The sequence below is a fragment of the Eurosta solidaginis genome, chromosome 1, assembly GCF_040869045.1.
Source record: "Eurosta solidaginis isolate ZX-2024a chromosome 1, ASM4086904v1, whole genome shotgun sequence".
In the NCBI taxonomy this organism is placed as follows: Eukaryota; Metazoa; Arthropoda; class Insecta; order Diptera; family Tephritidae; genus Eurosta; species Eurosta solidaginis.
Window position 1 is genome coordinate 370594793 of NC_090319.1, and position 144179 is coordinate 370738971.

The 144179-nt window shown below is 36.6% G+C and overlaps 5 protein-coding genes across 9 annotated transcripts; 2 read left to right on the forward strand and 3 right to left on the reverse strand.

Moving 5' to 3' along the window:
• Nucleotides 1–643: 643 nt before the first annotated feature.
• On the reverse strand, nucleotides 644–45689 carry LOC137238228 (uncharacterized). Its single transcript, XM_067762992.1, has 6 exons — nucleotides 44457–45689; nucleotides 23087–24299; nucleotides 15201–19154; nucleotides 7764–7927; nucleotides 6343–7679; nucleotides 644–6221 (listed from the first exon to the last, which is right to left on the reverse strand). Exons 2-6 carry the CDS (start codon nucleotides 24140–24142, stop codon nucleotides 5443–5445), a joined length of 7290 nt encoding a protein of 2429 aa, XP_067619093.1. The 5' UTR covers nucleotides 24143–24299; nucleotides 44457–45689; the 3' UTR covers nucleotides 644–5442.
• Nucleotides 45690–49014: 3325 nt separating this feature from the next.
• Cpsf73 (cleavage and polyadenylation specificity factor 73) lies at nucleotides 49015–51736 on the forward strand. Its single transcript, XM_067762993.1, has 7 exons — nucleotides 49015–49185; nucleotides 49239–49302; nucleotides 49372–49469; nucleotides 49552–50581; nucleotides 50648–50909; nucleotides 51017–51462; nucleotides 51534–51736. The coding sequence occupies exons 1-7, from the start codon at nucleotides 49091–49093 to the stop codon at nucleotides 51621–51623; spliced, it is 2085 nt and encodes a 694-aa protein (XP_067619094.1). The 5' UTR covers nucleotides 49015–49090; the 3' UTR covers nucleotides 51624–51736.
• A 555-nt stretch (nucleotides 51737–52291) lies between these two features.
• On the reverse strand, nucleotides 52292–55044 carry CstF64 (cleavage stimulation factor subunit 2 CstF64). The gene is made up of 4 exons (XM_067762994.1): nucleotides 54894–55044; nucleotides 54754–54832; nucleotides 54270–54693; nucleotides 52292–53193 (listed from the first exon to the last, which is right to left on the reverse strand). Exons 1-4 carry the CDS (start codon nucleotides 54949–54951, stop codon nucleotides 52510–52512), a joined length of 1245 nt encoding a protein of 414 aa, XP_067619095.1. The 5' UTR covers nucleotides 54952–55044; the 3' UTR covers nucleotides 52292–52509.
• A 3241-nt stretch (nucleotides 55045–58285) lies between these two features.
• LOC137238231 (uncharacterized) lies at nucleotides 58286–108507 on the forward strand. Of its 5 annotated transcripts, XM_067762997.1 has the most exons (13): nucleotides 58286–58771; nucleotides 58900–59107; nucleotides 88017–88106; nucleotides 96032–96170; nucleotides 96625–96721; nucleotides 96770–97732; nucleotides 97788–98012; nucleotides 102254–102322; nucleotides 102673–103267; nucleotides 104739–104870; nucleotides 104927–105742; nucleotides 106163–106294; nucleotides 108271–108507. In XM_067762997.1, exons 1-13 carry the CDS (start codon nucleotides 58686–58688, stop codon nucleotides 108424–108426), a joined length of 3708 nt encoding a protein of 1235 aa, XP_067619098.1. In that variant the 5' UTR covers nucleotides 58286–58685; the 3' UTR covers nucleotides 108427–108507. The 5 variants fall into 5 exon arrangements, with proteins under 5 accessions (XP_067619098.1, XP_067619096.1, XP_067619097.1 ...); XM_067762995.1 differs by having other exon boundaries at nucleotides 58287–58771; nucleotides 96625–97732; XM_067762996.1 differs by having other exon boundaries at nucleotides 58287–58771; nucleotides 96625–97732; nucleotides 97812–98012.
• LOC137252167 (uncharacterized) lies at nucleotides 71284–78374 on the reverse strand. The gene is made up of 6 exons (XM_067787546.1): nucleotides 77706–78374; nucleotides 72939–73056; nucleotides 72533–72822; nucleotides 72092–72391; nucleotides 71881–72011; nucleotides 71284–71818 (listed from the first exon to the last, which is right to left on the reverse strand). The coding sequence occupies exons 1-5, from the start codon at nucleotides 78372–78374 to the stop codon at nucleotides 71883–71885; spliced, it is 1506 nt and encodes a 501-aa protein (XP_067643647.1). The 3' UTR covers nucleotides 71284–71818; nucleotides 71881–71882.
• Nucleotides 108508–144179: the final 35672 nt, after the last annotated feature.

Below are 144179 nucleotides of genomic sequence, written 5' to 3' on the forward strand. Positions count from 1 at the left end.
CACATATGAATATTTTGGCAAATATTAAAACAATGATTGGTCCGGAAGTACTCAATTGTGACACTGTTCTTCTTTACTTCTGTGGAAAAAAAATATTAAAAATTCTTTGTTGTTAATTTTTCTAAACACTGACGATGGTATTACGCCGAAGTCGGTTTGGCTCCAATCCAAGGTTGACAAGGGATGATGGAAAATCCTTCCAAAATAATTATGGTACAATTGTTATTTCTATTATATGAATGTTTAAAATAATTTAAAACGTGTTCCGGACGAATGGTATAGTCCCTATGAAAACCACAAATAATCGGTGTAATGGTATCTAAGTATGCATCACAGACATCAAGACAGTTCAGCGAATGAAAAACGAGCGGATAAGGTGATTGGGCAATGATACGGGAGTAAATGAAGCTGCTGCGCCCTACAAGGTTCGGTTTGGTTGAACTGACCGGTCCTCACATAGACTGAATGAGTCCATAGTGTTACCAGAAGTTTGCTAATCGACAAAACTGAAAAAGACATAGAAGGACGTAGAAGGACGTAGGACCACGCTCTAATTATTATAATTTAGCTATTAAACTTCTAAAATTTGTTTTCAAATTCTACTAAATAAAATTGCCAACTATTAAAGAAAAATGCGCAAAAATAATTGTAATATTTTTTTTCTCATCATATTTTGTTAGTACATAATTAATTAATTTGAAATCCAATATAAAGAAAATAATCACAAATGCTGTTATAATTATGTATATAATATACCTAATATGTGTTGGCCATATTTCTGATTTAATTATTCAATATGGCTATTAACTTTTTATGTTTTTGTGGTTTTTCTTAATAAAAATGCATAAAAATAAATTTCATACGAAAGAAAATATTTAAAATTTTCATAAACATGCAATTAACATGTTATATACATGTATATATGTATATAGCCTTAATATGTATGTATGCAAATGTATACCCTAGGCATGTTTGCATGGAATATGAAATCCAATGCAACTGACAATTGATGGCATGAATGGATAAAAGGATAAAAAGGAGAGATAGCGCAAAAAACCCCAAAATTACGACTGATAAAAGACGAATACATTTGTATATGCATACAAAATATTTATCCATGCCTAAGTCATTGAATATTTAAGGATGCGGATATCGGCTTCATCCATTCATATCATCATTTTTACAATTTTTTTTTTTAAATCTAGTTTTTATGAATACCCTCTTAAGTTATGCGCTACAAACCATTTTCAGATGATTTCCTTTTGGTTGTAGGTATTTTTTAATGGGCGAAAAGAATTAAATTAAATTAAATTAAATTAAACTATCTTATTAAAGGCGAAAAAGCTATTATATACCAAAGCTCTAATTTTACTTCACAAAATAGTGTTGAAAAATTAAGCAAATAAATGATAATGTTCGGCGTTCTTGTTCTGTGAAACGATGAAGTGAAAAGAAATTTCAATACATTTGTTTGCATTTTTTTTTTCATTTCACAGAACGAGGAATCACCGCCCCCCCCCCCCCCCTCTTGCACGCAAAAATGGTTTGCAATCGGTTTCAGTAATTTGCTTCCTTTTTTATATTCGTTACATTAAAAAAACATATATTAGCAATCGTGTAGCGAAAACTATGTATGTCAATTTCAAAAATATTTTCGAAAAATGTCGAAGAGTCGAAAAGTTGTATCTTTATAAAAAAAAAAATTCCAAACTTTTGAGGTCCAAAAATTTAAGTCTAACGAAACTATGTAAACCAATTTCAAAAACGTTTTCAAAACAATTCGAAAAGTCGCGAAAATTTTTAAAATCTTTATAAAAATTTCGAGATTAACTGTTGACTAAAATGAGTCAGTCTACAAATCTGTATAAACAAAAAGTTTACTGAAATTCTAAATACAAAATTTCGAAATTTTTATGAAGTTTTTTCAGCACTTTTCGAATTTTCGCACTTTTTCGAAAATTTTTTGCAAATTTGGCCTGCATAGTTTTTGCCATAAAACACATTCGAGTTTTCTCCTAGGTTTATGAAAATAAGTAAAAGAAGAAATTAGCCGCTAATATTTGTAAATCACTTTTTATGCTGTTTTTTACTCGCTGGAGTAAATAATTCAATGTTTAATCTTGCAGGTTGTTTTTTCCTTAAATACACTATTTCAATTATTATTTTTGCCAATTTCCAAGCGATAGGTATAACAACTTAAAACGTAGTTTTATATTTTTTGTTAAACATATAACTTTAATTGCCCTTTGCCTTATCTATAAAAAATATGATTCGAAATAAGATTAATTTTCTTCTAACACTTTTCTTTATTTCTTTTTATACGTACATATATACATAAACGAAATTTACTAAAGAGAAAATATACTAATGATGTAAAACCGAACATTTATTAAATTTCTGGAAAAAACCCAAAACTGTCTAAAAGATGTGTAACAAATATGAAATTGATAAAAAAAATTCCACAGAAATATGTGAAAGTCGCTAAATAGTGCTTTTTAATATATTAGGGCGGTGAACTGCATCCGGATTTTTCAACTTATAGCTAAGCAAAAAATCCGGCTATCCGCATATCATAAATATTCATAAATGGGAAATTCGGATATCCGCTGGTCGGCTATCGGGATATGCGCATGTCCGCATACTGGAATATATAAGTTGAATATCTGCATATCAAAATTGAACGAAGCAAAAATCGAAAAATTATTCACAAAATATGTTTGTAAATTATTAAATTAACGTCAAAAATTAAAAGGCTACAATTTTACAAACAAGTGAAAATAAGAACAGTGCCATTTGTTTGTATTGTGAAAAAACGTTGTTAATTGATTTAAATGCCCCACGAATTTATTGTTATTAATGTTAGATAAACATATATCGTACATCAATTTGTTGCTTCACTGGATATCAAAAAATACGGTTATTAACCGGATCTTCATAAATCCGGATATCCGGATAGCTTCACAAACGAATATTAACCGGATATCCATGCCGCCCGGATTTTATCCGTGTCAACGGATATCTGTATGGATATCCGGATATTCGAATATGCGGATAGTCCCAGCCCTAATATGTATATGTATGATATACAATTGAAAATCAAATAAAATATCCCCTATAGACTCCTGGTGCTCTGTAAAACAATTAGTTCTTCTGAGCTAAACAACTCCCAAAAATTCAATCTGATTATAGTTGATCTACTTTCCTGAAAAGATAAGGCTCTCGGCACAGCCGAAGCAAGACCCGTCCTCATATAAGAGAAAATTTTAGTACTAAATAGAATTAACTAAATATGTTTTTTCGAAATATCCATAAAAATTTAAAACCACTGCTCCAATTTTCGACCTTTTCAAAGCTTATAAAAAGACAGCGTTTCAAGGTTTACAAGCTATTTTGATTTGAAAATTTATTTCAAAACCAAAATGTAACTAATCTTAAACATAGACGAAACCGAAACCGAGAAGTTATTTAAACTTTTCTTTTGTAAAACCTTTTAGTAATGAAATTAAAGTTCCATTTCTTTAATCCTATAAACAAAATTCTCTAAAATAGAAAGTTTCTTCTTATATCTTTAAAAAAAATTAATAAAACTATTTATTTAAAGCAAGCTTCATCTGAAAATGGTATATGTACACACACTCATAAAATTTATATGTATGTAATTACACTGGATCACAAATTCCAACTTTTTTTCTGCACCAGAGACGCCATTATGAAATTCCTATGTAAAATCACCCCCTGAATCCGAAAATCAAGGTTATTTTTAACTCTATGGTGACGTTTTTGAGATATTTACGAATAACCGTTTTTCAAAAAAAAAAATAAAAATTAATTAATCATATATATCTCAAGAACGAATTAAGCAATTCCAAAACAGTTTGAAGCTTTTAAAAGGTAATAAAATTTGCTATCAACTGTGCATACAACACTTTTTGCTCGACCCTGCAGATTCAAAGATAACGAACAATCATTACGGATTTTCTCAATTTATTTTATAAAAATATAAAAAAATTTGTACTTTGCGAGGAAGGATTTCGAAAACTTTTTATTATTTTGCTGCATTCATGCTGATTCGTTCTTGGGATATATATATTTTTTTTTTTTTTTTTAATTTGGTTTAATGGAGGGGACTATATTAAAAGTCCCATATTCCAGGTTATTATCAATATTATATGTTGTTTAATTAATGGATTAAATTTCCAATGTTGTATAGAAGCACGTTGAGCTCCACCAGTACACAATGGTAATACCAATTCGGCCAGAACCATGTGTAGCAGCTTGCTATTAGTATTTGACTCTCCGTGATTTGTAAAATGGTATTTAAATGGCACCACGCCAGGTTATATTCAATTTATCAATTAATTAATTAATGTTCACAGAAAGTGATTTCAAATTTTTGCAATCAAAATTACAATTTAATGTTCATAGATATGCACAGTATTGCATAGCTTTTAAAGCGAGCTGCTTATTCAGCAAAAAATTATAATCCGTAATTTGTTCCGTTATAATTCCGACAATTTCCTTAATTTCAAGTATATGGCCTGTTGTCATGTGCTAAACATTTTCCCGTTACGACAGTTATACGTAAATCGAGTTGGTATTATGTGGCCCACGCCAGGTTATCAATTCCAATTTTTCGATATGCTTTCACTTATACTTTCACTGATTCCTGTTGGGAGTGCACAACCACTATCTGACACCAGATCAGTGAAGCACTGCATCTCCCAACTCCGCCGAAAAGCCAGAAGGAAGCATAAAGCCAACCTTGAGGCCTATTAAAATTTTCGGCTCAACTAAAAAAGCCCGACAAATTACAGTTGAGCCGAGGATGACCCGCACGACCACTCTGACTGAACGACTAGAACGGAATGTGGGATATATATGATTAAGTGGAATTAATTTTTTTTTTTAATTTTGTTTTTTTTTTTTTTTTTTTGAAAAACGATTATTCATAAATATCTCAAAAACGTTACCATAGAATTAAAAATAACCTTGATTTTCGGAATCAGGTGGTGATTTTACATAGGAATTTCATAACGGCGTCTCTGGTGCATTTTGGCTGTAAACCAGTGTCATTTATGCATTGCTTCAAAAACTCTGCTTAACTCTCAATTTTAACACATCAATTTTAGCCTAAACAACGACTTACCGCATTTAATTCGTCATTATTCAATAATTCATTAATGTTTACATAATACTTATTTAAATTACATACATTCACATACACGTAGAGGTTTAAGAGAAAAAACTTTTGCTTAAAACCATGATAAGTCAATCACTTTATATCTATTAAACACTAACGTGACATACATTAATATGTATTTAGTTATTAAATGTCATTCATTGACAGTTACTACTAGGTGCAAATGCACATATTTTGTTATATATGTTCGATACCTTAATTTTATTTGTATATGTTGTTTTTTTTTTCAATAATCCTCCTTTTTACGCCTCTACGGTGAAGGGATCACGAGAATGATGTATTTTCAAATGCTTATTATGATTTGTTTTCGTTGTGGAACTTTTGCCGCATATCGTACATTGAAATGGTCTTTCGCCAGTATGTATACGTCGATGTTCGATGAGATAATAATGTCGATGGAAGGACTTTTTACACAGGTCACAGGTAAATTTCTTATTACCATGATGTTCACGTCGATGTCGCATATAATTGTATTTTCTAATAAATTTACAACCACAATATTCGCATGTATATGGTTTGATTTGTTTATGTGCATTCATATGATTCTTAAAATCAACTTCACGTACAAACGCCTTTGGGCAGTGTTCACATTTGAATGGTTTAGCGGTACGATTAGCATGTACCCAAGAATGTATTTTCAAATTCCATTTGGTTGAGAATGATTTATTGCATATAGCACAATCATGTTGTGTTTCCATTGAATGTGTGGCCATGTGCGCTTTCATGGAGGATTTAGCAAAGGTTTGCTTACATAAAGGACACTCCATCGGTTCGGTATAATCGAATTTATCGGAATGCGCTAAACGTATGTGACGACGCAATGAATTTGCATGTACAAAACGATCACAACAGTAGGGGCAACATTTCGGTTTAGCATCGTGTGTTTCCTTGTGCCAAAGAAAACGTGCTTTCGATGGCAAAACTTCTCCACAATGACAAACATATTCTTTCTTTCTTATGACCTGTTTACCATGACGCTTACGATGTTGCGTTAAGTTCGAATAGCGTTTGAAGTACTTACCTATAAAAAAAAAGAAAATTCAATTAAAAATAGTCAAAGTAAACAAAATTTTCAACAATAACTTGCACAACAATCTTTTTAGTTTTTAGCTTTATATGCATAAACTAATAAGGCCACTTACCGCATACTTTACACTTGAGTGGCGTAAGTCCAGTATGCATGCGCATATGTTCCACCAATGCGCTACGCACCACAAACTTTTTGTCGCATACATTACAACCAAACTCTTTCCAACCCAAATGTCGTTTCAAATGCAATGAAAAATTCTTCCAACGCTGAAACGTTTTGCCACACGTAAAGCATTCGGCGGGATGTTCAGTCAAATGTGCATCATATAATTTAACCGAGGTAAAACTACGTCGACAAACATAACAGAAAAATATCGATTGTTCAATGACTTTCTGCTCGATTTCACTTAAATTATGACTATCTTTAAGTGTTGAAATATTGTATGCTACCAACATGCGATAGAGTGCGGCTAATTTAGTTGCTGGTGTTATCATTGCTAGTGGCTGAAGGTGAGTTGGTGGTTTTGTATCCACTACATCAGTTACAGCAATATCACGATTTTCATCATTTGCATTTGAAACGCCTGTTGGGACTAATGCCATTACTTGCTTGTCATCCGTAAATTCTGGCTTAGCATGTGTATCACCAGCTTTGCCTGGCTCAAGCGTAGAACCAGCTGTCGGCTGATATACATTTTCCACTTCAATTTTAATAATATCATGCTTTGAATCCTCCAATAATTCCATATTATCTGCATGTGCGAGTGATTGGTTATAACCATCAGTCATGCCTAAAGTCAAGGCATTATTCGCACCGCCGCCAGCGGCAGTTATGTTAGATGTTGATGATGAAGGAGCAGCCGTAGCTGAGCCTACACTCGGACGCTGCACACATATCAAACGTCGGTTTTGGCGTACATAATTATGTTGCTTTACCATATGTGAATTACGATCTTTAAGTTTTGGAAATTCGTCTGTGCAATGTGTACATTGATACACTTTCTTGCGTTGTCGCCTTTGATCTACAATTAGCAAAGAATTTGCATTGTCGCCATCAGTAGCGCCTACTGCAGTCGTAGTACCACTTGTTGTGGTGAATACTGCTGCTGTAGAAGTAGTTGCATTAATGCTGCTCTGTGATGGCGTTAATTGTTCATGTGCTTGCAATTGCTGCTGATGTTGCAGTTGATATTGATGTGGGTTTTGCTGTTGTTGATGTAGCAGCATTTGTTGTGACGTTATCGTTGCCGTTGGTTGCATGCGTGACAATGTCGTCTTTTCGATTCTTCCTGCAACGGAGGCATCCTTGCCACTGTCTCGTTTACGTTTCTTTTTATTCGAAGTCGATGGAGATGGCAATGCGTCGGCATGACGCGAAAAAAGTTGGAAATTGCCATTGCCATTTGCTGCAGACGAGGCTGTTGCTTCCAAAGGCAAGCGAAAATCGAAGCTATTTAATTTAATTAAAAAAAACGAGAATAGATAAGTTATAATAAAACATATGTTTAATGAATATGAACAATAAAAGAACAACCTCTTGACGTTGTTACGGTTTGAGGCGGCTGCATTGCCTGCTCCAGCAGCTGATGCACTCAAATCCTGTACGGTGAAATACTCATCATGATTCCAACCATTTTCTTGCTGAAATATGCCGGGAAAAGTTGTTTTGAAAAATCGTGCAGAAATTTCACCATACGTCTAAAAAAAAAAGGGGGGAATATATCTTATTAATATTTGCAATGTAAAAGTTTGAATGTGGGACGTCTGTGGCTCAATCATGCCAGATCAGCTGTATGGAGTTACATAAAATTTGGCACACAGATAGCCAATGACCTTATCAGGCGGATCAATGAAAAATGTTTGGGAGGCTTTTACAAAAAATTGAATTGCTCAACGTATCTTTAGTAATGCAGTTACTACGCGAAAATTAAGTTATTGTAGTTTTCTTTTTAGTATGGCCAAGGCTATGTAGAGCGCCAACAAAGAGTGGTGAATTTCATGGAGCCAAGCATTTGTATAATTCTGTTTTCAATTAGCGATATATGTATATTGCATACTTTTATCTGGCAATCAGCTCAGCCTACCAAGTTGTTGGAATCAGAATTGCACTACGATTAATTGGATCATTAGAGAACTTTTTCGTTGGCCTCAACGATTGAATGTGTTGAATAATGAATTTGAACACTCTTAAAATGAAATTCCAGTGCTACTACGGCTAGGGAATCTAACATCTACTCTGATAGCCAAGCGGCTATCAAGGCATTGACCTCAACTACAGTGCGATCGAGGATGGTTTGGGGTGCCTGACCTCGCTTGCGATTGCATCGAATTATTTTACAATTAAGATTATCTGGGTTGTTGTTGTAGCGATTAGGTTACTCCCCGAAGGCTTTGGGGAGTGTTATCGATTTGATGGTCCTTTGTCGGATACAGATCCGATACGCTCCGGTAACACAGCACCATTAAGGTGCTGGCCCGACCATCTCGGGAACGATTTATATGGCCACATTAAACCTTCAGGCCATACCTCCCTCCCCACCCCCAAGTTCCATGGGTCTCGGGCCATAGTGATATCCCGGGTAACTGTCAAGCGGATCTCTTAGGCCGCATCGGTACAACTGAACCGGATGAAGATGGCTGTAGCGATTTCGAGATTCCGCTGGCCACCTGTGGATTGCTCCTCCATAGCTGGACCTCGAGTCAGCTCAGCAAACGTTGGGCTGACACCACGTCTTGCAGGGTAGCAAGATCTTTCTGGCCGAAAGTGGATGGCAGGAGGTCTGCTGAAATAACTGGGTTCACTAAGGCTCACCTATCAATGGTCATTGGGGTTTTGACAGGGCACTGTCCCATGGGTATCCATGCGGTTCGTCTCAATATACTGGAAACTCCATCCTGCTGCAGCTGTATGGAGGATGATGAGGTGTAATCACCAAATCACTTTAGCTTGATTGCCCAGCTTTTGCCAGAACTAGGCGAAAGTACTTCGGTCGCGACTCACTTGGATCTCCCGATGATTTATCCAAAGTTGAGATCGGTATCATTTGGAGCTTTATCGTTGCTACCCAACGATTCTCTAAGTAGCTAGATCTAAGTCACCGTTATATTTGGTGTATGTGGTATCACAACGGACCTTTGTCTTGTCCAAGTGAGCTTTCCTTATCAGGGCAGCTACCACCTAAACTAACCTAACCTAAAATGAAATTCGGAAACAAAAACTCAAATATGTATGCCCTTATCGACATCGAATTGCATCCATTCGTGATTAATGCCTCAATAACGGTTTACAACTCAACTCTCTTTCATTTGAAATTTTGCAATTTCATATTACAGGTTACAACTTAACCTGTCAAAAACAATGCCGGTTGAAGTTGCCTAGTCTAACAACTTTTTGTGGCATTACCGTTTACAGCCTTGTGTTGGTGTAGTTGTCAAAGACATCAAAATCACCACCTAATCTTTATCAAAAATTATCAAAGGTGGTATCGAAAGACGCGTTTTAACCTCCGTTTTTAGATTCCGAAAGCCAAAACCAAAAATTGCATTTCAGTCAAAAGATATAAGCAAAAAATCGGTTCAAATTTTCATGTGGTTGTTGTATTTTGCCAGATTTGTTGTACACACTCACACACTAATGCAGAAAGGTCTTGTATCCACCTAGGCGGCCGAAGGTCGCCAACGCAAAAAGTGTTCTGTGCAAAAAAGGTTTGAATCGGGCCACATATTTCGGACCCTCTCGGGCCATTTTATGGGTTTTTGTATATGTGACCCGGTCTATGAAAAGGTGGCTTATGACTCAAAAAAGTTTCCACTTTTTTTCTGGTTCCGATAGTTTTTGAGACGCTCTTTCACGTGGTGAAAACTAGAAAGTCCTAACTTGCTTAGAAGTTTACTAAAAATGTAGAGAAAGAAGAGCACAAATGAAAAACGATGAAGCCTTTGGTTCCTTCGATGGCTGGTGAAGCATCCTCAGATTTTTTTGATAGCATTTTTTTCGATGGCAATGGAGCCAAAATATCGGTCAGAAACTGGTTTGCGCTTTGCCTTTTTGGCATGACTGTTCATAATGCAAAAGAAAAACTACTAAGAAATGCATTGTTTATCTTTAACAGCTGTTTCTCGCAATTTCTTTTTTGAGTCATAAGTCACCTTTTCATAGGCCGAATCACATATATCTTTCGACAGAAATAAACTTTTTAATTTCCGTTTCCGGATTCTAAAAACGGAGGACGTAACGCGTGTTTTGATACCATCTTTGATATTTAATGGTGCACCGTCTTGTAAAACCTTAACGGACAACAATTTTAAAGAAGGCGGATAATTAAATTAATTTAAACAAACTTTATAATCTGTAGTTATTGGGTTTTAATCCACTTCACACAAATATGATCCTCAATAATATCTAAAAACATTTTAATAATTGTAGGTGTTGTCCAGTCCAACACTAAAATCGTTTCCGTCAGCAAAGAAGGACCAAAATGCTTCCTTTCTTAGAAGCTCATAATTTGTCACTTAAATGTTTTCTTACTTAGTTCTTGGTATTTCCAAGTGATCACGCGTATTTTTTCCGTATTCGCGACATGTCAAGTTTGTCATCAACTTTTTCGTCGTAATAAAACCAATCTAAGCTAATATCCATTTTGCTATTAATAAAAAAAAAATTACTTTTTCAAATGCATAAATTTCCGCCACAAATTGATTAGCTGTTCATTTATCTGTCAAATCATCACTTTTTAACACACTTATATTAGCTTCACTTGTATTTTGTAACTCTCTAGGCTAGGCGTTCAAAGATACCCATCTAGCGGTAATTATTAAAGAATGCTGTGCTACAGCGTGCTTTGCACACAGAATATATTAACTTTGATATAATAACGGTTGGTTGTACAGGTATAAAGGAATTGAGATAGATATAGACTTCCATATATCTGTCCGTTAACACGATACCTTGAGTAAATATTGAGATATCTTCACCAAATTTGGTACACGAGCTTATCTGGACCCAGAATAGATTGGTATTGAAAATGAGCGAAATCGGATGATAACCACGCCCAGTTTTTATATGTATGTATAACATTTTGGAAAACAAAAAAAACCTGATTATTTAGTAAATAATACACCTAGAATGATGAAATTTGACGAGTGGACTGATATTGAGACTCCTGATAAAAATTTGAAAAAAATTTTAAAATGGGCGACACCGCCCACTTGTGATAAAATCAATTTTACAAATATTATTAATCATAAATCAAAATCGTTACACCTTTACTATAAGGAATGCTTTGAAGAAAAATTAACGAAATCGGTTAAGGGCCACGCCCACTTTTATATAAAAGATTTTTAAAAGGGTCGTGGACGAACCAAATAAACTATATCTTTGCAAAAAAGAGCTTTATATCAATGGCATTTCATTTCCCAAGTGGATTTATAACAATAAACAGGAAAAACTTCAAATTTAAAAAAATGGGCGTGGCACCGCCCTTTTATGACTAAGCAATTTTCTATGTTTCGAGAGCCATAACTCGAAGAAAAATCAACGGATCGTAATAAAATTGTGTACACAAATTTTCCTTATAACAGGAAATATTTCTAGAAAAAATGGACGAGATCGGTTAACGACCACGCCCACTTGTATATAAAAGATTTTTTAAAAGGGTCGTAGACGAAAATAATAAGCTATATCTTACCGAAAAAGAGCTTTGTATCAATAGAATTTTACTTTCTAAATTCTTTAAATTGGAAAACACTAAAATTTTTGTGTGGCACCGCCCCTTTTACGGCTAAGTAACTTTCTATGTTTACATATCATAATGAAGTTGTGTGCACATATTTTCCTTATAGCGGAAAATATTTCTAGTAAAAATGGACGGGATCGGTTAAAGACCACGGCAAGTTAGATATAAAACAAGTTTAAAAGGGTCGTAGGCAAGAATAATAAGCTATAACTTAGCAAAAAATAGTTTTGAATCAATGATATTTCACTTATCCAGTTTTATTGTAAGAGGAAATGGGGAGACATTTTTTGAAATGGGCGGTTCCACGTGTAATTTATCTGAAATGAAATGTACAATTGAAGCTCACGCTGAGTATATAATGTGAAGCGAATGCTATGAATCACACGAAGCTGAAGCGAATGCTATATATGTACGTATGCGTCGTATCATGCCTCGCTCAAAAGCAATTTGCGATCACAGTTGACAGCGAAAAACCACACGAACTGAATTTTTTTGTAAAAATGGTTATAATTTTTGTTCTTTTCAAGTCATGCAGGGTGGCACTGAACATTTTAAGTGGCTACAATTTCACAGGGCGAAGTGAGAATCTTAAAAATGTTTGCACATGAAAGTGGCGACAGTTTCGTGTAGAAAAGAAATCACCATTAGACATCTTTACTTGTTTTAAACTATATTTATGTTATTTAGGTGTCAACATCCATTTAACTTCAACTGAAATAAGTTGTAATTCGTAGTACCAAACAGGAGTTGAGTTGTTTTAATTACAATCCAACTAAGTTGAGTTGTAAACCGTAATAGGGGCATAAAGCATTGGATGCAAGGGTGCGGAATACGGTGAAAATATGGAAACAGCGAACTTAAGGACAAATTTTTCGAAACTCTATCGAAGCATTAGAAGTAGTAAACAAAACGTATTTTGTGAATGTTACCAAGGGTTTACGCAAATTGGCGTTTGGCGTTTCAATCGCAACACCCGAAAGGAGTTTCTCATGTTCAAAGGCAATTAAAACCTACTTACGAAGTACAACAGGTCAAGAAAGGCTCTAATGTCTAGCATCCATGACTATTCACAGGGACATTAACCTGTCAGTTGATGAAATATTGGAAGAATTTTTAAAAATCAAGGAAAATCCATGGTTTCGTCCGATTTTTTTTTTTTTTTGGATACTGCTTGTATGAATAATATTGTAACCTACGTTTCCCGTTGTTTGTTGCAGCGATAAGGACACTCCCTGAAGGCCTTGGCGAGTGTTATCGATGTTAATGGCCCTTTGAGAGAGTAGTGCTGATTCAATGAACTCCGTGTTGGAAAAGCACACAAACGAAAACGGAGTAGAAGAGTGGAGAAGGGTATGGAGCAGAGGAAGTAAAAGAGCTCTCTCGCAGTACCGTGCAGCACTAAGAATTGTCCAACGCCTGGGAGCAGTGGTCGACCCAACAGAAGTGGAGATCGAGCGCTTGGAATGGGCCCATGCGGCGTTAGAAGTAGGTCGAAGGCAGTTCAAAAGGCTTGCTCCGAGAAACCCTCGGTTCTGCAACCGGTACGAGGAGAAAGACGCGTCGAATGGCAGAATGAAGAGGCAACGTTCGGCGGAAGGCGGGAGAAGCATACATCTATATTGGGCCCCAGGGCATATGGGTATAGATGGGAATGAAAAAGCGGATGAACTAGCTAAAAAGGGCGCATCCCTTGAAGCTTGCTCCATAGACGTCCCAATTAGACTGGGCGAAATTAAGTGAATGCGAGAGGTGCACATGATCGATCAAGCAGGAAAAGCGTGGGTTCAAGCGCGGGGCTGTAAAGTGTCGAGGATTATGTGTAGGTCTTAAAACCTTAGACTAACAAAGTTGCTTCTATCATTAAAAAGAGAGAACTGCAGACTCATGACGGGTATTCTGACTGGACACAGCCTTCTGGCGTTACATGCCTTTAAATTAGGCTTCGTCAGTGATAGCAGATGTAGGAAGTGCGGGCTGGAGAATGAAACACACATCAGAATTCGTTTTAGAGGTATGGTTCCTTCGGCAAAGTTTCTTATTTTGATCCCTAGAATACGATTATCATAGCGCAATGAGCGATTTTTAAATCGAACCGACCTATTAATGGTGCTGTGTTACCGGAGCGTACCGGATCTGTACCCGGCAAAGAACCATCACATCGATAAGACTCCCCAAAGCCTTCGGGGAGCAACCTTATCGCTACAACAACAACAGGCATACCTACCGCGCTTATATTTTAAGCCCCCTAACCCGCTGGGGGACCTACATTTACTCGAAATCTGTTATGATTTTTTCATTAACATCCTTTGTCGGAATATATTGTTCCACGTTTTTGGGGCGTGTTTTAACACCAAAAACCCCTCCCGGAGTTAAAAATACTGTTGTGTTAACAGTGTATCACCCCATTCAATGGCCTGACCTGGAAGTATCTATCTACTGCCTATATCTATCGAAATGTATCCAGTATTTACGAGACTCAGTTTAACCTATTTTATACTTATGTAATACGTCATATATATTTGCAATTTATGGTAACATTATTACTAAATAAATATACCAATAAAATCCTTCAATCTTGATGTATATTGGAACGATTTTCCGTCATCCGTTGTCAAATTTGGTTTTGAGACAAACCGGTTTCGGCGTTGTGCCATCATCAATCTTCTTAAAAGAGGCGCCGGGTCATTTGGGGATAATTTCGGGATTGCTTTGGGGATCACTGAATAGGGCCAGCCAGCTTCCTCCGGGAAAGAGCGAATGAAACAATTTCGGGACCTTGTAGGAATGATTTAATCTGTTTCCGGATCATATCAGCATTGTTTTCGGTACCATTTTCTGAATTTCAGGATAGTTTCAGAACACTGCGTGTCAGATCGAGACCCCAAACGTGTTAGAAAAGTGGGTACTGTACAACATATAAATGAAATTTCTATCTCCATCTTAAGAAAGGCGTGTCAATGTAATAAAAGTGAAAGTTTGTATATGGTGATGTCCAGACGTATATCATTCTAACGTAAATCATCACGCCAGAACAGCTGGAAGAAGGCATTTTTCTAAAAGGAACATTTCCACGTTTCCTTTTTTTTAATCGTTTTCGCGCTAAGATTTTGATTATAAAGGGTCATGGGGTCGGGGTATACGCAATATAATTTGGCATTTAGGTCATATAGAATGAGTTCTTCTCATGTGAAAAAGTGAGATTTACATCTACATTTTACATTTTCTCAAATACTCACCGGCTGACTCCATGAATTTTCAATATCGCAATTGCTCTCCTGTCCGGATATTTCACCTTTAGCTGGCATTTTCTCATCTGTACGTATGTTTAAAGCATCAGCTGTACTACCACCAGCCAAGCTGCTATCTGTGGCGACGGCAAATGACGATGAAGTCGATGAGTGCGTAGCTGGCATACCGCCTACAATCTCACGCTTGCAAGTATCCAAATCCAAATATTTACTAACTTCACCACTATCTATGGCTGCACTGCAGTCCACCGCCAAAGCTGTTTCAAAATCAGAATTGGCTGTTGCCATTGCATGATGATACCAATGCGATGCATTGCTACCTAATTCGCCATTAGTGCCGTGTACACCAACAAAGTGATTAGGTGCATGAGATTGCCGCTGCTGATTGGAACTTGTGGACTCATCAGTATGCACTGTATTACTACCAGATGCAAGCGTAGCTGCTGTAGTAGCATCCTGTGCTGCCTGCTGATATATGGCAGAGAAATTGCCAGTTTTGGAATCTATTTGCTGAGTGCTACCACCAACTGCAGCACCACCATTTCCATATAGAAAACTAAATGGATAATCTGTGAAACTATGATTGAGATGTTGTTGCTGCTGTTGTTGTTGCTGATAGTCTTGATTACGTTGTTGTTGATTAACAAAACTTAAATCTTTAACTTGAGACGTTGATGTGCTATTGTTTGAAGTGCTGATAAGTATATCTGAAGCTGATTGCGATTGTGAATACGATGACGATATAACAATCTCTTGCACTTCATCATGTATAAATTCGTCTTCACAACGTAAATCTGTTTCTGAATCACTGCTATTTGTATTTATGTTACCGAGTGGCACTGTTGTTAAGGTAGGTTTTCCCGTTGACTTTGGTTCATTGAATGTTTTTGATGAGTTAGAGAAAATTGAATTGGCAGACAGGAAATTTGAAAGATTCGTACGTTTCTTTGAATTGGCAAAATCTAGTAGAACACGCGCATCGTCAGTTACTGCTGCATCATGATTGGAATTACTACTCGCCTCCTTTAGTTCCTCCTTTAAATAGTTCGTTGGTGGGTCAGATGATTGTTCAGTTTTACATTGAAGGATTGGTATTTTACTGTCTGCATTGGAATTTAGTTGATTTCCAAGTATGCTAAGACAATTGGTATTGCCTGCACGGTTGGTATTACTATCGCAAGTTGGTTCAATTTTTATTAAATCATGTGCTACCATTGTTTGTTTCACTTGCTCTTGTTTTTGCTTCTCCTGCTGTTGTATTTTCTCTTGCAATTCCATTTGTGCTTTGGTTGATGTTGTAGGCTGTTCATCTAGTGCTTCTACATCTTGTTCTTTGCTAGTTATTTGTGGATCTCTATTCTTATTACAGTTATAGTTGTTTTGGTTGTGGTATTTGTTGCTGTTCTGGTTGAGGTTATCATTTGCATCAGTCTTTGATAATTTTGGCTTGATAATCAGCTTCTTTGGACCCCTTTTTGGCATTGGTAGTGTAACCATGGGAGGTGTTTGCTTTTGCTGCTGCGCTGCTATCTTTGACTCTGATTCTTCTTGCATTTGTTGAAAGCCATTTACATCTGACGCATCTGGTAGCTGCTGTGGCTGCTTAACATTTTCCGTTTGTTCTTCCTGTTCTTGTAGTTGTATAATGTGTTGCCGTGATAAATCTTGTATAATTATTGATGTTATCTTCGGTTGAGTTGCAGTTGCAGTCACATCGCGATTCGTATTTCTTGATTGTGTTTCATTTGCTTTCGAAGCATTTGTTTGTTGATGTCCTAGTTCCTTTTGGAACTGTTGTTGCTGTTGTTGCTGACTAGTCGTCGCCATGCGTATAACACTGGTTACGTGACTCGAGCATGTTGATGTTGATGTTATTGTGGTTGATGGTGGTACGTTGGTTGTTGATGCAGTCATTGACACTAACTTATTGGCATTTTGTAAATGCGACAGAACATCGCTTAAAGCATTTTTATCTTTTGTTCCATTATCATTTAATCTAACCTTATTGCTGCTACAATTATTTTCAACTAATTTTTCAGTCTCATTTGTGTTGGCGTTTGTAGGTGGTTCGATTACAGTTGGTGCATGAAAATCTTTAAGCTCATTTTGTTGTTCGAAATACTGCTCATTTTGTTGTTCATTGTCGTTTTGTTCGTCTTGTTGCTGGTTTTGCATTTCATAGTCATCGTCAGGTGGTTCTACCTTTTCAACTTTCAATAAAGGTAAGGGCATAGACCCAGATAGCATACTACTTTTTGATGATATTTTACTAGATGCTATAATATTTCCGACTAAATCAAGATATTCATCCAAATTTAATTGTACATCACTTAACACTGTTATTGTATTCTTAGAGCTACGTTTTCTTGATGTAGCTGCTGCTGTTGAATGGGAATTGTGACTATGGCTGGAAATTGATGATGACGGGCTGGACATTATATTGGATTCGTTTGTGGTATTTGAGCTTGAATTAGAAGTTGAACTTGTTGTTGAACTAGAATCACAATTTATATCTGCGTTAACAGCACTTGAGGATGTACCAGCTGATGAAATATTTCTATCGCTTTTTGTTTTATTACTATCACTACCATACATTTTTGCTTGTAGCTTTTCACTGTCGATAGTAGCGCTCTTCTCATTAACTTCGGCATTTTTCAATGAAGATCTACGAGAAATGCTTTCACTTTTCGAACTTTCAGCACATTCTTCAAGATCCATTGGCTCTTCACCACCTTTATTTTTTTGTTCTTCATCAATTGTATCGGTATTCTTTTTATCGTTGTTCTTCATATCACTGTCATTTCCATCTTCGGCATCATCATCAACATTTTCATCGTCTTCATCATCTTCATGTATATGTAAAACGCTTAATGGCGACTGATAAATACGTTCAATAACCGAAAACTCGCCATTCTCCTTTTCAACGCATTCGACAATATGTTTCGGCGTTTCTTGTACAATAAAATCGCCATTGTCGCGTTCCAAATAATGTGCCACCGGAGATTCAGCATAGCGCAACACAGAAGATGACGAGGGTGTTTGTGACGCTGACAATAGCAATGAATTGTATGGTGAAGTTACTTGTCGTATGCCACCAGCGGATGCTATTGAAATTATGGCTGGTGTACTAACAGACACAGAACCACTCACAGTTGTAGCGGGCGTGGGTATTGCTGATATATGCTGATTTGGTATTGTGGCACTGGTTATAGCACTAGTGTCAATAGCAGCACGTTGTTGTGGAGCAGTTAAAGATTTAATTGGTATACCAAAATGTGTCAACGAATGTGGCAACTGATGTAAATTATTTAGCGCACGTGTTGGTGGAGGAGGCGGCGGTGGAAGCAGCAATTCAGTCGACTTAGCTTCAACTAATGGTTTAACGTTTATTGTTGGTAAATTTTCAAGTGACTGCTGGTGATGGTGATTTGTTTGCAGTGATGTAGCGACATTTGCAGTTGTTTCTTGTTGCGGTGTTGGATGCATTGTGGAACGCTGCTGACTGTGAAGTGGCAGCGGCTGCTCTTGATGCTGATGTTGTTGTTGATCTTTTTGCTGCTGTTGCTGTTGTTGAAGTTGGTGCAGTTGTTGCCGTTGATGTTGTTGCGGTTGTTGTTCCGGTTGTTGTTGTCGTTGTGGTCCTTGTCGCTGTTGTTGATGTTGTTGTTGCTGTTGTTGTAGTTGTTGTAATTGTTGTAATTGTTGTAATTGTTGTTGTTGTTGTTGTTGGTGGTGTTGCTGCTGTTGTTGCTGTCGCTGATGACTATGTCGTTGCACCTGATTATGCAACTGATGTTGATGTGTTGGTATATGGCTTTTGTCTATAGTGGCATGGTTGTTTTTGTTTTGGTTATGCTGAGATCGAATTTGACTTATCGCTGTACCATAAGCCGGCGGTGGTTTTTGATGTTGCATTTGTGCTGATGAGTGAAAAGGGAATAGCTGAAAGCACATAAGAATGGATGAAATTTATTGTTATCATGCTTTTGGATAGGCTTAAAGAAAAACAAAGAAAACGCGAACTTTTTCATGATAAACATTGTTTTACTCTCCTGAAAAATTACGATTGTGTCGCTTAAAACGTTATTTGTGATTGTAAAATTTTAAGAGGTTATATATATGATGAATTTCATATCAAATCCAATATGCGTTGAACCCGACCCCCTCAGAATTTGATGAAATTTTGCATGGGGCTACATCTTACCCACCCAAACACAACCTCATTTTTAGAAATTGCATTTTCGAAAAATTGTGGGCGTGGCAAGGTATCGAAATATCCGAAAATATTAGAAAAATTACGTTAATAGGTACTTTTAAAGTGTGATTACTACGGAATGGCTTTACCGATTTCAAAGATCTTCATACCATTAGAAAGGTACACTGAAAAAAAAAATTATTTTAACAAAATTTAAAACTGAAAAAACACTTCAAAGATCAAGCGATTTTGAAAAATAAAATTTTATTTTAGAAAGGTCTATTTAATATATATAACATATCTGAAAACTAAAATGGGGTTTTTTTTTTTATTTATTCAGGTAAATGCATCTCTTGGTTACATTCTGATATTTTGATATCACGCGTAAACTAATCAACCGATTTCAAAATTTTTTATACCGTTAGAAAGGTATTAAAATCACCTTTTGAAAAAATACACTGTAAAAAATTTTTATTCCAGTGGGGTGCACCCCAGCTAACATCAAAACAACGGCTCGAATACTTCACGTACAAGGAAAAGGTCGGCGGCTCAATGTACTTGAGAACATGGAGATATACAAGTTAAAAACATTTGATGGCAATCAACTAATAAATACAGATGTGTGCAGCTATCAAGAAAATGTTCCTCTCAACTTCGAAACATTAGCTTAAACGAAGCAGCGCTAATATCTGAGCATTTTCCAGCAGTCTCCGACATTCATCGTTGCCGTATTTGCGAAAGTTGTCGCTTTAAACTTAAGGATGCTATCAAGATTGCTGATAATCAGCGTTCTACTGAAACGGAAAGTGAAGAGGCGCAAGAAATCTTGACTAGCGGTGAATTGTATCAAGAATATAAGGAAGTTCCAACATGCAGCAGCTATACTAAATCACTCGAACGCAACGAACTCGTCGACAATATAAATAAGCATGTTATTCCTCATCTTGGAAGCCATCCATCGCCAATGAAGCGAAAATATTTAGAAAGGGATTCATACTGCAAAAAAAAAACACAGCAAATTGCGCAAAGTATTTCGGATTCACTTGGAGGCGGTTCACTGTCAACTTTATCAGAAGACCTAAAGAAGATCAAAGCTTACTACGAACAAAATTTGAAGAACATGAAATATCAAATCGAAAACTGCTCAAATAATTTGGATAAGCAAAAAATATTATCTCTATTACCAAACACCATGACATCTAAGGAAATTAAAGACATTTTTGGGCATGATTTATCTTACGAATTGATAAAAATTAGCAAAGATATACAAAAAAATAAAACAAAGTTTTCGGACGTCAAACGCTCTAGCATGGACAGGCGTATTTTACCTGAACAAACTTTAAACACAGTAAAACTGTTTTATGAAGATGATGAAATCAGCCGAATCATGCCTGGGTCACAGGACTCAATTGTAGTAAGACAAGGAAACATACGCGAGAAAGTTCAAAAAAGACTAATGCTGTCATCGCTTCGTGAAACTTACTATGAATTTAGAAAAATACATCCTTCACTTCAATTAGGATTTACAAAATTTACCATGTTGCGACCAGAGAATTGTATCAAACTTGTGGTTGGAAACCAGCAAAATGTTTGTGTGTGCACATTGTATCAGAATGTAAAACTGATGTTCGAAAAATCCGGTGTGAAATCGATGGAAGGTCAACATAATTTCAGAAGCTATAAAGATGTTATTAAATTCGTTGTCTGTAATGGTAATATAGAAAACAGCGAGTGTTGCGTATCAATGTGTGGTCGGTGCTACGATAATTTAACGAACCTTAGAACGATGATGTTGGAATATTACGAAAAAAATTCGATTCAAGAAGTCATTTACAAAAACACTCAGATGTAATCACGAAACCATTTCCTCTACTACAAACACATTTGTTGACGATTTTGTACAACACATCAATAAGGTGGTGTCACATCATTTCACAGCTAAGCGCCAGTCCCGCTTCGTAAGTGAACGAAAAATGACACTGCTGCCAGGAGAACTGCTAATTCAAATGGATTTCGCTGAAAACTATGCGTTTGTTATACAAGATGCCATTCAAGGATATCATTGGAATAATAATCAAGCCACCATACATCCGTTCGTTATTTATTACAAAGATAACGATAATTTAATTCATAGAACCTTTGACATAATATCCGATTGTAATATACATGATAACATAGCAGTTCATCTATATATTTCAAAAATTTTTAATTTTGTTAAGACTAATATAAGCAATTCAATTACGAAAATTATCTACGTGTCAGATGGTGCAGGAGCACAGTACAAAAACAAATACAACTTAATTAATTTATGTCATCATAAAATTGATTTCGATATTCGCTGAGTGGCACTTTTACGCAACTAGCCATGGAAAATCTGCATGTGATGGTATAGGTGGGACATTAAAAAGAGGCGCTCGGAATTATAGCAAACGTATAACACCTCCATAGAAGTTGCTTACGCAGACGATGATGAATACAACAAAACAAAAGAAGAGCTACTTTCAAGATACAAAAATGCCAAAACTATTACGGGAACTCAAAGCTTCCATTCTTTTGTACCTTTAGATGAAACATCACTAAAAGTAAGCAAATATTCCGAAAGTCAGCAGTATGAGCTGCGCAAAGTTGTATATTAAATCTAAATAAATAAAAATAAAAAATTAACTTTATTAAGTGTATGTCTATTTATTGTGCGTGTCTGAAAAATTTGATAATACGATTCTTGTTCGAATCTATTAGAATACTTACTCATAGTATCTGTATCTGTATAACTTCCAAAGTATAGATAGGTACCTTTTTCGTCACACAATAATAGCAAAATAAAAAAAAGTTAACAAGAGATGGTTTTACTTATACATTTTTTTAAAAGAAAAAAAAACACCATTCTAGCTTTTATATTACATCGACCTTTCTCAAAAAAATTTTTTTTAAATCGCTTGGTCTTTGAAGTGTTTTCCCAGTTTGAAAAAAAATGTAGAAAAAAATTAAAAAATTTTTTTTCTTTCAGTGTAATATAGAATCTTTACAGTATATGTTTTCAAAGGTGATTTTAATACCTTTCTAACGGTATAAAAGTTTTTGAAATCGGTTGATTAGTTTACGCGTGATATCAAAATATCAGAAAGTAACCAAGAGATGCATTTACTTAAATAAATTTAAAAAAAAAAACCCCATTTTAGTTTTCAGATATGTTATATATATTAAATAGACCTTTCTAAAATAAAATTTTATTTTTCAAAATCGCTTGATCTTTGAAGTGTTTTTTCAGTTTTAAATTTTATTTAAAAAAAAAATTTTTTTTCAGTGTACTAAAAAATTTTTACAGTGTATTTTTTTTGAAAGCTTATTTCAATACGTTTCTAATGGTATGAAGATCTTTGAAATCGGTGAAGCCATTCCGTAGTAATCACACTTTAAAAGTACCTATTATCGTCATTTTTCTAATATTTTCGGATATTTCGATACCTTGCCACGCCCACAATTTTTCGAAAATGCACACAATTTCTAAAAATGAGGTTGTGTTTGGGTGGGTAAGATGTAACCCCATGCAAAATTTCATCAAATTCTGAGGGTGTCTGGTTCAAAATGTACGTTTTTTTCAGCCTTTGATATGAAATTCATCATATGTGACATGTACGGTATATACAATATTAACATAAATATAGCCGATCGGTCTTACCTGCAGTCCAGGTGGTGGTGGTGGCAAAGCTGTAGAATAATATATTTTGAGGTTTTGCTGCTGCTGCTGCTGCTGTTGTTGGTGTTGTTGCTGATTGTGATTTTGCTGAGTTTGTTGTTGTTGTTGCTGCTGATATAGATGTTGGAGCTGTTGATTTGGCTGCTGAACCGGATGCATTGGAACGTGGCGATGTGTTGACAAATTGGCTGGAAATAGATTTGTTGCATGTGATTGATGTAAAATTTTATTCGGCATTTGACCAATCACAATAGGCATTGTAGTAACCATTGCTGGAGGAGGTGGGGGTAATGTAATGCGCTGCGATACCAGACCAGCATTATTGCTATTTGCATGTTCAACATGTTGCTGTTTTTGTTTTTGCTGCTGCTGCACACTTGTTGCTGGTGGTTGTTGTTGTTGGTGTTGTGGTAGTTGCGGCTGCTGCAGTTGTTGCTGGTGTGGATCTAATTGACTTATAGATAATTGCTTTTGTTGTGTTGGATGATATCCACTCGCGGTATAACCTTCAAACCCAGCACGACCTGCCACTTCTCCAAGGCCACTGGGTGGCGCTAATGCCTGAGCAGCAGTTTCAAGTGGGACCCTAACCTTATTTTCAATTCCGTTACTTTCATCAAGCTTTTGCTCTACATTGTTCTTTAGACGTATTTCGTTCGATGTCCTGGCAGCTGAAGGCGATGTTGATGCTGCAGCTGTGTTTGTTGCCAATGATTTGGTTATTGCTGGTATTGCGGTAAAAGCGAGTGCAAAGTTTAGACCACTGTTGCTGGGTGCTTCAGTTCCATCAGCGGTGATTGGTGCCGAAATTGGTTTTATTTCATCTGGTTCTTTTTTAGGCTCGCTTCCACCACCCTTAGCACCACTTAGGGATACCGCGAGTGCAGTACTTGCAGCTGTGCCAACACCACCGGAAATCGTCATTTGAACAAGTGCTTTGATCACTTGTTCCTTAGGATGAGTCTCTAAATGGTCTGACAGGTTCATGCCAGCATGCAGAAATAGTGTGCATACTGGACACTGTACGTTCTCCCCCATTTTGTATATAACTTTTTTTTTTTCAACCTTCTCGATCTAGTTATGTGTTAGATTAAGTCTGACAATGTTGATGTTTCAAGTCTAGGAAAGGCTTGAAATCATAAAATCGGTGCACTTCTGTATATATCCATCTTCGGTAGAACATTTGTAAATTAATCTATAGAAAGAAAACAAGATGCAATTAACTATTAAGTTATGATGATATTATACGTAATAAGGCTTAATATTAATATACACATAGGTACTAGCATTCCCGGCATGTACTCATTTGAAAAATGGTCCAAAATACCGTACTTATTACTCTCTACCCCTTAATCTCAAGCTGCCACTAGAACTTCTACATCCCACACTCCCCTCACTATCACTCCCACTCCTTATCTGTCAAGATTTGCTGAATCTGTACATGAAAATAAAATAAAAGCAGGCTGTCCGTTTCCAAACAATTGCCGATTTTTATGATGAAAACTGATATTGATTTTTGGCGGTGTCAAATCCTTGCCACAGCAACATCAAGGGAGGAGCATAAAAAGAAGGCTGCGCGAAAGTACAAATCCGTTGGAGTTACCTTCTTCTATTCAGGAAAGCATTTTTCTGGCTACCGTGCCGACTATAGCGGAATCAGTCTTCTTAATATCGCATATAAGGTCACGTCAAGTGCATTCTGCGAAAGTTTGAAGCCCACCGTGAATCGGCTGATTGGACCCTATCAGTGCGGCTTCAGACCTGGTAAATCTACCATCGACCAGATTTTCACAATGCACCAAATCTTGAAAAAAACCCGCGAAAAAAGAATTGACACTCATCACCTCTTCGTCGATTTTAAAGACACCTTCCACAACACAAAAGTAAAGCTCTCTCCCGACAAACGAAAATCATACTTTACAAGTCACTTATCGTACCCGTCCTGCTATATGGTTCAGAAGCATGGACCACAACAAGATGAGATGAAGCCGCTCTGGTAGTGTTCGAGAGAATAGTTGCGACGGCGAATACCAAAAAAGTTTTAATGATGAGCTGTACGATCTTTACGCAAACATCAACATAGTCCAGCGAATTTAAACGCAGTCGCTAGGCTGACTAGGCCATGTTATGCAGAGAAAGAAGGCGGCCACCACCCCGCTGGAAAGACCAGGTGGAAAACGATTTATATTCCCTTGTGTCCAATTGGAGCCAGTTAGCAGAGCCAAGAAGCGACTGACGCGCCTTGTTGAGCGGCCAAACCGTTTAAACGGTTAAGCGCCAAGAGCCGAGTGCAACTCTTCTTTCGTCATACGCCAAAATCTATTTAAGCCTTGTTGTTGTTGTTGTTGTAGCGATAAGGTTGCTCCCCGAAGGCTTTGGGGAGTGTTATCGCTGTGATGGTCCTTTGCCGGATACAGATCCGGTACGCTCCGGTAACACAGCACTATTAAGGGGCTAGCCCGACCATTTCGGGAACGATTTATATGGCGACATTAAACCTTCAGGCCATCCCTCCCTCCCCACCCTCAAATACCATGAGGTGCTTGGGATCGCCAGAGCCTCGTCTGTTAGTAAACAGGATTCGCCGCGGATAGGTGAGGTTGACAATTGTGTTTGGAGAAGCTGCATATTGCGCTGGCAACCTGAAGGGTTGCGCTACACATCTGGTATTTTAGTCGCCTTCTTGATGATGTTGTTTTGCCCGGGGCGTGAGCCCAGCATCTTCGGTGTGGTAGGCCGAGCATGCTACCATCAAACCACGGCGGCCGCCTGGCTGATTATAAATTTGCTTCATAGTCTTCTTGCATTGAAATTGTGCAAAGATTTTTTAAGAAGGCTTAAATAGATTTTGGCATATGACGAAAGACGAATTCAACTCGACTTGTCCGCCAGAAAATTGCTTTGCTGAATGGAAGAAGACAACTCCAACGGATTTGTGTTATCCCGCCGTCTGCTTCTTCTTATGTTCCTTTGTCGATGTTGCTGTGGCACCAATTCATTACTAATTTTAGTCAATTCCATATGAAATGCAATATTGTGTATTGTTCATATTTTATTTCTAAATTTTAAACAAACTCGCAGCAATAATTAAACTTTTCAATTTCTTAAACAAAAATAGAAATGCGCAACAAAATTTCAATTGGCAAAACAGCTGACTTCGAAAATTCGAAATTCCTATTCCCCAATTATTCTCCTCCCTAGGAGAACAGAATTGGAGGAATTTTTCCGCGGGAATAAAAAAATCCGTGAGAACAAAATTTCGCGAGAATATGTAGAACTGGTCTGATAATAAAATTTTTAATTTTGTGTATTTAAAAAATAAAAAAGGGAAAATGTAGCTGTATTCTCCCTTCTTCCTATACTTCCTCTCTTAGCGATGATACTCCCAATGGTCCTTTTGCCATATATTGATTCGATACATCCCGCAAACTAGCGCCAGGAGGTTACTAGACCGAACAACGCGGGAACGATATGATTTGATCATTATAATTTTGAATATAATTGTATTGTATTTTCTTTTCGAGCTTTTATAACAAGTATTAAAAGCGATCAGTATGTATGTATATTACACTGCCACACAAAGTAAGGGGTCAATTTCGAACTTCAAACGTGAATACCTTTGTTTGGAGGCTAACTTCGAAAAATGAAAATTGATTTTGAAGTAGAGTGTAATTGATTTAAAACTAAGTGTGAATATGTTCTGATAACCCAAAATGTAGGGTTGATTTTCCACCATTTCAAACACTTTTTAATCTAAATAAAAAGGTATATTTAACTGAAAAACGTTGTGTATAATTTAGAATAAGTTACCATGGAACTACCCACTGTACACTTATTAACATCAATATGTATTCATTTTCAGGTATACAGATAGTCCCTAGCATGTCGATGACTTAATGATATATGAATTAATACAAATAAACATCGATAGGGGTCGTTATTCGTGCATGACCTTCAATTCGAATATTTAATCGAAAATATTTAAATTGCTGTTTGCTCATTATCAAACAAGTAGGAACTTTAACATTTATGTACACAGATAAACAACAATTGTGAATAAACACAAACGTACATAGGAAAACAAAACGATAACTTAATGAGACGCTAATTTTGACAAATATTTAAATTTTGCCGTACCTACATACATTCTGATCGAGTAACAAGTGGTTCAATGGCGATCAATAATACAGCTATGAAAACAACAACAAATGACATATGTATTTTCTCATGAGGTTCTGACAAAAGGCAAATGATAATGCAGAAAAGCCGAAGTTAGTTGTCACATTGACTATAACGCAGAAATCAATTGAGAAAGCGAAAGATAACAAGTAAGGACGGGACTGTCTTCGGCTGTGCCGAAGACTTCATACCTTTCATGAAAGGGGCTCAACAATAATCTTCTCCCATTCGTAATCTCCAAATAATCGGTTGTATAAGATAAGAAATATACAGTGAACAGATGTACATACCTAAATGATTTTTAAGATAAATACAAAATAAACAAGTAAAGGTGCCTAAGTGCGGGTGTAACCGAACATAATATACTCAGCGTGAACTTTCAATCGTACTTTTCATTTCAGATAAATTACTTTTCTACATAACACGTGGCACCGCCCGTTTAAAAAAAATTTCTCCCCATTTCCTCTTACAATAGAAATTGATAAGTGAAATATCATTGATTCAAAACTATTTTTTGCTAAGTTATTATTATTCTAGTCCAGCGATGGGTAAAACGGCTCGTATGAGCCTTTTGCTCATACGGGCACGCTTTGCACATTTAAGTGCTAGGTGAGGGACGATCAAGTGCAGGTATGTGGGGCGAAGAACACAGGAAGAGAATAATATACAAACACACATAAGATTGATAAAGAGAGAAAATAGAGCTGCCACCGCTCTTATTATGTTCAAATTATTAAGCGTTTTAGGATAAACTAGCCTTTACCGGCGGCTTCGCTTGCACTAAAGGCCACAAATATGTAATGTCGCTTTTGTGATTCACAACTCGAACTGAATTTTCAGTTGTAATTTTAAAAGTTCCTTTATGATTCAAATCATAAACAATGCAAGTTTTAAAATTAGAAAAATGGTTGCCGTAAATTAAACACACATGCTCCAACAATTTTTGCAGTGTGGATTTAACGATATATGTATGTGAGCTGAAGAAATTTGAAAATTCATCCATAATTTGAAATTTATAAGTGAAAGCAAAATGTATCTGTTAGTTAATGTTATGTGTATATATGTTTATATGTGCTCAACAACTAGACGAATTTAATGTTGTCAATAATATAAGTTTAGTGAAATGTAAAATCAGTTTTATATGTAACATATTAATTTGCCTGTATTTAATAACTTTGTTTTTCGTATTTTCTAAAAAATAAATTAGAATCCTGATGAAGATGCGAATATGCGTCGAAACGCGTTGATTGAAATAAAAAAGTAGATTTTAGTGAGATAAACCGGCCGAAAAGCTCCAAATAAAACAACAGAAAGCAGTTATGTTTATAATAAAACTGGTAAAATTAGTCGTTGTTTATGCGATTGGTACCTTTTTTTTATTTGTAAATTGATACATTTCTTTCTAGGCTCACGGCAACACTACCAACAAGTCTGAAAAGGGTTTCGTATTCCCACGATTGTATACGAAACGTGCATTAGTGCGTTTTTCTACTACTACTTCCTCTAATGCTACTATTTTAAAAATACTTTTTTAAATACTTGTATTTATTATTATGTAATTAAATGTATGTGAAGGCGAAATGAATGTCAATAATGCGCTGCCTAACATAAAGTCGACTTCAGTCTATGGTTATTCCGTTTTTCGTATTTCTTGCCAAAAAATGTATGTTTTTGTTTTCGTACTATTGCAACACAGTTTGGGAATTGTTTTTCGAGGTTGAGAGAGAATATTTTCATTTCAGTTTTTTAGTGTTTCCGCAACCTTCTTGCGATGAATATCGTTTGAGACGAAGCCTACGATATTTCCAATATATTCCTTTACTCCCCTAACACCCCAAAACACACAAACGTCTCACCTAGCTCTCGCTGGCACTGAAACTGATTTAGGAGCCGAAAACAGGCCCATCCCTGTTCTAGTCTAAGACCCTTTCAAAGTTGTTTTATATCTAAGTTGCCGTGGTCTTTAACCGATCTCGTCCATTTTTTTCTTACAAATATTTCCTGCTGTAGGGAAAATTTGTGTACCCAATTTTATTACGATCCGTTAATTTTTCTTCGAGTTATGACTCCCGAAACATAGAAAATTGCTTAGTCATAAAAGGGGCGGTGCCACGCCCATTTTTTTAAATTTGAAGTTTTTCTTATTTATTGTTATAAATCCACTTGGGAAATGAAATACGATTGATATAAAGCTCTTTTTTACAAAGATATAGCATATAGTAAAGGCAACCTCTCTGGCGAATTTTGTTACGATAGGTTTAACGATTTTTGATTTATGATTAATAATATTTGTAAAATTGATTTTATCACAAGTGGGCGGTGCCACGCACATTTTAAAACATTTGTATCAAAAGTCTCAATATCAGACCACACGTCAATTTTCAACATTCTAGGTGTATTATTTACTAAATAATCAGGTTTTTTGTGTTTTCCAAAATGTTACAGCTGGGTATAAAAATGATACTGGAGTAAAAATTGCTTTTGTGTGCATTTGTAGCGCAGGAAAGAAATCGAACGTGAAAGTGTTAAGTATATCTGCTGCATTATCTACTATATATGTGTATGTATGTATATATCTACTAAATATTTACATATATCTTTGATATGTGCTATGTATATACATATATAGTATAGAAGAGAATAGCAAGATAATGATGTGTTCTGTACAGTAAATATAAATTAATACACATTTTATGTATATATACATACATATTTATCAGATGTTCAAAACAGTTAAAATTGCATGTATGTTTAAGCGCACAGGTTATACTCGTATCTCCACATGATACATACATACATATAGCATGTTTGCATATTTGTGAGTAATTCCATATCAAGTGCCATTGACTTTTGATGATTTTGAATTACAAATCCCATCGTAAGTAGATGCGATCCGTTTGCTCTGCCTGAAGAAGTTTATCATCCTGCTCTTTTGTTTTTGGAGTTTCCGGATCTTCCTGAGTATAGGTTTAAGGTCGCGGTTGAGACTTCTCGCCGGTTTCTGCTCAGGAAAAACAATTGCTCCGAGCAATCGAAATTCCAAGAAATACCTCTTCTCAGAACAATGTGCTTCACGATGTTTTTCATAAATACATACCTTTAATTGATACCTCGACAGCTACTCCATCAATTCCTTGGTGCATTAAAGAACTCAAGCGATCGAAGCGATACAAACTATCTGCCACATGAACTGACCATCTACTCCATTTTACGTCACAATTATAACACCTTAAACAGCCATTGCTATAAAGAGTATATTAATAGGTTAGGTAAGTCTGAACTGGCCGGTTCATGAGGACCTCACATAGAGTGAATGAGTACATAGTGTTACCAGAAGTTTTTTTAACGACCAAACTGAAAAACCCTTTGAAATCCAGGACCTATGTTATAAAATAACTCTGCCTTCTTGACAAATACTAGAACCTTTCTAGGACCTATGCCACTTGATGCTTCATGATCTGACAGGTGTATCACTTTTTAGACGTGCTCGATTATTTCTTCCTCCAACCCGCACTACCTGCATATGCTATCACTGACCAAGCCTAATTTAACAGAAGAAGGCAGTGTTCAGTCAGAATACCCATCATGAGTCTACAGTTCTCTCTATTTAATGATAGAAGTAACTTTGTTAGTCCAAGGTTGTAAGACCTGATCTTCGACACTTTGCAGCCCCGCGCTTGGTTCCACGTCGCTTGAGCGATCATGTGCACCTCTCGTCTTCTCTTAACTAAATGGGACGTCTACGGAGCATGCTTCGAGGGATCCGCCTTTTTAGCTAGTTCATCCGCTTTTTCATTTCCATCTATTCCCTTATGCCCTGAGACCGCCAATATATGTAGATGTATGCTTATCCCTGTCCCGATTGCTTACACTCTAACAGACTTTTAGATGCTGTGCTGTGCGAGATTATTGCCTTTATTGTTTAAGCTATTTTCTTCCTGTGTTCCTACTGCTTTGGTTTCGGCTGCTACTTTCGCTTGAAAAACACTAGAGTGATATGGCAACTTGTAGGATATATTTATTTCCGGTTCAGCGCAGTGTCCGGCAGTCTCTACTCCTTCCGCTACTTTGGAGCCAACGGTGCACACGGATCAGGTAGTCTGTTTCTGTAACTAATGACGCTATATTACTACGGTCTGTGCTCAAGTTCCCCAAGGCAATGAGCCCCGTTTCAGTTGTTAACGCTTTGTTCTTTGCCACCAGTTCTGCAGGTGGAATATGAAGAATAGCATACCGTGCAACCGTCGGGGTTGTTTTCAGAACGCCCGTAATGCTAATCATTGATAGCCTGTATATCCCCTCAAATTTTTTGAGGTAGGTTCCTTTTTGTTTGGCTGTCCACCAACCAAGGATTCCATAGTAAAGGATAGGCTTTACAATAGCCGTAAATACCCAATGAAAGAGAAAAGGCGATAAACCCCACGTACACCTCAGCATTACTTTACATGCATAAAGGTCCGTCGAGGCCTCCTTCACTCTCTCCTACAAGTTGATCCTCCATAAGTTACTGTCTAGAACGATTTCTAGACCTTTTTTTCTCATGCAGGGTCACTCCTCCTAGCTTAGGCCTGGCCCATTTAGGGACCTTGCACATCTTAGTACAAAAGACCATATGGTATACTAATAGGATTAGGAGTAAAATTTTGTGTAACCCAAAGGCGTTCTACTAAAGACTAAAGGGTTTCCTTGAAGTTAATGAAGTTAACAGTTACACGCACTTAAAAGGTTTATATCTGCCTTCAAATTAGTTGGCCACGTTAAAAACCTATTTTATCTTTAACCGTGAATTCTAAATGAGTGTTGTTTCGTAAGTGGGGAAACTTGTGGGCATAAAAATTACAAAAGAGTAGCAAGTGAACTTTACTACCTTTTTCTATGTACGGCAGAGTAGGTTAAACCAAGTTTTATGACATCGAAACGGCTACTTGAGCGACCTGGGTCGCCATTATGCCTATCTACCTACTACCAAGCTAGACATCGGTTAAAATTGTATTTTACTCTTTACAGTAGTTTTAGTGTGATGCAAACATACAAAAAGAACAAGAAGGGACGGGACTGTCTCGAACGCGCCGAAAACCTCATACATTTCATGTATAGAGCTGCCTGATCATTCCAGATTACTTATTGGTGGGCGTTTTTTTTTTTTTTGTTAAGGACTTTCAATTTTGAAATTTGGACAAAACTTTGTAAAAGGGGTATTATCTCTGTCTAGAATCCAAAGACAACGTAAACAGTTTTCCATTTTACTGTAAAAAGTTTTCTACATGCAACAATAAAATACATTTGCGAAAAATTGTCTACGGTTTCCACCGAGCCAATGTATATTTGAATAGAAAATTTAGAAATGTGACAAGAATGTTGACATTGAAATATTAATTTCAATAAAAAGATGATAAAAAAATTTTAAGGAATACCTTTATATAAATGGACCAAAAAATAGAAGGCAATTCTTCCTTTAATACAGACATAGTCTTGTTGAATTTTGACTAAAAAACTTTAACAATAGCTCTTGTAAAAGAATTTTGGGATTTAAAAATATAAAGGTGGAGCGCAATCTTTCAATTTAAGGCAAACCATGTACTTGGGATTAACTAATTGAATAATAATAAACTAATTTTTTTTCTTTTGATTTAAAATTTAAAAATGCGCTCTACTTTTATAATTTTAAATCCCAAAATTCTTTTACAAGAGCTATTGTTAAAGTTTTTTAGTCAAAATTCAACAAAACTATGTCTGTATTAAAAGAAGAATTGCCTTCTATTTTTTGGTCCATTTATATAAAGGTAGTCCTTAAAATTTTTTTATCATCTTTTTATTTTAAATTTTTTAGTACTGCCCACAAAAAGGCAATTGCAACTTTGCTTAGTAATTTAAGTAAATTCTTATCTTTATTTATTTGTTCAAAGTAGCAAGATTTCAGAGAATTACTGGAATTGACAACACTGGCGAAAACAACAGAATTCCACCTCGCATCATAACAAGAGAATTCCACCTCGTTTGTCAGATACTTAATTTGCACAGCTGAAAATCGTGGTAAAATTCGCATACGCCTGAAAGTCTAAAAGAATCGTGGTGAAAGTCGCGTACGCCTAAAAGTATGCAGGGACGTGCATTGAGTTGGGCCTTCAACGAGGTGGAATTCTACAACGCCTGCGACAGTCAGGTGGCTAGCCATGAAGGTATCGCCTAATCTTCTAAATAGTTCGACTTGTGCGTTACGTAGCTCAAATTTTTTGATCAAACATTGTACTGTCACCGAGTTTTAAACTATATCAGGTTTCAAGTCTCTAGATATCCAGGAAGTTAGTTAAAAACCGATTGCAAGATTCCCAATTTAAAACTAGTTTTCTCAATATCTCTATCCATGCGCCACCTAGCGGAATTTTTTTGATAAAATATTGCGTTGTCACCGGGTTCTTACTTACGGCCCAAGTTTCATGTCTCTAGCTCATCAGGAAGTTACTCGAAAATCGATCGCAAGATTCCCCCGTTTTTAAAGGATTTGCAGTTATCTTGACTAACGCGAAACCTAGCGGAACTTTTTTTTCTATAAGTTGTATTGTTACCAGGCATCTAACTAAGTACCAAGTCTCTAGGTAACCGGGAAGTTAGTTAAAAATGTACTGAAAGATTCCCAAATTAAAATTTGTTTTCTTCCTATCTCGATCCGCGTGCCACCTAGCGAATTTTTTTATCAAATGTTGCATTGTCACCGGGTTCTGACCACGGCCAAAGTTTCAAGTCTCTAGCTCACCGGCAAGTTACTCAAAAATCGATCGCAGGGTTCCCCTCGTTTTCAGGTATTTTCGTTTATCTCGATACGCCTGCCACCTGGCGACATTTTGTTTTCCACGAATTGTAGTGCTATCGACTCGCAAACTATGTGTTAAGTTTCAAAGCTCTGGATCACCGAAAAGTTAATTAAAAGACGATCGCAAAATTTCCATTTTAAAATTAATTGTCTGTATATCTCGATCCGTGCGCCACCTAGCGGATTTTTTTCACTTGCATTGTAATGTCGCCCAGATCTGACCTATGTTCTAAGTATCAAGTGTCTAGCTCAACGGGAAGTTACCGAAAAAGACTTTTCCGTGGGTCAAAAATTCGTATGGAAATGAGGGGACAAACATGAAAGGGACTTTATATATAGGTAAAAAGAAAAAACGTTCTTAAATCGAAAAGATATTTCTTCTATAAGCGGTGCGTTCTCTGAGTGTTGTATATTTGGTGTAGAAACAGTGGAATAAAATCTACGTTTACTACGTTTCCTAGACAGAGAGAATTGTCTTAAAGCATTCCATTTTCATGAAAGGTATAAAAATCACAAAAAGATAGGGAATTCAATTTTTAAAAGGATAACAGTGGGATATTAGAACAGATATTTAGGCACCTTCACCAAAGACTGGTTCCCGAGATTGTCGAGCTAGTATCTAAAACTACTGGGGTGTCTTTATCCCTAAAATAAGAAGAATATCTAATAAATTCCGACTTTAATCAATAATTCTTCGAGTTATTCCTAGAATGAAACTTTAAGAGGTAAAGTTATTGGTTAAGTTTTTTAAGGTTGTTTTAAAAATATGTAGACTAATAAATAAATAACAGCTGAATACCCAGAAACCTGGGCATGCCAAGAGCCATCTGATTGATGAGCCAACACCGCCCAGGGGCTTCAGGAGTCATCTTCGTAAGCATTATGAGGAAATACGGAATATATATTAGTTATTTTTACGAACATAAAATTCTGACCAATAAGAAAAAATTCCGAAATAACTATGCACAACTTTGCGAGCGACAACAAAAACTCCAAAAATAACTACGATTATTAGAGTAAATAAAGTATTGGGCCCGTTCGTGTGTTACGATCCTTGATCGAAAACTATAATAGTAGTAGTGGAGTAATAACATATGTGAGATGGGGACAATTCGTTCTCATATATCCACAGTTGATTGCCATTTTCAACAAAAAGGTTGACCGATTTATATCTATCGTTTGAGTCAAAAATTAGTCTACAAAGGTTTGTCTTTTGGTGGCGGTTATTAAATTGAAATGCCATGAATTGCCCATTTGTGTTTCAAACCAACTCTTCTTTTAAATGTGCTTATACATATATTCGTATATAACATCTACAAAAAATGTTTGGAAACAATATTGAGCAAATGATTTAATGAAACGAACAGCGACTTAAATGGGCTAAAATTATTTTCAAATTGACTACATAATAGGGCTCCTAAAGAGAAAACAACACTGCTACAACAACAACAACAACAGAAAACGGTCAATACCCCAGCGGGTTAGTGGGCTTAGAATATACCCGCGGCAGGTATGCCCGAGAGTCGACTAAAATCCTCCAACCCAATTGTCAACCCCACCTACCCGTGGCGAATCCTGTTTCTTTGACAGCCGAGGGTCTGGCGACCCCATGTTACTTATGGATCTAGGAGGTGGAAGGCGGGATGGCCTAGAAGGTTTCATGTGGTCATACCAAATCGTCCCCGAGATGGTCGAGATGGGCTAGTAACTGAATGGTGTTTTTTACCGAAACGTACCGGATCTGCATCCTGCAAAGGACCAACCTCGATAACATTCCCCAAGGCCTTCGGGGGTGTCGTTATCGCTACAACAACAACAACAACAACATAAAACTGTCAAATTCAATCACACTTTATTGAATACACTTTGGAAATTTGTATGCTCAATAAAAAATTTCTGAGAAATTTCAAAATTCTCAGTTAGGTGAAAGCTTGGTAATTCTATGACAGCATGACACTGCTAATACGCGTCAAAATATCGAGAGAGGTGTCAAAAGACGCGTATTAATCGCGAGAACAATAATCCGAAGGCGGAAAAGAAAAATGTTACCTCTGTCCGGAGATATTTGCAGGTGAAGTTGGCGATTTTCATGTGGTTGTTGTAATATTGTATTACCCACAAAAAAAATTATCAACATAAGTGTTTTGCGCGGATATAGTTTTGGTCTCCAAACCGGTGTTGGACCCACCCAGGTTAATTTTTTATATGCACGACCGAAGACCGCGAACGCAGAGGGGGTGTTCTGCGCAAAAATACTATGGATACCACCCCCGGTTTCGGAGGTTCCCTCGGGTCTTTTGTCTGTTTTTCGTTAATATCATTTGAACGAGTTCTAATATTTTTTTCCGCCTTCGGATGATTAATAATGATGTCAAGACACGTCGTTTGATACCTCTCTCGATATTTTTGGACGCGTATTAGCAGTGTCATGCTGTCGTATATAATAACCGAAAGCTTTACAAGCCGTTAAATTTCAGGACAACAAAGTGCATGTTTCAGCTCTAAAGGTTTGCCATGAAATTTTGAAGCTTTTTTGTCAATGACATGCCACAGTGCCTTCCTTATAACTTATGAGTAAATACAATTTCTTTTAACATTGATTTAAAATCTCGCCCAACTTACATATACCCACTCAGCATTTAGGTGATTCAATTTTGAATTTCTCTACATATCAATACATATTGATTACTCTTTCTGACTAAATAATGAGTTATCATACAATTGAACAAAAGAAATAATCAAATATGAATTCTTTTGATGATAAAAACTAAAAAGAATTTTTCGATCACTTTTTGGAATCATTTTTGAATCAAATGTCTTTACTTTAGGTGATCAAAAATTTATAATCATTTTTCATTCAGCTTTCTGAATCTTTTATGAATATATTTGTTGACTGAATAATTAATTTTATACTTGTTCAAATTTTACTTTTCATTAAAAATTTTATTTTTATAAGCTTTTATTTACTTTTTATAATAATAAGCTTTTATTTACTTTCACTTTTGTTGTCTGTAATGGAATCTTGCAAGTTAAATTTGATACACTTCCCGGTGTCCGATTGAGCTGAAATTTTGCACACATGTATAACTCCGATGACAATGCAATATTACTTTGTTAGAATTCGATAAATTAATCGATAACACAGTTATCGGTAAAGATTTGTATTTACTTTGGCATAACAGCCTAAGTCCCATACAAACACGCCGGTACCTATACGTAGATTGTGATATTTGGACGTGGTGAATCACGTGTCACGCGTGGTGAATCTCATCGCTTGCGAAAAGCGGAGACACAACCCTCTGTTGTATTTCTGTGTATAACCAACATAGCTGAATTTTTAAGGCTGTTTAACCCTGTAATCTTTTCTGTAATTTATTTTGCTTTTGGAAAAATTACCTATTTGAAAAAAGCTGGCTGAAAAATATTGGCATAACAGCTTAAGTTAAATCAAGAATGGAAAATCTTTGGAAAATTTGAGCAGATGTGGCAATTTCGCGCGTCCGTAACGAAATATTGACAATCTGCTGATCATCGCTAAGAAATTAGCGACATTCCATCAACTAAGCAGCACTTTAGCAATACTACTGTTATTATTTGGCCGCTCAAACACACAAATATTAATTGTGCATTAAATCTAAAATATACAAATACACCATAATAATTTACACGGCCAAAGCCATAATAATTCACACGGGTCATCAATTCTTTCTCTGATTCAAAATCTGAACTACCAGCGCTACCGTCAACAGCTCAGTGTCATCACTGCCAGTAGCGCCAATAACACCAAACTCGTGCCTGACACACAAAAGTCGTTTCACTCAATAGCGCAAGTAAAATGTACTACGCACTCACTACTAAGAAGCGTCAAAAATTCGCTTGGAGTAATTTCGTCAATGAGCTACCATTGAGCTGGCACCGCATTGGCGCTGGCGCCATGCAATTTACATTACTAAAATTGCGCGAATGCCCAGGCTCATGACTTCAATACTTATATTTACAATGCTTTAAACTTTAAATACACCTCTGAAGTTGCTGCGCATAAAATGTGTACTAATAAATTCCAATACGCATTATACGCAGATGTAACTGATATATGTGTTTTTGTTTCACCCCCTATACTTATATTTAAAGCTTTTATAAGAACAAGCTTCTATTACTTGTTAATAAAACGAACTAAAAAGTAAAAAATAAAATTTAAAAAAAAAACTTTTTTAAAAATAAGCTTTTATTATTTTGGTTAATAAAATTAACTAAAAAGTAAACAATAAATTGACTCTAAAGAAATATAACACTTTATAAGTTCATTGTAAGCTTAAACGATAATTAGGCTTTTTCGTCTGCGACAAAAAAATTCTATATTGTACATAATTATATATTTTTAACATTAAAACTTTACACCTAAATTATTAAATCTTACAGTTTATATCACAGTCCTAATTGTTCTAATAAAAGCGTGTTACATTGCGATAGCAAGAAAAGGAGATCCTAAATGTTCTTAATTATACCATCAAAATTTAACACGTTTTTATTAGAACAATTAGGACTGTGATATAAACTGTAAGATTTAATAATTTAGGTGTAAAGTTTTAATGTTAAAAATATATAATTATGTACAATATAGAATTTTTTTGTCGCAGACGAAAAAGCCTAATTATCGTTTAAGCTTACAATGAACTTATAAAGTGTTATATTTCTTTAGAGTCAATTTATTGTTTACTTTTTAGTTAATTTTATTAACCAAAATAATAAAAGCTTATTTTTAAAAAAGTTTTTTTTTCTTTAATTTTATTTTTCACATATTTTTTAAATCATGAAGCTAAGAAAAAATATATAAAAATTTTATTATTTATGCAATATATATTCTTCAAGACAAAAATAATGTAATGCTGCTCGTGAATGAAGATTCCCCCAACCATTTCACCCCTTCAGCTTCCCAGAAAATACATAATGATTGGACAATACATAGGTTGTGTGCTATTTGAACCCCAGGTAAGTGAAACTATATTGACGTACCTGGATACGGCTTCAACATCCCGTATCGTATCCGTATTTTAAGATGAAGACGATAATGCTGATGTTGGATGTTGTAGTCGCAGGTGTATATCGGTCAAGTTTGTTTGCGAATTAGCTGTGGTTCGAATAGCTCACTTTCGATTGCTTTCTTCCCCTGATGAAATAAGATTATTATGTAGTATCCTATTTTGAATGAATAAATGCATTATAATGGCATTCAAAAATCTCAACCAAAACGATTGAAATATTTTCACGAATATGATCAGAAAATGACTGTGAAAAGCAGTCAAATATTACTCGAAAACTATTAAAGCTCAATTCTACAATGATATCAAATATGAATAAAAGACGTTTCGAAATAGGAATCATAAATGATTATTCAAGAATAATCAAATCTATGGTACATTTTTCTCCCAACGATACGTTTATTTTCGAACAGAAAATGCTTGTAAATTTGAACGTTTTTAATCATCTTGGGGTATGATATTTACATAAATATTTTTTGATCAAAATTTTCAAAAAATTCTGGCTGGGTATGATTGTCCCAGGTCTGAGTGTATGCAAGTAGATATGTATTTACATACGGGAATATTCCGCATGGGGTGCAAATGTCGATAATACGGACAGTAAGAGAGTGAAGCCCACAAACATATGAGAAACAAAATAACACAAATAGAATCAAAATAACAACCAACAGAAGAAAGAAAATGGACAAGGAACGAAGAAACTGTATATATTTGAAGATTCCAGTAGGTGAAGGTGATTGACCACAAAAAAAGTTAAAAAACCATTGCTTATAACAACCTTTTGTAACGTTTTAACTGCGTTAGATTATTTGCCGAATTCTTTAAGTTCACCTATTCTTCCCAATGTGTCCAGTCCGATGTTTATCCATATCCCAGCCAGCATTTTTTGAAAATTTTGATCAAAAAATATTTAAATATCATACCCCAAGATGATTAGAAACGTTCAAATTTAAAAGCATTTTCTGTTCGAAAATTAATGTATCGTCGGGAGAAAAATGTACCTTAAATGTGATTATTCTTGAATAATCATTTATGATTCCATACCGAAACGCTTTTTGTTCATCCATCTTATTTCATCAGGGGAAGAAAGCATATGGAAGTGATCTATTTGAACCACAGGTCACTCGCAAACAAACTTGACCGATATCCACCTGCGGCTACAACATCCAACATCAGCTGTGATCTTCAATATCTTAAAATAAGATACGGTACGGGATGTTGGATACATATCCAGGTACATATGTCAGGAGAGTTTCACTTACCTGGGGTTCAAATAGCTCACAACCTTTGTATTGTACAACTATTAGCCGGAAGTTGAAGAAATGGTTGGGGAAATCTTCGGCCGAGCAGCATTTGCATTATATTGTCTTGAAGAATATCTTAAAAATAAAATTTTTACACATATACATATGTACACATTTTTCTGAACTTCATGATTGAAAAAATGTGTGTATGTGAAAAAAAATAAGATTTTTAATGAAAAGTAAAATTTTAACAAGTATAAAATTCATTATTCAGTCAACAAATATAGTCAGAAAAGATTCAGAAAGCTGAACTAAAAATTATTATAAATTTTTGATCAGCTAAAGTAAATACATTTGATTCAAATATGATTCCAAAATTTGATTGAAAAACTATATTCAGTTTTTGATCATCAAAGGTCAGCATATTTGATTATTCTTTCTGTTGGTGAAATATTAAAATTTAATCATCAAAGGATTTAAAAAATTATTCCAAAAAGTGATCGAAAAATGCTTTTAGTTTTTGATCATCAAAAGTATTCATATTTGATTATTTCTTTTGTTCAATTGTATGATAACTCATTATTTAATCAGAAAGAGTTATCAAATTGTATATATATGTATGTAAGGAAATCCAAAATTTAATCATCTAAATGCTGGGATATTTAATTATAAATATATCGTTCTTCATAGTCTTCTTGCATTGAAACCGATATCTTCACCGGGTTCAGATGGTATTCCGAGTTGTGTACTTAAGTACTGTGCTGTAAACCAATTCGAGCCTATCTGAAAATTATTTATGGTTTGGGGCTGTTTCCGCTACGCTGGCGTTCGTCAACTAAAAAAAAAATTTAAGCAATTATGAAAAAAGAGCGGTATCACATTATACTCCAATGATTTGTCCTTGATTCATTTACGAACATGATAACGATCCGAAACATACATCAAAACATTGTACTTCTTTTTTAGAACGAAAAAAAGCCGCAGATACCCTTAATACAATGCAGTGGCCGCCAAAATCCCCCGATTTAAATCCCATATTGTGGGAAGAATGGGAACGACGTGTGAGAGATCTAAAGCTAACAAGCCTTCCTGACATCTGGGATTGTTTGAACGAAGCGTGGAATAATATTCCACATCAAACACTTCAAAAACTCATCGAAAGAATGCCAAAATTTTGCGCTGCAGTCATCACAGCAAAAGGTGCCCATTTTCAAGAAAAGCGCTTAAAGTAACATACTCACTGTTTTCTTATAAATTTTGATGGAACTTTCAGTAAAATTCTTTAAAAATATCTTCGGATCATAGAACTACGTTGAATGTACAAAACTACTGTGAATATGTGAATAATATTTTAATAAATGATACGATAAACTGACAAAAAAAAACTTTTTCATCTTGTTCTAATGCTTTCCGACTGTACTGTATACCTTTGCATAATAAACGTAGTAGGTCTAATAATTGAGAGCTACAGGAGCATAGCTAAACTTTCAGCTATTGCTTAAATTTTTGACCAGAAAATTACATGCCAGCTTCAGTATTTGTGTAGTTATTTAATATCACGTGCCAACGTGATTTTGTGCGTCGGAGATCACCAACTACCATCTTGCTTGAATTTACGTCTTTAATTATGAATAGTTTTATTTAGATTACAAACAAACGGATGCCATTTATACTAACTTTAGTAAAGCTTTTGACTCTGTTAATCATGAGCGCTTAATTCATAAACTTGATGGGTTCTTCTAAGCCTTTATTACTTTGGATTGCAAGTTAACTTGAAAATAGGACTCAGCAAGTTTTCTTCAAAAACATTCTTTCAAAGTGGATCGATGTAACTTCTGGCGTGCCCCATGGTAGCCATTTGGGTCCATTACTTTTTACCCTGTTCATTAATGACTTACCACAGGTTATCTTACATACTAGAGCTTTTATGTACGCAGATGACGTGAAACTTTGTTACACATACCTGCCCTCAAACTTGCCCTATTTTGATCAGCGTTTGGCTGATCTGGACTCATTTCAAAGCTGCTGTACAGCAAATTTACCTTTAGAGAATTGCTCTAAATGTAAGCAAATGACAATTCATCGGGTGAAGCAGGTCTTGACATTTTATATACTTAACGGCAACCCTTTGGAGCGGATACCTGTTGTAACTGATCTAGGTGTTATTTTTTATCCGAAATTAAGTTTTACCATACATATTTCAACCACTATAAACAAAGCATCTGGTGTACTAGGATTTATCAATACAGATCCGATACGCTCCGGTAACACAGCACCATTAAGGTGCTGGCCCGACCATCTCGGGAACGATTTATATGGCCACATAAACCTTCAGGCCATCCCTCCCTCCCCACCCCCAAGTTCCATGAGGAGCTTGGGGTCGCCAGAGCCTCGTCTGTTAGTGAAACGGGATTCGCCGCTCGAAGGTGAGGTTGACAATTGGGTTGGAGAAGCTATATATTGCGCTACACACCCCTTGAGTCCCATAGATCCTTTCTACCTCGCTGAAACGTTCTCGAGTATTTTTCATGCGTTTGGTTTCCAACCAATCAAAATCAAAGAAATCGGATTGAGTCAGTACAGAAACAGTATTTAATATTTGCATTACGAGATCTTTACTGGGAATCAAGTATTCACCTTCCACTATACAGGAATAGGCTTCTTCTAATTAACTTGCCATTTCTAGAAAATCGTAGAATATAACTAAAAAGGATGTAAATAAAAGAAAAAAAATTTACTTTTAACTGAGCCGTCAATAAGTAACCTAAGTAGGTCATATATTTTAGAATACTATATCTATCGACATCCCACTTTTGCTGCAAGGAAATGGCAGGCCCCCACTTAGTTTGGAAACAAATGAAACTTGGTCTTCTTCTTCTTGTAGCAATCACAACACAGCAGGATAACTTGGTCTTACAATGTGTAGGATTGATGAACTACCCTCCCCCTTCTTCCATAGGTGGATTCTAGTAAGAAACCCTTTTTTGTAGAACTTTCCAAGGCACGTTATCTGAGGTTGTCCGCGTCCATGCATTTGCACCTTACATGGAGTACGACAAACAAAGTTGATTGGAACGATTACACCGAATATTAAACAAAGAACTTTCTATCTGTTTTAATCCAAAAGACTTATCTGGATACTCATAAACGAATTACTGCTACAGTAACATCGTACTCAACATCAACGTGTGTCCAGCATCTTGAGCTTCCGTACGATACCTTACACAGCTTGTTAAAGATAGGTATGTCTTCTAAAACAAACTACACAAAAGCTTTGCTCCGACTCTCTTAAAACTACATTTCCTGTGCATAACGTTAGATGAACTTATTGGAAACTCATGACTATATAGATGTATCGTGGATACCATATTAAGTGTGCGTTTTATATGTTTACGTTACACATACATGTACATTCATAAACATGTATTAAAATGCGTATGATCCAATAAGTTGGTAAGTAAATAAATTTTATACAAATTTACATACAATCACAAACAGTCTAAACACAAGTTTTAATAATGAGGTATGCAATGAGCGACCAAAAATTGAAAAAGTTGGCACAATCATTTATGAACAACAAAAAGTTATGCGAATTGTATGAGATACCCTTATTGATTTTTCTTCAGAAAAAAGAGAATACAGCACAAAGATGTACACTGCGAAATTCTCCATCTCCGCATCTGATTTGTAGGTACACCAATGCGTCGAACAAGTATATATGAAAGATTTTCTGATACATAAAGACAAACACCTACAGACACATCATTTCCCATTGACAATGAAATAGAAATGCGCTCTGAAAAGAGACCTCACTGATTTTACGAAGGCAATGTGGAAAAATGAATAAATGCATTTCAAATTAATTACACGTGCCTCGATATGAACGGGGCTACTACTCATGGTTACAAATTTTTAAATAATTACGTACCTATGTGTGGTTATACGACGTAAAGGTGTATGTATTAATATATGGATACACTATGTACATACATATGCTCGCATTGTGAACTTGTCATATACCATATGAATGTACATATGCATGTAGGATGACCCAGCTGGTATAACTTTAGTGTGCTTACCTCTACTAACAATTGCTTCCAATGTTGTATACATGGGTGCTGCTCTTTCTGTGGCTTAGTTGTTTCCACTTTCACGCTTGTGATGGCGATCGTTTTCAATGCTTTCCACACTCAGTTGTTTGCACTTTTTTATATATATTAAACATATGTACATTTGCCCAAACATGAGTACGTAAGTATGTACTATATCTTTTTAATAGCTACTGCATCGTTTTTTTTTTAATAATTCTTACTTTAAACTCAGCACTCATACACAGTGTACAACACAATATAGTTTATCGATTGTTACTTAAACTATGTTTAATTTTATTTAGAGATATTCCTATCAAATTTGTATTCAACTGAATTGATATTAGGGAAGTTCATATTACACAATGCCAGCAATTCATATATATTCCCGCATACTATTGTTTATTAAGCATACGGCGAAGGCAACAGTTTTTATGGAACGGGCGTACTATGTATATATTTACATAGCATATTTACTTCATTTCATTTTGGAACGTAACAACGATTTGTATTCCACTTTTCTCCACACACGCACTCATGATACAGTTGAAAGATATGGAATGGTGTTCCGTACTCTTATTGAGCAAAGAATGTACACATATATGTATAGTCCAACTTGGTTGAACAGTTTATCGATGCTAGAATTTTAGGGCAGGCAGCCAAAGGTGAATATTGTCTCATATGTAAGACAGTGATTATATATTATACATCTGCTCTGTATGTTTATGCATATGTCCAAAATGTACATAAGATTGTTTTGTGTTGTTACTACTGTGCTGATGCTGGTTTTTTAGTTCACACTTCCACTGATATCTATATGTATGTATGCATGTGGTGTCGATCCTTGAGTTCTATAGCACCTTGTTAAGAGAGTAGTACGTTCCTGTTACTCACAGACGTTCAATGACACAAAATTTTTGGTTTTTTTTTTTACTTATTACCCCATAGACTTCTTCCACAGCTTGTTATACGATTGCTTCAAATGTTGTGCTTGTGTATGCTAGTACGAGGCCGTCCGACGGGGTCCCGTTCGTACAGGTCACCACACAAAAGAAATTTTCATCTATCGATTTTCACATCAAGCTACAGGAGAGTCATATAAACTCTTTTGTAAATCGATACTACACTAATTTTTCGTGAAAATTTTATCATTTTTCCATATTTTTAATCACTTTAAATATATAAAATTCTATTCAGTCAAATTTGCACCGATATGAAAAATTACGACAACGTATAGTAGGGTAGACAAATTTGACAATGGCCGACACAGGGTGTAACAGCATAAAAAAATATAATTGGTTTGTTCGCTTGCCTATATAATGTGCATTCCCTAACAGTCACATCCAAGGCAATCTATACCAGGTGGTGGCAAAGCGAATTCAACCAATTCGCCGTGCGGATGAATGTCAAGAGAAAAGAAAATTTTCATTGATTTCGATTAACTGACATATTGTTGTGCTAGGCGTTGTGTGGAAAATTATCAAGAAGAAGCATTCAGCTGTTGGAAGAACAACAACTGGTACTGAATTCGCCTGATCAAATCCAAGTCATCATTCAATTAATCAGCTGTTTTAGGTTAGGTTAGTTTAGGTTATGTAGGCTCAGCAAAATATTTGCAAATTCACTTCGTTTTTACTGACGCTGGCTTATGTGAAGTGGTATGTAAGTTTGTCTTTGAATAGAATATGTGCATGCATAAAGATGTAAGTAAATATCTATGATCAGAATCATTAAGAAGTTAATACTGAAAAATAATATCTACATAAAAATAATTTAACAACAGAAGTAAGACAAAACAAAGCAAGCAAGAAACTCGGTTTAAATGCGCTTTCCTCGGCAGTCCCTGTTCCACAATTACGAGTTTCGCCAACAAAAATATTTGTGTCTAAACAACGACTAAATTGGAGATATGCTATTATTCTCTTCAAGTACTTAATTTTGCAGCTCAGCGAAATTTTATGTCCAACTATTTGGCCCATTCAGCGAATAATATATGTATTCATATATATTATTTCTAATTGCAGTTTTTATGTACGGGTCGCTTTTTCGCTCTTATTTGGAATCAAAATCTATAAATAAAGTTTTGGTTGTAAGGATGGAGATTCGGGCTATTAGCTAGCTTTGAGCAATTTTGGTCGTAGTGCTTTCGTTTAGCTATATTTTATTAAAATATTTTGTTAAAAATAAACGATTGTGGGCACACAAAGAAATCTATTTGTACTATGGCACTATTGTGAATATTTGCATTGCATTAACGGCAGTTGCTACAATACGCTAGATGACGGCGCAAGCTGTAAGCTGTAAATTTTAATTGATTGATAGAACATCTGATTTCTGTTGATGTTTGGTAAGCGACTTTTATATTGGTTGCGCAAGATTCGCACGGGTCCGGCTCGTACTCCTATATTAGCTGTGTTTTCTTTACATCTATAGAGGAGCTCAACCGTTGTGTGATTCAAAAATATGGTGTGTTCAAAAACTATCACTCAACACTTGTTGTTGTTGTAGAGAGAAAAACACTCCCCCAAAGCTTTGGAAAGTGTAATCGATTTTGGTGGTCATTCGCCGGATATAGATGAGATACGTTCCGGTCACAATCACCATTAAGGTACAAACCCGACCACCTCAGAAACGTTTTAGTTTGACTACATTTAACCCCCTAGTTCCAAGAGCATCTTGTGGTCGCCAGAGCTTCGGCTGCTAAAGTAACTGGATTCGGCACGAGTAGTTGAGGTGGCAATGGAGTCGAAGAAGCTATAAATTGCGCCGGCAACCCCTTGAAAAGGGTTACGCCACACAACCCCTTGAATCATTTGGGTATTTTAGTTGCCTCTTACGACAAGCATACATACGGTGGATATATTCTAAAGGGCCAATTAAACTTCCTTAATCCTAATGCCATAGGCGTAACCATACCCATATCCCTAACCATCCCCAATGTGATCGATTAATGGTGCCTTAACCTAAAAATCGTGAAAATTTCATAAAAATGAAGAAAACGGAAACAAATACAAACATATTCCACAAAAAATAAGCCTTTTACTCATAACGTATCGAAAACAATGAATAAAATCTAAAAATAGTTATTAAATTCACCAACTCAAATATTTTTAGGTTATGGATATGCCGGGAAACCAAAAACCAATTGGTTGGCTATGCTATGGGTATGGCTTTAGCGTTATGGTATGGCACCATAAGGTTGGTTCGATCACTGTTTTATCTGGTTATGGATAAGTCACCATTAATTGGCCCTTAAGTCACCATTAATTGGTCCTCACAAATCAACCTCCCAGATTGAGCATTCACGAGTTCTAAATTTCTTCGTTCTGCGCAGGTACGTCATAGTTGACTCTTGAGCGAATAAAAAAAACCGAGAAAAAAAGAGCTAAAAGAAAAGAGTCAATTCTTACGTCATAAAAAACAGCTGATCTAATGTTTACATGAGCAGTGCGCAATCTTCTTGTGTGATTTGTGATTGGCCCTTAAGCCCCCAACCCCTAGGGACGATCAACAATTGTGTTCACTGAACGCCATTGTTTACTATATAGGTTGGCAGCTTATTTTGAGGTTATGTTGCGAATAGAGTGGAAGGCAGTGGACTAGGCAGTCGAATGACATATAATGAAGGAATGGTGTTCGGAGTTTTTTCAAAGTTAAAAAAAAAAATGATAAAAGCTTTAATATAAATATAAATATTGTTTTAATAACAATAAAAGCCCTTTATATATTCTATGTACATAAATTCGTAAGGATTATCTCACTTTAAAATTTGAGCTAAATAATCTAAAATTTTTTTTTTAAACTGAGTCGAGAACTGTGCGTGTGAATGTACGAATTTTCACCGATCAGCTGTTAGTTGCGCTACTTGGTAAAATTTGCAATGCTGAAAGCGCCCGTTTTTACTACGCCAAACATTAGCCGTGTTTTTTTTTTACACGCGTATACGTTTCGTTTGCGCGTGAAAAAAAACGCCTATCCTCGCTTAGATTATACATTTCCGTGGGGTATTTGTGTTTATTTTTCGACTGTATTTAATTAATTTATTTAATTATTTTTCCAAAAAACACGTTTGCATAAAGTGACAACACCGCTTGGATAAATGCCAGACAATTAAAAATATCCCTCTCAGAAAACATTCAGCATCAATTTTTCTATTTCCAGCGAGATACTCGCCACAAAATAACGAGTGACGGCTCTTATTGTATTTATCCTCTTTGGTATAACATATAGTTGAATCAGTTGCGATGAATTGTGGACATACATAGAATACATAGAATTAGTGTAGAGGGTGAAACAAAGACACATATTTCAGTTGCATCTGAGTATAAAGAGTATTGAAATTTAGTAGGACAAAATTTATGCGCAGTAATTTCAGAGGTGTATTTAAAGTTTGTCGCTTAGCAGTCCATATAAAGTTTAAGCGTAAACGAATATACGCGTGTTAAAAAACACGGCTATTGTTGAGATCTGTTTGGGGCATAAATTTACGTAATTTGACAGTGGATGAAACCCAGCAACAGAAACCCTTTTATCAGCTGTAAATTGACAACTAGCGGGTTTTGCATTTATTTAGCAGCGTGATATAGACATCGTCTATATACAAAAATATTACTTTCTTATATTGCATGGTAATAAAAAAAAATTTAACTAATACAATGACGTCACGTAATGAAGACCGTGTCCCGGCTGAGGAGAGTGACCTTCTACAAATTAAGCCACTGTAAGTACGGTGGAGAAACTATCACGTTTATGCCCTAACAAGTTCATTTGCAGCGGTGCCGGGCAGGAAGTTGGTAGATCATGTATTATGTTAGATTTCAAAGGGAAAAAGATTATGGTATATATTTTTTGTTACATGAATAGTTTATTCTTTTATAAAATATATATAATTGCAAAATTCGTTTAGCTTGATTGTGGTATACACCCAGGATTATCCGGCATGGATGCATTGCCTTATGTAGATTTGATTGAAGCAGATGAAGTGGATTTACTCTTTATATCACAGTAAGTAACAGTTATAGTTAGTATGATGGTGAATACAAAAATCATTTTTTTTTTTTTTTTCATTTAAATTGAAAATACTTAGTTTTCACTTAGACCACTGTGGTGCGTTACCATGGTTCCTAATGAAGACTAGCTTTCGCGGACGCTGTTTTATGACGCATGCCACAAAGGCCATTTATCGTTGGATGTTATCAGATTATATTAAGATTAGTAATATTTCAACTGAGCAAATGCTCTATACCGAAGCCGACTTAGAAGCATCAATGGAAAAAATAGAAACGATAAATTTCCATGAAGAGCGAGATGTTATGGGTGTACGTTTTTGTGCGTACAATGCTGGGCATGTCCTGGGTGCAGCTATGTTTCTTATTGAAATTGCGGGTGTGAAAATTCTTTATACTGGCGATTTCTCAAGACAAGAAGATCGACACTTGATGGCTGCTGAAATACCACCCGTTAAGCCAGACGTACTCATAACAGAATCAACTTATGGTACACATATACATGAAAAGCGTGAGGATCGTGAAAATCGATTTACTTCTTTGGTACAGAAAATTGTACAACAAGGTGGTCGCTGTTTAATACCTGTATTTGCTTTGGGTCGTGCCCAAGAGTTGTTACTTATTTTGGATGAATATTGGTCACAAAATCCTGAATTACACGAAATACCAATTTATTATGCATCATCATTGGCCAAAAAGTGTATGGCTGTTTATCAAACTTATATTAATGCGATGAATGATAAAATTCGTCGCCAAATTGCTGTAAATAATCCATTTGTGTTTCGACACATATCCAATTTAAAGGGTATCGATCATTTTGATGATATTGGACCTTGTGTGGTAATGGCATCACCTGGTATGATGCAGAGTGGTCTATCACGTGAACTTTTTGAGAATTGGTGTACAGATCCAAAAAATGGTGTTATCATTGCCGGTTATTGTGTTGAAGGAACTTTGGCGAAATCTATACTATCTGAACCTGAGGAAATAACTACATTGGCAGGACAAAAATTACCTTTAAATATGTCAGTCGATTATATATCTTTCTCCGCTCATACTGATTATCAGCAAACAAGCGAATTTATACGTTTACTAAAGCCTCAGCATGTGGTATGTATTTGTCGTCTTCCCTTTTTAATATTCACTGAGTAATAAAACGAACAACATATTCCCTAGGTGTTGGTTCACGGCGAACAAAACGAAATGTCTCGTCTAAAAATGGCATTGCAGCGTGAATATGAGGCTGATACTACTACAAATATCAAATTTTACAACCCACGTAACACACATTCCGTTGAATTGTACTTTCGTGGTGAAAAAACGGCAAAAGTTATGGGTACTTTGGCAGCCACTAAACCAGAAGTTGGTAACAAATTATCTGGGGTCTTAGTGAAACGTGACTTTAAATACCATCTACTGGCAGCCTCTGATTTATCCAGTATGTACTTCAATCAATGTTAATATTTTAGGCTTGTAATATGTGATATTTTTTGCCATTTTGCGTTAAATTGATTAACAATTGGCTGTTCTATGATATAATTTCAGAATACACGGATATGAGTATGTCCGTCGTAACACAAAGACAATCCATTCCATGGAATAGCTCCTTAATTACGCTCAAATTGTTGTTGGATCGTATTGGTGGTGTGGGTACTTCAGAAATTATTGAAGATGATAAGCGTCTACGCGCGTTTAAGTGCATTGACTTAATGGTTGAGGGAAAAATAATAATTATGGAATGGCAGGCAACGCCAGTAAATGATATGTTTGCCGATTCTGTACTTGCGTGTGTGATGCAAACTGAAATGGGTGGCACAAGTATAAAAGGTGCTACAGCATTATCAAAATCGGATCGAACGCATTTTAGAGAATGTTTAATTGAAACATTGCAAGACACTTTTGGAGAACATTCGGTGCCCAAAATGTTTAAGGGTAATATTTTACCAGTAACTGTAGCCGGCAAGCGTGCTGAAGTAAATTTGGAAACTTTAGTAAGTTAATAAATGAAAGCTTATAAGCAAAAAGTCAAACATATTAATATTTTTCATTTCTTTATTTCCAGCAAATACATTGTCCAGATGATGATGGTTTAAAACAAATTGTCAACACGGCAGTACAGAAATTGTACCAAGCATTGGTCACAATGCTTTGAATAATATATTAAAATTTAACATAAATTACAAAAATTTTTGTTTTTATTGTGTCGAAAATATACGTATTGTAGTAGAGTTGCAAGAATAGAATTCTGAAAAGCACGAAAGTCTATGAGAGTGGTGGAGATTCATAAAAGAGGAGTTCCATATCAAAACGCAATAAGTGCACATACATTTTTTCGGATTTTGATAAATTCATATTCTCCTTTCCAATATCTTCGAAATATCAGCTGAAAAGTTGAGGGATATTTGGTCTAACCTTAAAATTCACATTAACAAATTGTTTTGTACTAAAACATTTTTTAATTAAATTTACTCGAACCTGTTCGATTGTAAATATTTCATTTTGGTATGGAGCTCCTCATTTTGATTGAATGGGCACAGTTTATTTTTTCATTGATCCCTTATCATAGTTGTTTTTTTGCTTGGAGTATTACTTAAGTAAGCACAAAACGAAGGGGAGGGTTCGAGTTTTTTGAGTTAATATGTTCTTACAACGTTTATACTGAAATGAATATATTTATATTCAGTGATGGCGATCGATACGAAAACAAATGAAATCCACTTGCTTGAAATTTACTAATTTTCAAATACACCTAGCCGAGGTTTTCTTATAGTTTTCGCTTCCCAATAAAAAAATATTTCCAGAGATCTACAGTAAAAAGTATTTTTTGCACAATTGTTAGAAAGTTACATTTTTATTTGCACCTCCACATTTGTTACACTGTAAGGAGAGCATAGCAATATTGATTTGCCAGTTTATAGTATACGTGTTATAAAATTTTTTTTAGGAAACACATTTGCAACAATTGGTCTAGCAAAGATTTTGTGTATTATATAAAACGTACTTGCTTAGTCGTCTTATTTCTTTAATGTTGGAAATGTTTAACGCTGCGTACTTTTGGCAATCTGTTCTTTGAGTACCAAAATACTGGCACGCTGCTCCTGTGGTAATTGAGAAATCTGTTCATTAGATAACTGAAGAACTTGCATAATAAGTGCTGCCTTTTCTTGATCGGTTGCATCATTGGGAATGCCGCAATTCGATGCTAAACGATTGTGTAGTTGCTGTTGAGCTGTTTGCTGTTGTTGGGTCATGGCTGGAGCAGGTACCCCTGTAGGGCCACCTACATTACCACGTAAACGTGGATCAATTTGACGTTGTCGTGGATCTGTTGGGAATGTGGTAGGGGGATTAACCGGTTGTGGTGGCATTTGCCGTTGTGCACGTGGATCCATAAGTGGTGGCGGTACCGGATTCGGTATTGAGCGCATATCTAGATCAACACTACGTCCTCCCATACGCATATCCATCTGTCTTGGATCAAGACCAGCGGGGCCTCCCAAACCAGGACCATTCATAGCACGTAAATCAATATCACCACCTTGTTGCATAGCATTGAAATTAGGACCTGGTACAGGCAATGGCGGTCCATTGACTATCGATGGTGGTTGAGTGGGTTGTGGTTGTTGTAAGATGGTTGAGGGCATGATTTGCGATGGTACACCACCTGATAAGGGATTGCCACCAAGCACAGGAGGCATTTGATTTGCTTTAAATAGCATACCCTAGAAATTTAAAACATTAAATTATGTAAAATTTTACTTTTAATAAAGTGTATTACATCTATGGGGTATTCCATCCCATTTCGACCAATTTTGAACCCGACCCCTTTAGAATTGGCTGAAAGTTTTTCTTCTTTTTCTAGCTTACGAAAGACGTTTTTCAGAATTTTTTCAAATTTTTTCATCCAACTCAAAAAAAGTTATCAATTTTTAAAAAAACACCGTTTTTGTTTTGAAAATGATATAACTTTTTCAAAAATTGACCGTTTGGGATCTTTTTTTTTTTTTTTAATTTGTTTCTAAATGTGCTTTTCGGAAAAAATCCAAAAAAATTTTAGTTTTTTTTTTAATTTTTCAGTTTTCGAGATTTTTCGAATTTCGCCATTTTTTTTTTCTCATAAAAAACTTCAATCAATTCTGCAATCATCCCCACTAATCCCGGAGTGGGCCGATTTTTTATATTTTTTTAAATTATTTTTTTAAAAGTAATTTTCAAAAATAAAAATTTTTTTTATCAATTTTATTTATATAACAAAAAAATGTAAGAAAATGATTTTTAAGTATTCTTATCTTTATATATTATGGTAATCTACGATTAAAATGACTCGCTTTCGCTGTCCGGCAGCTGCATTAGGCGATTTATTAGACGCAATTAAATAAAAAAAAAATAAAAAAATCGGCCCACTCCGGGATTAGTGGGGATGATTGCAAAATTGATTGAAGTTTTTTATGAGAAAAAAAAATGGTAAAATTCGAAAAATCTCGAAAAACTGAAAAATTTAAAAAAAAACTTTAAACATTTTTTTGTATTTTTTCCGAAAAGTAAATTTAAAAACAAATTAAAAAAAAAAAAAGATCCCAAACGGTCAATTTTTGAAAAAGTTATAGCATTTTGAAAACAAAAACGGTGCTTTTTTTTAAATTCATAACTTTTTTTGAGTTGGATGAAAAAATTTGAAAAAATTCTGAAAAACGTCCTTCGTAAGCTAGAAAAAGAAGAAAAACTTTCAGCCAATTCTAAAGGGGTCGGGTTCAAAATTGGTCGAAATGGGATGGAATACCCCCTATATATCAATTACCAATGCTGTTTGTGGGTCTACGATTCGCATAACAACCATTGATTGTAGTAATGCATATGCCAATTGTGGGTTTAACATTAACATTTGTCGTGCTTCCGATGGATTATTTTGTATACATAATTTCATTTGCTTCATGAGTTCATACATTTGCTCTGGTGGCAAAGATGCAACCGTTTTGGTAATTATTTCTGGTGCTTGATCTGGATCGCAATGTTCGCCGTATGGATTTTCAACTTGTGGACCTTGCAATAGCTGCTGCATTTCCATGCGCGATTTCTCCGTACAAGCATTATCTACACGCAAGGTGCGTCCCCCAATTTCGTACCCGTTCAAATTACGCATTGCACTCAAAGCGGTCTCCTGATCCTTGTATTCACAGAAGCCGAAACCTTTCGGCTTGCCGCTCTCGCGATCAAAAACAAGCCTTCAAAAAGAACGCGTTTCATTTTACTTAACTAAAAGACAATTCAACTTATATACGTACTTGAGTGAGAGAACTGGTCCTACTTCACTAAAAATTTCTTTAAGCTTTTCCTCCGTTGCTTCATATGGAATATTGCCAACTAAAGAAAAAGGTACAGACATTGAAACTTCAAAGTTTGCATAAAGAAATTGTTATCTTACCAAAGACGGATCTCATGGACTTATCCATGATACTTTGTTCGGAATTTTTATCAGCCATTTTTATCAAATATTTAACTTTAAAATGCAAAAATAAAAAGTACGACTTGTGTCAATTTCCGAAAACTAATCCAGTGACTTATCCATAACCAGATAAAACAGCTGATCGATCGATTATGGAAATCAATGTAATCGATTAATGGTGTCATACCCTGCAAAAATTGTTGGATTACATATTCCATTTTCTTCATGTTGGAGTACCCAACAATACTCCTTTGCAATGCGTTTGCGGACCACCATCTGCCGATCATTGCTCGTTTTTGAACACTCCTATACTCCTAAAGGAGTATTCCTTGCACTATTTATGGAGTACTCGTTTTTTTGAAGGGTACCATAACGTTAAAGCCATAACCATAGCATAACCAACCGATTTGTTTTTGGTTTTTCGCCATATCTATAAACTAAAAATATTTGAGTTGGTGAATTTATTAACTTTTTGTATATTTTATTTATTGTTTTGGATACGTTTTGACTAAGACACTTATTGTTTGTTGAATATATTTGTAATGGTTGCGTTTTCCTCATTTTTATGAAAATGTCAGCTGTTTAAAGTTATGGCACCATTAATCGCTCACAATGGAGATGGTTATGGATATGAGTATGGTTACGACTATGCCGTTATGGTTAAGGAAGTTTATCTGGCCCTTTAAGCTGCAGACATTGGTGCTTTATCGGTAACCGTATCGGTAACCTTATAGCCGGAGTCATTGGTGCCGTATGTCGTATCGCTGTATCCGTATCCCTAACGTAATCAGCTGTTTATCGTTACAACGGTATACCAAACCCCAATTGGTTGGCTACGATACGGTTACGACCTTAGCGGCACCAATAATCGATTGCATTGATTCTCATAAAGTTGGTCGAATCAGCTGTTAAAAGGTTACCGATACGGTTACCGCTAAAGCACCAATGTCTCCAGCTTATAACAGCTGATTCGACCAACATTATGAGAATCAATGCAATCGATTATTGGTGCCGCTAAAAGCCAAATTAAACTTCCTTAACCCTAACGCCATAGTCGTAACCATACCCATATCCATAACCATCTCAATGTGATCGATTAATGCTGCCTTAACCTAAAAATCGTGAAAATTTCATAAAAATGAAGAAAACGCAAAAAATTACAAACATATTCGACAGAAAATAATTCTCTTAGTCATAACGTATACAAAACAATGAAGAAAATCTTCAAAAAGTTATAAAATTCACCAACTCAAATATTTTTAGGTTATGGATATGGCTAGGAACCAAAAACCAATTGATTGGCTGTGGCGTGCGCGGTGTGGTATGGCACCATTAATCGATTACATTCCTTTCCATACGGTAGGTTCGATCAGCTGATACGTCACCATTAATTCGCCCTTAAGGTCGTAAGCGTATCGTAGCCAACCAATTGGTTTTTGGTTTACCGTCGTAACGATAAACAGCTGATTACGTTAGGGATATGACAAACGGCAATAATGACTACAGCTTTAAGCAATTGAGATATTAATGAAATTTGAACCACAGGCTCACCTTTTCCACTTTTTCATTTTCGAAAATTTCTAAATATATAAAGAAAATCGAAAAAAGGCGTAGCCCATGATTTAATTACTAGAGTTCTTCAATGATGACATATCTTTGACACTCCCAAATTGAAAAATTTGGACGGGGTGCTTTTACGAAGTAAGGAATACGGGGAATAATTCAATCCTCCTCAGTGAAATTGTAGTAGACAAGTATTTTTGGTAGTATATTAGTAGTGATAATAAATTTGTAAACGCAAAAAGTTTTTGGGGAAATAATTCATTTTCTACTAAATATTTCGTGAATTGATAAAGTTATGTTGGTTTGGTCATTCTTTCAGAAATTGTTTGAAGAATGCCGTACGTTATACCTATATGACATTACTTTATTTTCGAGTATTTTTTCTTGTATTTTATCTTCAATTTTTTGTCTCACTCCCTCCTAATGCGGTTTCAGTACTGGTATAAGTGTGTAAAGTATGTTTCAAAAAACTAACGAAATACAAGGAAAATACAATCTAGTTCCTTAAAAACAAACGAGCCAGTTTGTATTTCGATTGGTTTTTTTGACATTCGGCGGTTTTTTGATTTATTTTTTTCTTGCCATCTCCTTTTGACAATCCCTTCGGCCATGCAATGAAATAAATAAAATCAGCTAATGAGATGAGCTAACCATATAATTGAACCATGGACCATGCCATGAAATAAATAAAATCAGCTGATGAGATGAGCCAACCATACATTCTCTGCTCTGACTGCAGGTTTCGTTAAACATTTGTTTTGCTCACGTCATTTATCGGACACTTTGCTTCGCCAGTGATGTACTTTTCACGTATAATAGCGCGGTGGGAAAAAAACCGTGAAATATTTTGTAGTGATTTCAGTAGAGAAGTGAAATGAAAATCGCATTGAATATGACATTAAAAATGTTAACTTAAAGCTAAGGCCACATTGAGCTGCACTACACTGCGCTTCGCTTTTTTGCCCTGCAAAAATCGTGTGACCAAAACACACACAGCCACATGAATTTTTGACAGGGGTGACGATTTGGAATGAAAAATTATGCAAATGAAGTAGCATGTTGACAATTTTAGCTTTCCCACTATGTATCGTGCTCTCTCGCACCTATTTTATTCATACGGATGGTGAAACACGTCATTGTTGCTTGCAAAAATATGTTCTGCTAGTCCCATTATGAATGATGACTAAGTGTGATATCTTATCTGTCAACTGCCTGACAGGTTGTTCAATATGGCTACTTTTTAACGTTTTGACAGCATAATTTAATGATAGAAGGTGGCGGAATATTTGACAGCTGTCATATCAAACGTCCTTAGCTCCAGGTTGTATTTTCGAAGTACAAGAGAATCGGGCATAAAAGAGGGCCCGATTTTTAAAATAGTGCTTAATTATATTATTATTTTATTTAATTCTAGAATTGGATTCCAAAGTAAAGAAACGATTTTAAATATAATTTAAATAAAAAAACAAGTTTTGTTTCGGCTTAGCAATCATTAGCGATTTTTTTTATATTAAGAAAAAGTATGAATTATAAGTCTAATGCGTTTTACTGCTTAAATTAAAATTAAATTTAAAAGGAAAATCAAGCTCTGCGTTGGTTAGATAGAGAGTTTTTAGTGAACATAAGTATTTCGAAGGACGCAAAATCCGCCTTCGGAATATTAATACTGAGAGCACAACGCGTCTTTTGACACCTCTACCTATATTTTTGGACGCGATTAGCAGTCGACCCCTGTGATATAGTGAAATCTCTATAATATAACAGTGAATTCATTTTGAAAGCGACATGAAAAGAGAAAAAAATTGCTGTGACAGCAACTCAGCCACACCACTGGCAGTCACTCCCTTTCATTTTCTCTATTGTTTAAGTCCAAATTTTCAGTGAGGGACAAAAATCAAATAAAATAATCTTTTGCGCTAATTAAATAAATAATCATACGGGTTTTCGTACAAACGATGTTTAAAATCGAAGAGAATAGTGAAATGTATGGGTGAATTGTAGTTAATACGACCAAGTGCAAAGTTGACTTTCTATGAAGTGGCAGCAGCAGCAACGCAAAAATTTGGGAAAGAATGACATCAATTTAAAAAAGAAAAATCTTGCAATATAAAAATACAAAACTAAAGTTTTTTAAGATCAATATTACGCTCTCTAGGAGCGTTAGCATTGTGTGTATGAAATCCAGCGGTTACACAGTGATCTTAGGAAATGAGTAAACCAGAAACGGATTCCGATAGTTCGGAGGAATTTTTCGATGCCGAAGATTCAACACCTAATCGCCTTGGAACCTTGAGGTTTGTGCTGCTTGTTCTCTGCTTGTATTCTATTTATTCTATTCATTAAACTATCTAAGCACACGTGAACTTGTAACCATATATGTCGGGCTGTGGTGGCTATAACCAAATGTAATTCGATTTTTCAGCCGCAAATGTAAACTATCTCCCGAAAATGCACAAACGCAAGATGGATTTATTTTTCCAGAACCAGCTGTACGTGTCAATCCATCATCCGATAGCGACGCAACGCCGATTGGTGGCGGCACGCCAGCTACAAGCAGCCCGACAAGTAGTCTCAGTTTGGGTGCACGAGGACCCAAGCAAGATATGTTTGTTGAACCCAAACCAGTACAGGTAAATGATTGAACAATGTTTTGAAATTGTATATGTATATGCATAAGTTTTGATATTGGAGTTTCCTAATGCTGTAATGTTGTTGGCATGCTAATAATTTATACGTGTCAATTGGAAGTTAGTAAAACGTAATGGTTTTATTTTCTCCGTTCAATACATTGTGCTAGATTTCACTATTACTAAACGTTTATCTGCGCCTTTGATCTGAAAGTGTAAAGTTTTCGTAGTGACCTACAATCTTTTATCTTTTAATTTTTATACTCAGCTGAGCAGAGCTCACAGAGTATATTAACTTTGTTCGCATAACGGTAATCCGTAACGGCATAAACCAATCGAGATAGATATAGACTTCTATATATCAGAATGATTTGGGCGAAAAAAGGAATTCATTTAGCCATGTCCGCCCGCCCGTCCGTCCGTAAACGCGATAACTTCAGTAAATTTGAGGTATCTTGATGAAATTTTGTATGTAGGTTCCTGGGCGCTCATCTCAGATTGCTATTTAAAATGAACGAGATCGGACTACAACCACGCCCACTTTTTCGATATCGAAAATTTCGAAAAACCGAAAAAGTGCGATAATTCATTACCAAAGACGAATAAAGCGATGAAACTTGGTAGGTGCGTTGACCTTATGACGCAAAACAGCAAATTAGTTAAATTTTGGACAATAGGTGAGCCTTAGTGAACCCAATTATTTCAGCAGACCTCCTGCCATCCACTTTCGGCCTGAAAGATCTTGCTACCCTGCAATACGTGGTGTCCGCCCAACGTTTGCTGAGCTGACTCGAGGCCCAGCTATGGAGGAGCAATCCACAGGTGGCCAGCGGAATCCCGAAATCCCTACAGCCATCTTCATCCGATTCAGTTGTACCGATGCGGGCTAAGAGATCCACTTGACAGTTACCCGGGATATCACTATGGCCCGGGATCCAGATAATCTTAAATGTAAAATAATTCGATGCAATCGCAAGCGAGGTCAGGCACTCCCAGACCACCCTCGATCGCACTGTAGATGAGTTCAAGGCCTTGATAGCCGCTTGGCTATCAGAGTAATCGCAGCAACTTCCGCTTGAAATACACTGCAGTGATTAGCCAATTTAAACTTGCGGCTTAAATTTAGCTGTTGTTGTTGTAGCGATTAGGTTACTCCCCGAAGGCTTTGTGGAGTGTTATCGATGTGATGGTCCTTTGTCGGATACAGATCCGATACGCTCCGGTAACACAGCACCATTAAAGTGCTGGCCCGACCATCTCGGGAAAGATTTATGTGGCCACATTAAACTTCAGGCCATTCCCGCTTGAATCTGGTATTTTAGTCGCGTCTTACGACAGGCATGTTGGATACATTAATAGAAAAAAGAACTCACTACCTTGACTTTAGTGCATTGAAAATAAATAAATACTCAACACGATTGAATTTTGCTGCTAATATCTTTTGTTTTGTTCAAAGTAGTGATGGTTAACAAGTAGTGCTGATGAATAATTGATATTAAGATTAATCGATAAATTTTAGGAGTAGGGTTAGTAAAGTACAAGGTGAGATAAGTACAATGTGGATAAAACGAAGTAAGTAAGTTGATGAAAACCAAACATTCTCCCCCACTAAGAACGACTCTTCTTGAATTGCTTAGGTGTTATCTTGTGGTTCAGGTTGTTCCTGGTCCTTGTTGGTAGACTCCATTATTGGTAGCAGACACACCGTTTAGTAAAAGTGTAACCACCCTTACCAGTCCATCTGTCCCAGGATGGGTTTGATGTACTCTCGTTAAGAGCCAGTACCCTGGTGCACTTCGTTCGTGATGCAGTAAAACAATGTCGCCAACTTCTAGGTTTCGATTAGTATGAGGCCATTTGGAACGTGTTTGTAGGGTGTGAATATAAGTCACTGCTCCATCTCTTCCAAAAATGCTGTTTAAGTCGTTCAACTAACTTCCAGCGGCTTAAAGAATTTTCCTCGTAAGCTAGTAGATCATATTCAGATACACAGGTTGTTGGTTCACCAACAAGAAAATGTGCGGGAGTTAGCGCGTGGTTGTCGGCAAGTTGACCGGATAAAGGACACAGTGGTCGTCAGGTCAAGCAGCTCTCAATTTGGGCGAAAAGCGTGGTTAATTCTTCAAATGTAAGTCTTTGATCACGCATAATACGTCGCAGATGATGCTTTACGGATTTTACACCCGCTTCCCATAAACCACCGAAGTTAGGTGAGTCGGGCGGAATAAAATGCCAGGTGGTTCCTTCGTTAGCCAGTCCAGCTGCCAAATACTCGGGTAGCTCTAATTTTTGAATTTCGAAGAAAATTTTAAGTTTTGTTTCGGCTCCAATGAACGTTGAGCCGCAATCAGAATACAAGTCTGTGCAACGTCCTCTTCTTGAAATAAATCTTCGGTAAGCTGCCATGAAGGCCTCCGTAGTTAAGCTGGATACTACTTCAAGGTGAATAGCTTTCGTGCACATGCAGACGAAAATGCAGATATAAGCCTTAACAGCTGGCGCTTTACGTGATGTAGAATTTCTTATTAAAACGGGCCCAGCATAGTCTAGTCCGCTGTGTTTGAATGGTCTGGTAGGTTGAAGTCTCACTGCTGGTAGATCAACAATCTTTTGTTCATGCATTTTCGCAACATATTTGAAACACACAAAGCAGTGTCGAAGTACTGATCTAGCCAGGCTTTGGGCAGATAAGATCCAAAATCGACGCATAACGTATGCCATCATTTGTTGCACTCCACCGTGAAGTGTTTGATTGTGAGAATCTCTAAATATGAGTAACGATATTGGATTTTGCTTAGTTAGCACTATTGGATGTTTACTGTCGTAGGCAATGTTGGCCTTAGACAGTCGGCCTCCGACTCGAAGTATATTGTTGTCGTCGAGAAATGGAGCAAGTTGTAGGAGGCGATTGGTTTTGCCTAACGTGTTCTTCTTTGATAAACAGTCGATTTCAATTGCAAAGTCGACATGTTGGATTACTTTAACGATAGTGATAAGTGCTCGCTTTAACTCGTACGATTTTAAAAAACCTGTTTCGTGGCTTACATTCTCTTGCATTTGCTGTTTGCGTTTGTTCGCAGCTGATTTAAGCGTATTATAAAACCGAAGAATGTACCCTGTAATGCGAAGAAGCTTCGAAACAGTAGAGTATTTGGTAATTAAAGAAAAATATTCATGCTTATCTGAGGTTACAGCAGTGTTGTGAAAGTTGACCTTAGTCTTTCGTTCTTAAAGCTCAGTATGTAAATTCAAATTTTGTGTCGGCCAGCGAGATGGAGTTGCTATCCATGGTGGTCCATTCCACCACAGCACATGTGTGCGAAGTTTTGAAGGTGTTAGACCTCGTGTTAAACAGTCGGCGGGATTTTCGCTAGTTGAAACGTATTTCCATTGAGATGTGCTGGATTGCCGTTGAATCTCAGCAACCCTATTCGCGATATATACTGCCCACCGATTCGAATGACTTCGAATCCAACTTAGAACAGTGGTGCTGTCGGTCCAGTAATAAGTAGTTCTAAGATTTGACGTGAAGTAAGTTTTTACTGTGGCCATTAGCTTTACCAGAAGTGTTGCTGCACATAATTCAAGTCGAGGAATGGATACGGCTTTAAGCGGCGCTACCTTTGTTTTCGATTGTATTAATTTTGATGAGAGAACGCCATCTGTACATACTACTGCATACACTACAGCCCCGTAAGCGGCTTGAGAGCCGTCGCAAAACCCGTGTAAATCAACTGTACTTGTTTGTTTGCAGCCAATCCATCTTGAAATCTTGATTTGCTCTAGCTCTCTCAAAGAGTGACGATATCGAACCCATTCTGAATGAAGTTGAGGTGGAAGCGGATCTTGCCAATCCAGTCCTTCTAACCATAATTTTTGAAATATAATTTTTGCAATGATAATGGTAGGTGCTAGCCAACCAAGTGGATCGAAGAGCTTGGTCGCTTCAGAAAGAAGGCTGCTCTTAGTTATGGTGGCAGAAAATTCAAAGTTAATTTTGAAGTAGAAATTATCATCTTTTGTTTCCCAATGAAGTCCAAGCGCTTTAACACAATTTTCGGAAGTTACCTCGAATGAGTGATGCTTATCAATGTGGTCTAGATTCCAGCAACTCTGCCGAGTTAGAGTTCCACTTCCTTAGGTTGAATCGTCAGCTGTTGGTATAATTCGGTTACCTCTTGAATAGAGTCTCCACCTGAAAGTATATCATCGACGTAGCTGTCAGTTAAGAGGATCTTACTTGCAAGAGGATATGAGCTCCGCTCATCATTTGCTAGCTGATGTAGCACACGTATGGCCAAGAAAGGCGCTGAAGTAGTACCGTAAGTAACTGTGCAGAGTTTGTATATTTTTATTGGTTTTGTAGGAGCGTATCTCCAGAGTATACATTGGAACAGCTGTGTTCTTCACAGATATTGATCTGTCGAAACATTTTTTCTACGTCGGCGGTAAAAGCTATGCGATGTAGTCTCCATGGAGACAATATAAGCGGCAACCTATTTTGTAAAGCAGTTCCTGCAGCGAGTTCCAGGTTAAGGGTGTTTTGGTTTTGATGATGATTTCCGCCATCGAATACTACTCTTAACTGAGTAGTACTGCTGCTGTCTCTTAAGACACCGTGATGACATAGGAAATATGAGTTAGCTGGAAGATCTTGCGGATATTTTCCGATTTCCTTCATGTGACCTAAACGAACGTACTCCTCCATAAAGTCTCTATAAAGCTTCGAAAACTCAGGTTGAGATCTAAATCGTTTTTCGAGCTGATTCAGTCTTCGAAGGGCGTTAAAATTGTTGTGACTGAACGTTGGTAAAATTTGCAAAACAAGACGTTTGAATGGCAAGTGGACTTGATATCTACCAGTGTCGTCACGAGAGTGAGTTTCCAAAAAATTTTTCTCTACTGCAGCTTCCTCAGTAGAAATTAACGAAAGATCCACCATATCTTCTTGTTCCCAAAACAGACGTAGTTGGTTATCGATGGAATCGATTGACGATAAATTCGCAGAGAGATTGCACTCATTAAAATTGGGTTTTACAGGACCTGAAATCATCCACCCAAAGTAGGTTTCTTGCAGTAGTAAACCATTTTCACATTTTATCATTCCCGAGAGCAAAATGTTACAATAAAGCTCAGCACCCAAAATAAAATCGATTTTAGATGGAGAATTGAATTCTGGATCTGCAAGGAATACGTTTGGTAAATCCTTCAAGTAATTGGGATCGATTGCAGTAGGAGAGTATGTTGTAACCCTTGGCAGTAAAAGAAATTGGCATTCTAGATTAAAGTGCTTGTTGTAAGCTGACCGCAAACTTATGTGGGCAGCCCTTCTTGTTGTAAAAAATTGAGAACCTCCAATACCCGAAATATTTGCAGTAATGTTACGTGTATTTAATCTTAACAATTGAGCTGCATCCTCAGATATAAAAGACGCTTGAGCTCCTTGATCTACAAGAGCCTTGAAACAAAATTTCCTACTGGGCGTTTCGACTATTACGCGAACGATAGCTAGGAGTACTTGTGTACTAATATTAGTGGACAAAGTGTGAACGTTGGTTGACTGCACGGTCGCAGCTTTAGAGGTGTTAGATACGCCAGATTGGTGAGAGTTGTAAGTTGAGTTTCCAATTGAGGAATCGCTGTGAAGTAATGTATGATGCATGCTTTCACAAACTTTGCATCGTGATGTTGTACAGTTACTGTAGGTCTGACCCTTACCTAAACAGTTCATGCACAGTTTGTTTTGTTTAACGAACTCCTTTTTATCCACTGCTGGCAATGCAGCGAATTTAAAACATTTATAAAGAAAATGGTTTTGTTGACAGCAGGAACAGCTGTTATTGGCAGTGGCAGTTGTTGCTGTAAGTACTGATTTTGCGTAAGCACCACGCCGTAAATCTTTATGGGAATTGACAGAAGGTTTTGCCAGTTTCGCAATAGGAAACCCTTCTTCAACAAACTCTAAAGCCTTGTAAGTGGAATCTAAAAATTTAAGAAATTCTTTCACTTGTGGGAGGTCAGTGCTGCCGTGAAGTGATTGCTCCCATTCCTTTCGAGTTTGCTTGTCAATTTTTTGGGTTAACAAAAACATAAGAATTGGATCCCAGTTCGAGGGGTCCACCTCTAATGTTCTTAAAAGCGCCAAGCAATTGCGTGTTATGTCTAGCAATTTTTGTATTGTACGAAGACGTCCGTCTGTGTTTTCAGCATTAACCAATTTTCTTAGAATTTGGTCAACGAGTTTGCGTTTGTTGTGATACCGATTCACGAGCGCAGCCCAAGCTGGTTAATAACTGGTATTTGTAGCTGGATACTCCTCTACCATTTTTCTGGGAGTTCAAGTACACGAACCCTTTTAATAAAAATATTTTTGCACCTGCGTTAGGTTGGTATTGTTGTGTACGAGCGACAGAAACATGTCGCGGAACGGAATCCACTCCAAGTAGTCTCCTGAGAACGTAGGAATATCGATTTTAGGCAAGCGAGCAGCAGCTGAAATGGTATCGTTGCGTGAATTAGTGGCGGCGAATGTACTGTTTGTACCAGGTGTCGTAGGCAAAGCAAGTTCCAATTGTAAGTCTAACAGTTTTGCTTTGAAATTGATAAAAAGATCATAGCAGTCGTAAAAGGTCTCATCTTATAGGTAAGGAACGTCGGCATCAGCAATAGAGTTTGCTCGTACTTCCGCGCAGATGTCGTCGTGGCCTTGTTTAAAAGTACGGAACAGCAATTCAATTTCTGTAAGAAGGCCTTGTATAAGACCCGCAGTTTTTGATGCAGCGGGTTTTTCGTCAAAGTTTTTTCGGAACCTTTGTAGTTGCTTGAATGTCTTTCGCTGGTCCTCGATCATCGAATCGACGGTGGTCATTTTAGAAATTTTTATAAAGTGTATAGATATAAAGAGGTTAGGTAATCCACGTGATTACTTTTCTTTACTTAGCTGGTAAGTTGGCAATTGATGTGGGATGATTGTAGAATCAGTTATTCCCGGGTTTCGGCACCATTTAATGTTGGATACATTAATAGAAAAAAGAACTCACTACCTTGACTTTAGTGCATTGAAAATAAATAAATACTCAACACGATTGAATTTTGCTGCTAATATCTTTTGTTTTGTTCAAAGTAGTGATGGTTAACAAGTAGTGCTGATGAATAATTGATATTAAGATTAATCGATAAATTTTAGGAGTAGGGTTAGTAAAGTACAAGGTGAGATAAGTACAATGTGGATAAAACGAAGTAAGTTGATGAAAACCAAACAAGGCTTACCTACCGTTACCCCCTAACCCGCTGGGGTATATAAGTAAATTATGCAGGCATGCTTAACGAACGAAACGATATCATTTCGTTACGATAATCAACGCTAATAAACGAAACGAAGTCACTTCGTTTCGTTTATTAACGTTAAGAACGTCAAATTAACGTTAAGTGACTTCGTTTCGTTTATTAGCGTTGATTATCGTAACGAAATGATATCGTTTCGTTCGTTAAGCATGCCTGAAATTATGTCAACATTCAACTCCAGTAATGATATGGTGCAACAAAATGCAAAAATAAAATAAAATTTCAAAATGGGCGTGGCTCCGCCCTTCTTCATTTAATTCGTCTAGAATACTTTTAAGGCCATAAGTCGAACGAAATTTGCCAATCCTTGTGAAATTTGGTAGATGCATAGATTCTATGACGATAACTGTTGTCTGTGAAAATGGGCGAAATCGGTTGAAGCCACGCCCAGTTTTTATACACAGTCGACCGTCTGTCCTTCCGCTCGGCCGTTAACACGATAAATTGAGCAACAATCGATATATCTTTACTAAACTTAGTTCACGTACTTACCTGAACTCATTTTATCTTGGTACAAAAAATGGCCGAAATTCGACTATGACCACGCCCACTTTTTCGACTACGAAAAATGAAAAAAATGCCATAATTCTGTACCAAATATGGAAAAAGAGATGAAAATGAAAAAGTTCTGCAGGACGAAATCAAAAGCCCTTGGAATCTTGGCAGGAATACTGTTCGCGGTATGACATATATAAACAAATTAGCGGTACCCGACAGATGATGATCTGGGTTACCCTGATCCACATTTTGGTCGATATCTCGAAAACGCCTTCACATATACGACTAAGGGCCACTCCCTTTTAAAACCCTCATTAATACCTTCAATTTGATACCCGTATCGTACAAACGCATCTCATTAACACCTTTCATTTGATACCCATGTCATACAAACACATTCCAGGATTACCATAGTTCATTTTCCTACATGGCGATTTTCCCTTGTCTCCAAAGCTCTCAGCTGAGTATCTAATGTTCGGCTACACCCGATCTTAGCCTTCCTTACTTGTTATATCTAGTATGCTTCTCAAATTTCACGCAATGGCTCAGCTTGAAAATTATTGTGTTCTTAACAAAAAGGAAATTTTTTACTCGGCAAGAAATATTTCTTCTCAAGTTGGGAAAAAGACAGTTCTAAATTTGTTCTCAAGTGTGATTTTTCAATTGTACTGAATCCTGTGAAAATTGTAAAAACCCGCTTTCTTTTATATTTGTTGTTCTTTTATAGTCATTTGGGTGGGTGTATGTGCAGTATAAAAATTTTAGAGCTAAACATTTCTCTAACCTTGGAGAATTATTTCGCACACCTCAATAGTGAGCTAACTCAAAAATCTTAAATTTCGAAGTTATAAGTACCTTCAGGCTTCCCAATCCAAAACCTACCGAACATTATAATCTAATATCTAATATCTCTTCTAATAAGCGAGAAAATACATCGCAAAGATGTGCATTATCAGTCAGACAGTCTGTTTTTCGTGTTTTCTTAACATTACGAGTTTTTGAGCTAATAACTGTTTTGATCTAGTTAACCGATTTGATAATGATGTTGGAGATCAACTCGAGAACTATAAATTTCACAAAAGTTCTGAAAGGTTGGAGAATGATGTTGGACATCAACTCGAGAATTATATATTTCTCGAAGGCTGTACACATTATTTTCGATGTTTGCAGGAAAGGTGTTTCAGACTTTGGAGACTAGATACGAATTTTAAGTATAAATATATTAATAAACTACTTGCGTTACAAAGGGTAGCAACAAACATACAGACAACGTAGATATAGACACGACACATCACTACACTGTTAAAAATTTTGGACTAAAATTTAAACTTTCTTGGTATGTATATATGACTCGACCGAAAAAATACTAAAGTTTAAACTTTGAAAAGTTCAAACAATTGTTAGCATTTCTGGGTTTGAATTTTAATCAGGATTCGTTCCATTTTTTAGACCTCGAGTGGTTTAATTTTAAGGCCTGTTTTTGGTTAAATATAGTAAATAATAATTCTAAGTATTATAACTGAAAATACTGTATTCTAGACCTTACATGTATAAAAACAAAACCGATGAAGTTTAACGCTGATCCTGAGATTGGTTTAAAAACAGTATTTTACTTCGCTAAAATTAACACCAGCGAGGTTTACCTCAAAATTAGACTTCGAATGGCTAAAATTTAAGCCAAAGAAGTTTACGTTTTAGTCCAATGTTGATAGAAAAACAGAAACTTGATTTTCATTCAAATTCATTTTTATTCAATTATTTATTAAAATTATTACAATTACACAAGTATACACGGTTTTGGATCTGGGCAACTAAAAGTGGTTTTTAAGTCAATTTATGATGCTGAATCCGAATCTGCATTCCGTTTTTTAAAATTGATTCTAGTTTTTAATATAGTCAATAAATTCAATTTTTAAGATTTTTGTCAAATAATATTCATTTTATTAACTTAAAAGTAACAAATCAGAAATGAAGATTGGTGGAACTTTGCCTTTTGTATTGTTTAGTATCTGTTTCGCGTATTAGAGTCCAACAATAGTCGCTCATCATGACTTCATCCCAAAATCCTTGGTATCGTCTTTCAATGTTGGCTAGATCTTGGTGTAACCGCTCTCTCTGTTCGTCGCTCGTATCACCCAAGTTTTCGGGAAAAAAATCGAGATGGGAATGCAGAAAATGCATCTTTAGAGACATCCGAGCTCCAATCATGCGATAATTTTCCAACATATCGCCAATAATTTCCTCAAAATTAGGGGATTTCTGATTACCAAGAAAGTGGTGCGATATTTTGAAAAGATGCCCACGCGGCTGCTTCATCGGGCGTTAAACATTTTGTAAATTCCTTATCAGCCATTAGTTTTCTAATATCAGGTCCGACAAATATTCCTTCTTTGATTTTTGCATATGACAATTTAGGAAACAACTTGACTAAGTACTGAAAAGCCGGTCCTTCACGGTTTAATGCTTTGACGAAGTTCTTTATAAGACCAAGTTTAATGTGAAGAGGTGAAGAGGAAAATGTCTTGTGGATTTACAAGTGGTTCAGCGGAGACGTTTTGCTGTCCAGGCTCATATTGAGTACGACTTTGCCATTCTTTCCTCACATAATGATGTTCAGTTGCGCGGCTATCCCACAAGCATAAGAAACAACAAAATTTGGTGAATCCAGATTGCATCCCATTTAAGAAGCCAATAACCCGTTGAAATAATATAAAAAATAAGTGTTTTCGATTTAATTGGAATTAATGTTTATACCTTTAGATCACCACATATTTTCCATTTATGATCATTGTATTTGATGAAGCACAGGATCTTCCGCATTGTTTCGTAGCATTCCTTCGTTTGTACTGCATGAGCAATCGGAATAGATGGTTTGTTATTCCCGTTGTGGAGAAGAGCAGCTTTTAGGGTGTATTTGGAACCATCAATGAATAAACGCCATTCGTTTCGATCGTAGGGTGCATTAATTTCATTAAATAAACCATTAATATCGTTACAGAAACTTATGTTGTCTTCTTTTTTGAAGAACGGTCGAAGTGCCTCATTTCTGTTTCTGTATACAGAAACTTTTGTTCGAGAGTCTAGATTTTTCCATTGCTGCAGCCGTGATCCTAGCAACTCTGCTGTTTGTTTGGACAAATTCAAATCACGAATCAAATCGCTTAGTTCACCTTGCAAAATTAAATGTGGCCCTTCCATGACAAAGTCGCTTTCACTGCTCGGGGGTGATGGAGTTAAAGTTTCCAGGACGTTTGCACTTATACTTCGATAAACTGGCAATGGATCATTAGCAGTACGTGGAACTGGCTTGGATACTGATGATACATCAGGATAATTATATTTTGCTAATTTTTTTGCATTTATACCCGTAACTTTCATCAAACAAAAGTAGCAATCATCTTTATGGTTTTTAGGTTCTCTCCAGAGCGCTGGCATTGAAAAGGAAAAGTACTCACGTTCTCCCGATGGCCACTTATACAGCTTTGTTTTGCATGCATTACAAATAAATTTCGGTATCCATGACTTATGACTGTCTACTACTCTGAAACCAAAGTAGTGCAGATACGCATCTTTGAGCGCATTTGTTATTATTTTGCCACTTTTTTTTAATCATATAATCACCACAAACGTAACAAAAACACTTTGGATCAACTTTGCAACACTGTCTCTGCATTTTTATTTTTATATAATGGTGTTGATGGTTTAGAATATATTTTAATTCTATATACTAAATCTTAAAACTATGTTCCTAAACGTAACTATACTTGTAAGTGCGTTTGTGTATCTAATGTTAGACAAAGGACTAATTTTAATGTCTTCTTAGTTTATTCTATTGTTTGCTTCTATTATTCTATTGATTCTATTGTTTGTTTGTTCAAGGGCATTGCTTGAATATTAAGAAACCATCTGTTTTGTATGAGGGTTGTTTATACTTATCTTTCCTCAAGTGGACTGTATATGTGTACATATGTGTGTATGTGTGATAGGTTTAGGTACCTTATCCTGTTTGTTTTGTAAGTATGTATGTATGACAATATTATCTTAAATTCTAGTGGACTGTATAAATTTACTTATTTTAGAGCGGCGTAGTTATATGTTCATACTTTTATGAACATTCTGCCATTTTTACTTACTTATCAAGCAGTGCCACGATTTAAAAGCTGCTATAACAGCACAATGGTGCTATCATGCGAGATCTCGGAAACTAGAATCAATCTTGAAAAACTGAATGCAGATTCGAATTCAGCATATCAAATATAGTTAAGAATCGCTCTTATCTGCTCAGATCCAAAAGTTGACCTGAATTTGTAAACTTGTGTTATTCAGGTAACAAATATGACAAAAGCAGTAGTGTCAAATACTTTGTTGCAAAAAGAGCAGAAATACATTTTGGCAATATTTATAAAGTACTTTTGTATCTTTTAAGGTTGTCAAATTTTTTAATAAATTTACAGTTTACTTCAATTTGTCTCGTACTAGATTTAAAACTTTTTTCTATTTCGTAAATGTATTTAGCAAAAAAATTTAGAAAGCTTGTTAGAGTCGGATCAAACTTAATACTAAATATGTAAAATGTTTTGAAATATACATCAAATGCTTCAACAAAACTGAACGACGTAGGTAGACTTAGCTTCGTACCATCAACGACTACAAAATACTGAGTTATTGCTAATTTGTTAGGCCCAACAGCAAGTAAAGTAGGGTGACGTGAGGCAGCGGCTGCTTCTTCTATACGCGAGTTGTGGTTTGCAAATGAAATAAAATTACGTTCAGAGACTTTATATGAAACCCTTTTCGCCAAGTTACACTTCGCTGCAGTTGAGGGCAGGAGTTTTAGCAAATACAGAAAGGGTTGTACTTCGGAATTCCAACCTTAAAATATACAAAAACGTTACGCCTGGTATTGAATAATATCAAAGATGTATGAATTTTACCATTATTTATAGGATTTTGAACTCCAGAGGACTCGTTGATATATTTCCTTAGCGAAAGCTGAGTAATTTTCCCACTTCTGCAGTAAATATTTGCTATTTTCTCCGTATTGCAACTCAAAATCAAAAGAAATCTGTAATAATGATATAATAACAAGAAATAACAATTACATTCATGAATAAATACAAAAGTGAATATATTGTCATTAATTACTAATGTTGCATCAAACAGAAAAAATCTAAACGTTGAAAAAATGTCTGTACTCGCTGCACAAAATTTCTGACGACCTTTTATTGTCTTGGCCAGTCTTTCTTTTATAGTATCTCTCTGTTCGCTCACAATGCAATTTTTGAAAAATTCGATGTCTTCATTGGAAAGATTTTCATCGTTGCTCGCGCAAACTGCTTCTGCAATATCTTCTGACTTTCCCTCAGTTTTACGCCTTTTCGAATTAAAATTTTTTAGTTTCGAGGACAAATACCCAGTGTTATCGATAGGATTGTAGAAAAGCTCCTGAAAGTTTAAATTAAAGAATTAGGTATGACGTATGACGAAAATGAAAGCAGACAACTATGGTGCTGCTTCGTGAATGCAAAAAACTGATGCTTTCATATTTTACTGCGTCATTTCCCGAATTCACGAACAAATACTTACGATTCCACCATATGCGCTTCCTTCAATTTTGTAATTTGGAAAAACGGCAATAATAGCCTCTGCAGTTGCTATTTTCTGCGTTTTTGTAGGGTAATTTCCAACATGATGTCTCATAAAAGATACCGCCTCTCGAACCAGTAGCCTTCTTGAAGAGTCTGTATGAGTTCCACTATCACTGTATTCTCTCAAAATGTATGAAAAATCTCCGCTTCGCAGATGTGCCTCTAATGCAGCGCTGTGGATTTGAAATACCGGCGTTTTTACCAAAGATTTGGAAATACTTTCTTCATCTAAAAACATAAAAATCAAAGTAGCCATAAATGTACATGCCTGCATATATTATTAACAATGCAATATCATGAATTAAAGAACAAATTCACAATTATTGCATAAAAAACTGTCTTACCGCCAGTGAAAACTTCAAGTAAGAAACAACTGCATTTGCCGTATTGCTGCACAATTTGGTGGAGGTGGTCGTTTTCGATATTTGCTCCATCTCGATCGCGAAATTTAAGCACCGCGTTCTAGTGAAAATCAAACGCCAATACAACTGCAAGAAATGGTTCACGAAAAGAGAAAAGTACATACATACAGTGAGCCATTTAGTTTAGGTACCTACAAAGGCATTCCCCCCAATGAAGCTCTACTATTGAATGTTTCAATTACAAGTCAAAAATGTTTACTTTTTACTAATTTAATGAAGAAAATAAAGCTTAATTCGGGGAAATGCCGTTGTAAGTAAACCTAATTGACTCACTCTATGTATTTTTTTACTTTGTTGTACTATTTTAACTTACCCGAATATATTATATCATCAGTTGTAATTTCCTCCGTATTATCATCGATAACTTTTCTAATTTCTATAAATTTTATTATATTACCACTTTTTACTTTGACAAATGAAGCCATTTTATGATCTTCTGTACATATGTATGTTGCGCGAGAGCTTCAGAAATATAACATTTTCAATTACGAAGAAAAGAAAACAAAGCAGCTGACGGCTGTCGACATCAGAGACCAGCATGCGTACGTAATTTCGTGCACGCCGAAAAACGAGCGAACGCAATAAGGTGTGTGTGTAAATCATTCCAGTAGCGATGCCACTTTTATTAATTGCGTAACAAACTGGTACTTTGAAAATGTCTCGGTACATTGCTTTAGATTTTGGTATTTTTCTCTCAATTTTGGTATAATTTTACAAAAAAAAGTTGAATAATTTAAATGAGAGCGTCCAACGTAAAGGAAACGAAAGTAAAAATTTCTTAATTAAGTTCCATAAAAATTTGTAAGCGCGAAGCTAGTTCGAATAACGGAGTTTTTTAAATATACTATTTTTTGCTTATCCTTGCGTCACGTTAGTGACAAAAAAATTATATAAATAGTTACTATGACCAAGAAAGCGTTGATATAAAAAAAATATTCCACTTGACAAAGCAAGGTTGTACACATTTTTCAAAACTATAATAAATCGTAGCCGAAAGCTGCGCTTTAATATTAGTCTTTGTTCTAAATTAGCCGCGTCCGCAATATAAGTTCTATTTTAACCGAGAGATAAATTACGTTATCGAAAATATCTTGCATAAAAGGACTTGAAATGAAAATTTTTTCCTCGGAGTTGTATAGTAGAATTTTTGTAGCAGACCTTAAACCTCTAAACTACTTAATATTTGTGTGTATATTAGTCCTTAACTTAGTACTTAAGCGTATCAGACAAAATGATCATATTGACCGCCGTCGCTAACCCGTGGCCAGTTGTGACCAAATCATACACCTACTCGCAAAGAGGGTTTTGTTCAATGCTAGAATGTACCCAAAATAAAGTCCTAACTGCAGATCTCTGATTGGCACGATGAAAGACGGCAGCGTAGCAAAATATCAGAGCCTACTGCCTACGGCACAAACAAAGTAATTCAAATCCAACTGTCAGCAGCGACTAATTGAAAGAGCAGAATATCACTTTTAGACCAAGAAAGTCTAAGAACTAATACTTGAAAGAGTCAAATCTTATTTTTAATCCAAAATTAGTTTAATTTTAAAACTTTAAAATGTTATACTTGCGAGTTAGATTGAAGTAGGTATAAAAAGTACACCTGTGAAGAATAAATTTCGATTTAGTACAAGTAAGGTTTAAAATTTGTACTGTAAAAATATACTTTTTGCAGTGAACTTTATGAAATTTAAAATTAAAACCTTAAATGTTTAAAATTTGCTTTAAACCGAAGCAGGGTTTAAAATATATTCCAATATTTTTAACTGTGTAGAAAAATATATCAATTCATCTAAATATACGTTTTGGAAAAAAACCATGACTGCAGAAATTGAGATAAGATTAAAATCTGACATTTGCTCTAAACATAAGTGCGTTACAGGCGCAGAGACCCCGACATTTTCAGAAATATCTAATATGCAAAGAAGTTGCTGTTGGCTTATAAGTGCACATATAACTTTAACTATAACACGGAATCGGTTCAGAAGAACTTAGTGAACGCAACGAGAAGCAATCAAAAGCTCTTGTACGCTTGCAATCCCTTGACGTGAATTTAAGGAAACTGGCAGTTTCCCGATGATAAGACGTTAACAAGCTACCTTTCGAGGAGTTGGTTCCACATTACAACTAATAAGATCGTTTGTTCCATGTTGCAGAAGATCTCACACTAGGTGTGATTCTGGATAGATAAAACTTTAACCAGATCAGAACCAAAAATAAATTTTGCATTTTCGAAAGTCTAAATTGTTGTACCATCGACGTAAATGTCCAACTATTGTGTCATCCTGTTGTTGTTGTTGTAGCGATAAGGTTGCTCCCCGAAGGCTTTGGGGAGTGTTATCGATGTGATGGTCCTTTGCCGGATACAAATCCGGTACGCTGCGGTACCATAGCACCATTAAGGTGCTAGCCCGAACATCTCGCGAACGATTTATGGGGCCACATTAAACCTTCAGGACATTCCCTCCCTCCCTACCCCCAAGTTCCATGAGGAGCTTGGGGTCGCCAGAGCCTCGTCTGTTAGTGAAACAGGATTCGCCGCGGATAGGTGAGGTTGACAATTGGGTTTTGAGAAGCTATATATTGCGCTGGCAACCTGAAAGGTTGCGCTACACAGCCCCTTGAATCTGGTATTTTAGTCGCCTCTTACGATAGGCATACCTACCGAGGGTATATTCTGATCCCCTAACCCGCTGGGGTCATCCTCAGGATCGTCATTGTGAACCATGTGGTGAAAGTACTGGAGAGACACCGGAGATTACCATTTATTTTTGAGCACAGCTTATCAATTGAAATCTTCTGCAGTAGAAATTATTGTGACTAGTTTTGTGGAATAAGCCTGACGGCAGAGTGCTCGATATAAGCTATACTAGGCGAGAGGCAATTTAAATTTTCATACACATATATTTAACAAGCTTGAAACGTTTTTGGCATTGTGTCACCCTTTACAATTTTCCATCAGAAATAATTTCCGTAACTCTCTATCTTTATATTATAGCAACACTTCTCGCTTCCACTCTATCGTCAGCCTAAGGGAGGTTTCCCAGGGTTTAGTAGCGGTACATAACATGTCTGTATCCATTTAGCAGAAATGACAAAAGACAATGAATTACAGGTTGAAGACATGTGTTAGATATCTCTCTCTTTCATCAACAAGGTGATTTAAAATCGCCCCGGGTTTGCCGGAGTGTCCTTATCGCTACGAGAAAAAGAAGCATGCCTGAGCCGAGTCGATGATACTGCGAAAATTACATTCTGTCGTATATAAGTAGAAATGAGAGCGATTCAAATGAGTGTTCCGTATATTCTCTGAAATTCTCTGAAGTTGGCAAGACAACTTTTACGTGGAAAAAATTACCTATTGGGAAAATTGCCGTGAATTTGCCGTTATTTATGCGTGAAACAAAAAAATTTGCCGCGGCCATAATTTCGAAAACCACCTTAGAGACTAGTTAGGAAAATAATTCTTGCACACGAATTTGCCGTAGATAAGTGTCATATTTTATAAATTCGAACAAAAAAAATATTTAACTGTTGAATTTGCCGTAAATTTGCCGTAGATAACTAGCATATTTAATAAATTTGAAAAAAAAAAAGATTCGGCGCCCGGCGAAAATCGAATAACTCTGTTTAAAATGTTATTCATTATGAGTCCCTATGATGTATACAAAAACTTTTAACTCTAGCTTTGTTACGTATGGGTCATTGAATTCTTTTTACCTGTATTTACGCAATATTCAATGTGTAAAATCAATTTTAGCGCCCACAACCCAGTGAAATGCTTACAAATACAATACAATAGGTACTATTATACATTTTTTTAGTCATTTAATTATTTTCGATTTCACTTTCAATCCTATTTCCGGTAACGTGCTGGTATGCATAAAATAACTTTTCTTTGATAAATATTATGATACATTCAAAGTTTACCTCCAGTATCATTTGTGTGTGTTAGTGTATAGCCATTAAAAGTATACTTTATATATACTATAGTATGAGACCATACGATGTAAGAGTTGTTCATACATATTTGTATCCATATGATATAAAATGTTTTTACTATTATTTTGTTAGCACTACCACTACTTTTCCTTATATAACTTTTCATTTTATGAGTGTGTAAAGCAGATTATATTAGGGCTTTGATATGTAGTATTTCTCCTAGGGATGACTTCGTCTGCCCGATTGAGTACGATTTATACATAGGCTCTCGGTGGCAAGGCTGATAGGCCATTTCCGAGGTCGCTATACCCCACTCATGAGATAATATTTGTATGGCTGTGTCAAAAATTTGACCATTCAAGTGATGGTTCCCTGGTTTGCTGAATTAGTGCTGTTGTTGGTTATTGTTGAATTAATCCGAGGATTTCCAATATTGTATAGATTAATTTAGCCAAATAAAAAGTAACAGGATTCAGTTGGATATAAAGTTCGCTTTTACGGAACGCTTTTATTAAAATTGTAGAAAAGAAAAAGTGCTTTACAAAAACGGATGATTCAACTGGACTAACTGAACTATATATCTGCAATTTGTTCTTCGGTGCAAATATATTCCAAGTCGAAATAGCCTTCTTCAAATTTTTCCCTTATGAAGTGATATTGAACATCAATATGCTTCGTTCGTTTGTGGAATACCGGGTTTTTGATTAGTCGGATCGCGCTTATATTATCCAAATATAGCTTCACCTTGAAATCGTTTTTCCCCGACATCTCGGCCACAAGTAAATTTAACCAAACTAGTTCTTTAACTGCTTGACAGGCGGCTACATACTCCGATTCTGTTAAAGAAGTTGATACTGACTGTTGCCTGATTGATGCCCAACTAACACAACGCGAACCAATATGGGAGACATAACCGCTCTTTGACTTTCTAGTATATGTGTCTCCAGCATAGTTTGCATCGCTATAACCAACAAAATCAAATTTACTGTCGCTTTTGTAAAGGATACCTGTTTTTAACGTGCCCCTTATGTACTTCATGATTCGTTTTACAGCATTAATGTGTGCTGCAGTTGGTCGCTCCAAATATCGGCTCACGACATCTATAGCATAACTGATATCTGGCCTTGTTCCGATTGCCAAATACATCAGACTACCAACGGCTTCTCGATATGGAAATGATTTTTCGTGCTCGTCGTTTACAAAATCACCAAGCTTTTGATTGCAGTCCATCGGAGCTGATACTGCCTTACAATCCATCATGTTAAAACGATTTAAAACTTCCATCGCATCTGCTTTTTGGTGTATATGGATTGAATTATCGGATAACTTTTCAATTTCAAACCCGAGAAAATATTTGGCTTCAAATACTTTTACTTCAAAATGTTGTCGTAAGTATGAAATGATCACATACATTTTTCTCTCTTCGTTTGTTGCTAACAATCCATCATCCACATAGATGGCGATAATGGTTATTTCATTGTCCTTCTTACGAACAAACATACACGGATCTGAACTGCTAGGCCTATTTGTGTATGAAAAAAGTGAATTTTTGGTTCCAGCATCGCGAAGCTTTAACGCCGAATAACCTCATTCGATCAGTCGACTTGATGTATTAACTTTTGGTCGAAAATTATATCGCTCGTTTAGTCGCGATTCATGATTATCACACGTCTCCTCATCATTTGTTAAAACATTTTCTTCTTGGGAAGTGATTTCATCTTTATATTCAGACTCTTGCTCATAATTGTTGCTGACCTCGCTAACTTCAATTTCTGATTCTTCGTGAATCACATACTTGACAGGTTGCTTCTCGTTGAATCGAATGTTGCAACTAATAAAAACCTTTTCGCTACATGGATCATACAACCGGAAATTTTTATTTGTGGACTCGAAACCAATTAAATAAACCTTTTTTGGTTTTGGGTCCTAATTCTTAGACCCGTTTGTTTCGGAATCTGATTTCGGGAAACCACTTGCAATGAGCATCGTTCTCGCGCTTTCTTGGACAGTACGATTGTCACGTTCGATGCGACCATTTTGTTCGGGAGTGTACGGCACAATGCCTTCAAGCTGAATACCTTCATTTCTTAAAAGGTTTGTCAATACTTTTCAATTGATCAATTCTTTTCCATTATCGAATCGAAAAATGCTTGATTTGTGCACCATTCATATTTTTAACAAGTGGTACTAATGGCTTCAAGTGACTATAAGCCTCATCTTTTGACTTTAGTAAAAACACAAAACGAAAACTAGTGGCTTCATCTTTCACTAACATAAAGTACCACCTGCTCCATTAATTTCACTCGGGCCGCACAAGTCTACATGCATATATTCGCCTCTTGCTGATGCTCGCTTAACAGACGTTTTGTGTGTTGCTCTGGTCATTTTACCATATACGCAATCTTCACAAAAAAAACTTTCATTATCAGACAAACTGACACCAGTAACTAGACCATTCTTACACATTTGCTTGATAGTGTCAGCATGCACATGTCCCAATCGACGATGCCAATGCTGCAATGAAACAGCGGCAACGTTTGCATATTCATCCATATGTAATCGAAAATTCATTTTAATTTGATTCAGTTCTTTGCGTTTTCCTACGGAAACAACTTTGTTCAACTGGTCGACAAATTTGCAACCTTCTTTGTCGATTATCACTGTGATACCTTTATCTGTTGTCATGCTTGTTGATAGCAGATTTTCGCTGAGTTCTAGAACGTACAGTACATTTTCTAGACGAACTGGCTTCCACTGATTGTCTATTTTTACATCAATTAGAATTGTTCCTATTCCTTCGATTTGTAAGCAAATATTATTTGCAACTTTAACTTTGCTACCGTTCGTGTGGTTTCGTAGCGTAGAAAACCATTCTCGATGAAATGTCATATGTTTTGTTGCTGCAGAATCGACGTAGTACCAACTATCAGATTCCTTACCTGGTAAGTTCCTTGTTTGCTGAACGGAACACCATGCCATTTCACCACCTTTGCTGGTTTTGTCTGTAGATTTTTTTTCATATTTTGGACAGACTTTATCTCTAGCCCAATGGCCTTTCTTCCCGCACGCATTACACCTCGTTTTTTGCTTCAAATTATCAATTTTTGATTTCGGATTTGAATCTTTTCGATTATATAGTTTCGGCTTAGTTTTTGCTGAAAACGCTGCGCTAACACCAGCTGTTTCTTCCCCATTTAGTCGATTTAGATTTTCTTCTTCCAACTGTAAAGATAACATCAATGCATTAATCGTTCGATTCTCTTTAGTGTTGTACCACACTGTTTTATAATTATTAAAATTTGACGTTAAACCAGTAATGATACGTGCCATCCTTAATCTATCGGATAGTTTTTCATTTTGCTGTTCGATTTCTGACTCTAGTTGATTAACTCGAGCTATATAACCTCCTACCGATTCATCATCTCGCATTTTCACAGTAAAAAATTCTTCGTATAAAGTCATTGCTCGGATATCGGAATTCTTTTCATAAATGCTTCCGAGCTTTTCAATCATTTCTTTCGAAGTTTTACATGTTAAAACAAGATTTCCATGCTCAGCATCCAACGACTGGATAATAGCATTCATCGCTTTTCCCTCGTTTCGCTCAAAAGTATTCTTCACTTCTTGAGCTGCAGTTGTGGCTGGCGCTCTGCCTTCTATATTATCAGTTAATGCACGTGCTTTCATGTAGGCTACAACTTGAAATTTCCATAAACGATAATTAGAAGAACTTCTTAAAATGTGGCCTGTGAAATTGTCCTCGTCTTTTCTGTCGTCGAATGAATCCATTCTGAATACTTGACCAATAGGCTATGACAAGACGACTGTGGTTGTTGCAATTTATTCTTGAGGTGGCTAAATTTCTTTTTTTTATTGTTGAAGCTTATTGGACAAATTTCCTGGGCCCATAACCTGTTGAATTAATCCGAAGATTTCCAATATTGTATCGGTTAATTTAGCCAAATAAAAAGTAACAGGATTCAGTTGGATACAAAGTTCGCTTTTACGGAACGCTTTTATTAAAATTGTAGAAAAGAAAAACGGATCACTCAACTAGACCACCTAACTGCACTAACAGCGCAAAAACCTGCTGTGTCATATATATTGTTACGAATATTAGCAACACTAAGGGGTACTGTCATCTTTAAGCCGATGCTAAGAGTGATTCGTATGTACATCCATAAATCAATCATTATGTATCTACATAAACGAATCAATCATTAGGTCTACACATATGTACGTACACGCAGCGGAGAAGCAACGCACAAACACATGCAGATATCTTATCTGAGATATGCAATTATAATTGTGGAAGTGTCGCTCACAAACACACGCGCATATGAGAGCTATACACGTACATCTGTAGTTGTAATTATAACAGATAACCAACTAGTAGATTCTAGAACAGAAGCGCCTAGAAGATGCAACGAGGAAATCAAAGAGTGTAAAAGGCAGCAATAGAAGAGGCGCTACAGTCAGTTTTGATTAAGCACGCTATCTGTAGAGCAATAGTGGAGTTATTTATTGTGAAGTACTTTAATAAAGACCATTTTGCATTACTGAATAGTGGTGTTATTTATTCAACAGTTTAGTGATTCGAACTTATCAGGAGGTTGCAAATAAGAGGATTTGCAGTAACAGTGATATCTCAACAGTTATTTGCCGTCATCTAGGGAGTTTTACAGCTCCGGCTCACGCTCAATTCTCACGGGAATGCTCTGGATCATTGAGTGACTTGAGAAACAGATGTGATATTTTCGCACACGTGAAATGTGATAGGCAGATGTCGCCGCTGTTTTTCATTTAACTCATACGGCGAACGGCTAAGCAGCGACATCTATTTTTGAAAAAGTAGGTTTATTAAAGGCAGCGTTGCCAAACTAAAGACAAGTAATTAAATAATTATCTGGCTCACAAATTGAACCAGACTTCTATCTGGATTTATCTGGCTCAAATCGTTGTTGTAGCATTTGCATGCAAAATTATTTATCTGGCTCAGGCTTTTGCCACCGGATGATGGCTATTGTAGCGATAAGAACGCTCCCCGAAGGTTTTGGAAGTGTTATCAATGCTGATGGTCCTTTCCCGGATATAGATGCACTATCAATGTACTAGCCCGACCATCTCAGACAGAAAATTTCATAACGTCGGTCCAGTGCCAAATTTACGATTGTGCATATTTGATGTTTTGTGAAAAACGCGTTTCAAACCTTGAAGACATTGTTAAAAATAGAGATTTAATTAATAGAGATTTGATTTTGTATATTTCAACCACTATTGGAAGGTTTACTTTTGTAAACCACTAAGTAATGTTAATTGAAAAATGTAAATTTTTTTAATTTTTTTCAAAAAAAAATGCACATTCGTTTTGGCTTTGCAAAATTTGACATATATTATATTTCGTTTAACCAAAAATGGCACATTCGTGACTTTGGTATTGTCCCGACGGACAACATACCAGACTTTATAAGTACGCTCTACAAAAACATAATTTGTGGAGTCATCCTAACTAATTTACATACCATCACCATCATTTATTGGCGCTGTACCACCTAAACGATTTTGGCCGTTTCTCTGTTAGCCGACGCCAATTGAGAGCACCAGCGGAGGTCAAGTCTTTCTCCACCTGCCTCTCGCAACTCAGTGGAGGTTTTTACACCATACATCAGGATAGGCATGACGAGCGATTGTAGAGCGTTATTTTTGTTCGTCGGGAGAGGACTTTATTTTCTATACAAGAATTAAATATATTGCAAAGGACTTTTAAATATCAAAAGTATAGGCTGTGATAAGATTATCTAAAAATGTGTGCGGATGTTGGGGCAATTTTTTAGCCGAAACCAAACCTTATGGCCAAACTGCATAAGCGCCAAAGCCCTGTTGAACACTTAAGTTTATACATATAGGAGTCTGATTAGTTAAGCGACGAAGGTTTTTGATTTTGTTGCACTTTTGTAGATAAGATATACACATTTAGGGTCGTAAAGCTTATATTTACAGGTGAAAAGAATGTGTACAACCTTGGCCAAAGTATTGGTACAATTTATTGCCTATTTAGTTCGAAAAAGGAATAAGTTCTTTTTATTCATAGATTTACATGTTTTATAAGTAGGGAAGAAAAGTTTGATCTTGATTGGCATGCCTTTTAACTAAAGCAATTCAATTCAATTTCCGGGCAAGCCATATGTATGTATATGTTGCTCGCAATGAGTTTTGAATTCGAAATCAAAACAAGACAGTAGGGCTGGGACTATCCGCATATTCGAATATCCGGATATCCATACGGATATCCATTGACACGGATAAAATCCGAACGGCATTGATATCCGGTTAATATTCGTTTGTGAAACTATCCGGATTTACGAAGATCCGGTTAATAACCGTATTTTGGGATATCGAGTGAAAGCAACAAATTGATGCACCGTATATATTTATTTAACATTAATAACAATAAATTCGTATTTTCTTCTTGCTGTGGTGTAAGAAAACAAGTGCCGATATCATTTCCCTACTCAAACAATTTCGTGTGGGACGAACTACATTTCCAGCACTTGAAAATACACTTTCTGAAGCTGTTGAAGTGGCAGGTACCGCAAGATATCTTTTATTTCGATTTTCGACAGATTTGGATATATTTTTTCATGGTTTTGCCACCAATTGGTGGCACTGAGATTGTGGTTTATTTGTTCTTCGAATAAGTAGCGCTGAAACTCGTCTTCCTCCCTTGTGTTTCTGTCATTATCATTTAGGAGTATATCCATGGCCGTGAGATCGCTGTTTTCCGGAGCATCTTCTTGGGCATTCTTATCAGCAGTACCCATTTTACTGCCATTTTTTCCACATGCATTTTATTTTGTTACGAAAATCATCGGTCTTAACGTGCTTCAACTGTTTGAACCTCGGATGAAGACAACTCGCCATATGTGCAATACTGATATTTTCTAGAGATGGATCTTCAATGTCTTCAAAAGAAAAACGTATTCTCAAGTCTGCAGCTACGTTTTCTTTGAATGTTTTTGCCATCCTCGTATCAGTGTTTTTAAATTTCAGATGTTTATTAATAATTTTAGGAATGATAAGTTTCACTTTACAAATTGTAATCTCGCTGTCACTGCTAAGCACATTTGCACAATTTCGAAAGGGGTAAGTAAATTTATTAGAACATCAACTGCATTCCAGTCGCTGTCCGAAATTGCGATATTTTGAGGGGTCTTGTTGTTGAAAATTGAACGATCAGCAATTACTGCAACAATAGAAGATCTGAGCTCTTTAACTCTTTCCAAATTAAAAGGAACTGAATTCAATCTAGTTGGACAACTTTGGATTAGTTTGTTAATTTTCAGTTTGTATTAAATGTATCTCGAGAGCATATGTGCGTTTACTTGCATGACTGAAACTCATCACCAGTTTGGATGACTCCACAACATTCCGGTAGTTTCATTCCTAAATTAACACTCAATTGAAGTGTATGTGCACTGCATGGACGATTGGTTATGTCAGGGCTCAAACCCCGAACAGCATTTGCGAAAAACCGATAGTGGCTCCATAGACTTGATGTCGATCCTTTGTTTTGTAGCGTTTTTTTCACAATATAAACAAATGGCACTGTTCTTATTTTATAATAATCTACAAACATATTTTGTGAATAATTTTTCGATGTTTGCTTCGTTCAATTCTGATATGCAGATATTCAACTTTTATATTCCAGTATCCGGACATACGGATATACGGATATCCGGATTTTCCATTTATGAGTCCGGATATCCGCATAGCTGGAATTTTTGCTTAGGTATCCGGTTATTCGAATATCCGGTTTATCCGGATAGTTGAAAAATCCGGATGCAGTTCACAGCCTACAAAATTTTTGTGATTGTAGCAGCTAAGTGAGACAAGGAAAAATTTAAATTTAGGTACATTCGATTATTGAATACAAAAACAAAAACATTTAAACAGCAATATATCGGCACTCTGCTGTTTGTGGGTGTACCCTGTATTAGCAATATAGAATTATTACACATATGGGGCAAGCCAACATCAAAAATTTAGAAACAATAGCTGTGTTTTTTTTACTTCTATATACGTTTACGCTTAAACTTTATATGGACTGCTAAGCGACAATCTTTAAATACACCTCTTAAATTGCTGCGCAAAAAATTTGTCCTACTAAATTTCAATACGCATTATACTCAGATGTAACTGAAATATGTGTCTATGTTTCACCCTCTACACTAATTCTATTTATTTTATGTGTGTCCACAATTCATCACAACTGATTCAGCCATAGGGTATGGCTATCAGAGGGTTGTGTCTCCGCTTTTCGGTACACCCTGTGCTGTAGCTAGTTATTTAACCACTGCCGCTAGATGGGTCTCCTAAGCACTATCTAAGCGAGGATAAGCGGTTTTTTTACGGCCAAACGTAAATGTATACGCGAGTGAAAAAATACGGCTAATTTCAATTAGAAAACAAGTTTTTCTAAGCGGGGTCGCACCTCGGCAGCGATTTGGCAAACACTTCGAGTGTATTTCTGTCATTAAAAATTCTCTGAAAACTCGTCTGCCTTATAGATGAATAAAAGAAATATTTAGTCCATGAAATTTGTTAAAAAAATTCGTCCAGCCAAACAACATCATAAGTTTAAAGTAACAAGCGCATAGTCAAAGTCAAAATAAAATAGGTTTTATATTTAGTTGCAGCTTTTTTGACAGATAGCGCATAGAAAATGCCAAAAAGCTGCAACTAAATTTAAAACCTTTTCCCCAAATTATTAAATAAATTATAAAATTAAAAAATTGCTTCAAATAAATGTTTTCATACATTTAAAGCAATACGGGCAATCCCCGATTAACTCATACAAATAGACAAAATTGGTTAATTCGTTCTAGTTCTATAAATAGAGCAAAAACAGCAACAATACCAAGTTTCTTTGAAAACCGTCTTACCACTAAGCATAACTTTAAAACATAATTACATACGAAGTATGCAGTGTGTAAAAGATTAAATATGCAGAGAAGGCAATTGGGAAAAACTTTACAACAACTAAGGCATGACGTGGCTGAATGCGTTTGTAACACTTTCAACTATCGTAGGAGTGCGGGTTCAAATCCCACTCCCGGGAGAAAAGGCTTTGAAGAGATTTACAAGGTATAATCGAAACAGCTGTCGCCTTGTACGTCCTGATGTCACTTTGTTTAAATTTTTCCCAAATTATTAAATAAATTATAAAATTAAAAAATTGCTTCAAATGAATGTTTTCATACATTTAAATAAAGCAATATGGGCAATCCCCGATTAACTCGTACAATTTAAAACCTTTTTTTATTTTGACTATGACTATGCGCCATTGTGTGTGCATCGTTGATTTAAAATATTTCATTCCAATTTAAGCTCAACGGTTTTTCATTAAAACCAGAACTTCAATTGAAAACATTTCGAAAAACAATTTTGCTATAAGCAACATTCATACATATAACGGGAGTGTTCGATCGAGACGCCAAATAATTACAGCAGTATTGCTACAAAGATACCCTAATTTTTAGTATTTTGCTTGCACGCGAGCTGATAATGTGTTGCAATACGAAAACTTTTATGTGGCATTGTTAGTGATAGTTAGGGCAACCCAAAATATGCAAAAAATACTGATTTTAGCGGCTAATAAAATGCCATTAAATCAAAATTTTTCCCTAAAAATATGCATTTAAGGTCCTTATAAGTCGTGAAATATGCTTTAATATTTTGAAAGTACCGGGTAGACTAAGAGGAATCACGCTATTGTAAATCGATAAAACTTTTGTAAATGGCGGCAAATGTCATATTTTTGAAGTTAACAAACACAGCATATAAATTTGGATAAACTGGTTTCGTCTTCAAGAACGTGAAATATTCTAAAGAAAGCATTTCCGCGTCGCTTATTCACTTGCTTTGATGGTTTGCACTAACCGAACTAGACTTCTTTTTATGTTGTTTATTTTTTTTTTTAGTTAGGGCGTATGTGAGTATAGACCTCAGACTCCCAAAGCGCTTAAGATAATTGTTCGCCATGGACGATAGGACCAGTCGCCTAAGTGAAAAATCATCGGCTGAGTCCTGTTTTTGTCAAAGAGGCTAAAAACTTTCGTTGGCTTCAGCGAATAAAAATTGAATATACTAAATACTTTTTCATACACTTTGAAACTTTTTTTGTTGCATTACTTAAACTTGTATTTTAGCTATGGCTGCTAGAAATAAACAGCAAATACAATTTTGTTTTTGCAAAATATGCAGAACTATACATTTATGGTAAAATATGTGAAAATATGCCATATAAAGTATAGCTCAGACTTCATATTTCTTTGTGAAATGTATGCATATTTGATTGGTTTAATAGTTACGAGTCATTGCATATTTTGGGTTGCCCTGGTGATAATCAATAGATTGGCAAAGCTACATTCAACGAACGCGCAACGCTACCACAGCTGCCCCAACTTTGCCGAAAAACGTGATGCTCTAGGCCCGTATTATGTGTTACAATCAGTGACTGAAAACCATTTTCACACAAACGATAACTGTGCAACTGTTAGCCTATTTCTAAAAATTGTAATGAGTTATGGATCTGACGAGTGGTGTATGCCGCTTGTTCACATATGTCATTAATCCGATCCATTGTGATTAAAAAAGTGTGAAAAGTGTTTATATGTGTTTGCTTACGTGCATATGAACTTATATTGGTAATAGATTCATGTATTTATGTTTTAGGTCGGGGTTTTCAGAGCGAGTTTAAACTCCAGTTAAAGTTGTCTAGAGTTTTACCCCTTCCACATCGGTCGATTAAGCTGAGATGAGCAGCAAAATTTTATGTTGTAGAACAAAGTGGAACAAGAGTTTAAACTCGCACTGAAAAACCAGGCATTAGTCAATAATGAGCATCGCAATTTTAAGTAATTTGTATTATTTGTTTATTGTTTGAGTTAATTATTTATTTAAAATTTCTTTCTTTATCTTCATATCCTCTCTCTTCATATCCTCCTCTAAAAAACAAACAAAAAATATCAACATTAAACCAAAAACGCTTTGTAGTTTGGTAGGCAGCGCTTTCACGAGTTGCGTCAATGCATGCAAAATGATGAAGACGATAATCCTGGAAACACACTCACACCTGATTCTCAGGTATTCTCTCAGTTACAATTTTTTATTTTAATGTAATTTATGTATTTTTTACGATCCTTCAAAATCCTTGCATATGCGCACTATAAATGTAATAGAACAATGATATACATATATATGTATATTAGGGTGGGTCGATTTGTATGAACGAAAGTTAACCGATATCGCGCCAAGGATTTTTCGACAGGATTTGCGTTCAGGAAAAAAAGTTCCTCTACCCATACCGAAAAAAGTAATTTTTGAGCCTCCGAAATTTCAATTTTTTGACTTTTTTCCACATTGATTTTTAAGGGTTTTTTCATGACCTACTAAAAAATTTTCATATGTATACCCTGTACGACCCAAAAATGTCCGCTAAAAACAAAACTGAAAACAAAAATTACAATCAAATGAAAAATTTTCTAGTAGGTCATAAAAAAACCCTTCAAAATCAAAGTCGAAGAAAAGTCAAAAAAATGAAATTTCGCAGGCTCGAGAATTCTTTTTTTGGGTGTGCGTTGTGGAACTTTTTTCCTGAGCCCAAATCCTATCGAAAAATCGATGGCGCGATATCGGTTAATAAATCGACCCAGTCTAATGTATATACAAAATTATTCACCAACTCGATATTTATTAATTTTAATTAATTACCCTTTCTATTCCAAATCAGAAATATAATTATTTTTCATAGTCTATAATTTATAACTCAAGAATGGTTAGTTATAATTACAAATTACCAAGTTATTCATTTCTTTAATCCACAGCAAAGCACTTGATTACCTTTTAAGTTCATTTATTTAGGAGCAAATTATGTACAAAGCAGCGTGACTTAACATTGGCTTTGTAAAGTTTTGCTGACTAAGTAATAGACGAAAAATTTTCACAGATGCTCCTAAAGTTATCTTAGCTCAGGGGCCTATTTCAAAGAAGTAATAATTGCGATAATTGTCTTTTTTTCAGAAACATGACATGAGAGAAAATTATTGCCGACAATTTTTCTGTTTCATAGACCAGTAGACAAGGCGAATCTATACCACGTGGTGGCAAAGCAAATTCAATCCAATTCGACGTGCAGCAGAATGTCAAACCAAAATAAAATTTGTGATTATTTCGATTAACTAACATCTTGTTGTATGGAAAATAATCAAGAAGAAGAAGTTGAGATAACAACACCTGGTACTGAATTCGCCTTGGTTGAATAATCTATCAGGTTTTGTTTTTAGAAATGTTTAGTGGTTCTGGACACTAAACACATACATTTTTTTACCACCTTGTGCAAAAAATCGTCTCTCATTCCACCATTATAAAAAAGTCGTTTTGAGTGAAAAGTAGAGTAAGTAGCAAGGCGAATTCAGTACCACGTGTTGTTATTCCAACAGCTGATTGCTTCTTCGTGATTATTTTTCATACAGTGCCGTATACTTTAATATGTCAGTTAATCGAAATCAATTAAAATTTTCTTTTGGCTTAACATTCTTCTGCACGGCGAATTGGTTGAATTCGCTTTGACACCAACCTGGTATGGATTCACCTTGGTAAGCAGCTTTCACCGCATCGCCGACGACATCTTGAGCTCGGATAGGCTCGTGTAGCAGATTTGGTGAACATAGCTGTATTTTTCATGTATACACATATGTACTTAAACTTTATGTGGACTGCTTAGTGTGTAACTTTATCTACACTTATTAAATTGTTGCGCAGAAAATTAATACTGCTAAACTTCAGGAAGCATTATACTCAGTTGCAACTGAAATGTGTCTCTCCATTTTATCTCTACACTATTCTCCACTTCTATGACCGAAAAGTGTATGAGTCCACTATTCATCGCAACCGATGCAGCTATAGGTTATACACTATGACCCACAGCGATATGTGTCTGCACTATTCAGAACAACTCTTTTTGTGGCAACCACTGCGCGAGTATTCAATAATTGGCGCTAGATGGGTCTCCCCTAAACATTTTCTAAGCGATGATAAGCATTTTTTTCACGCGAATGCAGTCGTATATACAGTTAAAAAATACGGCTGATATCTAAATTCATTTTCCCAAGTTATGGTGGACCTTACTTTGTTGCACTTGAAACTGTAGACCATCGGCACTTTGAAAAGTATCGGGGAAAAGTATCGATACTTTACTCAGTTCTTGGTACGAAATACCAGAGTATTGTAACGAATTTAGGGAAATTCCGCTTATTTGAAACCTTCTGCTATCGTTCGAATCGCTAAACTGTTGAATAAATCACTCCAGTATTCTGTATTGCAAAATGGTCTTTATTAGACTACTTTGGGGGTAGTACAATTATACTTCACAATTACCCAGCGGATCAAATGCTCACAAATGATACCCCATATGAGCGATTTACGATATTTCACCGAATAAAACTCTCGCAAACGCATCTGAAAACGATAGCAATATGATTCATATGTCGTTCAGTTTGTGGCAGTGATAGTATTGTTTACTATAGTTGCAACAAATAAAGCTAGCGAATATTAAGCAATATTTTTTATATACTTTTTTTGATACTTCTGCGTAGTCGGATAAAATATTTCATCTGATACATTTTCGACTCAAATTACATACTGAAAAAATGTTTTCCAGAGTCGGAAACAATATTATAGGTGACCCGGTCTATGAAAAGGTGGCTTTTGACTCAAAAAAAATTTCCACTTTTTTCTGGTTTCGATAGTTTTTGAAACGCTCTTTCTTACTTACTTAATTGGCGCTTAACCATCTAAACGGTTATGGCCGTCCAACAAGGCGCGCCAGTCGCTCCTTCGCTCCGCCAACCGGCGCAAATTAGTCACACTAAGGGAGTTTAAATCGTTTTCCACCTGGTCCTTCCAACGGAGTGGGGGCCGCCCTCTACCTCTGCTTCCATAGGCGGGTTCCGATAGAAACACTTTCTTGGCCGGAGCATCATCTTTCATTCGCATAACATGGCCTAGCCAGCGCAGCCGCTGCGTTTTAATTCGCTGGACTATGTTGATGTCTGCGTATAGCTCGTACAGCTCATCATTAAATCTTCTTCGGTACTCGCCATCGCCAACGCGTAGAGGTCCATAAATCTTTCGAAGAACTTTTCTCTCGAACACTCCCAAAGACGCTTCATCTGCTGTTGTCATGGTCCATGCTTCTGCCCCATATAGCAGGACGGGTACGATAAGTGACTTGTAGAGTATGATTTTCGTTCGCCGAGAGAGGACTTTACTTTTCAATTGCCTACCTAGTCCAAAGTAGCATTTATTGGCAAGATTGATTCTTCGCTGGATTTCAGTGCTGATGTTGTTGCTAGTGTTGATGCTGGTTCCCAAATAAACGAAGTCTTTTACTATTTCGAAATTATGGCTGCCAACAGTAGCGTGGTTGCCAAGGCGCGTATGCGCTGACCCTTTGCTGGATGACAGCAGGTACTTCGTTTTGTCCTCATTCACCATCAAACCCATCTTTACCGCTTCTTTTTCCAGTTTGGAGTAAGCAGAACTAACAGCGCGGGTGTTTAGGCCGATGGATTGCAAATAAGAGGATTTGCAGCAAATTCGTTACAATTGGTGTCAGAAGAGGAATTGTTGAATAAATTCCAGAGGACAACAAGGACATGGCAAAGTTCAGTGAATTGAAGATCCAGCAACTGAAAAGGGAGTTGGAGAGCCGTGGATTGAATACAAGCGGCGTTAAACTTGAACTTCAGGCACGGCTACGAGAGGCAATGGAAGTAGAAGGAATTGACGTGGAAGAGTATGACTTTCATCTTGATGGCGAGGAAACAACAAAAATGGAAGAGACAGTTACGCAGACAGTTACGAGCACAGACTTGAACATGATTTTGGCTGCAATATCTGCTCAAACATCGACAATGGCATCTCAACTGGAATCACAGGAGACACGTATAACATCCAAGATGGAAACTTAACTGGAAGAACAGAAAACATATATGGCATCCAAGATGGAATCACAGGAGACACATATTGCAGAAATGTCGTCAGAAATAACATCGAAGATAGAAGCACAAGAAACACGGATATCCGAAATGTCGGCGCAAATTTCAGCACAGATATCATCGCAGATCTCTGCTCAACTGGAAGAGCAAGAAGGACGAATTTCCTCGAAGTTGGAGGCGCAAGATACAAAAATTGTACAGTTTGAAGAAAAAATCGAGGCCGAGGTGGATGCTTTGAGAGGACGTGTCGAGCAGTTGCAACTAAATCGCCTAGCAGTTTCAACGAGTAATCCAAAGGTAAAGACACCATCCTTTGACGGTTCTGTTCCTTTTCAGGTCTTTAAGCTACAGTTTGAGAAGACCGCAGCAGTGAACCAATGGAATGCTGAAGATAAAGTTGCAGCTCTGTTCGTGGCATTGAAAGGGCCAGCAGCCGAAATCCTACAGACGATTCCCGAAGGAGAGCGGAACAATTATGAAGCATTGATGGCTGCTGTTGAACGACGTTATGGAAGCGAGCATAGAAAACAGATATTCCAAATTGAGTTGCAAAACCGCTACCAAAAAGCAAATGAGACATTGCAGGAGTTTGCTTCAGATGTTGGTAGGGCACTGAAAAGCCCTAACGGACGTACTAAAACGAAAAAAGAATGCAAGGGTGGTTTCAAGCCAAGGCACACTAGTGTTGTGAAGCGTCGGAACGATACTGATTATGCAAAGTCAATTCGTCAAGATCAAGCTCTGCGAAGTAGTTCTTCATTGGCCAAGCAACAGAGTGCGAGGGAACGATCCAGGATAATGAGTAGTAAGATGAAATACAGGTACGACAACAAGAATAATTCGGAGGGTTTCTTGGAGGGAGATTTGGTACTGTTGTACAAGCCTCGCCGGCGGAAAGGTGTTCCTTCCAAATTTTGGTACAGTTGGGAAGGCCCGTACAAAGTTGTAAAAAGGATCAGTGATGCCATCTATCGCATACAAACAATTGGGAAACCACGAAATAGAAGGGTGGTTCATTTGGAGAGCTTAGCAGCGTTTAGATCCAGAGATTTGATCGTCCCGATCAGACCTAGGTGGAGGGCAGTGTCACGGATATTAGCATCATTAAGCTATACCATCACTAAGGCGATGCTAAGTGGTGTTTACGTCAATAATCAAATCATGTATATAAGGCAGCCGAGATATGTCACACACAGATGCATTTACTTATACGCCTATGTGTGTGCGAGAGACTGTAAACTACAAACTCACATATATCTGAGAGACGCTGAAAAGTAGAAAATTGTAAACAAGTAGAAACTATATGAGAACTATAAACACTCGAAATAGTTGGTAAGTTCTGGAAATAGAAGAGCCTAGATGTATGCAGCGTGAACTATAAAAGCGGCACAAGCGAGTAGAAAGTAATTTCAGTTTGATTTGAGTTGTCAAGCAGTATGATTAAGACGATATCTAGCGAGCAATAGCAGTGTTATTTTGAATAGTAGAGTTTCATTGAGCTATCAATCAGTGTGGTTATTAAGCAAGCTATTCGTTGCACAGTTTGTTATTGTGAAGTACTTTAATAAAGGCCATTTTGCATTATTACAAATTGGAGTTATTTATTCAACAGTTTAGTGATTCGAACTTTGCAGAGCAGCAAATTCGTGACAATATCAATGTCATCAGCATATGCCAGTAATTGCACGCTGAAACGCTCTTTCACGTGGTGAAAACTAGAAAGTCCTAACTTGCTTAGAAGTGTACTAAAGAAGTAGAAAAAGAAGAGCAGAAATGAAAGACGACGAAGCCTTTGGTTCCTTCGATGCCACTTTGGTGGCTGGTGAAGCATCCTCAGATTTTTTTGATAGCATTTTTTTCGATGGCAATGGAGCCAAAATATCGGTCAGAAACTGGTTTGTGTTTTGCCTTTTGGGCATGACTGTTCATAATGCAAAAGAAAAACTACTAAGAAACTAAAGAAATGCATTGTTTATCTTTAACAGCTGTTTCTCGAAATTTCCTTTTTGAGTTATAAGCCACCTTTTCATAAGCCGGGTCACATATAAGTATCAAATAGGATATTGCAATATGCTCACAAGGAATAGGATGAGCGAATTTTTCAGTTCTTCCGTTTCCCGTTGTGTTTCCCTATATTAAATATATTGAAGCACACTTGCGGAGTTTATACTTACGCATTGCACGGTATTTATTTGCGAATAATAAATATTAAATAATTTTTCAAACACGTCACTCAAGTATTTACTTTTACTTTGTTTTATTTCTTATTTGCGCTGCGCATCGATATAAGAAATAACGCTATATACGAAATTATGAACCGTTTTTTTCTCTGCATTTTGGTTTTTGTCGCAAAACACATGTTGCAATGCTCATAATAAAGTGTTTTGCGCAACAAAAATAAGCATCGTTCTTTTCATTAAGCGAGTGATATGTGGTAAATAAATTCTCTATCGCTCTTTGTTCGCGTAGGAGCTTGTTTACAGATTTTTTGCGATAAAAATAAAGTTTCCATCTTCTTTTGTTCACATATGAGCTCACTTCTGAGCATTTTGCGAAAGTCTCGCAAATTAATCAAACTTGGACCGCTGGGATATACTTCACTTCACAACTGATAGCGTGTTTAAATCAAACTGATTACTGATTACTCAGCTTGCGCTACTTTTATACTCTTCGTTGCTTCGTCCGCATATTTCTCCAAAGGTCTAGATGTTTCACCTTCTAGAACTCTTGTAGCTCATGCTTGGTTACCAGCTTAATACGTGTATAATTGTAGTTTATAGCCATATGCGTGTGTATGTGTAAGTAACTACTTCGGCTGATGACTACATATTAGTATGTGCGAGTTGAGATATCTCTTCGTCGCCTTCTACATAAGTGTGGCTGCTTTATTGTCGTTGTGCCTTTATTCAGTAGCAGCTTAGTGATCCTAATATTCGTCACAGTATTTTTTGGCAAACTATGGATACAACTCACTCAGCACTCGTTTTATTATATCCCTACTTATGGTCGAATTTCGCATATCGAAGGCCAGTATGTATGTTTTGGAGGCAAACTTCAAAAAACAGGAAACGGCTTTTTTTCTTATGTAACAATCTCTTTAAAAAAAATGGTTGGTTTAATACCCAGCCGAGTGTTAAACAGTGTAATCGATCGTTATAACGTTCGCAAATAAAAGAAGGAATAAAAATGGTAATCAATTATTTTTGTGTGGACTAAAAAAATAGATTAATTTTTACAATTACAGAGTAATGTAAATTGTAGTACATATGGGGTATTCCATCCCATTTTGACCAATTTTGAACCCGACCCCTTTAGAATTGGCTGAAAGTTTTTCTTCTTTTTCTAGCTTACGAAAGACGTTTTTCAGAATTTTTAAAAGTTTTTTCATCCAACTCAAAAAAAAGTTATGAATTTTTAAAAAAACACCGTTTTTGTTTTCAAAATGCTACAACTGGAATCTTTTTTTTTTTTTTTAAATTTGTTTTTATATGTACAAAAAAATTTTTTAATTTTTTTTTGTTTGTAATTTTTCAGTTTTTCGAGATTTTTCGAATTTCGCCATTTTTTTTTGCTCATAAAAAACTTCAATCAATTCTGCAATCATCCCCACTAATCCCGGAGTGGGCCGATTATTTTTTTTTTTTTTATTTAATTGAAAAAAAAAAACTTAAAAATTTTTTTGTATTTTTTCCGAAAAGTACATTTAAAAACAAATTTAAAAAAAAAGATCCCAAACGGTCAATTTTTGAAAAAGTTATAGCATTTTGAAAACAAAAACGGTGTTTTTTTTAAAATTCATAACTTTTTTTGAGTTGGATGAAAAAATTCTGAAAAACGTCTTTCGTAAGCTAGAAAAAGAAGAAAAACTTTCAGCCAATTCTAAAGGGGTCGGGTTCAAAATTGGTCGAAATGGGATGGAATACCCAATATATATTTACATAAATATTTACTTAACTCTGATTTTAACAATATATTATCAATATTATATATTCATTCAAATAATACCTACAGAATAGCTCGACTGATGGTGTTTTCACAAATCGCACTACGCATCCCTTCAAAGTTATCGAGAATGACACAATGAGTATACAGAGTATGACTTCGTTGGGACGTGTTGGACGAATTTTGGCAGGAAATGTTGATCCATCTGGTAAATATGGCAAAAGTCTAGAACGGGGGTCGAGACGGTGTTAAGAGACGCGTATTGACCTCGAAAACAATAATACGAAGAGGGGAAAGAAAAATTGTATCTCTGTCCGGAGATAAGTTGTTGTGCACTGAAAAAAATTTTTGTCCAAGGGATTTTGCACGCATTTAATTTCGATCCCACCCAATTGGTGGACCGCCAACGCCTTACAGCAAAAATACCATGGATACCACCCACGGTTTCGGAGGGACCCGGGGTCATTTTTAGGTTTTCCGTTAATATCTTTAGAACGAGATAATATTTTTATTTCCGCCTTCGGATTTTTGTTGTCGAGATCAATACGCGTTGTGCGCGTATTAGAAGTCGACCCCTGTTCTAGACTATTAATATAAATATTAAGGATACTAATATTGACATAAAATTTTTATTGTACTTACATATTTTCTTTTCATCACAGCTTTGAGCGTTGATCGTGAATCGCTGGCGGCTCAATCGGCCTCATCTGCGAATTCCCATCAATTGCAACAGCAACAGCAACATCAACAGCAGCAACAACAACAGCAGCAATTATATTTGCAACATTTGCAGCAGCAACAACAACTACAACAAAACCTCGCTTTAATGGCCTCAACAAACGCCAAAAATTTGGCAACGTTAGTTGAACAGCACAATGTGGCAGCTGCTGCTGGTGCTGCTGCCGCTGCAATGGCTTCACGTGCTACCACAGCCTCGCGTGTCTCTATGAAACATCATCATCATAGTACAACACCGTCGTCATCACCTTCGCATCATAGTCAAAATTCTACAAATACAATTGGCGCTGCAGCAACTGCTGCTGCTGCGACAGCTACACCAACGGCAATGCCTGAAAATAAGATTATATTGCAAGAGCCTGATGTAATCGCTAGCACCAAGCTGGCGCATTCGAAAACAACTGATTCCATTACTTCCAGTGGACCCATAGCGCCACCGAGGCGAAAGAAAAAATCACGCAAATCTACTAGCTCATCATCAGATCAATTTAGTATGAATGAAGCGATGAATATGTCTGGTTCCCATGATACTGCCGAAGATACGGATAGTGATACACGTTCTGTGAAAAGTGTGCTTGATGTACAGCAGAAGTTACGCGATGATATTGCTGAAGAAATTGAACGTTCATGGAAAGAGACCAGTTCTGTGGCAAGTGCGAATGCGGCAAGTGGTGGTATTGGCGTTCCTATAGCTACTGCCACAATGGGCAGTACGACGTTACATATGCCAGTTGTTGGTGTCGGTCGAACTCTTAGTATTGGTATGAATGCATTAACTTTGGGCATAGCAAATGTGCCAATGGGACCCTCGATGACTACAACCTCTTCCTCACCTGGTGGGGTGTCGGCATCTATTGCATCGTTAGCGCAAACTTCTACATGCAACACACGCCCCGTGACTACTGCTACAGTTGGTAGTTCAATAAATCGAATGTCGCATTCATTAGGCAATAGTTCGACATCGGTTTACTCGAAACCGAGTCCGTCAAACTCAGCCAAAAGTAATTCAGCACCTGGGCGCGTAAGATACTTGTGAGTAAATGATATAACTAAATATATATACAAGTAATATATAATCAAAAATAAGTTATGCCGCGGGCTTTATTTACAGTTCAATAGATCCGACACAAGGTCTCAATCTATATAAAGCTACGCAAGGTGGTTGTGTCGTTAAGCCACGTGATGAGGCTTGCAATAAAGCTGAAGGGCCAACACAGGATGAGATCAAGCGCATTGAACAAATTCTAATGGATGATGGTGCACGTCCAATTTTAGCTGGCACTGGTTCAAATAGTTTGGGTAGTGGAACAAGGTAAGAAATAATTCTGCAGACAGCTGGGTATAGTTCGTCCTCTAGCTAGTTTTCGGATATGCTTTTATATTTTTTCTGCTTCCGCGACCACACGCATTCGGCTTAAAAAGGTTTTGTCGCTTTTTTTATTTTTCGGAACCAGCTATCCCTTTTCCCACTAGTTGGGTAATTAATGAGCAGCTAGAGGCTTTATGTATATGTGAAGAAAACTCTACTTTTGTTACATCTCTATAATACAGTGCAGTGCTGGGTAATGGACAAAACCATTTTTTTTAAAGAGATTGAGCCATAAGCAAAAAATAAATTTCCCAGTTTTTTCGAAGTTTGAAATTTGACTTCCTCTTTTTATACTCAGCTGAGCAGACGGTAATCCGTAACGGCATAAACTAATCACGATAGATATAGACTTCTATATATCAAAATGATCTGGGCGAAAAAAGAAATTCATTTAGCCATATCCGTCCGTCCGTCCATCCGTAAACACGATAACTTGAGTAAATTTTGAGGTATCTTAATGAAATTTGGTATGTAAGTTCCAGGGCACTCATCTCAGATCGCTATTTAAAATGAACGAGATCGGACTATAACCACACCCACTTTTTCGATATCGAAAATTTCGAAAAACCGAAAAAATGCATTAATTCATTACCAAAGGTGGATAAAGCGATGAAACTTCGTAGGTAGGTTGACCTTAGGACGCAGAATAGAAAATTAGTAAAATTTTGGACAATGGGCGTGGCACCGCCCACTTTTAATTTAAAAGTTTTGCAAGCTGTAATTTGGCAGTCGTTGAAGATATCATGATGAAATTTGGCAGGAACGTTACTCATATTACAATATGTATGCTAAATAAAAATTAGAAAAATCGGATGACAAACACACCCACTTTAAAAAAAAACGTTTTTAAGTCTAATTTTAACAAAAAATTTAATATCTTTACAGTAATATGTAAATTATGTCAACATTCAATTCCAGTAATGATATGGTGCACAAAATACAAAAATAAAAGGAAGCTTCAAAATGGGGGTGGCTCAGCACTTTTTTAATCTGTCTAGAATACTTTTAATGCCATACGTCGAACAAAAATTTACCAATCCTTTTGAAATTTAGCAAGGGTATAGCTTCTATGACGATAACTGTTTTCTGTGAAAATGGGCAAAATCGGTTGAAGCCACACTCAGTTTTTATACATAGTCGACCGTCTGTCCTTCCGGTCGGCCGTTAACACGATAACTTGAGCAAAAATCGATTTATCTGTACTAAACTTAGTTCACGTACTTATCTGAACTCACTTTATCTTGGTATTAAAAATGGGCGAAATCCGACTATGACCACGCCCACTTTTTCGATGTCGAAAATTTCGAAAAATGAAAAAATTGCGATAATTCTATACCAAATACGAAAAAAGGGATGAAACATGGTGATTGGATTGGTTTTTTGACCCAAAATATAACTTTGGAAAAAACTTTGTAAAATGGGTGTGACACCTACCATATTAAGTAGAAGAAAATGAAAAAGTTCTGCAGGGCGAAATCAAAAGCCCTTGGAATCATGGCAGGAATACCGTTCGCGGTATTACATATATAAATAAATTAGCGGTACCCGACAGATGATGCTCTGGGTCACCCTAGTCCACATTTTGGTCGATATCTCGAAAACGCCTTCACATATACAACCAAGGGACACTCCCTTTTAAAACCCTCATTAATACCCTTAATTTAATACTCATATCGTACAAACACATTATGGAGTCACCCCTGGTCCACTTTTATGGCGATATCTCGAAAAGGCGTCCACCTGTAGAACCACGGCCCACTCCCTTCTAAAATACTCTTTAATACCTTCCATTTGATACCCCTGTCATATAAACATATTCCAGGGTTACCCTTGGTTCATTTTCCTACATGGTGATTTTCCCTTATTTTGTCTCCAAATCTCTCTGCTGAGTATGTATGTACTTAGCCTTCCTCACTTGTTTTAATTGCAGACTGTTTTTCATTTCAAGGGTAGAATATGAAAAGGAAGATCGTCCAGAACGCCTACATTTTCATTGTTTAATTTTTGGAATAAAATAATTTAAAAACCGGTTTAAGAAGGGTTTAATATGGAGTTTCGAAAAACGTGGAATTACTTATTTGCGTATCCAGTTCTTAAAAAATTTGGTTTGGTTCAATACCCAGCCGGGTGTTGTACAGTGTAAGGTTAGGTTAGGTTGAACTGGCCGGTCCATGAGGATCTCACATAGACTGAATAACTCCGTAGTGTTACCAGAAGTTTGTTTTAACGACCAAACTGAAAACCCCTATCAAAAACCAGGACCTATGTTATAAAATAACTCCGTCCTCTTGGCAAATACCAGAAGCTTCCTAGAATTTAAGCCACTTGCTGCTTCTAGATCTGACAGCTGTATCACTCCTAATAGCTGGAGTCTTAGCCTGGCAAGCGCAGGGCAAGAGCACAGAACGTGCTCGATCGTTTCCTCCTCCAGCCCACACTTCCTACATCTGCTATCACTGACCAAGCCTAATTTAAAGGCATGTGACGCCAGAAGGTAGTGTCCAGTCAGAATGCCCGTCATGAATCTACAGTCCTCTCTTTTTAATGATAGAAGCAACTTTGTTAGTCTAAGGTTGTAAGGCCTGCACATAATCTTGGACACTTTACAGCCCCGCGCTTGAACCCACGCCTTTCCTGCTTGGTCGGTCATGTGCACCTCTCGCCTTCGCTTAATTTCGCCCAGTCTAATTGGGACGTCCACGGAGCAAGCTTCAAGGGATGCGCCCTTTTTAGCTAGTTCGTCCGCTTTTTCATTCCCATCTATTCCCATATGCCCTGGAACCCAATATAGATGTATGCTTCTCCCTGTCCCGATTCTCTCCAGGGACTGCTTACACTCTAACACGCATTTAGATGCTGTGGTATGCGAGATTATTGCCTTAATTGCTGCTTGACTGTCAATATAAAAGTTAACACGATTGCAGCTTGGGCTATTTTCTTCCAGGGTTTCTACTGCTTTGGTTACGGCCACTATTTCCGCTTGGAAAACGCTACAGTAATCCGACAGCCTTTAGGATCTGTTTATTTCCAGATCAACACAGTACACCGCAGACCCCACTCCTTCCACTACCTTGGAACCTTCTGTGTACACATGTATCGCCTCGTCCGCCATTTGAGCACCCTTGCGCCAGCCGTCCACCTCTATTGTGGCCTTAAGATCGCCCTACAAGCGCAGATAGGGAACTAGATAGTCTGTTCGTCTTGTGATTGATGACGCTATACTACTATGGCCGTATGGTCGGCGCTTAAGCTGCCCCGAGGCACCGAGCCTGATTGCAGTTGTTAGCGCTATGTTCTTTGCTACCAGGTCTACAGGTGCAATGTGCAGAACGGCATACAGTGCAGATGTGGGGGTTGTTTTCAGGGCTCCCGTAATGCTAAGCATTGATAGTCTGCATACCCCCTCTAATTTTTTGAGGTAGGTTGCTTTTTGTGTGGCTTTCCACCAAACAAGAACTCCATAGTATAGGATAGGGCTTACAATCGCTGTAAAAACCCAATGAGAAAGAGAGGGCGATAAGCCCCACGTATCCCAGCATTTTTTTTACATCCATAATGTGCCGTTGAAGCCTTCTTCACCCTCGCCTCCACGTTGAGCTTCCATGACATCTTACTCTCTAGGATAATTCCTAGATACTTTGTGCAAGGTTTCTCCTGTAAGGTCACCCCTCCTAACTTAGGTCTGATCCAATTTGGACCTTGTACCTTTTTGTAAACAAGACCATATCAGTCTTATCCGCGTCGACTTTCAACCCGACATTTGATACCCAGGTATGAATGTCACGAAGCGCCCGATCCATCAAAGAGCTAATCGTTGGAAGGCACTTTCCACTTATGACAATTGCAACGTCATCTACGTAAGCCGTAAGTTTTTCGGGTCCCTCATCAAATCGCCTGAGCAGTTGGTTGATGACCAGCGTCCACAGCAGAGGTGATAGCACCCCTCCTTCCGGCGTGCCCTGCCCTCTGATTTCGTGGCCTCTTACAATCCCCATTGTGATGTAATCTTCCTGAAATTTAATATGCAGACGATCCATCTGGTTAAGGCTGGATGTACTTTAATGTAATTAAGACCATCCATAATCGCCCATTTAGAGACATTATTGCAACATTATTGTACAGTGTTATTACCGTTTAATTTATTCAGTTTAAATGAACTTTAGTAAATTTTCAAATATTTACAGCAACCCTTTTGACATATTCATAATACACAAACTGACCTCATTGAAGGGGCCGTGGCATTTGCAAAACAAGTTAGTGTTCAAATAACAATTTTTTTTGTAAAAAATATGTAGTTTCAAATGCATTTACTTACCAATTTTATATATGTACATATTGAGCACATTTTTATATAAGTATTTACTACAATTTTTATTTCCCTCAAACTTGCCTAAGCGCATCTTTTTTTGTAAAGCTATACTAACATACACATTTCTATTCTAATTCAAAAGCGTCTTAAACAAATAGTTTATGCTAAAGTTCATTTGGATTGCTTACAAAACGCGTCATTTTACTATTTGCAGTTGAATCTTGTTGTATTTGCCAATAATTAATTAGTATTTCAATGAAATTTTATTCATGTTATTTTTTTAACTTTCTACAGATATCCTTCACTAGTTTACCGCTCCAGCAGTGACAAGGAGCGCCGCAAATCGGCTGGCGATGAGGACGTGCTCAAGCAAATGAATATCTATGTGCGTACACGCACTAGTTCGGGCAAGCAATTAACCGATTTCGAAATACTTAAACAGGTCCCTGTCAAAAATTTAGATACTGGCGAAAATATGACATTGTCTGAGGTGCGCTCACCACCAGTGCCCGAAGGATGGAATCCACTCTCGTTACATATACTAAAACTCACCTCACACCTTGAGGTGAATCCGAAAGAATCAGATGAGGAGAGTATAATTGGCATACCACCAAGTAGTGAGGGGCAACCACCCGATGAAGAGGAATGCGAGACAGAAGATGGTAGCCGCTTGAAAAAGAAAACAGCACGTTTTAAACGTTTTCTCGGTTCGACGGTACGCAAAACGGTCGATAAGGCCAAGTCATTGGCATCCGAAGTTTCACATGCACGACACAAGGAAGATGTTGCCGATATAACAGACGTCATGAATCCGGAAGCAAATATAAAAATTAAAGCTTCATCAACCAACAAAGGACCTTATGAATTTACAAAATTACAACATGTTCAGGTATGTCGGTATTAAAAGTTCTTTGAACTTAAATTTTTCCATATCTCTACACGTGCCAGTAAAAAAAATGATTGGTGGTTCTAAAGAGTTTAGAAATTCAATTGGATAATTCACAATTTGATCTTCATCTGTAACTGTGTCGATCGATTTATATTTCGTCACTTCACCAGGAATTTGGTTTTGAATACGATCATTGATTTTGTTAACATGATCATTTTTGGGAGCTAAATTGCTCGTTCGCATAGCAAAAAAAAATTTAATTTAATATTCTTCATTCTGAAATATGAAAAACCTTCGTCTTGATCGAAGCCCAAATTGGGGATGATTGAAGTATGGGAAATATGTTTCCATATGGAACACATAAACACACACATACAGAATTTGATTTTTATAGAAGATGTAGATAGACTGAAGCTAACACATTTTTTTAACTGCGTCAGATTAGTAAACGTCCAAAAGGAATAACAGCCAAACTCAACAATGCAGTCAAACTTTAGGTATTAAAATAACCTAAGTTTGTGCTGCAGCCATGGTTCTGAAAAATTCCATTTGTAGGTAAGGTGGCACGCCCCTTTTTTCCCAATTCCACATTTTACTGTAGGTGTAGGACTTAACGTCATATAGCTCCTTACCAATTTTCATTATCTTACCATTACTACAGATATGCAGTATGATATATTCCATTTGTATGGGAGGTGCCACGCCCCCTTTTCCTAATTCCACATTTTCTTGGTGGTGTTAGGGATTGACCTCATATAACTCCTTACTGAATTTGAATGTTCTGGCATGTATACCTTCAAAGTTATGCAGTACCAAAGATTCCATTTGTATGGGAGGTGCCACGCCCCTTTTATATATCGAAATTACTTTTAGCCTAAAACCTTCCCGTTGAACGAAGGAACCTATAACCAAAATTTGGTGATGATTGAAGTCTGGGAAATACGTTTCCATAACGAACAGACACACACACATAGAATTTGGTTTTTATATATATATAACCGGCCTATAGAAAGGTGGCTTATGACTAAAAACACGAAGAAAATCAGTAAGAAACTAAAGAAATGCATTGTTTATCTTTAACATGGCGGAACGATACAAGGTGGCAGCATGGTGACATACCTACATACATAAATAAGAATTCCATGTACTTTGTTTTTGTAAATTCGATGGACAAATGTCAAAATCGTACTGCGCCGGAAGTTGATGTATCAAATCAAATAAAAAAAGGTTATAATCAGCTGTTCGATGAGGCCACCTTGTATCGTTCCGCCATGATCTTTAACAGCTGTTTCTCACAATTTCTTTTTTGAGTCATAAGACACCTTTTCATAGGACGGGCCACATATAGATTGTATTTAAAATATTTAAAAACCAAAAATGTACACCTAGATTTTTGAGAACTAACGAAAAATACAAACAACAAAATAACTGTTACAGCTTCAAAACGTTGTTTTACACACTGTTTTTTCAGGATTTATACGGTGAGCACACTGGCGCTGTTTGGTGCATGAAATTCAGTTCTTGTGGTCGGCTGCTGGCTACTGCGGGTCAAGATAAAGTGCTACGCATATGGGTATTAAAAGATGCCTATCCTTTCTTTCAGGTAAATATAAAATAATAATTATATACTTTAAATAAATGTAAAATTTGTATTATTAGGATATGCGTACAAAATATAATGCCGATCAAAAATCTTCTCCTACACCCTCGCAAGAGTCTCTCGTGTCACAACATTCAGAGGAAGCAATTGCTATGGCGGCTGCTGCTGAAAAATGTACTGGTCCATTTATGCCTAAAGCATTTTGTACATACGTAGGTCACACTTCTGACTTGTTGGACGTTTCTTGGTCGAAAAATTATTTCATACTTTCCAGTTCTATGGATAAAACTGTGCGCTTGTGGCATATTTCGCGTAAAGAGTGTTTATGTTGTTTTCAGCATATTGACTTTGTTACAGCTATTGCTTTTCATCCGCGTGATGATCGTTATTTTCTAAGCGGCAGCTTAGATGGCAAACTACGTTTATGGAATATACCTGATAAGAAGGTGGCACTTTGGAATGAAGTCGATGGACAAACAAAACTCATTACTGCTGCTAATTTCTGTCAAAATGGGCAATTTGCTGTTGTCGGCTCTTATGATGGGCGCTGTATTTTCTATAATACGGATCAATTGAAATATCACACTCAAATACATGTACGTTCGACTCGTGGTAAAAATCGTATCGGTCGTAAAATTAGTGGTATTGAACCAATGCCTGGCGAAGATAAAATACTTGTAACCTCAAATGATAGTCGTGTACGCTTGTATGATTTACGTGATTTGAATTTATCGTGCAAATATAAGGGATATTTGAATGTGTCATCGCAAATTAAGGCGTCGTTCAGTCATGATGGAAAGTACATAATTGCTGGGTCGGAGAATCAATGTATCTACATTTGGAAAACGAATCACGATTATTCGAAATTGAGTTCGGTAAGTATGTTCGATTTGAATAAATAAAATTGATAAAATACACCAAATTGTCAAGTCTAACTGAAAATTACTTAGATTTATCTTTCGAAGTTCGAAATGCGCCTATAATAATTTAAGTTTAAATTACTTTATTATAAAATCTAAAGATTTAAATAACATGCTCCCGATTTGCCTTTTAATCTTCAAAACATAAACTTGTGTACTATTCCAAAAGGGTGAGAAGGTAGAGCACGCCTTTTGGAAATCAATAACTAAATTAAAATATATTACGTAGATCCCAATTTCGAACTTCGAAAGCCAATATTTAAGTTTTGGGGCCTAAACTTCGATGAAATCAATTTTTTTACGTCTCAATGTATGTGAATAAAAAAAATTTTTCTTCTTGGTGATATTATATATTATATTTTTTTTGCTTTTCAGGTGCGTCGTGATCGCAGTGATTTTTGGGAAGGTATTAAGGCTCATAATGCTACAGTGACTTGTGCCATTTTTGCGCCACATCCGGAAGCCATTATAAAATCCGAGCCAGATGAAATTGGACATAGTGAAAAGGTTAGTAACATCTTAAAAAAATTTTTATTGCAAAGAGAATATCATTTTGAGATCATTCCGGCATTAATTTTTGATAATTTGGAAGCTATTTCGGGATCACTTCGGGACTATATCCCGATCATTTCCTAATTGTTTTCGTGATTATTTTCCGCGTCCCTTAAAGACTAACTTTTGTATATTCATGGATTGTTTTCGGGATTATTTTCTGTATGAATTCCGGTGTTTTTGGGAAAACTTCGGAACTAGCTTCGAATCATTTAAGCATTATGATAAATTCAGAACTTTTTCAGGATTGTATTATGGTGCATTTTTTGTTCTTTGGAAATCATTTCTTGATAATTTTATTACCATTTAGCCTAAGTGAGGCGTGAATATCATTTCGGAATCAATTCAGACTATTTGGATATTTTGGAGGCTATCTCTGAACCTTTTAATGACTACTTTCAGTGTCGTTAACGAACAATTTCTGATTTGTTACAAGAATCATTTGCAGACTATTTTGGGCCTTTGTCGGTACTATTTTAGTATTCAGTCCAATTCTAAACAAAAATTCCGTGCGTGTTTTTTTCCCTTCTCCCATTCCTCGCATTCTAAATAAAAATTCCTTGTGAGTTTTTTCACTTCTCCCTTTCCTCCTATTCTGAACAATGTTCGAAAAAGCGGAAACCGGTTATGGGAGAAAAGTAGGTATTATGAATGTGAGTGAGGGGGAGTTTTCTCTGCCTTTTCTTAGGAGTTTTCTCACTTGTTAAATTGAAGGGAATGCATCATTTGAAGAAGGAACACTTATTTGTACAAATTTGTGCTAAAATATTGTGACGAATATTAGCAACGCTAAGGGATACTATCATCTCTAAGCCAATACTAAGCAGTGACTTGTATGCACATCAACAAATCAATCATTATGTCTATACATATGTCCATACAAGCAGCGGAGAGAGAAATGCACAAACACATGCATATATCTGAGGTACTCGCAAAAGTAGGCAATCATCTGTGGAAGTATCACTCACATATACACGCGAATATGAGAAGCTATAACGTGCATCTGTAGTTATAGCTGGTAATTTTATAGCTGGTAAACAAGTAGTAAATTGTAGAGATAGAAACGCCTAGATATATGCCAACGAGGAAACCAAAAAGTATAAAAGCAGCACCAGCTGAGGCACGAGGGATCAGTTTAATTTAAGCACGCTATCTGTCGAGAAGTAGAAGTGTTATTAGTCTAATAAAGACCATTTTGCATTATTGAATATTAGAATTATTTATTCAACAATTTAGTGATTCGAGCGTTAACAGTAGCAAATAAGAGGAATTGCACTAAATTCGTTACAATATGTACATTATACCACAGTACATAAGCAACGGAAGAGCTCTTGGTATATTTGATGCTGTCATCCAGAAATTGCACAAGGATTTTTTAAGAAGTCTTAAATAGAAAGACGAATTCAACTCGAATTGACCGCTAGAAAATTGCTTTGCTGAATGGAAGCAGGCAACTCCGGCGGATTTGTGTTATCCCGCCGTCTTCTTCTTCTTATGCTCCTCTCTTGATGTTGCTGTGCCACCAATTCATTACTCATTTCAGTGAATACCACATGAAATGCAATGCTGTGCATTGTTTATATTTTATTTCTTAATTTCAAACAAATTCGCAACAATAATTAAAGTTTTCAATTTTAAAAACAAAATAAATGGGCAACGAAATTTCAATTACAAAACAGCTCACTTCGAAAATTCGAAATTCCAATTTCCCTAGGAGAAAAGAATTGGAGGAATTTTTCAGCGGGAATAAAAAAATCCGCAAGAACAAAATTCCGATGGGAACATTTAGAAATGGGCTGATTATGTACGATGCCTAATCGTTTGGAGACTATTCCGAGATTGTTTTAAGGATAATATCGAGAATATTTCGCAATAATTTCCTGATATATATTATGTTCTAATAAATGCGTTGTAACAATTTTTTTTTTCAGTTGCAAAATCATCAACCCGATCCACTTGTCGAACAGCATAAAAAAGGTTGCGGCTATGTAATGGTTAGCGCCGATTTTAATGGGGCCATCAAAGTGTTTATAAATAAAACGAAGCCGAAACATAGCAGTTTACCATACACAGCAATTGCAGACTAATCTACGAATGTTATTATTTTTTAAATTATGCAAAAATTTACTACTAACAGAAATCAAAAGAAATAATAGTAAAAGTGATATTGAGTAGTAGCTACGACAACACGAACAAAAAGGACAAGCCATGTTAGATATTTAACTTTAAATATGTATGTCGTGTGAAAGATCATCATTGATTTAAACAGGAGTATTATTAATTATTATTGTAAAAATTTCTTTTGCTAAAGGATTAAAAATTGAAAAGGAAAATATATCGCTCATTTACTCATAACTCAAAAAACACAATTTCCCAGGAGAGCCATTCAAAGATTTTAACTGCCATATGTTGCGCATATAAAGGCACATTTTCATTTTTATAGCACGTGGTAAATTTTTAACTGGTCACACAAATTTTTTTTATATAACATAGATCATGTTATTGGGTACGTTTATATGTTATTAACTCAAAAGTCATGTTTTTTGAGTTATGACACTATTGAAGTAAATGAGCGATATAATTACTTGTATGTAATTATGTTTTGTGCGCAATTTCTTTAATTTTATTCTGCACTGCATTGTGTTGTAATGCAAAATGTGCTATTATTCACCCCTATTCTACATGTCGATTACGTTCTCGTTCTACGCTCCGCTTTAATCAAAGTTGGGTATTCTGCATTACGACGGAATCGTAACGAGAAGAGGAACAGCAAATGATTTTTCGAAATCAGCTGTTTGTACGGAATGTGTGAACATTGGAACAAAATAAATTAAAAAGAATTTGTAAAAAAAACACTGAAAAACGTTTATATTTTATTATCCGTCATTATGTACAAAAAAAGCAATAGAATATATTGCCGCAGTGTTATATTTTTTTGAGTGAAGTACTTTCATAATTGTAAGTGTGCTTTGTCGTTCTTTTGGTCAATTCCCTGCCGTGGCCACCAAGTTTTGTTAAAACGGATTCCTGCAAAATATAGTTGACATTTTGTGAATTTTATGGATGCTAATTTCATTGCACTGGCCTAAAATACTGTATGAAGATTTATTTATTCTTTCTGCAAGGATTGTTTACGTTTTCGCTTCACCTTCCTCTACTCCGGCAGCTTGCTTTGGCATATAACTGGACCCAACGAACGGACACAAATTATAACTGTATATAATAATGGAATCTATAGCCGCGGCATTATTTATGGAGTTGGAAAGCAACGCATACGAAAATGGCCAGGCGAGAATGGAAAGGCAAATATTGCGAGATTTGTGCAATCCATTTGAGATGAGTGACGAATTGTAAGAAATTGAATTTAAAATTTGTAAAGTTTAATGGCTTATTTTCTTATTTAGGTTTTAAAAAGAATTTTTGACTTAAGGATGTTTTAAAGTATGTGTTAGATACTTTTGCGGGACAAATACGTCCAAGGACTTCGACATCGACATGTTGTTTTTGACCTAAAAAACAATCATCATCAAGCCTTTTACGTTTCTAAGTTTTACTTACATTTTTGTTAAAATTCTGTTATAAATTATTAAAAAATAAAAAGAACATATTTTTCCGCCAACAAATTTGCAAATTAGAAATACGGCACTACGATCGGAATGCGCAATAAACAAAATCGAACGATTCGAAGTTCGATCGAAAGAGATTGGAACACAGAATACCAAAATTGCCAAATCGAAAAAATTCCAATCCAAGTCGAAATGCAGAATAGGGCTGATTATAAAATATGCTTGATTATGTTTCGTTAATTTAGAATATTTGGAAGCGTGAATTTTTTAAAATAACGGATTAACACATATACACATTTGCTAACGTTAAAAAAAGCGTTAACGCACTAAATATGTATCAAAGCACGATACTAGTCTCGAAGCAATCAACGCCACTTATAAATAAAGAAAAAAAAATTCACAACAAGCAGAAAATGAAAATACAAAGTCAACTCGTTTGGATATCATATTGCATAAGCAATGCATTGCAGAATTTCTTTACTAAGTTGTAAAGAAGCCAATTAAGTATGTATGTATGTACTATTTATTATTGCTTATTGCTAATTTCGTAAAGATAAGAAGAAGTGACTATGTAAAAGGATACAACAAGAAAAATTAGGCAAAAAAATAAAATGCAAATTATTTTATTTACAGTAAAAATCATTCGCTGTTTATAGGAAAAGACAAGGAGAAGGAGATGTTTGACGGAGTGAGATTGATTTCTTTAAACCGACTGCGATAGGCTATAAATACAACTGTGATCTTATGAAAGAACAGTTTGTAGCGACATACGCATTGCGGGTTGTATTTGATTTTTATGTTTTGTTTGACAACTATCAATATTCTTATTCATTTGAAAGTATGCTACAACAACAACAATATTTCGGGTCATGGGGTTAGAATAAGCCCGAGGTAGGTATGCCTGTCGTAAGAGGCGACTAAAAAGCCAGATTCAAGGGGTTGTGTAGCGCAATATATAGCTTCTCCAAACCCAATTGTCACCTATCCGTGGCGAATCCTGTTTCACTAACAGCCGAGGCCTTGGCGACCCCAAGCTCCTCATGGAGGGAGGAATGGCCTGAAGGTTTAATGTGACCATATAAATCGTTCCCGAGATGGTCGGGTTAGTACCTTAATGGTGCTGTGTTACCGGAGCGTACCGGATATGTATCGGGCAAAGGACCATCACATTGATAACACTCCCCAAAGCATTCGTGGAGTAATCTTATCGCTACAACAACAACAAAATACGCATTGCTAAATATACTTCTATATTTTTTTGTCGATAACCGCGTAATTCTTTCATTTTGGAGTTCTGATAAGCTTATGTTATGTTATTATACAATTTTATATAAAGTTACATTATTAACCCTTCAAGGCAAAAATGGAAATTTGTCGGTACCGAAATGCCCCAGCACATAAATTGCCCTATATCTCTTGAACCAAGCAAGATTTTCTATATTCTATTCGAAATTTCTATTTTCGCATTCATATAGCTACCTATTCTCGGTTTGTCGGTAACTACTGTCGATTTGCGTACCTACATCTCTTGAACCAAAGCACATGGCAAAGTTTTTGTTTTTGTACGAGGGTTGGTATTTATATTTTGAGCCTTTCCAACACTAATTGTTTGTCGGCGCCATCTGACGTTTTCAGTTGCAAGTTTTGACGTTTTTAAGCATAACCTTCAGAAAATTTTGACATTTGAGCACAACTTGTGTTGTTTACAGTAACTGAAAAATTGTATCTCAGCGAACAAATGGAATTAACTCGTGAAAATTTTCGTGCGACGATTTTTTACGACTTTCGACATGGATTATAAAGACAGGAGTGCTTAGAACAACTTACTTCCACTTTTGGTGATGAAGCCCCATCCTTTGCCACTGTGAAACGCTGGTATAACGAATTCCATCGTGGCCGCCGTTCAGTTGTGCAACAAAACATTGAGGCTATGCGCGAACTTATATTGCAAGATTGTCATACGACTTATCGTGAGATTGAGGCATCCCTGGGTATTAGTATGACGAGCATCAATAAGATATTGCATGAAAATTTAGCTGTGCGTTGGATCCCGCATAATTTGACAAAAGCTCAAAAAGATGCTCGTGTCAATTGGTGCAAAGAAATGCTCAAGAAATACAATCGCGATGCATCAAAAGCTGTATATAACATCCACACAGGTGACGAATCTTGGACCTATGCGTATGAGCCCGAAACAAAACAGCAATCTACTGTATGGGTCTTCCAAGATGAGCCAAATCCGACAAAAGTGATTCGTGCGCGAAGCACTTCGAAGAAAATGATCGCCTGTTTCTTCGAACTGGACATGTGGCTACCATGCCATTAGAGCAACGAAGAACGGTGAATTGCGAATGGTACACAACGATTTGTTTGCCAGTAGTGCTTGGTGAAACACGGAAGAAGAAGTGGCAACGAAGGATCATTCTTCATCATGACAATACCAGCTCTCGAATTAATGAGTCACCCTCCGTACAGCCCTGATTTGGCACCAAATTACTTCTTTTTATTTCCGCAAATCAAGAATAAATTGCGTGGCCAACGTTTTTCGGCGCCTGAAGAAGCCGTTGATGCATTCAAAAACCATGTTTTGGAGATAGTGCTACAAAAATTGGTTTGAACGCATGCAAAAGTGTATTGATTATCATTGAGAATACTTCGAAAAAAAATAAAGCCATTTTCGATAATAAATTACTGTCTTTTCATTATTAGGGTCAAAATATAAATAGCAACCCTCGTAATATATAGGGACCCATCTGCAGATTAACCCAAAATTTGACATACATTTATATCATGAAGGGCAAAATGGGAATTTATCAGTACACAAATGACAAATCGTCCAAATTGTCCTATATCTCTTGAATCAAGCAATATTTTGCTATCATCAACGGTTCAAGCGCTACGTAAGATATCCGGTTAATTGACAACTACTGACGACTTAATCGATTATTGTGTATATCTCTTGAACCGAGCAAAATTTTTGTTGTTGCATTATGCTTGTAGAATTAGCCGCAACATTATTCAAGGTCATGTTACTTTGCAAGCGACTCGGCGACGGGAAGGTTCTGCCTAAATACAGCCTGCCACTGCCTAAGCCAATCACCGACATCAGTGACAAGCTGCCCGATATCTCTCCTATCGCAAGTAGTCAAGACGCTTGAAGCCATTTTGCTCCCCTACTTCAAAGCAAATTTGCAGCTAGCCTGTCATCTGCATGGCTTTAGAAACTCCATAGCACCACCACCGCGCTAAATGCCATGAGCACCCAGATAAATTGCGGTTTAAATCAAAACACGCACCATAGAACAGTACTCGTTGCGCTAGACCTATCAAAAGGTTTTGATACGGTCAACCATGGCACGTTACTGCAAGACCTGGAAGGGTCTACCCTTCCCCCATGTCTTAGAAGGTGGACCGCAAATTATCTGGGTGGTCGGCAGGCATCGGTGCAATTCAGAAACGAAACATCAAAGCCAAGAAGAATTAAACAAGCGGTGCCACAGGGTGGTGTCCCATCTCTACTTTTGCTTAACTTCTACATATCAAAACTACCTTCGCCACCAGAAGGAGTTACTCTCGTTTCCTACGCCGATGACTGCACAATAATCGCCACAGGCCCACAGATCGATGAGCTTTGCAAGAGAATAAACGGCTACCTCCCTCAGCTCTCCAGTCTTTTCGTCTCGCGAAACCTGGCATTATCACCGACTAAATCCTCCGCGACCTTATTTACAACATGGACTTTTCAAATGTCGAACCTTTTGAACATCCACGTCGATGGCACTACGCACAGCATTGCCTTTCATGTAGCGTACGATAAATTGACTGTAAAGAAATATAACACTTTATAAGTTCATTGTAACCTTTAACGATAATTAGGTTTCTTCGTCTGCGACAAAAAATTCCATATTGTAAATAATTATATATTTTTAACATTAAAACTTTACACCTAAATTATTACATCTTATAGTTTATATCACAGTCCTAATTGTTCTAATAAAAAGCGTATTAAATTTTGATGGTATAATTATGAACATTTAGGACCTCCTTTTCTTGCTATCACAATGTAACACGCTTTTATTAACCAATAATAAAAGCTTATTTTTAAAAAAGTTTTTTTTCTTTAATATTATTCTTTACTTTTTAGTTAATTTTATTAACCAATAATAAAAGCTTATTTTTAATAAAGTTGTTTTCCCTTTAATTTTATTTGACAGAGAGCACATATAAAATTGTGTCAAACAGTGTTAACTAACTTAAAAACATATTTTATTGTGAGTTTGCCTATGTCGTACTTCGGTCGCGACTCACTTGGATCTCCCGAGGATTTATCCAAAGTTGAGATCGGTATCATTCGGAGCTTTATCGTTGCTACCCAACGATTATCTAAGTAGCTAGATCTAGGTCACCGTTATTTTTGGTGTATGTGGTATCACAACGGATCTTCGTGTTGTCCAAGTGACCTATCCTTATCAGGGCAGCTACCACCTAACCTATCCTATCCTACCCTTGCCTATGTCGCGTTCAGTTTACAACTACTCATTGCAGATCTCTGCTCTGTTTTAAAATAAAATTCCAACTTTGGCTTAGCTAAAATTCCATCGCCAAAAATCTATAAAACAAAATCAAGTGCGCAGAAAAGTATGCAATATTTAGCGATAACATCCTAACTTCTACGTTCGTTGTATACACAAAAAAAACGAAGTTACCTGCGTTCTTAAAGACTTAGGCTTTTATGCCAAGGTGAGCACAAATCTTTACCGATAACTCTGTTATCGATTAATTTATCGAACTCTCGCAAAGCAATATTGCATTGTCATCGGAGTTATACATGCGTGCAAAATTTCAACTCAATCGGACACCGGGAAGTGTATCAAATTTAACTTGCAAGATTGGATTACAAACAACAGACAAGTGAAACTAAATAAAGGCTTATAAAAAAGAAAATAGAATTTGGAAAAAATTCCTTTTTGGAACATTTATTTTTTAAATATATGGTAGGACCGATTCAGAAGGGAATGTCAAAAGCTCTGTTGTTGTTGTTGTTGTTGCTGTAGCGATTAGGTTACTCCCCGAAGGCTTTGGGGAGTGTTATCGATGTGATGGTCCTTTGTCGGATACAGATCCGATACGCTCCGGTAACACAGCTCTGTTTATGGCGATCAAGAAGAAGAAGTGGAACTACCTCTCTATATATGTATCATGAGGTGAATTACCTTCCTTATTTATACGTTGGGTTGTTGTTGTTGTAGCAGTTCTTCGCACCATCCAATAGGTGCGACCGATCACAAATTGTCATCAATACCATCTAACGGGAGTCCAAGAAAACTTGCTGTTTCAATAGGGGTGGACCATAATGTGAAATGTGTTAGAGGCGTTGGTTCAGGTACAGTTGAAGAGATGGTTGGTGTCATGTGGGGACACGTTACAAGCAGGACATATGTTTTGTATGGCGGGGTTGACTCTGGATAGGTAAGAGTTTAACCTGTTATAGTATCCAGAACGAAGTTTAGCTAGAGTGACTCGCGTTTCCTAAGGGAGTGTGTGTTCCTCTTCTGCAAGTTTTGGGTATAGTTCTTTGAGTACAGGATTCACCGGGGAATTTCTGGCATAGAGGTCCGACGCCCGGAGTTCGCTGAGGACCGGCTTATGTTTTTTGGCTTCATACGGCTGTGTTCTCAAGTGCCATATTTCTTCATAATGCTTACGGAGATGACTCCTTAAGCCCATGGGCATGTATTGGCTCATCAATCAGTTGTCTGTTGGGATGCCCAGGTTTCTGGGTATTCAACAGGAACTGTTTGGTTAGCATTTCATTTCTCTCCCTAATGGGGAGTATTCTCGCCTCCTTATGTAGATGGTGTTCTGGGGACATAAGAAGACAACCCGTGGCGGTTCTGAGGGCAGTATTTTGGCAGGCCTGTAGTTTTTTCCAGTGAGTAGTATTTAGGCTTGGCGACCATATCGGGGACGCGTAGCATGCAATGGGCTGGCCACTTGCTTTGTAAGTGGTATTGAGCATTTCTTTATCTTCCCCCCAAGTACTTCCAGCAAGAGATTTGAGGATTTTATTACGGCTCTGGATTTACGGTACAATTGCGGCTGTATCCTCACCAAAATGTAGATCCTGATCGAACGCCACACCCAAGATTTTGGGGTGTAGGACAGTCGGTAGCGTAGTGCCATCGACGTGGATGTTCAAAAAGGTCGACATTTGGGACGTCCATGTTGTAAATAAGGTCGCCGATGATTTAGTCGGTGATAATGTCAGTTTGCGCGAGGTGGAAAAAACTGGAGAGATCAGGGAGGTAGCCGTTTGTTTTGTTGCAAAGCTCATCGATCTGTGGGCCTGTGGCGATTATTGTGCAGTGATCGGCGTAGGAAACGAGAGTGACTCCTGGTGGCGAAGGTAGTTTGATATGTGGAAGTTAAGCAAAGGTAGGGATAGGACACCACCCTGTGGCAGCCCTTAATTCTTCTTGGTTTTGATGTTGCGTTTCTAAATTGCACCGATGCCTGCCTACCACCCAGATAATTTGCGGTACACCTTTTAAGACTTGGAGGAAGGGTAGACCCTTCCAAGTCTTGCAGTAACGTGCCTTGGTTGACCGTGTCAAAAGCTTTTGATAGGTCTAGCGCTACGAGTACTGTTCTATGGTGGGGCTTCTGATTTAAACCGCTTCCCAAGGCATCCGGTTCTATGTACCGGGGCGACTCGTGAATTTTCGCGACCAAGGGCTATCATTTCAGTGTAACCTCATTTAATTTATGCCTTGGGTAATATACCGTTATTAAACCAAAATAAGAAAAGTTCAAATTTAAATCATTGTCAAATGTTCAAATTTTTATTAATAATAAAAAATATTAAGTATGTATTAACATTGTCCAATGCACATTTCAAATCGATTTGAAAAAAGAAAAATTAAAATAATAACAATTCGTTTAAGGAATGTTGTATATAAATGGCTGCCACAACAACGAATAATAATAGAAAAAATGTGGATACAATGCAGTTCATAAATGTAAAATAATCATCAAATTCTTATTCTAAATAGGAAATTCATGTAACTCGCAGGAATATGTATGTATATAAAATTCAATTTCATATTAAAGACAAAAAAAGAAAAAAAAGAATAAAAAAATTAAGCACTGCTTTTGTAAGAATAAAAACTATCAGCCACCAGAGCCTCATAAACGCGCGCAATACGCAAATTATTAACATCAGCATTAAGATTATATAATTCAACTTCCATAAGAGCTTTTTCAGTTGTTGTACTCATATCTGCAACATCCTCTGGATCCATCAAATCGGTCATATTAGCTATTGCAGCACCATCATCCACATCACAACCTATTGGTTCCTTAACTATACGCGCCACCAATGTACGTTTGGCTACAACATTTTGTAAAGCTTGTCGTATATCTTTCTCACGCAAGCGCGGATTTGGCACTAAACCATGTAGACGTGCGCGTATTGTACGCAATGGCCAACTAATCAATTCGAGTGGACATTGTTTCAGATGTGTTGTTGGCACTGATGTCGTATTCAAATAATCAACAAAGAGAACATCAACTTCTTTTGCTATCGGATTGTGTGAACGTATTAGTGCACGATACCACTTCTTATCTTTTTGATTGAGTGAGAGGCAAATGGTGCGCGGCTCAAATTCAGTTAATGGTGACGCTGTTTTCACTAAATGTTTAATACGCCTTTGTAATTCGAGTTCACGATATTCAAATTCGGTGAAATGTGGTAAAATTTGTACGATTGTTGGTGTTACAATGCAAACGACACTGCATTCGAAAGTACGTTTACCAATGGGTAATTGTGGATTTTTAAAGCTTTCAATACCGCTAAAATGTGAGAAAACCGACGAAGTTTCAGCTGGACAGAACTTTTCGAAAGCGGATGTTTCCATGGCCTGCAAGTGTTTGAAAAGAAAAAAATTTATATCAGGCGTTGCAAATAACTGTTATTGGTTAAAATTTGTATAAAACAAATAAGGACGGGACTGTGTATATCAACTTATATGGACCTAAGTATTACCTTTGCACACGCTTAAAGATTGACGGACTTCGATAAAATTTTGAAGGGAATGGAACTATAGCGTATATTCTTGCACCATTTTGCGACTTCTCCGGCAATATTTCGGGAACATTTCGGCATGTGCTCAGAATTATTTCGAAACTGTATCGGAACCGATTCGGAATAACTTCAGTATCCCTACCGGTTTAGTTTAGGTATCATTTAAGACAAAAATCAAGTTCATATCTAGACTAGTTCGAAACCATTTCGGGATATTTACAGGATCACTGCAGATTCATTTCGAGAATATGTCGGGACTAACTCGGAAAAATTTCACCTCCAGCGGGTTAGGGGATCAGAATATACACGCGGTAGGTATGCCTGTCGTAAGAGGCGACTAAAATACCAGATTCAAGGGGCGGTGTAGCGCAACCCTTCATGTTGCCAGCGCAATATATAGCTTCTCCAAATCCAATTGTCAACCTCACCTATCCGCGGTGAATCCTGTTTCACTAACAGACGAGGCTCTGGCGACCCCAAGCTCCTCATGGGACTTGGGGGTGGGGAGGGAGGGAATGGTCTGAAGGTTTAATGAGGCCACATAAATCGTTCCCGAGATGGTCGGGCTAGCATCTTAATGGTGCTGTGGTATCGGAGCGTGCCGGATCTGTATCCGGCAAAGGACCATCACATCGATAACACTCCCCAAAGCCGTCGGGGAACAACCTTATCGCTACAACAACAACAACAACAACAACAACTTCAAGATCACTTCGGGATTATTTTTAGTTATCGAATATATCAGAATCATTGTGAGACTGTATCGGTACAATTTTGGAACAGTTTAAATGTCCTTTAGGGCAAAGATTTATGAAATACACCAGATCATCTGGTGAAATTTCTAGCATCTATCTGTTAAAACGAGGAAGAAATGACGGAACCACTATTATCTGAACAATCGGTTGTATGAGAGACATATGTATGTATTATGTGGTGGTCCGATCCGGTCGATTCCGGGGAATGTTTAATCGGACATCAAAATATACTAGCTCACCAAATTTCATCAAAATATCTCAAAGGACTAATTTGCGCTCAAACAGGCAGAAGGACTTGGCTCAAAATCAGCTTAGCTCGTCATTCTGATCATTTCGGTATTCTTATTGGTGGCTCTATCACATCTTTTTTTAAGGACTTACAAATGTTGGAATTCGGACCAAACAAAAACATTTAATTTTAGTGAAAGGTATAAGAAGCAGTCTGCATGAGAAGTACGGATCGGTTCTGATAAAATTTTGAAGGGAATGGAACTCTATCGTATATTCTTGAACCATTTTGGGACTTCTCCGGCAGCATGTGTTCAGATTTATTTCGAAACTGTATCGGAACCGATTCGGATTAACTTCAGGATCCCTACCGGTTTAGTTTAGGTATCATTTAAGACAAAAATCAAGTTCATATCTAGACTAGTTCGAAACCATTTCGGGATAGTCACTTCAGAATCATTTCGAGAATATTTCGGGACTAACTCGGAACAATTTCAGGATCACTTCGGGGCTATTTTTAGCTATCGAGAAAATTTCAGAATCATTGTGAGACTGTTTCGGGACGGAACGTGATCGATCGTTTCCTCCTCCAACCCGCACTTCCTACATCTGGTATCACTGACTAAGCCTAATTTAAAGGCATGTGACGCCAGATGGCAGTCAGAATACCCATCATGAGTCTACAGTCCTCTCTTTTTAATGATAGAAGCAACTTAGTTAGTCTAAGGTTGTAAGACCTACACATAATCTTCGACACTTTATAGCGCCGCGCTTGAACCCACGCCTTTCCCGCTTGGTCGATCATGTGCACCTCTCACCTTCGCTTAATCACGTCCAGTCTAATTGGGACGTCTACGGGTTTTCATTCCCAGTTCATCCGGTTTTTCATTCCCATCTACTCCCATATGCCCGGGGACCCAAGAGAGACTGCTTACACTCTAACACGCATTTAGATGCTGTGGTATGCGAAATTATTGCCTTAATTGCTGCTTGACTGTCAATATCAAAGTTAACACGGTTGCAGCTTAAGCTATTCTCTTTCTGGGTTTCTACCGCTTTGGTTACGGCTAATATTTCCGCTTGGAAAACGCCACAGTAATCCGGCAGCCTGTAGGATCTGTTGATTTCCGGATCAGCACAGTATACCGCAGACCCTACTCCTTCCATTACTTTGGCACCATCTGTGTACATATGTATCGCATCGTCCGCCATTTGAGCACCCTTGCGCCGACCGGATTCGGACCAAACTTAAAAACATTTAATTTTCGTGAAAGGTATAAGTCTGGATGAGAAGTACAGGAAGGATCAATACCAATACATGAGTCAATTTTTTGTTTTCGTTCGGATATTATTATGAAAATAAAAGATTCTGAGCAAATTTAAAAATATATAACGTTAGCTTAATGTGAAAATGTGCTAAGTCAACTTTTACGAATTTTACAGGAGACGAAAAAAACTGAATAATTTTTGAAATACCCTTCTTTTTTCAAAACTGTGAATGAGGATACCTTAATTGCAATGCTTTTGAGTGTAGAAGCTTTGAAAAAGATACCTATAAACCATGTATGCCAACCCAGCAGCTATTTTATGACTTAGCACAATTTCCGCACTCAAAACTAATTTTTTCTCCTGACTTAGCACTTTTTACTCAATATGTTTTCCCATCACTCCTCCCCTTTAATGAATGAAATAGAACACTAAAACTATATATTTGACAAAAAATACTACTTATTTGTCAAACTATTTCTAACGGTTCGGATCTGGACTCTTTTGGCAGATGGTGCGCAGACAATAATTTATATTTAAATTCAAACAAATGCTGTGCTGTGTCTTACTCCAAAAAAAAAACTGCACATTTATCTACAAACTAAATGCTAAATCTCTTAATCGTTGTCAAGAGAGTAAACACTTGGGTGTAATTTTTGACTCCAAACTCTCTTTTTCTAGTCACATTGACTTCATTGCTTCAAAATTTGTTGCAATGGCTGGGTTCAGTAGACGTAACACCAGTGACCTTAAGGACCCTATGACGTTGAAGGCACTTTATATATCCTTGGTCAGAAGTGATCATGAATATTGCTCAATAATATGGAATCCTTTCTATGAATCTAACTCCTAGAAAATTGAGGGAGTTCAACATTTTTTTACAAATATTGCTCTCCGTATGCTTCACTGGCCAGACGGCCTCCCATCACATACCAGCAGGCGCAAGTTGCTTAGCCTTCAGGCTTGGCATGACAGAAAAACTTTTATCTCACTCATGCTTCCCTATAATGTAATAAACTTTAGCACAAATTGCTCTGATTTATCTAATTTGTTCATTCCATATATTTCACTGCGTGATCTTCGGCGTAATAGATTACACATGCCGACAGCATCTCAGACTCAGGAACCTAACCATATATTTTGGAAGGATTTTGATGCGATGAGTCTTATTTATCTAGATATCTCACACCACAAGTGGGCTAACAAACTTAACTGTTAACCCATCAACTTCCGTATCCCCTAACCCCTAGAAAATACGATATCTCAGCGAAAGAAAACGATATTTGAGCAAACTCAACGCCATTTGAAAGAAGAAGACTTGTACTTAAAGATGTCATCCTTTAATTTTGGTGAAATAAAACATCTGCAAGGCTACACAACCTAAAATATGTGTAAAAACGGTGTTTTTTGCACTTTTAGGTTAGGATATCTCAAAAGCCAGAGCTGATAGAGCAAGGCCAGATTTGGATTCAGCGCATCACAAACCTTCGGAAATATATAGTCTGGTTTCTGGGTCTGAATAATGGTTGAATTTTGTCGGCCTGTGTTATTTATCGAAATAACTCATAAAACGAATTATGCTATGAATGAACCTATAACTAGGACTATACATTTACATAGCAAATAGATTCAGTAGAGTTATTAATTTTAATAACAGATTATATAAGTTTAAGCTTGAATTGTTTTCTATTTTTAACTAGTCTGTAAGAAAGCATGTAGTTATCGACATGTAAAAATTGAAGTAGATAAAAGTCAGCGCAAAGCATTTATCAAACACCAAATGTATGTCTCAATTGGGTGAATCCAATTTCAAGGGGTTGCCAACGCAATATATAGTTTCTCCAACCCAATTGTCAACCTCGCCTACCCGTGGCGAATCATGTTTCATTGACAGCCGAGGCTTTGACGACCTCAAGTTCATCATGGAGCTAGGGGTGGGGTGGGGAGGGCCGGATGGCCTGGAAAGTTTACTGTGGTCATATAAATCGTTCCCGAGATGGTCGGGCTTGTACCTTAATAGTGCTTTGTTACCGGAACGCACTGGATCTATATCCGGCAAAGGACCATCAACATCGGCCCAAAGCCTTCGGGGAGTGTCTTTATCGTTAATACAACAACAACAACAAAGCATGCACTTTTAGACTGAATGAATTAAATAAGTAAATAGAATGCGCGCACAAAGAAATGACTAGTAATTCAGATTGATATTACTGACTGGTTGACTTAGCACATTTTTTTTGAACAGCTGACGCTTAGCACATTTACACATCATTGCCCACAACACGTAAAAATTAAAAATTATTTTTTTTTTGAGATCGTTATATTTTGAATTCAGTTTTAAAACTGCATTAATATACAATTTTTCAAAAAAAAGTGACTTAGCACATTTTCACATTAAGCTAACGATAATATCTTTTTTCGAGCAAAATAAAAAACTCAAATAATAATTATTGAAAATCGATTTTTATAATAACACTTAACTTTTCGATCCCTTTATGAGAACATTACCCTTACCTGCCGTGGACGTAGCGCAAACATAGCACTATCATTTATCATCAATTCTTTGCCTTCTTCAGCCTGTTGCAATACATGATGCTCTATTTCTTTCTCTTTAGACTTTGGCCGCTCCCTTTCATCATCTGTAGTATGCCAATAATTTAAGGCAAAACTTTGTTCTAATTCAACAACGGCAGCATCTTCATCATCTTCGCCAATACCCCAACTAGTACCAGCTCCAATACCCGCACCATATTTATCACTTTGCATTGCAGCTAATTCATTTTCCATAAAATTCTCACTGCCATATAAATTTTCTTGCAACATTTGTTTGTGCATTTGCTTATACTCATTTGAGTCGAACATTCGCTTCTTGCATGGTGGCATAAATGTGTTTTGGTGCTTTTGTGTGTGTAGCGCCATGTGTGCGGCTTGTGCTGCTTGCAATGGTGAGAGTGCGGCATTGAGATCAACACCAACGCTGTCATCGTCACTATATAAGTGGTGTACATCATTATCTTTGTCTAAATTATAAATTAGCTGATCCAAACAATCATTAACTGTCTCATCATTGTCGTCGTCAATATCATCATCACCGTATATATTTTGTGCTATTTCAATATCATCGCCTACATGATCGGATGTGTGGTGCTTAATAGGTTTATAATCGAACTGTAGTTATGGAAAGTAAAAATTAGGGAATATTTTAGTATAATGTATTAATGAAAATTCTTCCGAAGTTATGAATGGTATAAATATAAACAGTAAAACATTTTCCCGAAAAATCATTTGGAGCATTTATGTTAGCCTTAAAATCTGTTTTGCTGAGACCTTTTAAGGCAAGTTTTTATAACATCATTTTTATAATGTTTTTCTTGTTAATGATATAAGAGGTAAATTTTGAAAATCTTATAACTTTAAACGAGCAATTCTTGTATATTCGTATATTTGTATAGCCGAACGATCTCGGGAACGGCTCAACCGATTTAAATGAAATTTGGCACAGAGATAACGTATCACATTGTAAGAATTTCTACCTAGGTGCTGCCACTCAGAATGTTTCACAAGGTTGCCACCTATTGGAAATTAAAAAAAATTCCATGAGATATCTGGGTATCAAACGAAAGGTATTTCACTCCGCATTACAATAGGGACATTTTTGAGTAGGGTTGCCATTTAGGGTTGCCACCTATTCTAAATTAAAACAAATTGCATGAGATATGCCGATATGGGTATCAAACGAAAGGTATTTCACTCCGCATTACAAAAGGGAAATTTTTGAGTAGGGTTGCCATTTAGGGTTGCCACCTATTCGAAATTAAAAAAAAAATTGCATGAGATATGCCGATATGGGTATCAAACGAAAGGTATTTCACTTCGCATTACAATAGGGATATTTTTAGTAGGGTTGCTATTTAGGGTTATGGTAGTTAGACGAAATAGTACTCTCACTACTACTCATATTCTATTAAAGCTTTAAAGGAGAACATTAAATTTAAAAATCTTCGTAAAAAATCTTACACATGATTCGACTTAATTTTCTTAATTTCACACACGCTAATAAAATTGAAATGCAATATCAAGGCACCATGGCAAATTCTAGCAAAATATATTTCAATGCATATTTTTGGCAAATATGAAATGAATAATTGCAATTTCTCACAGATTAATATTAGAAAGATTTCTCACCATGGTAATTTGCTACCGTTGAACACTAGAGGCATAAGTTCAATTTGAAAACGACATCTAATCATTTAACTACTTACCAACAGATGGCGATTAGGGAAGTAAGTTGACATTTAAATAAACTAACTGATAGTTGTCATTCGTGAAATTTACAAGTTTTTGGAATGTAATAAAATTGTGAGACTTTCATAGTGTATAAATAAAAAAAATATTTGAAATTAATAATTCGGCGCATGATGATACTCGACCTAAATAACTTAGTTCCCGTTTTCACTAATTGTCATAGCAATCCCTTATAGTATAGGCTGGAATTACCCATTTTAATTTTTTCATTCCATTTCATTTTGCGGTTAGTGTTTGATATGTTTTTGAAATCTATATTTAAAGAAATCAAATATTGGCAAATAAAAGTATATAAGTATATATAAAAAAAGTTGAGTTTGATTAATGATGACATGTAGAACAAAGTATGTTATGCGGCATACTCGAAGATTGCCGAGCAAAGCTCGGTCGCCGAGGTGCTAAAAATAAAATAAAACAATTTTAAGCACTTCCTTTATATAAATGGACAAAAATCAGGGAAAAATGTCTCCTTATATAAAGACATATTCTTGCCAAACTTTGATTTTTAAATTTTGACATAGAAATTGCAAAAATATTTATGAGAAGTAAAAATATAAAAGTGGAGCGCACATTAGCTACTTGGATTGGAGAGTTGGTAGGAAAGGAGATATAATTAGTCAATCAATTGCGCTTCACCTTTATATTTTTACTTCTCATAAATATTTTTGCAATTTCTATGTCAAAATTTAAAAATCAAAGTTTGGCAAGAATATGTCTTTATATAAGCAGAGATTTTTTGCTGATTTTTGTCCATTTATATAAAGGAAGTGTTTAAAATTTTTTTATTTTATTTTTGTTTTCTCCTTTCTTAAATTTTCTTGGTGTCTTAACCTATCTGTTAAGTTGTACGCTTGTAGCTCAATAAGAACTTACATAAAAATCAATCCCAAAATTCCCTCCGTTCCGTTTGATTTTTCTAAATATCTCAGTCCGTGCGCCCCCTAGCGAAACTTTTTGTATTGTGTCATCGACCTCTGAATTAAGCTCTAAATTTTTAGCCTCTAGCTCATAGAGAAGTTACTTAAACCCCGGTTTCAAATTTCCAAATTATTATGTAATTTTTTCGATCCGTGCGCCACCTGACGAAATTTTTTTCTCCTTTTGTTCCTTTGTCACGGTGTCTTATCCTGTCTCTGAGGTTTCATGTTTGTAGCTCAATGGGAAGTTACTTTAAAATCGATCTCAAAACACCAAATTTTCAAATTCTTATCTAAATATTTCGATCCGTGCGCCACCTAACAGAATTTTTTCTCCTTTTCCTAAATTTTCTCGGCGTCTTATCCTATCTGTGAAGTTTTACAGTTATAGCTAAATAAGAACTTACATAAAAATCAATCCCTAAATTCCCTCCATTTCGTAAGATTTTTGTAAATATCTCATCACGTACGCCCCCTAGCGAATCTTTTTGTATCGTGTCATCGGCTATCATCTGAATTAAGTTTGAAATTTCAAGTCTCTAGCTCATCGAGAAGTTACTTAAAAGCTGGTTTGAAAATTTTAAAATTCTTATCTAATTATTTCGATCCGTGAGCCACCTAACGGATTTTTTTCCTTTTGTTGCATTGTCACGGTATTCTAACCTACCTGTAAAGTTTCACGTTTGTAGCTCAATGAGAAGTTAATAAAAAATCGGTTGCAAGATTTGTATGGAAAGCGGACAAACATTCAACCGACCTAGTATAAAGGAAGTAAAATAACACACGGCGATGCTTACTAAAGAAATGTTACCGAGTTTTACTTCTTTAAAAGCCCGCTTTTGGGTTGGCGAACTTTGAACTCAAGTACACCATGTTCTTGTTAATGCTGTAGCAATATCGGGATGTTGATGGTCCTTTGCCGGATGCAGATCCGGTACGTTCCGGTACCAAGCCCGACCATCTCGGGAAAGATTTTTGTTATGACCACAAGCGACCTTCTAGGCCATTCCACCCTCCCACCCCCTAGATCCATGAGGAGTTCGGGGTTGTCAAAGCCTCGGCTGTTAATGAAACAGGATTCGACACGGATAGGTGAGGTTGTCAATTGGGTTTGGTGAAGCTATATATTGCGCTGGCAACCTGACAGGGTTGCGCTACACAACCCATTGAATGTATTTGGTATTTTAGTCGCCTCTTATAACAGGCATACCTACCGCGAGTATATTCTAACCCCCTAACCCGCTGGGGCTCAAGTACAACATCGTTCATGCTGGTGTTAAGGCAGATGCCTCTATCCACTCAGCGATTTGAATGTCCTGCTGCCCGCTTTGTAATTTCTCTCTAGCTTTTGTCATTTAGTAAATAATTTGATTTATTAATTTATTTAATAATTTGGGAAACATTTAAACAACGTGACATCAGGACGGACAAGGCGACAGCTGTTTCGATTATACCTTGTAAATCTCTTCAAAGCCTTTTCTCCCGGGAGTGGGAGTCGAACTCGCTTTGAAGAGATTTACAAGGTATAATCGAAACAGCTGTCGCCTTGTCCGTCCTGATGTCACGTTGTTTAAATTTTTCCCAAATTATTAAATAAATTATAAAATTAAAAAATTGCTTCAAATAAATGTTTTCATACATTTAAAAAAAAAAAAAGCAATATGGGCAATCCCCGATTATTAAAAATCATACAATTTGATTTATTATTTTTTAACAACAAATTTTAGCTTTTTGTAGTTAGCGTGAAACAAGCTACGCGTGCTTGTTACCGGAACGTACCGGATTTATATCCGTCAAAGGACCATAAACGTCGATAACAATCGTCGATAACGCAAAACCTTCGCAGTGTCTTAATCGCTACAGCAACAACAACCACCTTAATTACGTTTTAGAAAAATTGAACAATCCGAGAAAAATATTTTAAAAATTTTCATTTTTGTGTGTGCATTTTTTTAGTTCAATTAGTTAAGATCCAACAAAATATGAGCTTGATGTTTCTCAAAATTCGATTGGATTATTGACATCTCATAACATTTTATAAAATTCTAAATAAGAGTTTGGAAATACATATGTATACAAGCAAATTTTTCAAAAACTTTTCGAGTGTCATAATTTTTTCGAAATAGGTTTATGTTCTGGAAAAATATTTTTAGATAGGTATGACGCTTTGAAAGAAGTCGTTTTTCACACAAATTCTAAGTTAACTATTCGGTGAGACAAGAGTGTTTTCAAACAGGCCATTCAACCTATGATGTTGATTGCTTTCAGGTTTTATAAAAATTTGTTGGCAGCTCTAAGTTGAACATCATGAAATTCTCCAAAGATCCATCCTGAAGTACTTTTTCGTGGTCTCAACCATTTCTGAGTTAAGGCTCGAGCAGTTGCCGAAACTTTTTTGCAGCGAGCTAGATTAGTTATTAATGAAGCGAACTTGTTCAAATATAGTATTTAAACTAACACTTGTGTCGCCAGCAACGTCGATTAAAAATTTAAAAAAATGGGCGTGGCTCTACCTTTTTTAGACTCAGTTTTCACCATAATTCCGAAGCTGTAACAGTACCGTAAAAAAATTGGTGGAGAGGATCTGAATGCCATATTAGTGACAATAACAATTGAAATAAATATCACGTGAGTGTAGTTCTTGTGCTGAATTTCGAAAATTAGTTTTAATTGCTCTTGAGTGTTGTTATGATATAGCGATTTACGAAATTTTTATTCAAGGTTTGATTCGACCTCAAGGTCAGAACAATAATTTGTATACAATTTTGTACATGTATTGCGATTTGCACTTCAATATAAACAAGTAAGGAAGTATGAGCTCGGGTGAAACATTCCATACCCAGCTGTACACTTGAAATGCTGTTGTGGTTTGTTTTGTGTCCTTAATAGTGTTACAAGGCTGCGCAATAATACATATACATACATATGTTTCTATTCTGAACAAATTTTTCTTCGAGTTATGGCTCCCGAAACATAGAAAATTGCTTAGTTATAAAAGAGGGGGTGCCACGCCCATTTTTTAAAATTTAACGTTTTTCCTATTGTTATAAAACCACTTGGGAAATGAAATACCATAGATATAAAACTCTTTTTTGCAAAGATATACCTTATTTTATTCGTCACCGACCCTTTTAAAAATCTTGTATATAAAAGTGGGCGTGGTCCTTAACCGATTTCGTTCAAATTTCTTCAAATCATTCCTTATAGTAGAGGCAACCTCGCTGCCGAATTTGTTTACGATAGGTTTAACGATATTTGATTTATGATCTATATATGTGACCCGGTCTATGAAAAGGTGGCTTATGACTCAAAAGAAAAAAAAAAAAAAGAAGAGCACAAACGTCCTGAAGAAATGCATTGTTTATCTTTAACAGCTGTTTCTCGCAATTTCTTTTTTTGAGCCATAAGCCGCCTTTTCATAGACCGGGTCTCATATATAAAATTCAAATTATGTATGTATTTATGTAGGTATAGATCGCGTTGCGTCCTAAAAACATTAATACTTTTAGTTTCTTATATTCCTCCTGGTAGTGATATAGAAATGTATGTAAAATATTTAGAAAATGTGATTGCAATCTCAAATTCTCTCAAGTCTGGTGATGAAATTATTTTCTTAGGCGACTTTAATCTACCCAATATCTCTTGGGAAAATCATAATAAAACCTTAATACCGCATAATCTCAGCTCCAGCGTCGAACTCTATGTCGTAAGCACTTTGCCCTCTCATGGTTTCCTGCAAAGTAACGGAGTTCGGAATGACAATAATAAAATCCTAGATCTAATATTTGTTACTAATAATTTAAAAGTATTATGCCATGAATGTCTATCTCCAATTTTGAATAATAGTTTTCATCATAAGGCTATTTTTCTTAGTATTATGTTTTATAGTTTCGATACCGTAAAAGATGAACCACCAGCTCGGCGCACATAGGTAGATTTTAGACATTTAGGCGGCCATAATTGAATTTGTAAAAGTTGCCACAATTACAAAAAAAAGCACTCCCACGGCTTAAGAATAGACAGGGAAACAATAATTCTACCCCTTCCCATCCATCGCATACCTGGCGTTAGCGGTCAAGTAATCGGAATTTAGCTATTTCTGAAACGCGTGTTATGTTTTTTTTTAACCTATGTGAAATCGCATGTTTTAACGTGAATATTTTAAGTTTTAAGACAATTGAATTGAGTAATCGTGATGGATTCTGATATTTCAGGTAAATACTAACATTATTAATGCTGTTTGTGATTTTTAAAAGTTAGAAATTGATAAAGAACCTATTTTATTTAGAATGTTAAAAAAATGTTTTTAATTTTTTTTATTTTTGGTGTTCAAAACCAGTTTTGTTATGTTTCCCAGTCCGTCCAAGTGAAAATTAGCTTTGAACATGGTACTTGGTACAATTAGCTTGCGAACTGCATTAAATTTAGCTGTAGATACTTGCAGATAGGAGGTTAGATAGAGGGTTTGATACACCCTTCTTGCGGCACAACAGGAAAAATAGCCTCACTGCGCAGGTATTTTTTAGTGTTACACAGTGTAATATCTATTCTAATGTAACCGATTAGTTTCATTATTATAATTTTTCTTAAACCAATAAAAAATTTACCCTTCCTGTACAACAATAAAAATAGCCTCACTGCGCAGAAATTTTTAAGTGTTAAACAGTGTAATATCTATATTTTTAAAATAACCGATAAATTACACAAATTATTATAATTTTTCATTAATTAAACAGTTTTAAGAAGATATAGGCAATAAAACTTGAAAATCTACCTATGTGCAGCGTGATTACATGAATGCCGATTATGAGTCTATTAATAATTTTTTGCACTCTTTCGATTAGGAGTTTTGAAAAATTCCGGCTGTCCCAATACTTCTTACGAGATATTGTGTTCCATTTTTTCGGGAGCCATCTCTAATTTTGTTCCCCTAAAAAGATGCGCAGCTAAAAACAAGCCACCTTGGTTCAATCTAAGACTCTCTAACTTGAGAAATGAAAAGAGTAAGGCTTTTAGGAGGTTCAAGAAAAATAATCCTGAAGTCAATAGCCTTAACTTCATTCATTTAAGAAAGGAGTATGATCATCTTCATAACTTCTTATTTAGGCAGAAGGAAAACAACAAAGTCGATAATTCATTACAAAAGACAGATAAAGCGACGAAACTTGGTAGATGAGTTGAACTTATGACGCAGAATAGAAAATTAGTAAAATTTTGGACAATGGGGGTGGCACCGCCCACTTTTAAAAGAAGGTAATTTAAAACTTTTGCAAGTTGTAATTTGGCAGTCGTTGAAGATATCATGATGAAATTTGGCAGGAACGTTACTCCTATTACTATATGTACGCTCAATAAAAATTAGCCCACTTTTAAAAAATTTTTTTTTAAAGTAAAATTTTAACAAAAAATTTAATATCTTTACAGTATATAAGTAAATTATGTCAACATTCAACTCCAGTAATGATATGGTGCAACAAAATACAAAAATAAAAGAAAATTTCAAAATGGGCGTGGCTCCGCTCTTTTTCATTTAATTTGTCTAGGATTCTTTTAACGCCATAAGTCGAACAAAAATTAACCAATCCTTTTGAAATTTGGTAGGGGCATAGATTTTAGGACGTTAACTGTTTTCTGTGAAATTGCCACGCCCAGTTTTTATACACAGTCGTCCGTCTGTCCTTCCGCATGGCCGTTAACACGATAACTTGAGCAAAAATCGACATATCTTTAATGAACTTAGTTCACGTGCTTACTTGAACTCACTTTATCTTGGTATGAAAAATGAACGAAATCCGACTATGACCACGCCCAATTTTTCCATATCGAAAATTACGAAAAATGAAAAAATGCCATAATTCTATACCAAATACGAAAAAAGGGATGAAACATGGTAAGGTAATTGGATTGTTTTATTGTCGCAAAATATAACTTTAGAAAAAACTTTATAAAATGGTTGTGACACCTACCATATTAAGTAGAAGAAAATGAAAAAGTTCTGCAGGGCGAAATAAAAAACCCCTAAAATCTCGGCAGGTATTACATATATAAATAAATTAGCGGTATCCAACAGATGATGTTCTGGGTCACCCTGGTCCACATTTTGGTCGATATCTGGAAAACGCCTTCACATATTCAACTACCACCACTCCCTTTTAAAACTCTAATTAATACCTTTAATTTGATACCCATATCGTACAAACTCATTCTAGAGTCACCCCTGGTCCACCTTTATTGCGATACCTCGAAAAGGCGTCCACCTATAGAACTAAGGCCCACTCCCTTTTAAAATACTCATTAACTCTTTTCGTTTGATACCCATATTGCACAAACGAATTCTAGAGTCACCCCTGGCCCACCTTTGTGGCGATATCCCGAAACGGCATCCACCTATGAAACTAAGGATTACTCCCTTTTAAAATACTCATTAAAACCTTTCTTTTGATACCCATATTGTACAAACAAATTCTAGGGTCACCCCTGCTCCACCTTTATGGCGATATCTCGAAAATGCGACCACCTATACAACAACCACCACTCCCTTTTAAAACCCTCATTAATACCTTTAATTTGATACCCATATCGTACAAACACATTCTAGGGTCACCCCTGGTCCACCTTTATGGCGATATTTCGAAACGGCTTCCACCTATAGAACTAAGGCCCACTCCCTTTTAAAATACTTATTAACACCTTTCGTTTGATGCCCATATTGTACAAACAAATTCTAGGGTCACCCCTGGTCCACCTTTGTGGCGATATCTCGAAACGGCGTCCACCTATGAAACTAAGGATTACTCCCTTTTAAAATACTCATTAACACCTTTCTTTTGATACCCATATTGTACAAACAAATTCTAGGGTCACCCCTGCTCCACCTTTATGGCGACATCTCGAAAATGCGACCACCTATACAACAACCACCACTCCCTTTTAAAACCCTCATTAATACCTTTCGTTTGATGCCCATATTGTACAAACAAATTCTAGGGTCACCCATGGTCCACCTTTATGGCGATATCTCGAAACGGCGTCCACCTATGGAACTAAGGATTACTCGCTTTTAAAATACTCATTAACACCTTTCTTTTGATACCCATATTGTACAAACAAATTCTAGGGTCACCCCTGGTCCACCTTTAAGGCGTTATCTCGAAACGGCGTCCACCTATGGAACTAAGGATTACCCCCTTTTAAAATACTCATTAACACCTTTCATTTGATACCCATATGGTACAAACGCATTCTAGAGTCACCCCTGCTCCACCTTTATGGCGATATCTCGAAAATGCGACCACCTATACAACAACCACCACTCCCTTTTAAACCCTCATTAATACCTTTAATTTGATACCCATATTGTACAAACAAATTCTAGGGTCACCCATGGTCCACCTTTATGGCGATATCTTGAAACGGCGTCCACCTATGGAACTAAGGATTACTCGCTTTTAAAATACTCATTAACACCTTTCTTTTGATACCCATATTGTACAAACAAATTCTAGGGTCACCCCTGGTCCACCTTTGTGGCGATATCTCGAAACGGCGTCCACCTATGGAACTAAGGATTACTCGCTTTTAAAATACTCATTAACACCTTTCTTTTGATACCCATATTGTACAAACAAATTCTAGGGTCACCCCTGGTCCACCTTTATGGCGTTATCTTGAAACGGCGTCCACCTATGGAACTAAGGATTACTCCCTTTTAAAATACTCATTAACACCTTTCTTTTGATACCAATATTGTACAAACAAATTCTAGGGTCACCCCTACTCCACCTTTATGGCGATATCTCGAAAATGCGACCACCTATACAACAACCACCACTCCATTTTAAAACCCTCATTAATACCTTTAATTTGATACCCATATTGTACAAACAAATTCTAGGGTCACCCATGGTCCACCTTTATGGCGATATCTCGAAACGGCGTCCACCTATGGAACTAAGGATTACTCGCTTTTAAAATACTCATTAACACCTTTCTTTTGATACCAATATTGTACAAACAAATTCTAGGCTCACCCCTGGTCCACCTTTATGGCGTTATCTCGAAACGGCGTCCACCTATGGAACTAAGGATTACCCCCTTTTAAAATACTCATTAACACCTTTCATTTGATACCCGTATGGTACAAACAAATTCTAGGGTCACCCCTGCTCCACCTTTATGGCGATATCTCGGAAATTCGACCACCTATACAACAACCACCACTCCCTTTTAAACCCTCATTAATACCTTTAATTTGATACCCATATTGTACAAACAAATTCTAGGGTCACCCATGGTCCACCTTTATGGCGATATCTCGAAACGGCGTCCACCTATGGAACTAAGGATTACTCCCTTTTAAAATACTCATTAACACCTTTCTTTTGATACCCATATTGTACAAACAAATTCTAGGGTCACCCCTGCTCCACCTTTATGGCGATATCTCGGAAATTCGACCACTTATACAACAACCACCACTCCCTTTTAAACCCTCATTAATACCTTTAATTTGATACCCATATTGTACAAACAAATTCTAGGGTCACCCATGGTCCACCTTTATGGCGATATCTCGAAACGGCGTCCACCTATGGAACTAAGGATTACTCGCTTTTAAAATACTCATTAACACCTTTCTTTTGATACCCATATTGTACAAACAAATTCTAGGGTCACCCCTGGTCCACCTTTGTGGCGATATCTCGAAACGGCGTCCACCTATGGAACTAAGGATTACTCGCTTTTAAAATACTCATTAACACCTTTCTTTTGATACCCATATTGTACAAACAAATTCTAGGGTCACCCCTGCTCCACCTTTATGGCGATATCTCGGAAATTCGACCACCTATACAACAACCACCACTCCCTTTTAAACCCTCATTAATACCTTTAATTTGATACCCATATTGTACAAACAAATTCTAGGGTCACCCATGGTCCACCTTTATGGCGATATCTCGAAACGGCGTCCACCTATGGAACTAAGGATTACTCGCTTTTAAAATACTCATTAACACCTTTCTTTTGATACCCATATTGTACAAACAAATTCTAGGGTCACCCCTGGTCCACCCTTGTGGCGATATCTCGAAACGGCCTCCACCTATGGAACTAAGGATTACTCGCTTTTAAAATACTCATTAACACCTTTCTTTTGATACCCATATTGTACAAACAAATTCTAGGGTCACCCCTGGTCCACCTTTATGGCGTTATCTCGAAACGGCGTCCACCTATGGAACTAAGGATTACTCCCTTTTAAAATACTCATTAACACCTTTCTTTTGATACCCATATTGTACAAACAAATTCTAAGGTCACCCCTGATCCACCTTTATGGCGATATCTCGAAACGGCGTCCACCTATGGAACTAAGGATTACTCCCTTTTAAAATACTCATTAACACCTTTCTTTTGATACCCATATTGTACAAACAAATTCTAGGGTCACCCCTGCTCCACCTTTATGGCGATATCTCGAAACGGCGTCCACCTATGGAACTAAGGATTACTCCCTTTTAAAATACTCATTAACACCTTTCTTTTGATACCCATATTGTACAAACAAATTCTAGGGTCACCCCTGGTCCACCTTTATGGCGTTATCTCGAAACGGCGTCCACCTATGGAACTAAGGATTACTCCCTTTTAAAATACTCATTAACACCTTTCTTTTGATACCCATATTGTACAAACAAATTCTAAGGTCACCCCTGATCCACCTTTATGGCGATATCTCGAAACGGCGTCCACCTATAGAACTAAGGCCCACTCCCTTTTAAAATACTCATTAACACCTTTCGTTTGATGCCCATATTGTACAAACAAATTCTAGAGTCACCCCTGCTCCACCTTTATGGCGATATCTCGAAACGGCGTCCACCTATGGAACTAAGGATTACTCCCTTTTAAAATACTCATTAACACCTTTCTTTTGATACCCATATTGTACAAACAAATTCTAGGGTCACCCCTGCTCCACCTTTATGGCGATATCTCGGAAATTCGACCACCTATACAACAACCACCACTCCCTTTTAAACCCTCATTAATACCTTTAATTTGATACCCATATTGTACAAACAAATTCTAGGGTCACCCATGGTCCACCTTTATGGCGATATCTCGAAACGGCGTCCACCTATGGAACTAAGGATTACTCGCTTTTAAAATACTCATTAACACCTTTCTTTTGATACCCATATTGTACAAACAAATTCTAGGGTCACCCCTGGTCCACCTTTGTGGCGATATCTCGAAACGGCGTCCACCTATGGAACTAAGGATTACTCGCTTTTAAAATACTCATTAACACCTTTCTTTTGATACCCATATTGTACAAACAAATTCTAGGGTCACCCCTGGTCCACCTTTATGGCGTTATCTCGAAACGGCGTCCACCTATGGAACTAAGGATTACTCCCTTTTAAAATACTCATTAACACCTTTCTTTTGATACCCATATTGTACAAACAAATTCTAAGGTCACCCCTGATCCACCTTTATGGCGATATCTCGAAAATGCGACCACCTATACAACAACCACCACTCCATTTTAAAACCCTCATTAATACCTTTAATTTGATACCCATATTGTACAAACAAATTCTAGGGTCACCCATGGTCCACCTTTATGGCGATATCTCGAAACAGCGTCCACCTATGGAACTAAGGATTACTCGCTTTTAAAATACTCATTAACACCTTTCTTTTGATACCAATATTGTACAAACAAATTCTAGGGTCACCCCTGGTCCACCTTTATGGCGTTATCTCGAAACGGCGTCCACCTATGGAACTAAGGATTACCCCCTTTTAAAATACTCATTAACACCTTTCATTTGATACCCATATGGTACAAACGCATTCTAGAGTCACCCCTGGTCCACCTTTATGGCGATATCTCGAAAAGGCGACCACCTATACAACAACCACCACTCCCTTTTAAAATCCTCATTAATACCTTTAGTTTGATACCCATATCGTACAAACACATTCTAGAGTCACCCCTGGTCCACCTTTATGGCGATATTTCGAAACGGCGTCCACCTATAGAACTAAGGCCCACTCCCTTTTAAAATACTCATTAACACCTTTCGTTTGATGCCCATATTGTACAAACAAATTCTAGGGTCACCCATGGTCCACCTTTATGGCGATATCTCGAAACGGCGTCCACCTATGGAACTAAGGATTACTCGCTTTTAAAATACTCTTTAACACCTTTCTTTTGATACCCATATTGTACAAACAAATTCTAGGGTCACCCCTGGTCCACCTTTGTGGCGATATCTCGAAACGGCGTCCACCTATGGAACTAAGGCCCACTCCCTTTTAAAATACTCATTAACACCTTTCGTTTGATGCCCATATTGTACAAACAAATTCTAGGGTCACCCCTGGTCCACCTTTATGGCGTTATCTCGAAACGGCGTCCACCTATGGAACTAAGGATTACTCCCTTTTAAAATACTCATTAACACCTTTCTTTTGATACCAATATTGTACAAACAAATTCTAGGGTCACCCCTACTCCACCTTTATGGCGATATCTCGAAAATGCGACCACCTATACAACAACCACCACTCCATTTTAAAACCCTCATTAATACCTTTAATTTGATATCCATATTGTACAAACAAATTCTAGGGTCAACCATGGTCCACCTTTATGGCGATATCTCGAAACGGCGTCCACCTATGGAACTAAGGATTACTCGCTTTTAAAATACTCATTAACACCTTTCTTTTGATACCCATATTGTACAAACAAATTCTAGAGTCACCCCTGCTCCACCTTTATGGCGATATCTCGAAACGGCGTCCACCTATGGAACTAAGGATTACTCCCTTTTAAAATACTCATTAACACCTTTCTTTTGATACCCATATTGTACAAACAAATTCTAGGGTCACCCCTGGTCCACCTTTATGGCGATATCTCGAAAATGCGACCACCTATACAACAACCACCACTCCCTTTTAAAACCCTCATTAATACCTTTAATTTGATACCCATATCGTACAAACACATTCTAGAGTCACCCCTGGTCCACCTTTATGGCGATATTTCGAAACGGCGTCCACCTATAGAACTAAGGCCCACTCCCTTTTAAAATACTCATTAACACCTTTCGTTTGATGCCCATATTGTACAAACAAATTCTAGGGTCACCCCTGGTCCACCTTTGTGGCGATATCTCGAAACGCATTCCACCTATGGATCTAAGGATTACTCCCTTTTAAAATACTCATTAACACCTTTCTTTTGATACCCATATTGTACAAACAAATTCTAGGGTCACCCCTGGTCCACCTTTATGGCGATATCTCGAAAATGCGACCACCTATACAACAACCACCACTCCCTTTTAAAACCCTCATTAATACCTTTAATTTGATACCCATATCGTACAAACACATTCTAGAGTCACCCCTGGTCCACCTTTATGGCGATATTTCGAAACGGCGTCCACCTATAGAACTAAGGCCCACTCCCTTTTAAAATACTCATTAACACCTTTCGTTTGATGCCCATATTGTACAAACAAATTCTAGGGTCACCCCTGGTCCACCTTTATGGCGATATCTCGAAACGGCGTCCACCTATGGAACTAAGGATTACTCCCTTTTAAAATACACATTAACACCTTTCTTTTGATGCCCATATTGTACAAACAAATTCTAGGGTCACCCCTGGTCCACCTTTATGGCGATATCTCGAAAAGCCGTCCGCCTATAGAATTAAGGCCCACTCCCTTTTAAAATACTCATTAACACCTTTCATTTGATACCCATATGGTACAAACGCATTCTAGAGTCACCCCTGCTCCACCTTTATGGCGATATCTCGGAAATTCGACCACCTATACAACAACCACCACTCCCTTTTAAACCCTCATTAATACCTTTAATTTGATACCCATATTGTACAAACAAATTCTAGGGTCACCCATGGTCCACCTTTATGGCGATATCTCGAAACGGCGTCCACCTATGGAACTAAGGATTACTCGCTTTTAAAATACTCATTAACACCTTTCTTTTGATACCCATATTGTACAAACAAATTCTAGGGTCACCCCTGGTCCACCTTTGTGGCGATATCTCGAAACGGCGTCCACCTATGGAACTAAGGATTACTCGCTTTTAAAATACTCATTAACACCTTTCTTTTGATACCCATATTGTACAAACAAATTCTAGGGTCACCCCTGGTCCACCTTTATGGCGTTATCTCGAAACGGCGTCCACCTATGGAACTAAGGATTACTCCCTTTTAAAATACTCATTAACACCTTTCTTTTGATACCCATATTGTACAAACAAATTCTAAGGTCACCCCTGATCCACCTTTATGGCGATATCTCGAAAATGCGACCACCTATACAACAACCACCACTCCATTTTAAAACCCTCATTAATACCTTTAATTTGATACCCATATTGTACAAACAAATTCCAGGGTCACCCATGGTCCACCTTTATGGCGATATCTCGAAACAGCGTCCACCTATGGAACTAAGGATTACTCGCTTTTAAAATACTCATTAACACCTTTCTTTTGATACCAATATTGTACAAACAAATTCTAGGGTCATCCCTGGTCCACCTTTATGGCGTTATCTCGAAACGGCGTCCACCTATGGAACTAAGGATTACCCCCTTTTAAAATACTCATTAACACCTTTCATTTGATACCCATATGGTACAAACGCATTCTAGAGTCACCCCTGGTCCACCTTTATGGAGATATCTCGAAAAGGCGACCACCTATACAACAACCACCACTCCCTTTTAAAATCCTCATTAATACCTTTAATTTGATACCCATATCGTACAAACACATTCTAGAGTCACCCCTGGTCCACCTTTATGGCGATATTTCGAAACGGCGTCCACCTATAGAACTAAGGCCCACTCCCTTTTAAAATACTCATTAACACCTTTCGTTTGATGCCCATATTGTACAAACAAATTCTAGGGTCACCCCTGGTCCACCTTTGTGGCGATATCTCGAAACGGCGTCCACCTATGGAACTAAGGATTACTCCCTTTTCAAATACTCATTAACACCTCTCTTTTGATACCCATATTGTACAAACAAATTCTAGGGTCACCCCTGGTCCACCTTTATGGCGATATCTCGAAACGGCGTCCACCTATGGAACTAAGGCCCACTCCCTTTTAAAATACTCTTTAACACCTTTCGTTTGATGACCATATTGTACAAACAAATTCTAGAGTCACCCCTGCTCCACCTTTATGGCGATATCTCGAAACGGCGTCCACCTATGGAACTAAGGATTACTCCCTTTTAAAATACTCATTAACACCTTTCTTTTGATACTCATATTGTACAAACAAATTCTAGGGTCACCCCTGGTCCACCTTTATGGCGATATCTCGAAAATGCGACCACCTATACAACAACCACCACTCCCTTTTAAAACCCTCATTAATACCTTTAATTTGATACCCATATCGTACAAACACATTCTAGAGTCACCCCTGGTCCACCTTTATGGCGATATTTCGAAACGGCGTCCACCTATAGAACTAAGGCCCACTCCCTTTAAAAATACTCATTAACACCTTTCGTTTGATGCCCATATTGTACAAACAAATTCTAGGGTCACCCCTGGTCCACCTTTATGGCGATATCTCGAAACGGCGTCCACCTATGGAACTAAGGATTACTCCCTTTTAAAATACTCATTAACACCTTTCTTTTGATGCCCATATTGTACAAACAAATTCTAGGGTCACCCCTGGTCCACCTTTATGGCGATATCTCGAAAAGGCGTCCATATATAGAACTGAGGCCAACGCCCTTATAAAAAACTCATTAACACCTTTCTTTTCATACCCATATCGTACAAACAAATTCTAGAGTCACCCCTGGTCCACCTTTATGGCTATATCCCTAAATGGCGTCCACCTATAGAACTATGGCCCACTCCCTCATAAAACATATCCATGTCATACAAACACATTCCAGGGTTTCCCTCGGTTCATTTTCCTACATGGTTATTTTCCCTTATGTTGTCACCATAGCTCTCAACTGAGTATGTAATGTTCGGTTACACCCGAACTTAACCTTCCTTACTTGTTATTTATAATGTCATTAATAATAACATACACTGTGAGGACTTATCTAATTTGGTCAATTTATATGACCTGCCTCGTAACTTAAGAAATAATCGCTTATTGGTAGACACATTCCACTCTACTAATTACGCCATGAACGAGCTGATTGCTAGGAGCGTGAGATTATGAAATACCTATGCTAGCGTTATTGAGTTAAATGATAGTGTAAGTATATTTAAATTAAAATTGTACACTATTTTTAATTAATTAACTGCGTACTATATCTAGTCTGTAAGAATTAAATTCTGTAGGCTGAACGTAAATAAATAAATAAATAAACGGTCGACCGATCACAACCAAATTTGCACAACCCAGTAGAAACCTTCCAAAGATGGTCATAGGCTAAAAATAATATCGATATATAAAAGGGGCGCGGCACCTCCCATGCAAAATGAATATTTGGTATTGCATAACTCTGAAGGTATTCATGCTAGAACATTGAAATTCAGTAAGGAGTTATGAGGTCAATCCCTAACACCTCCAAGAAAATGTGGGGTGAGGAAGAAGGGGACGTGGCACCTCCCATATAAATGGAATTTATCATACTGCATATCTCTGGATGTAGTAATGGTAAGATAATGAAAATTGGTGAGGAGCTATATGAGGGTAAGTCCTACACCTCCAGTAAAATGTGGAATTGGGAAAAAAGGGGCGTGCCACCTACCCTACGAATGGGATTTTTGAGAACTATGGCTGCCGTACAAACTTAGGTTATTTTAACACCTAAAGTTTGACTGCATTGTTGAGTTTGGTTGTTATTCCTGTTGGACGTTTAGTAATCTGCCTCAGTTAAAAAAATTTGTTAGCTTTAGTCTATCTACATCTTCTATCTATCTATATATATATATAAAGATAAAATTATGAATGTTTGTATGTAGGTATAAATCGTATTGCGCCCTAAACGGATAGGCCGATCCCAACTAAATTTGAATCACCCACTAGAAACCTTCCCAAGATGGTCATAGGCTTAACATAACTTCAATATAAAAAAGGCGGTGGGACCTACCATACAAAAGGAATGTTTCATACGGGCGTGGCACCTCCCATACAAATGGAATAATGAAAATTGGTAAGGAGCTATATGACGTTAAGTGCTAAAAGCACCAGTAATATATGGAACAGAAAAAAAACAAGACAAATGAATGGGACTTTCAGAACTATGGCTGTCTTAAAAACTTAGGTTATTTCAACACGTAAAATTTTATTGCAGAGTTGGGTTTGGCTGTTATTCCTTTAGTATTCTTTTATGTTATCTTTAGGGTTGGTATTTTTGGATGGCCTGGACGAATCGGAAAAAACATTTCTGTTTAATTTAATATTAATTGATGTAAGAGCAAAAAGAGAAATCACTATGGCAGTTGCTTTCTCATATACCGCGGATACCCTTTGTGTGGTGGACGTACAAACGCATTTAAATCACCACTGTCTGCAAACATCTGATACACCGATGTACAACATAAGTAAACGGTCAGGCCAAAGTGAGGGTGTGCGGGAATCGCTGCAAGTTTTATACCGAACCCTTAAGAATTTAAGGTGTAATGATCAACCCAAAGGTGGTGCTTTCCTGTTACTTGCTGTAACAGCTGCAGTTGAAGTAAATGCGTGCTTTTTCGTCTATAGACAGCTTTACGTACAAAAATGTATAGCTGTTTTTTTTTTTCGAGTCATAAGCCACCTTTTCATAGACCGGGTCACATATGGAAGTATCTATCTCATTCTTTCAACCAACCGTTATCTAATCAATGTAATAACACCCTGTGTACAAGTACAGCTGGGTATAAAAAATTTCAGCAGCAATGCACTTGATGAATGCTTTTGAATTTTGTTATTCCGTACGAATAATTCGAGGAATAATTAGTCCGGAATAGCAATAAAGAATAAAAGACTCCAATCCCATAGCGTTATTACGGGATGATTGCATTCCTTAGCAGCTGTGACTTTAATTTTTGAAAAATACTGCACTTGATTGGGTACGACGCTTATTCTAGCTATGTAAATACTCACCATTTTGTTTACTTTCATATCCATCACCGGTTTGTTGCTAAACCCTTTTACGTCAACATGTTTTCGATCAATATCGAATTTACTAACATCAGCAATCGCCTTAAATAGATCGTTTTGTTGTTTGTATTCATCTGCATCATTTTTCTTCTTCGCACCAATCGACGCACGCAAAACATGACCAGTATCGATTAAATGCTCTGCCACGTCCATATGGGCAATACGCATTGAACATGCTTTTATTGGGTTTTTCAACTCAGATGTTTCAACACGTATTGATACTAATTTATCAACAACTGTTGCATGAATTATATCAAGAACCTCTGTACTATAAACACCATCCTCACTTTTCGAACGTATACCATCAATACGATATTTATGTGCTAACGCCGGTAGATTGGGATATGGTGCAAATGGTCGTAATTCTTGTATGTTTGCCGATTCGACATTGCCATAATCGATGAATTTTACCATATATTCATCACCTTTGACTTCTTGTATAATGCCACGATATAAACGTTTATCCATATGATAGCGTATCAAACATCCTTGTCCTGGCTTATAAGTTGGAATGAAATCTTTAGGCAGTTGAACTTCATTAAAGACTTTCATAATTTGTGTACGCATGTCGGAGAAGAGATCTTCGTCGAGTGCATCATGCAAATATACGATAGCATCATAGTCTACATAGGTTGGCGTGGCGGCGAAAAGTGATTTTTCAATTGGTTTTGTGCGCAACCAAGCTTCTGGAGCATTTGATGTGAAAATTGTGGGTTCACCACAAGCTTTACTATTAATTTCCTTGTCTAAGGCAAAGTCCATATCTGGCATTTTAATACCACCACCGCCATTTCCATCAAGTTTTAATGAAGTATCTGTGTCGGCTGTATTGAACTCGGGATTGTTAGCACGACGATCAATTTCTAAATGAGGAACAAAAGGAAAGTTAAAGAAAAATTATAAAACTTGCTTTTAAAATTTTGAACTTTCAAGAAAATGTTATACCAGAAGATTCAATCGCAAGAAACTGCATCGCAGTATTTGCATCAACGAAACACAAATTAAACGAGTGCACAAATATTTTTGAATTTTTCCTACAAATTGGCGGGGCGAGATTTACTTTTTATATCGACTCCAAGCGGCATCTGCCAGTGTAGCATTACTAAATGCACCTCTTTGCCAATACATTTTTTATGCGTATATAAATATCGACCGCACACATTTAAATTACATCGACCCACATAAATTATGTTGAACTCTAACAACATCATATACAAATGCCGACAGCAAGTCCCATATCTGTTTACATTCGTCAACTCTATTTGACTGTCACATTGACCAACCCGCTAATCAGAATGACTGAACGTCATTAACAGTTTGTCAATGTGCCTGCCAAAATATTTATATGTACATAATAACAAATATCTATAACTAGTTCAAAGTAATAATATGCTGACTTGGCTTGCATGTATTACGAATGTAGATACTTTTTACTTATATTTAAGAATTCATGAGCTTAACACCGGCTTATAATAATTGAACTTCAATTATTATGTTTTCTAAGAG

Bases quoted from the DNA above. Each gene is read 5' to 3' on its own strand.
- LOC137238228 (XM_067762992.1), bottom strand. From the start codon at position 24,142: ATGGGGGAGAACGTACAGTGTCCAGTATGCACACTATTTCTGCATGCT. The intron at 7,928-15,200 runs GTGAGTATTTGA...TTTTTTTTTTAG, and splicing joins AAAATTCATGGAGTCAGCCG to ACGTATGGTGAAATTTCTGC. The intron at 6,222-6,342 runs GTAAGTGGCCTT...TTTTTTTTATAG, and splicing joins ACTCAAGTGTAAAGTATGCG to GTAAGTACTTCAAACGCTAT.
- Cpsf73 (XM_067762993.1), top strand. From the start codon at position 49,091: ATGGTAATAAAAAAAAATTTAACTAATACAATGACGTCACGTAATGAA. The intron at 49,303-49,371 runs GTATATATTTTT...AAATTCGTTTAG, and splicing joins TCAAAGGGAAAAAGATTATG to CTTGATTGTGGTATACACCC. The intron at 50,582-50,647 runs GTATGTATTTGT...CATATTCCCTAG, and splicing joins TACTAAAGCCTCAGCATGTG to GTGTTGGTTCACGGCGAACA.
- CstF64 (XM_067762994.1), bottom strand. From the start codon at position 54,951: ATGGCTGATAAAAATTCCGAACAAAGTATCATGGATAAGTCCATGAGA. The intron at 54,833-54,893 runs GTAAGATAACAA...CTTTTTCTTTAG, and splicing joins GTCCATGAGATCCGTCTTTG to TTGGCAATATTCCATATGAA. The intron at 54,694-54,753 runs GTACGTATATAA...TTCTTTTTGAAG, and splicing joins GGACCAGTTCTCTCACTCAA to GCTTGTTTTTGATCGCGAGA.
- LOC137238231 (XM_067762995.1), top strand. From the start codon at position 58,686: ATGAGTAAACCAGAAACGGATTCCGATAGTTCGGAGGAATTTTTCGAT. The intron at 59,108-88,016 runs GTAAATGATTGA...AACGCTTTGTAG, and splicing joins TTGAACCCAAACCAGTACAG to TTTGGTAGGCAGCGCTTTCA. The intron at 103,268-104,738 runs GTATGTCGGTAT...CTGTTTTTTCAG, and splicing joins CAAAATTACAACATGTTCAG to GATTTATACGGTGAGCACAC.
- LOC137252167 (XM_067787546.1), bottom strand. From the start codon at position 78,374: ATGTATGTGATCATTTCATACTTACGACAACATTTTGAAGTAAAAGTA. The intron at 73,057-77,705 runs GTGAAGCTATAT...GATTTTCACTAG, and splicing joins CGGGGAAAAACGATTTCAAG to AACGCGGTGCTTAAATTTCG. The intron at 72,012-72,091 runs GTAATTAATGAC...TCATTATTACAG, and splicing joins TTCTGTTTGATGCAACATTA to ATTTCTTTTGATTTTGAGTT.